Below are 144,179 nucleotides of genomic sequence, written 5' to 3' on the forward strand. Positions count from 1 at the left end.
TGTAGGTTGTCTGTCTGCTCTGTTGATAGTTTCTTTTGCTGTGAAGAAGCTCCTTAGTTTAATTAGGTTCCACTTGTCTCTTTTTGCTTTGAGTAGGCAAAGCAATCCTAAGCAAGAGAACAAAGCCAGAGACATCACACTACTCGACTTCAAACTACACTATAAAGCCATAGTAACTAAAACAGCTTGATAGTGGTACAAAAACAGACACATAGACCAGTGGAATGGGAATAGAAAATTCAGAAGCAAATTGGCACACCTAAAACCATCTGATCTTTGACAAGGCCAACAAAATCAAGCAATGAGGAAAGGACTGTCTATTCAACAAATGGTGCTGGGATAACTGGAGGGTCATATGCAGAAGATTGAAATTGAATCTCTACCTCTCACCACATACAAAGATTAGCTCAAAATGGATTAAAGATTTAAATATAAGACTTCAAACTATAAAAATCCTGGAAGACAAGCAAGGAAACACTTCTCACATCATCATTGGCATAAAGGAATTTTAAACTGAGCCCACGCATTATCTCCAAGAAAAGAGAGAGTTGGCAGAGTGGGGAAGTACAAGGTGAGTTTCCAGCTACTTCTCTACCTGGAGTATTCTGCTAACTTGACCATGGCACCCTTAGTGACTTGGACTACTTTTTAGTACTCAAATAGTGAGACCAAGAGCGATAAGCACCGTGTTATTTCTCCTCTAAATGACAGCTGAAGTAAGATGAAGGCTTGGAGTGGAAATGTGGCTCCTGCTTGACTGAAGTTCCTTTATGTCATCTTTTTGGTTTCAAGACTTCTTCACACTCTTAAAAGCTATTGAGAACCCCAAAAAGCTTTCCTTTATGTGGATTGTATTTGTTGATATTTACATCCAAACTTAAAACTGATAATATTTTTTAATATTTATTAATTTTTTAAAAAAATAATGAAACCATCATATATCAATATAAATTTTGTATTTTATGAAAAATAACATGTTTTCCAAAAAGATACTTAAAAGAGTAGCAGCAGTTTATATATTTTTAGATCTCCTTAATGTATGGCTTAATAAATGACAATTGGATCCTGATAGTTGCTTCTGCATTCCATCTATTGGGTATAAACTCTACTTTATACTTGTGAGACAATCAGTGAACAAAAGGCAAAAAACATTTTATGGAGATAGTTTTGACCTCACAGGCCTCACCTCAACCCCCAAAAGATCACTGAGACTTTCAGGAGTAACTAAATCACATTTTGAGAACCACTACTCTACACAAAATTCAGTACCATGAAAATAAGGTTGAGAATTCAAAATGCTTATGATAAAATAAGGTAGTCAGAAATAAAATCTCTTCAGTTGAAGGATATATGGGAAAGATTAAAGCTTACCTACAGAAGTATAAGTTTACAAATAACTTACAACTTAAGTCTGGAGGATAATGATCAGGGACTCACAGAGGACCTGATGTTGAACTTTACATAACAGTAGAGACTTGCTTGAAGTGAAGACTCACACACACAAGGTTCAACAAGTTTATTGGAGACCAGTGACTCCAGTTGTAAAATATAAAAACATCTGAGCTACAAGGCTTCATAGAAGTCATCTATTACCATCTTTACTCTTTTCTATATGATAAAATTGAGGTTCATTCAGATTTCCTCAATCCCAATTAAGCATTCTTTACTCTGTACCAAGTTACAGAACTGAAAAGCAGCATTTCAAATATGCCCACCACAGGCTAATTTTATTTTTCATAACATTTGGAGGAAGGGGTAGTTAGTGATCCCTTTGAATGGTTAATGAAATCTAAGAATCTATTCGTTAGAAAAATATATAGATGCACATATACATAGGTCCCTGAAGCTCAAGTATGAACTATACATTCCCAGTGAAAATTGTTTATTGTCATCCAGAACATCTCAAATATGAGTTTTTTCTACTGGAATCTGAGGATCACGGCTATTCTCCAAAGGTAGTTTAAGAGATAATGGCATTTCCTGTCACCAAGATGATATAGATAAGAGACTAGCCTCATATCCTGAAGGTAAGAGGATGGATTACATACAGCCCTCTGAAAATTCACTTTCTGACATTGAGTCAGTAGTTCACAGCTTATTCTCTCCTATAAGAACATACTCATACATATTCTCCTCTGAGAAAATATATATAAATACTCAAATGAGAATACATACTCATACATCATTAATACATATCAATGATATACAGTGTAGCCAGCTTTCTTAGAGATTATTCTGAGTTTATCAAGTGCAGGAGTGATAGATTATGATCATATCAAATCCCCAATGTAAGGCACACCTTGGAAATGAAAGAACAATAGTAAATCTTAAACCACTAAGTTTGGAGTTCAACAACAATAAATTATGATGCTCTTTTGTTTGGTAATTTCAGAAGAGAAAATATTGCAGGCAAAGTCCACTAATGTACAACAGCTATGTAAGGTAATGAAAGAATAATAGTCTAGACAGATGATGGTTTTAGCTACAGCAATACCACTGGATGCACTTTCTCTATTTCAAATAAATTCAGTTCAATAGATGTTTATGAGCCAAGATTGTATGCAAGGCACATACTCTAGTAAAATGATCTATTTTGAATCAAAATATTTAAGATGAGACATCGTCTAATCTGGTAATGACTTTTTTACAGATAAAGAAACAGAAACAAGTGAGTTTGGTGATGTTTTGAACAAGGTTAGCCTAATTTACTGAAATGTGGGAACAACATCAAAAAGAGAACTAGGTCAAACACTCTCACCATGGTATATGCCCACCAATATTTTTCACCCTTTCTGGGAAACCTTCCCTGACTATTCAAGTAAATCTGATCATTTATCTTCTGTGCCACAATTGGGCCAAGTACATAGATCCATCATTGTAATTACTCACAGTATTACAATTATTTACATCACCCCATTTATCTGGAAAAGAGATTAAGAGTATGGACACTGAAGCTCCAATCTCAAACACTTACAAGCTGAACGACTTGGAGGAAGTCTCTTTAGCTCTCCATGCTTCAGTTCCTTTTTTAACTTTTTTTTTTATTGTTTATTTCTTTCTTTTTTTCATGCTTCATTCTCTTTATCTGCAAAGTGGAGTGGATATGGTACCCAAATCATAGAGGTGTTAACGAGATTTAAATGAGAGAATCTATATAAAATGTTTAGCACAGTGCCTGGCACATGCTAAGAGCTGAAAAATGAGATGTTGTTATTTTTCTTATTTTTAAGGTATTTCTTGAGTGCCAACAATATTTCTGGTTCCAAGGATACCTTGGATGTTCAGTCAAAAAAAAAATTGTTGGGTATCTAATATATGCTAAGTGCTATGCCAAACACTGGATGTTCACAAAACAGTAAAATACAGTATTTGGCATGATAATAATTGTAATTGAAATGAAGTGATGTTATAATAGTAAACACAAATGAAAATACGATTAACAGCTAGGGAAGGTAGAGACAAATTGCATGGGGAAAGGAAATTCTCCTTATTATCCCCCTTCTTTTTTCTGTATTTCCTTTTGTTGTGGTAAGAAAAACTGAAATTTTCCCTACACTTCTGTAAGGGCTGGAGAGAAATCTAAAGCAAAGGAAAGTTATTTGGGCAGAGTGGCATGTGTTTTCAGCTAATATATATGAGCTTGTAATGCAATGCAGAGCAAGAAGGGACAAATGCACCATTAACATAAGGCCGGGAATATTGTTTCACAGAAAAAAATATAATCAGGTAATCAGAAGAACACAAATTACTCATGTAGATGAGAGAGGATGGTCTTTGGAAAATAACGTATATTATCACCAATCATTTGTGTCCTATTTCAAGAGGGAACTAAATAAAACCCACTGTGGAGACGCCATTTTCCTTTCCTCAACACACATCTATTTCCAGCTACAGATCAGAGAGTCCCTGTCTTGGGTCCCAGATACTTCATTCCCAAGAGCAATTAGACAAAGTTATCATATCTTCCCTTGGCCACCTGGATTACATGACTATTAAAACATAACTTCTATGATTTACAAAAATTTTGTTAGGCTTATATTCTTGTAACATGCCCAAAATATAATTATGGCATGAAGAACAATCCTTGGAAGCAATTCCAAATAATTGCATGACAATATGAATATCAGACTAATTATCAGTGATCACATCCAAAAAGAAGTCATAAAAATTTTTAACCAAGGTATATCATTGAACACCAAAAAAAAGTACAGTGGTAGATTTTATGATATGTGTATCTGCTCAGTTGAAGGTGAGAAAATGCAATTAACTCCTTTTTCATAGGCCAGTGTATTATTCCCATGATCATTACTTAGCTAAGCTACTTAAGGATAACTGTCCTTTAGAGAAAGGACTCTGATTCTCATTAACTAGATTTCTGACCCATAGAGGAGTTTTAGCATTTATTTTCAGGTACTTTATTTTTTTCAATTAAGCACTTCATCAAAATTTAAAGTAGTAGTGTGATTTCGTATTATTTTATCAAAAGTCCTTATTAATAAATCCAATCAGACCATTGGATTAAGTCCAAAAAATAAAGGTCAAGCTTCTTGGCATTGCTGTTCTTCAAAAATGTATTAAAACGTATTCTGAAATATTCTCCAAAGTAGGTTTGCTTTGAGACAGGTTGACTTTGAAATTTAGAAATCAGAATAACCAATAATCATCAGAGCTTCTAAAAATAAGCAAAAAAGTCAGTTAAAGTCATGTAAGCATGTCATAGACATTATTAATAATCCAATGTGAAAGAGAACCATGATACAGTATACATAATTATAGATAATGGATCCAAGAATACTGTATTTGAGATCATCAAAGCGTGGATTAATAAAGAATGACTGGCATTTACACTCTCTGCTCTTTCAGAGAGAATACAGTCATTGTAGTTTTGGTCAAATCTTTAATAGTGTGCCTTTCAAATTTATTAGCACAATATTTTCAAAATAAAAAATACACATTTGAAGAATGTCTCATATCTTTCCTACAACTTAAAAGAATTTAATGAACTAAATCTGTTATATTGTAGATCTTTCATATTTACTTTAAAATCTATTATGTGTACATTTCAAATGCTATTCGTTCAAGTGATTGGGTCCCCGCACCCACACCAAAAGGAAAAGAGTAAATGGCAGGGAAGGCAAAAGAAGGAAATGGTCTCTCCTGTATGCTCTTTAGAAATGAAAGTGTTATGGGTGAGTTACTGCGTTTTGTCTTTTTTTGCAGCTTTCCAGATCCCTACCTAGTAAAAAAAAAAGTTGCTATTAAAGTCTGTGTTGACGCAGGGAGAAAAAGATCGGAGGCACATTTGCAAAGGTCCAGAGGTGAGAAAGGCAGAGAAGAGCTATATTCGTGGAATGCCAAGCTGTTCAGAATGTAGGAAGTGCCTGTTGAAAAGAGGGCAGTAAGAACAGGAGGTGAGACTGAGAGGCTGCATGCCTAAAGAGCATCCTGTGATGGCTGAGGAGCCTGGGCTTCATACTACAGCAAATGGGAGCCATTTTAATTTTCATTAAAAGAATTTTCAGTTCTGTGCTCTGAAAAGATCTCTCAGGCTGCAGTGTGGACAAGATAAAGGAAACAATATTGGAGGAAGGCAGAGCAATTGGGTGGGGCTATTGCAATAATTTAGGGGAAGATTAACTTGTTATGAACAAAGTTTATGACAGTGAGGGTGGAGAGAAGCAGCTGGCTGTGAGAGATATTAAGGAGGTAGAAGCTGCCAGACCTGATGATTGATCAGGCAACAATGAGGTGGAGGCACTAGAATGAACTCAGGGCACTCGAGCTTTTCCCTCCAGCAACGGGATAAATAATACTGCTTTAGTTTCCTTTGGAACATTCAGTAGTGATATCTACAAAGCAGACTGACACACAGATCAAATGCTCAGAAGAATGATCTGGGCTGGAGCTAAAGACCCCTATGGAAGATGCATTTCTTCTGTACTTCTAGAGCAAATTGTATCTATTTCTATTGTTACATTAATCCTGTTACTGAAATTATATGTTTACTCCCTGTCTCCTCTGCTAGACTGTGCATTCATTGGAACGGAGATCATTTATATTCATCTTTTTTTCTCCAGTGCCTAACAAGCAATTATTATAATAGCTAACTATGATTGAGAGCTTTTTATTTGCAAGGCAATGTTCTTACATACATTAATTAATTCAATCCTCACAACAACCTATGAGGTAGTAGTATTATTACTCCCATATTAAGGTGAAGAAACTGAGACTGAGAGTCAATAAATAAATTTACCAAAGTCATGCTGCTAGTAAAACACTGAACATAGATTGTCTGGTCAACAGCCCATGCTATGTCACCTTGGACACACACATAGTAGGCTCTTACCTGTTTATTAAAATAAGTTAACCCAATGATGATATGGAAAATGTGTTAACTAAAGCAATGGAAGAAACGAGATAAGGGAGCATTGTCAGTGCTTAGCGCCCCTGAGAAGAAAGGAGGTGATAGCAAAAGATGTTAGATAAAATGAATGCCTCTACTGTTACCTAAGTGCAGTGATGGTCAGGACAGCTGGGTTGCTTGGGGTGACTCCCTTTCCCCAGTTATCAAGCTACTACTTTCAGGCTAGAGAGAACAAGCACTAAGTGGAGCATCTCCATTGACTTCTGTGAGCAATAAGGGTTGGCCCACTTCTATTACCTCCTACAACCTGAGCCCCACCCAACGTCTGCTCAGTTATTAGGAAGTTCTCACTAACTTGCCTTCACTTGTCAGCCTTTCTCCAGCTTCCTGTTTTCTTCTAAACACCTCATATGACTTCCCTTGTTTGTGCACAAGATGCCAAAGTGCCTGTCACTTCTGATCATCCATAGAAAGGAGGAATCTTTCTTTGCCTGGGTGTTTCTCTGCCTACTACTCCAAAGCCTATTCCAGTCCACTGCATAGTCATAACCATGTTTCAAACATACAAAGCTGATCACATCATTCCCTCGTTATATCCTTCAGTGGCTTGCTATTACTCTTAGAACAAGGATTTAAATCCCCCAAAGGCCTACAAAACCCTGCATAATATGGCCCCTGGTTACCTTGGTGCATTCTAGGTCCTCAAAAATTAAATACTATCTGACTTTTGCTCAGTCCTCTTTATTGCTAGATACAAACTTCTGGAATTTCATAGGGTCAGGCTTCATAAGTTACATATTGTGTGAAGGTTTCTCAAGCTTGGCACTGTTGACTTTTGAACTAGATAATTCTTTGTTGGAGGAAGGCAGTCCTACACTTCTCAGGGTGTTTAGCAGCATCTCTGGCCTCTACCCACTAGAGGCCAGTAACATTGACTCCTCCAAGTCATGACAATCAAAACTGTCTCCAGTCATTGCCAGCTGTCTCATGGTAGGGGGAGCAAAATTACCCCAGGATAACAACTGTCTCAGGGGCTGAAGTGAGAAACTGGTCAGGGAAAGAGAAGAAGATTTGCTTTAAAAGAGACAGAATCCCCTTGCAATCTTCTTGATTTTTTTTTTTTTTTTTTTTGTCGAGATAAATGAATGTTTTCATTCCCTATGTGCCAAGCCTTTGACGTTCCTCAATGTTGTCAGTTAACCTCAAAACTATTGTCTTCTCATGTACTGAATTAACTTCTTAATCATATGTCAATGTCTCTCTCTGTCTTTCTCTTTCTCTCCACCCTCCTCACCTGTTTGTATGTGTGTTTGTGTTTGTCCCTCTCTCTTTCTCCCCGTCTCCCTCACTCTCATTTCCCCCCAGATGCTAACATTAGCTAGGATCTTTCTCTTCAGCCTGCAATTACCCGTATTATTAGTTATCTAATGTCACTTCATTGCTGCATCATAAACCACACCAGAATTCAGTGGCTGAAAATCATCGGAGGGATGGCTGCTCCTAAGTGGGCTTGTCAGGTGTGGTCTGGCTCTCTACCCTCCTATCTCTCATCCTCCTGGGACTACAGGACTAACCAAGACATGTTCTTCTCATGGTGAGTGCAGAGTATAGCAAGTCCAATTGAGCAAGCACTTTCCAAGCTTTTGGCCACGTCACACCTGCTAACATGCAATTGATCAAAGCAAATCATATGAACAAACTCAAATAAGGGTAGGAAGAAACTGCAAAGCCACATGGTAAAAGGTGTGGTTACAAAGAAGAATGAGAAACTGAGGCCATTGTAATCTACTGCATGCTCCATTCAAATTATTATTATTATTTCCAATATTTTAATCAATCCCCTCAGTCTCATACTTGTGCTTTATTTCTCTCCAAAATTAAGAGTAGTCCTGATTGTGCCAGCAAATGTTACGATAAAATAATAGCCCAGTCCTCAGCCACTAAGTCATACATCGTAATACTCAGTGCAGGTGCTAAAGGCTTACCTATCAACTTTTGATTTATAAATAAAACAGATTTGTCCCTTGATGCCACTGTGCAATTTCACTCAATTTTCAGAATAGATGGTGCTACATGAGAGGAGTAATTATCACTATTTTTAACCTTTGGCTCTTCTAAAATTAGTCATTTTCTACAAATGAGATGATTAGGAATGGCTAAAATATAATAATCGAACACCTAAGGAAGAGAGTGTTTCATCTGCAGTTTCTCTTTTAAAGACAAGAGATTTGTAAAACATATGTCAATGAAAAGGAGAAGGAAATCTCAAGCAATCCTTTATGTAGAATAGGTAAGGTATCGCTACACCACATAATTGTGTTTGTGTCACAACATGCCCAAATATTAATTGTATTTAGCACCAATAAAACCAAATAGCGTATTTCTCTCCAGATTTGGCCTTCATTCTCCTACTGGAATTCTGGATTATCCAAGTTAAAATTCTCATCTTTTGCCTTGTATTTTGAAATTGGAAAACCTGAGCTGGCGAGGCCTATTCCCAGTCTAGCAGTCCCTGTGAGGAGTTAGGCATGCACTTGGTAAAACAGCTGTCCATCTTCCCAAGAAAGAGCAATGGAAGGATTGAAATTAGCAGCCCACAAGGCTTTGGCCCTCTTCTTGCGTGCCTGTTCCTTCTTATGCTTCATCCGTTCATCACACTGTCCAAACAATAGTACTGGCTTTATAGCAGCCTGGAAAATTACAAAGCTCACCCAGACCCTTAAGCCTTGAGTACTTAACATCTCCATCTCCACATATCACAGGAACATAAACATGATCATGTCCAAGTCAAACTTGCTCTTCTTTCTGTGTTGTCTATTTCAACAAATAGGTCTACAACCACCCAGCTGCTCCAGAGTAACATCTTTGAACGATTCCTTTTCCCTTAACCCCTGTCTATATCCAAGTTTCTCCAAATACATTGAGTTCCTTCTCCCAAGTATTACGTGATCACCTTTCCTCTCTATCTTTGCCATCATCCTTAGTCCAATCCATTGTAAACCTTCAGTGGAAAATTACAGTACTTTCCACCTTATCTCTTCGTATTAAATCTCATCCTCCTCTAATCCATTCTATAGGCTATGGGGCCTTGTTAAAAAGTAAATCTAAGCATTTCTCTTCCTGTCTTAAAATTCCACAAAGCCTTTCCTCTGTCCATAGGAGGCAGTTCAAAATCCTTTATCTAGACTTTTGACTCATTTCACAAGGTAACTGCAGGGATAGTAAAATAGAAGTTTACTAAAGAAATTTATGGCAGCACAAGTGACTTCGTTGGTCTCCCCACATAAGTCAAAAATTGTCTCAAGTTGTCCACCTCTAGGAAGAGGAAAGCTCTGCTCTTTAGGCTGCCTTCCTAATAGGAGCTGAGTGACAAGAAAGCATTTGTAGATTCGTAGGAAACTGGAGAAGACAGGTATTCTAATCTACCTCCCATTACAGTACCTGATACTTAATAGGTATCCAATAAATGTTTAATTAATTAAAAGTGTTGTAACAATGATGTTATTATTCTTGCATTAGGAGAAAAGAAAATTAAGGTCGGTTAAGTTCCTCGACAAAGACTGGAGAGCTTGCAAATGAGTGAGCCAGCAGATCTCAGAGGCAGCATCTGCAAGGTTCAGTCGGTGTATAGAAACACACATCCCTTCTCTGTTACCTTACTCCACAGAACACTGGAAAGTGCAACCAGCAAGAGGGTTATATCCTGACATTATGGAGCTAACTGTGATGTATTTGAACCTAGAAAATATTGGGGGATTTAAAAGAAACCTCAAAGAAGTAAAATATTCCAATTCAATACAACAACATCTTCTATAAGCTGAAGTTAAGAAAGACAATGGTATGGAGCATGGAGCTCACACTCTACTAGAAAAGATAGGCATGTAAACAAATGACTGTAATAAAATATCATAAAATAATACACAAATGACTAAGATAAATATCATGAGATAACGTGACCCATTCCTCCATCCTCTGCAGAGTTGGAGCGCTTTAAAAATCTGGCCTGCAAATATCAAAAATTCTGTAGCTCACTTGGGAAATACGTATTTGCCCAAAGAAGACCAATCCTGGGTAAGTTGTGAGGTATTGAAGAACAGTGAAAGGTCTCATTAAGCCCCATTTCTACACTGAGACCTCTCAAAAGGTATCTCCAGCTCAGATTTTCCTACTGAGCTACAGACCAGTACATACTCCTGGATGTCCCACAGGTAAGAAAGTTAAGTTCTCTATGGAAATTATAATCTTCTCTCCCAAGTCTGTTTCTCTTCCTGCATTTGCATTTGCAATGTTGGTGTGGAGCAGCCGTATCCACTCTGGGAGGCATTCTGGACATGGCCTATAGTAAAGTTAACTTACCTCTGTAAAATCAAACTGATCCCATTAATCACCAGGGGGAAAAAAGTCCATCCCTGATTCCATTTTTCTTCAATATACATTCCAGACACCTTCGAATTCCTTGGTTCTACTTGCACCACTACCTGGCACCGAGCCCTAGTCAGTTTCCTCCGATCACTTCCATTGCCTCCTTCACATGCCTCTCTCCAAGCAGCGCCACAGTTTTGTGGTCATCTTCTTATCCTCCAACTTTTATAGCACCAGGACTAGGGCTTCATACAGGTCTAGTGGCAATAGTTATGTATTAGTCAAATGAATGAAGGAATGAAAGTCAAAGTTTTAGGGTCATTGTTTACTGACTGTGAAATCTTGGACAGGTAATCACCTAACCTCTCTTTATGTTAAGTCTCTCATCTCTAAAATGGCAATTGTATCCATCCTCCTAAGCCACTGTGAGGATTTTAAAAATGTTACATAAGTGAATGGACTTTGTAACAAATAAAGTGCCATGTAGCATAAGTTGCTATTTTAATTTTGGTACTTTATTAGGTAATCCTACCATTTTGCGACTGGTAAAAAAAAAAAAAAAAAAAAAAAAAAAAAAAAATCCAGTATCTGTTTAACTTCAAGAATAAGCCTTCAAAATTTCTTGGTGAACAGAATTTTAGGACATAAAGTTGTCCATGCCAGTGTCATCAGTGCCCTTAATTACAGAGACACTAGAAGTGGCTGAGTTGTCAGGGTTCTAAGAGTACAATTTCTCCCCACTCCACCACTCTATTTACATAAAGAGTTCTCATGTACTTGCAGTTTGGTAGGGGAAGAGAAGTGGAAAATGATACAAGGTATTATAACAAAGTCCACTTTTAAATAATTATAACAAGTTAATTACATTGACATTTCTCAGCAAGGATTAAGTAAATCAGAAGGAAAAAGCGGATGAGAAAGTAAAAAGCAAGGGATGGACTACAAGAGCAACTCTTTTGTCTTTCATTCAGGAGTATAATTAAATTAAGTAGGATTGATTAAGTGTCAAACATCTGTGGGAGTCATTTCCTAACTTCATTAATGCTATTGTGCCTGAAGACGCCTCGGTGGTAATTTCTCTCACAAGTATCTAATGAGAGTCTAGCAATGTGATAGGAAAGCATGACACCCAGACACTGTGTCCTATGTGGCTGCCTGTCTGTAGGTGAGGAATTTATTAGGAATGTGGCCTGGCAACAGCAAAGCTTACATTATCCACCTCAGCAGTGGGAGTGGGGCAGCAGGCAGCAGAGAGCGGGGGTAATGGAGTCATAAAGTTGAGAGTTTAGACAGCAAGCATAACAGAATAAAAACAGAACTGCTAAGGAGAACTAAATGGTCATAAAATAGATCATATATAATGAGGTACAGCAGATAATGAGGTGCATTTATATGGAAAACACTAAATAAAAATTATGACCATTCTCTCTTTAACCCCACAACCATCAGAGCTTCTCTCAGCAGCTGGGTTTGCAAGGTAAACTAGGGAGAGTGAATTAATTGGAAGGAGAAAAATATATATTGGCCAGCTTAGATCATTATTGCAAGCATTGCTAATTACACAGTGGGCCCCAGTAGAATACTTGGCACTGGGAAAAACATTATGAAAAATCTTTAATTCCTATCCTTTTTGTAGAATTATGATAAAAATATTATAATACTGCTATATAAAGCAATTAAATAGGGATAAATGTAAGTTTGCTTCTGTTTTATTCATTTTACCATTGCGATTAGAAGTTGCCTGCTTCCAAGCTTTGTTCATTCATTCATTTATCAGTTAATGAGCATTTACTATGTAGTGGGAGTTCTGGCCGGCTCTAAGGATGCCAAGTTGTGAAAGAACAGTCTCTGCCTTTGAGGAGCTTTTAGTCCCATGCAGAAAACTTACAAGCAATCAAATCACTAAAATAAAAATGTAAATGGACAAATAGAGGTAAGCACCGAGTCCCTTGGGAGCACAGAGAATGCAACACTTGGAAGGACACAGAGTACTAAAAAATGAAGTCAGCTTGATTTGAGATGTCTTGGTAGACAAAGGAGAGGAGAAGAGGAGGATAGGTTTCAACTTGAGAAAACAGCATTTATAAAGATACCCGGGTGTGACATGGCAAGACAAGATTAAGGAAGAACCAGGAAAAATTTAAAAAAAAAAAAAAAGGACTAATATAAGGGGAAAACCTGAGTTCTGAGGTTAGAGAACCCAGCTATGAAGCAGAGCAAAGATTTCTATCTTGCTATCTCTCCCCTTCTCTCTCACATCCCCCACAACATAAATGGACATCTCTCAACATAGCATATGCCCCTCTGGCAAGGTAATCTACACTTGCAGAACTAAAGCTAGAAATGTATCAATTTCACTGAATTTTCAGTAATCTCTAGGCACTAGTACCATCTGAAAGTTTCTTTGATATATGATACTAATGATATACGGTACTAACATGAACAGAGCAGCTCTGCAGTTTTATAAAGTTTTCCTCATTTAAGATTTCACCAGCCGGGCACGGTGGCTCATGCCTGTAATCCCAGCATTTTGGAAGGCTGAAGCAGGCAGATTACAAGGTCAGGAGATCCAGACCATCCTGGCAAGCATGGTGAAACCCCGTCTCTACTAAAATACAAAAAATTAGCCAGGCGTGACGGTGCGTGCCTGTAGTTCCAGCTACTCAAGAGGCTGAGGCAGGAGAACAGCTTGATCCCGGGAGGCAGAGCTTGCAGTGAGCCGAGATCATGCCACTGCACTCCAGCCTGGGAGACAGAGCAAGACACCATCTCAAAAAAAAAAAAAAAAAAAAAAAAAAAAAAAGATTTTCAAAAATTCAATTTCATGCCAGGCACGGTGGCTTGTGCCTGTAATCCCAGCACTTTGGGAGGCCAAGGCTGGTGGATCACCTGCAGTCAGGAGTTCAAGACCAGCCTGACCAATGTGGTGAAACTCCGTCTCCACTAAATACAAAAAATTAGCCAGGAGTGTTGGTCTCCCTGTAATCCCAGCTACTTGGGAGGCTGAAGCAGGAGAATCTCTGGAACCTGGGAGACGGAGGCTGCAGTCAGCAGAGATTGTGCCATTGCACTCCAGCCTGCACAACAAGAGCGAAACTTGGTCTCAAAAAAAAAAAAAAATTCCATTTTATTTTTCTCAGGGGCTAGAATGGCAAAGATGAAACCAAGAATGCAAATATCTTACCCAGAAAAATATATGGCATGAGGCCTACTTGTCTGCACTAAGTGCCTCAAATGGTATGGCTTAGTCAGACCACAACTCCATGGAACTTAATGAAGCAGAACACTTTAGTGAAAAGGGAAAAGAAGAAAGAAAATAAAGAAGGAAGGAAAAGGGGAGCAAAGGTAAGAAATGGCCTCTTGGTTTTATGCAGCTAACTAGAGCCAGGATTAACCCTCCTTCTTAAATCTATGTGCACTCTGGCTCCACAGGAGAACAGCCTGCGCTCCTCAGGACTTGCGAAATATTAAAATGTCACTCACTGTGACTTAAAGCCAGTCTTCCTCCGCATTCATGGACGCCAATAAAGCAAATCACTGAAGATGGGCATCACAAGAAATTGTTACTAATTCTCTAAATTAGAAAATGTGAACATGTTGGCAGATTGATAATCAAAACTGACAGAATAATTGAGCCACTAAGAGAAGAGACTGGTAGAGCAGTGAGAACATCTATTTAATCACAAAAGGAACTTAAGGGGAATGGCACAGATCAGTCAGAAACTATTCTTCTGAAGAATTTTCTAATATGAATTTTAAAAAGCCCTACAAGTCAGCAAACTAAAACAATGAGGCTTCCATAAATCAAATACCTAACTTCTTTATTTCAGTATTCACAAACCAAATGTTAGGGGAATAAAAAGCAGAACATGTTTGAGGCATATGTTAAACAAAGGTGTTAAACATATGGATTTTGACATATTTAAATCTGAACTAAAAGAACGACCACTTGTAATACATCCAGCTTCTGGAATTACTAAATTCAGAATGACAATTTCTGTGTTTATGTGTGTGTGTTGGAGTGTATGTGTGTATGTATGCGTATACATTTTTTTCATAACATCTTAAATTTTTTAAATTATTTAACCATTTTAACTAACCCACAAAATATAACAAATCTCTCATACTCACTACTGGCAATGAAGTGATACATCACAATACAAGCCAGGGTCATTAATTTTAGCCATGCAGTAACAGCTTGTAGAATGATCTTTAGATGATATTTACTATGACAGCCAGGGATTTTCATCTCAGTCTCCCCTAACTCGAATCTCCTGGTCTATAGTAATTTGCCTAGCTGCATACGTGCTTCTCAACCCAAGGTTCTTTCCAGAAACCAACTCTTACTCACTCCTTACTACCGTTCTTTTAGTCACCTAGGCTAGGAAAGATTGTGTTATCATTAATTTTTTTCTCTCCTTTACTTTCCACATTCATCTAAAGCAAGACTGGAATTTCTCTAGCACTTTTCCCTTCTCTTCTTATTCCACTTTACAAACTAGCCTTCTCTTTCATTCCACTAAATAAAAAGAGATGCTTTAACACACCTCTATAAAGTGTCTGACATGTAAGAGAAGTTGGATCATGTGAGTTCCCTTATCTGGCTTTCCCTTCCACTTTCTGGCCTGAGCTCTAAACCATCTAAAGTACAACTCTGATCAGATTATCCTCCTGCTCAAACACCTCCAGGGCACCTCCTTGCTGAAGTATGGCTCATTCAGCGGAGAATTCAACTTTCTGGTTGCCATTCATCCTTTCAATTCTCTTTCTCACTGCTGTCTTACATACAACCCTTATGCACAGTCAAATCAAACAATCACCCAGGGGCCAACACAAATATAGCAGAGCTTTAGCCCTAACTAGCCAAGCTCCCACTGGAAATAATTAAATAACCGATTATTTAACTGTAAAAAAAAAGTGGAGACTGAGCTTAGTTATCTTAAAATTAAATGTATTGCTTTGTATAGTTGACGTCTCTTAAAGAGAATAAACATCAACAATGAATATGTTACATACTTGTACCCCTATAAACCAGAACATTTATCTATACCATGGGTCAGCAAAGTATGACCCACAGGCCAAATCTGCTGTTTTTGTATAGCCTGCACACTAAGAATGGGTTTTACATTTTTTAATTATTTTTGGTTTGTTTGGTTGATTGGTGGGTTGTTTGTTTGTTAGTCTGTTTTGAGACAGGGTCTCGCTCTGTTTCTCAGGGTGGAGTGCTGCGGAGTAATCACCACCCACCGCAGCCTGGAAATCCCAGGTTCAAGTGATCCTCCTGCCTCAGCCTTTTAAGTAGCTGAGACTACAGGCACATGCCACCATGCCCACCTAGTTTATTATTATTATTATTTGCAACTAGTATTTTTTTATTTTTAGTAGATTTTATTTGTTGACACTATACTGTCTAGGCTGGTCTCAAACTCCTGTGCTCAAGCGATCCTCTCACTTCAGCCTCACAAAGTACTGGAATTACAGTTATGAGCCAACATGCTCAGCCTAAATTGTTTAAAAAAAAACACTAATACATCACGACACATGAATAATATATGAATTTCAAATTTTAATGCTCACAAATAAAGTTTTATTAGAACACTACCATACTCATTCAACTACAAGAGAGTTCAGTACTTGCAACATACACCATAGGCTCTCTGTCTACTAGCTGACCCTTTAAAAACAAAAAATTTGTTAACTCTTGATCTATACCATTAATTACTTAACTCATACTTCTTAGAATTAATATTTTTGCTTGTATATATTTCCTATTCCACCAACTTCCTTTCAGCCCTTCAAAAATATAAACCTTCCTGCTACCTTTTAATATTCTGGTCTAGCACATGCATTTTCCATAGTTGATATTCAAAAGATGTTTGCTCATGAGTTTGAGCCTAGTCTACAAATAGGTATAGATGAGAACATGGATGGATTCTTCTGGGCCAACTGGGGAAAAGGAAACAAGCAGCAGGCTTATTAACTATAGTCTTGATTGTAGAATATGGTGCTGATTCTCTTATTTTAAAAAATCGTTGGCTATTTGCTAATACCCATTTGAGTGTTTCCCAGAAATGCTTTCTCATCTTCCTTGTACTGTTGCACTTAGAGGTAACACAATGCCATTTTGATGTCTTAGCTTTTATGGCCATCATTTTTACTAAATTTCAACTTTGACCTAATTACCGTTGACCAAAAACTGTAAGTCTGGAACACAGCTCTTGGAAGAGTAAAAGTCTAAAACCCAAATATGTCATAGAAGAGGGAATAATGTTCCTAAATGACACCAAAATAAGTGACCAGTTGGATTGTTTCAGTTCAATGACACAGTGATTCTTCAGGGAAAAAAATAAAATTGATCATTTGGCTGAATTTGCGTAATTCTATCCAAATACTCTACTTGGCAGCGCTGTGTAGAAAATATATCTTGATTATTCAAATGACAATGCCCCTCCATCAAGTACAATGTATGTGTGTCCAAATATATGTGTATCTTATATTTACATACACTTGTACACACATATATGTGTATCTTAAGATGACCAGAAAAAGAGCAATATTTAATCCAAAACATCACCATGAAGTATATTTTACACTTTTGAGCCCATGCAGACTTTGCCAGTGATTTTCTATTCTTTCTTCCCCTGAATCTCCAGAATCTGTCTGAGCTGTCAGCAATGCTATGCCAATTGTTTACAAAACCGATCTCATTCACAGGGGAGAGAGAAGCTTGATCCAGTACTCAGAGAAGCTGAGAAAGAAAAACAAAAAAGAAACACTGACAGATTTTTATTTGAAGTAGTAAAATCTAAAGAATAAATAAGATACCAGCAGAATTTCTCTTTTTTTGGTTATAGGCTTATACTAAGAAATAATGTCACAGTATTCTTTAGCCCGAGAAACACTTTCCATAGCAGGATTCTTGAGATAAGACAAATTGATACATAATGAATTGTAAAACCTCAGCATCTGTTGTAATTTCCTTTTCTTTCCTCCACTGTACTTTGTTGTCTCTTCTGTACTTCTCAAAATTTTGCCAGCAGTTTTAATGTAAGACCATGTCAAAATCACTCAAAATATTTCAAAAGTTTCAAATGATCTCTGCTGGTCTTTTCATGTTGGTTGTAAAGAGAATTATAAACACACATTTTCAACACTTGTTCCAAATATATCATATACATGAAGTTTGATGATTGCATTGCCCTCAGTAAATCTAATATGGAGTGGAGTTGTGCAGTGAAGTATATTTAGAAAAATTTTAATTCCAAGGAAGTTGGTAGAAGCTGATGTTTACTATATAACTTTATTACTTAGGTACCTTGGTCTTGTGAAATATCGGCTTTCTTCCTAAACATACTTTCAGGAGAAAATACTTTAGGGGCAGAGAAAACAACTATTGTTTCTGATTCCCAAGAATCCATTCATCCTACTTTGTATGCAGCACGCTCATCTTTATATGGGGACTCACCCTTCCTTCATTCACAAACCACATGGCTGCTATGAAGCTAAGCCCACTTCCAGTTTCTGCAGTAGCATGTGATCCCAACTTGACCCATCAGATCACCTCCTTCCTCTAGAGACAGGAATTGGTTCAGCTTTGAGCACACGGTTTGAGTTGAGTCAGTCATGCCCAAGCAGTGCCAGCCTTGTGCCCTGACTAATGGCGTGCTTACTCTAAGAAACTGTGAGGCTGATGTTGCACCCTAACGGGGAACCTATCAGTGAATGGAGTCAATGCCAAAAAGGTTGTGTGGAGAAATAAAGAGAGATCTTGTCCTGGTGGAAATCATTTGAGTCCTATGTTGCCCAAAGAAACTTATTCCCAGACATTTTGATTTTATGAGAAAAAAAAAAAAAAAAACCTTCACATTATTCTGAGTTGAGCATTCTGTCACTGCTATTTTAAAAGTCCCAATACAGAAATTAGGGTCCTTGCTTTTTCCTGATCCCATAATAAGTAAAAACTCTTGTGCTTTTTTACACCTCCACCTAGGATATCAGGCTCTCGTTCCCATGATTTAGGATGCTTCCAAGAACAAACAGAGATCCCTATTCCTGAAATATTTTTGACTAGCTTTTGTCTACCACTTTCCTAACCTTTGGGAAAGGATCAGGAAGGATGTTTGTTCCCTCAGAAGACTCATACTCAAATTCTTCAAGATCAGTCATCATGTAAAGGGAATGGTATTTTGTGAGAACACACTAAAATGAAGAAGACTTTTGAGGAATAGAGACGGGGAATTAACATTCAGTCCTTTCTCATACATGGATATTTGGTCTTTATTTTTAGTCTGAAAGAAGCAACAGCTTTGATACTGGATTTTAAAGGAGGCAGTGAATTTCTATGCATTAGGTAGTGCTTGATGGAATTGGTCCACTAACTCCACCTGTTAAATGGGATTGTGAAAAAGAAGCACTGGACTGGTCTGGGCATAGTGAGGAGACTTTGAAAAATATTAAAAATGAAAGAAACTAGTCTTAATAAAATAACTCAAATATTGGGTTTCCTTTGAATGAGCAAGTCTAAAATGTTTCCATTCCTGCTCTAAAATTTAAAAATATCTAAGAATGGATTTAGAAACTCACCAAAAGGTTTTAATGCTGGGGTTTAGGGTTTGGGGTTTGGGAATGTGTGTGCTGAAGCAACTTCTGAGTTTCAGTGAACCTTCTAGAGGGCAGAGAAGCCCCTGGTGCTGAGAAAAGGATGTGACAACCAGTTAGAGGCAGACTAGAGATCCAGCTGGCCATGCCAGGGGCTCACCAAAACTCAGCGATCACTTGAACGAGAAGCCATCCTCACAGTCCTTTCAACACAAACATGAATACCCTTAAAGGTGATTTGAAGGAGAGAAGCTATTTCCAATTTATGGCTTAAGAAGTTCTCACTCTGCTTCACAGAAGCCTATCTGTCAAAAATCACACTTAATTTCCAAAAGAGCTACTACATTCAAAGATGCTTTGGAAAACTGTGGAATGCAATTTGAAAAACACGTTTCAGCCCCTGTGGCCACTGAACAAGCAGAGGGAAGATGTAATACACTTTCTGGTGATTTGTTGCAGTTGAAGATGAAGGCTTTTTCTTTTGCTCACACATTGGCCGTGAACCCAGTCCCAGCTTTATTTTACAGAAAGCTGGTCAAATACATGAAACGTCTTCTTTTTAAAATACTTTGCCTTGTTCATTTTTAACCCAGCTTTTCTTCAACTTAATGCATTAATATTTTTATTAAATTTAGTTTTTTAAAGCAACATTCTTTACAAATTCAAAATAGATCAACTTCCTTATTTTTCACATTCCACCTAATACATACTATTTTATTAAACTATAAATTATAAAGTGTAAAGTTATTCCTGAAGAAAATAAAACATTTTCATTACGTGTAGAAATCTCAAGCATGTTACCAAACACTAACATAATATGCATTGTAATTTAAATCTTCAGGCCTTACAAAAGTAGTTTTAAAAATGGAGTGAAATAACCACAATTTGCCATATTTTGACTAAAAATAAATTAGTGTACAAAAGTATTAAAGTCCCCCAAATTGGAGAGATTAAACTTAGAAAAGATACATTACAGAGAAACATTTGTCTCTATAATATGCAAAAGATACATAAGATGCATACTATCTAGTAAATTATGTATATGTATATAAACAGGATATATATATATAAAAAATATATGAAATCAATCAGACCACATTCTTTAAAACAGGGACTTGCATCTTATATTCACTATGTATTCGTTTCTTTTAAAGTTTTGTCAGCACTATTAAAAACACAGCACTTACAAGCCAAAACTAAAAACCAGCTGGATGTCAACTGGTGAAATTTTCCCCATCTTACTCAGGAAACCAAACATGTTTTTCCTGCTAATTTACACTTTACTTCACGGTTAAAGGTACCTTTAAAGTGTTAAAGATAACAGTATTTCTGTGATCTGATCAAACTTGAAAGGGCACTGTCTTTCTTCTCCTCATGCACAGAGACATTTGAGAAAGGCATTTCAAACTAAGAAATTCACAGGAGCTTTTTATAAGAAAAGGATTTCACTTCCAACACTGGCTGCACTATTTGCATAGATTGCAAGGCAGTTGTGTTTAAGTGATGTCTGTGAAATACAACCATATGCGAAGGACTGAGCACAGTGCCAGCAGCTAAGTGCTCATTAGAGTCTCTTCAATCATCAGAGACTCTGGTCCCAAACCATCTCATGACCCAGGGCACCTGAGACAGAAACTCCTCAATGAATTTCAGCTCTCAGGAAAATCCTGCTTCATCTTGTATTCCCAAGCCACAGAGAGGCTGTTGGAACCTCTGAGATGTCTCATGGAGTACCCAGCATCATGGAAAACTTCATCTTCTTATTCCCAGTCCTAAAAGATCAAGGGCACAAGATGATACTGCAAGAGGGAAGGAGGACAGACACATAGATCCAAGGAATACATACTTACCATCTCTCTCTGGCACCGTTTTATAACTATATGCAAAATCAAACAAAAACATCATCTGACCTGTGATTGCTTAAGACTAAAATTTCTGGAGAGTGTTATAAATATTCCTTCTCCTTTTTTTCCTTCCTTGAGGCAGCAGTGTATTAACCAGTCCTAGTTTTTCACTGTTGTAATTCAGATGTAAGATTTACACACAAATACATTGGTCTTATTGGATGCCGCCTGATCGAATTGTTTCTGTTCTCTTCTCCTATTGCCCCCACCCCACCTTCTGTCAAAATACCATATCACTGTAATCTCCAAGTTCCCTCCATAATCTAGTTTATCAAGTTTGAGTTATTTCATATTGCTGTCTTAGCTCTTCTTCACACAACTTCCCACAAACACTGAATTATGTTATTTTAATCTACCCTTTTCTCTCTGCTCCTGTAGACACCCAGTCCAGGGTCCATTTAAGGTCAGAACTGTATTGCAGTGATGGCTTCCAAGCAGGTATCTCTGTCTCCAGTCTCTTTCACCACATCCCACCTACTCGCTGATGCTCAAATGATTTTCCTCTGACTTTATTTTCTTCAGGTGTCTTCCCTGCTCAGCAATCTCCAAGGCTTCAATGTTACTTATCAAGCACATCCCAAGCCTTATCTGGCCTTCAGAGCTTTCCACTAATATGACAGCCCCCAGGATCCCATCCCACCTCCATTTCTCATTACCTCTCACCATAGCCTCTCTACTCCCACCAGCAATATCTGCTGGCCATCTCCCACATGTGATTTGCTCATTTTCATCTCTGTATCTTTCCTCATGCAAACTCCCCCACCCACTGACCTACAAATTCATTTCTTGCTCTTTTCATCAATATCTTGCTTCTCTTCAAGATTCTACTCATCACTCATCCTTCAGAAATTTCTTCTTAATTAATTGCAATCAAATATGGGATTCATTTTGTCTTTCATCCCCTCAAAACAGAGTAATCCTCTGGAGTTATTGAGGGTGAGGATGTGAAAACATAAAGAGATTCAAGATAATGCATATATAATTTGAGTGCCAAACCTCACAAATGGTTTGATCTAAATTAAGAACAAAGAAAATATCTTGCAGATAAAGAAAATGATCACAGGTCCAAACAAACAAAGCTGTCTTACTCATAGAGGCTTTTATAAGAGAAATATCTATGTAAAATAGCAATAGCTGTCATGTATTAAGGACTTTTAAATTTCTGCTAGGGACCACATATACATTGACTCATTTAATTTTTATTTTACACAACATTGGTATTGGTATAGTCATGTTACACTGAACAAAATCAATGGCCAGAGAAATAAAAATTACTTGCCCAAGATCACACAGCTAAGAAGAAATAAAAGCAGAATTTCAAAACAGAATTTGAGATTTGTCTTCTCCCCAGAATCTGTGTTATAATCCACCTGAGTTCCTGTCACTTATTCTGAATAGCATTCATAGCACCTAGTCTAGTAGTTACTTGAAAAAGAAAGTTTACACCTGAGCTGACTAGTTTTGTTTTACCAATTGGCACTTAATACTGCCCACATTTTTTTCACTATTTTTATACAGTTTCTACTTTCTACCACACTAACCCTCTCTTAATGAACCTGCCTCTCACTAGAACTAGAAAATTGGAGTCATGAGATGAAAACCTCTCCTTCTAAAAACAGATTGAACATAACCCTTCTTCTCTCCCATTATGTTGTCTCCCTCTAACAGGTCAAGCCATTTCATTGTGCTTTGGTGCCAATCTCTTCTTTTCTTTTCAAAGCCTTTATTCATCAAGTAACCCCAAATCTCCTGCATTATCAGTCTTTTTACTTCTATTGTAACATTGCCTCCAAATAGTATAAGGCAGCTGCTGTGATTTTTAAGGTAAATAAATAATGTGTAAGTAATTTAATACATATTAAATAAAATAATTGTTTTTTAAAAACAATTTCCCATGACCCATATATTGGTTTAAATATGCCCTGATTTCTTTGCTCCACTTCATGGTCAAACTCCCTGAAAGAGTTGTCTTCACAACATTCTCCACTTCCTCACCTCCTCACTTCCTGTTCGTCATGAGATTCTTTACAGACTGGTTTCTTCCTCCTGTTCCACAGGAAGTGTTCCAGTCAAGCCTCCGAGGACCTCCATGGATGTGAAATCCATGTTGCTAAATTCAAGGAGAATGTTCTTTCTTTATCTCAGTTTGTAAGAGTAGAATCCTCACGAATGGAATTAGTGCCCTTATAAGAAGAAACACAAGTGAAATGATCTCTCTCTGGACCATATGAGGATACAGTGTGAAGACAGCCCTCTGCAAGAGAGCCGTCACTGAGAAATGAACCTGCTGCCAACCTGATCTTGGACTGGCCAGCTTCAGAAATGTGAAAAATAAAGGTTTCTTGTTTAAGCTACCCAGACTATGGTATGTGTTATGGCACCCTAAGCTGACTAAGGACAGTTTTCTACCTCAATGTCATTCGTGGGTCCTCAGGATTATGAGTAGGATATTTTTCATCAGCATGCTGATATAATGCCTTTGATTAATTTTATGTGTCTCGAATTTTTAGCTCTAGGTCCAGCACTTGCCTTTGGTTTCATTTTTGTGTGTATTGTATCTGTCTCACCATATATCAACAGGTATTGCAAAATTCAGCACCTTCTCAAGCTTCTGAAAGAAATACACTGACATGAAGCATGTGTGGGATATCACAAAGATCAACCGTATTATGCAACACACAGCATTCTGGCAGCTTACTAATTCTTATTATTCTCTCCCCTCACTAACTATTTTATGGAAGCAAAAAATTATTCTTATCTCATTCCCAGAAAATGAGGGGCTATTCTCTTATTACCATCTACAAAATTGCTTTATCAAAGTACTTCTCTCAGACAATGCTCACCCCAGGAGAAACTATAGTAAATAAATTTTTCTATTACAAAATCCTTACATGCTAATGAAAATATATTTGAGTTTTCATTTTGTCCTTACAGCCTGGCCTTTTCTATCACTATTGAAGATGGGAAAACAATCCCCACTTATGTTTATTAACAAAGCAGCTCAAGAATGCCTATATTTTGACCAATATGAGCATGATATTCACAGTTCTATGAAATATAGTTGTTAAGAGATTAAAAATAAATTCTTAAGGGTGTTTTTAAATTACTGCCTAATTATAGTCTAATAAATCATGTTTTTTAAAATGATAGTGGTAAATTTAGTATTTCTGAAATAGCTAGTGTGATGTTTGTGGGAGAAAGAAAGAAAGATTGAAGGTTTAATAAATGCTTCCAAAGTTCACGAGAATTTGGTTTTCTTAATAAAACAGCTTCAATATTTTCAGAATAACATAGTCCAACTCTTTCAGAAGGATGTGTCTTTCATATGTCTGGTGGAATGTTTTAGCCCAGTATTAAGAAAGGTTATACTGGTTATTTACACTCTGGTGATTATATCTTTAAATGCAAAGCACTAATCAATGAGTATTAAAGATTTATGAAGGAACAAGTTAATAATTTTCCACTCAATTCCTTCCTACTAATTAAAGATTTTTCACCATTAATCTTTGTCCTTTAGCATTTAATCTGAACTAATGTTTGTCTTTTAGCTTTAAAATTGATTTTAAATAACATCTTTAATCTTGGCATAAAGAACTGTTTTCACAATTGCCTTTCAGGTTAAATTAAGAAATCTCTAAACGTCTCCTATTTAATTTTACATATAAAATGTCATTTGCATTAATCTGATGATTTTAAACTACACATTTGGCCCACAATATCTAATTAATTTGGCAAGAGAATTATGGAAATAATAAAAATTACTTCGAAATTTCAAGGACCACTTCAGTTTTTAAATGTCTTATTAAATATATCTTTGTAATAAAAGAAATCATTCAGAAGAAATGTAATAGTATTTTAATTTCCAAGTAATAGGTATGCTGAATGTTAATTTATCCTACATTTGGCATCCACAGGAGACAAAAGCATCATATTCTCAATGCCAAAAACAAGAAATTCATTAATACAACCTGAAAAATACAATGAAATCAAAGTTATTTGGCAGAAAATACAAAGATGTGAGTTGAAAATTTGAGTGCTTCATTAAAAAAAAAAAAAACTAGTTGGCATAGAGTCATTATTTTTTAGTTTTTCTTGCATTTCAATCAAGAGACCAGTGAAGAGTAATGATATTTATGAAGATCAGCCCCTTAGTTACTTGTTTCTTCATCTACGTATTTTATAAAGCTGCTTTGTGCTGATGGATAGTGCTTCTAACTGACCTTAAGAATAGTCCAAAAATGTTCTAGCTCTATTGTGTTAACAGTAAGTTTAGATAAAGAGGAAAATGGATTCCACTTCTTTTCAAGAGTGTTTGCAGCTCTCCAGCCCTTTCTTTTTTTTTTTTTTTTCTTTTTATTGCAAATATGAAAATCAACTTACACTCTGGTTTTCCAGTGAATAGGTCCGTATAATCAACCTGTATTCTTCTTTCTCTAATTATGTAATTTTGTACTCTTTGCTTCTCTATTAAAGTAAGTTCAAAGTCATCTCATTTCCCTTTTCTCCAACTTTCAAGCTCAACAGCATTTTAAAACTATACTAACAATATACCCTGTGCCACAAGTACAAGACAAAATTTGAGAAATTTGTAATTTTTCTAACACTACAGATGTATACTAAATAAATGCACCCAGTAACCTACAATGTATTTGTAATCAACTTATCTGAAAATCATTGTTCCTTGCTGTATTTTATATTCACATATAAAGAGCTTTTCACTCATGTTTCAAATTTTATTCTTCAGAGAAGACAGGAAACACTCCAAACCCCGAAGCAGAATCAAACTATGTCATTTAGAGACATCTTCATTTATTTTGCATTATCAGAGGACTATATTCTCCATGCCTTGCATGCCAGACATGCTGTATGTATCATTGGTTAATATTAGGCTTCAGCCCCTGCAGGTTCCCAAGTAAATGAAAGGTCAATAATGCATGCTACCTGCTGGCTCCAGGCTGGCAGCTTTGCCTACCAATTCAGCATTGCCCATAGTACCATTGCTATAGTTACAGTGGCCCCAAAAGTACTTACAGCTCATTTCATATTCACTCTAGCGTAATCCTCTCACTTGCTGCCCATTAGCAGTGTAATTAATGAGCATTTTCTGATCGATGTACCCTTGCAGATAAGTATTATAATAAAGGGTGATTACAGTGAAGAATAATATAGTTGAAAATCAGTACCTACTCGTCACCACTCATTGACAGTGCCATAACAGAATCAGTGAGATCAGACTGCATAGAAATTATATCAAATAAAGTAATTCCTTTAATTTATTGCACTTTTAATTATTCCATCTTTAATTTAAAGAACTATCTTGCCCCCATACAATGTAGTCTTGAAGCTAAAGAGAATTAATCTAAGGATAACTAATATTCACTTCCCCCAGCACATTTGAAATCAATTTTACCTTAAGCAAAATGTTTTATGAGCCTTTAGTTTACCCTGGGCATTATGCATCTTCATAATTTTCTAATGAGCTTAAGATATCCATGAGCAGAAGCCATGAATCATATTTTTGGTGGCCCTTAAAAACAATTTTTTTCTAACTCTGCTGTAAATTAAGAGATGTGAGAAGATGAGAATAAAATCTCATTACCACTGACAACCTCACAGCTCAATAACCTGTTTTAAATCTTATTAAAGGGTCCGTTATTTGTCATTTTTAGTAACCTTCATCGTCACAGCCAATACCATGCCATCTAATCTTTCTTTAAAATATCAGGGTACAGAGGTCACACAAAGAGCTGGGGCCATGGAAATCATCCCTGAGAGTGAGTATAAGAAATTGGACCTCCTTCCAGAGGCTTCAGTTTATTGACAGGCACTGAGCTGTCGTCAGGGACAGCTCAGAAGGGGTCAGGGACAAAGGTCTACACAATAAGTCTTAATAAAACCATGCCATGCCTTCTCTAGGGTTTCCTGAACACTAGAAGCTGAGGGGACATAATGGTCATTTTGCAGGTAAGTCAGAAGGAACACCTAACCAAAGTGAGGCCCGCTGTTTAATCACTGCTTATTGGATAAAGATAAAAGAAAAAAAAAAATCTCAAATAGCCACAGGCTTTATGTATAACAAATGTTCTACATGCAAATTAAAGTCATTGTGTATTTTCCTAGGCTGCATTTAATCACAACAGATCAGCTTCTATCACTGGGCAGCAGGCTCTGAAGCTGGTTCCTTTTCCCTGGCCTGGGTATGTTCATGGAAAGATAGAGACTTTGGTTACAATATAAACAAATTGGATTAAAGAGATAGATATGCTACCTAAAATAAAGACAGCAAAGAGCCTTTCCAATAATTCAAGCAAAATTAAAGTGATTTTTAAAAATTCTATGACTGGCTTAGCCGCAAAGATTTTTTCCCATTTGTAAGTATTAGAGAACCATAAATAGAAGTAAGCCTCCAGCTTTAAAACCTGAGATTCATCTTGATTTCCCCTTATGATAAGATAGTCTGTGTGCTGTTGGCAGGGGTTAAATGGAAAATTTAAGTGGAGAAATGTCTGTGCCCTAGAAGGAATGTCAAAAGACTGTTCTTTGGTTTGTCACAGGGCAAGCAGGGATCCCCACAAAATTACTCTATGAGCACTTCTTACTCCTTCTGTCCTTCAGTTTTGCCCCTTGTCATCACGTTTGAGGTACTCAAACCCCTCCCTCAACTAAAATTCACAGGTTCTAAATAAGAGGGAGGAGGTTAATAACAACATCAAAGGCACTAAATACTTACAATTTTGCTTACAGTCTATTCGCTATAATTATCAATTGTTTCAGGAGCTTGCTACTCTGATTTCATTCATTTTGAGAATGTAGATCCCAGCTTGAGATTTATTTTTAATTATTTCAAATAACTGATAGCAACATTTTTCATTCTCCTATAGCTTACCTCTGAGGACGTTCTAATGTCAACAAAGTTCGCTATATACCAATCTGCATTGATTTTCCTGTCACCTAATGGCCATGTTGAGACCTTATGTATTTGTCTGGTAAGACTGCCATAACAAAATATCACAGACTGGGTGGCTCAAACAACAGAATGTAATTGTATCCCAGTTCTGCAGAGTACCATTATGGTCAGTTTCTGGTGAGTGCTCTCTTCCTGGCTTGCAGACACCCACCTTCTCACTGTATGGCACAGAGAAAGAACTGTGGTGTCTCTTCCTCTTCCTCTCCATAATCTGCTAGAGCGTCGACTCTAGCAGATTATGACCCCGCCCTTATGACTTTATTTAACACTTATCACCTCCTCACAGGACCCACCCTCGAATACAGTCACCTTGGAGGTTAGAGTATCAACATATAAATTTGTATGGTATACAATTCAGTCCGTAACATTCCTCTCTTAGTCCACAAAAATTCATGTCCCCATGCAAAACATACTCATTATATTCCAATAGCCCCAAAGTCTTAACTCATTCCAGCACCAGTTCTAAAATACGAAGTCTTGGTTAAATATCATCTAAATCAGATACGGGTTGAGACTCAAGGAATGATTCATCCCTAGGCAAAATTTATCTGCATCTGTGAACCTGTGAAAGCAGACGAGTTATCTTCTTCCAAAATGCAATAATGGGACAAGCTACAGATAGACATTATCACTCCAAAAGGGATAAATCGGAAAAATGAAAGGGGTAATGGGTCCCAAGCAACTCCAAAACCTAGCAAGGCAAATTCTGAGGCTTGAGAATAATCCTCTTTGGTTTGATACTCAGCTTCCCAGACCCACTGTGACAGCAGTGTCACCTCCACGGCTCTAGGCAGGAGTCCGGCCCTCAAAGCTTTGCTGAGTGGTTTCACCCCTATACCTCTGCAGAGTGAACCCCTCCCACCATGGCTTCAGATAGAGGGTGCCCAGCCTGTAAAAACCAAAATGGTGGCCCTAGTCATCTCTGAATCATTTTCAGAGTCACTTTTTCTTCTTTTTGAAGAGTAGCACACATTCACAGCCAAATGGCTTGGTCATCCTATGCAGTCAATGCAAGAAATCTGACAGCCTTTCTGCATTTTGTCTCATTATCATCCCTTTTAGTTGAGACTGGTGGTGTTTCTGCCTATATCATTTCATAAATTTTTTATTGAGTAATAGTCTAGCCTAGCCACTGCCTTGGTGTTCTCTGCAGAATATGTTTCTCTTTTTATTATGACTATTATACTTTAAGTTCTAGGGTACATGTGCACAATGTGCAGGTTTGTTACATATGTAAACATGTGCCATGTTGGTGTGCTGCACCCATTAACTAGTCATTTACATTAGGTATATCTCCTAATGCTATCCCTGCCCACTCCCCCCTCCCCACAACAGGCCCCAGTGTGTGATGTTCCCTACCCTGTGTCCAAGTGTTCTCTTTGTTCAGTTCTCACCTATGAGTGAGAACATGTGGTGTTTGGTTTTCTGTCCTTGTGATAGTTTGCTCAGAATGATGGTTTCCAGCTGCATCCATGTCCCTACAAAGGACACAAACTCATCCTTTTTTATGGCTGCATAGTATTCCATGGCATACATGTGCCACATTTTCTTAATCCAGTCTATCATTGATGGACATTTGAGTTGGTTCCAAGTCTTTGCTATTGTGAATAGTGCCGCAATAAACATATGTGTGCATGTGTCTTTATAGCAGCATGATTTATAATCCTTTGGGTATATACCCAGTAATGGGATGGCTGAGTCAAATGGTATTTCTAGTTCTAGATCCTTGAGGAATCACCACACTGTCCTCCACAATGGTTGAACTAGTTTACAGTCCCACCAATGGTATAAAAGTGTTCCTATTTCTCCACATCCTCTGCAGCACATGTTGTTTCCTGACTTTTTAATGATTGCCATTCTAACTGGTGTGAGATGGTATCTCATTGTGGTTTTAATTTGCATTTCTCTGATGACCAGTGATGATGAGCATTTTTTCGTGTGTCTGTTGGCTGCATAAATGTCTTCTTTTGAGAAGCACGTGTTCATATCCTTTGCCCACTTTTTGATGGGGTTTTGTATTTTTTCTTGTAAATTTTTTGAAGTTCTTTGTAGATTCTGGATATTAGCCCTTTGTCGGATGGGTAGATTGCAAAAGTTTTCTCCCATTCTGTAGGTTGCCTGTGCACTCTGATGGTAGTTTCTTTTGCTGTGCGGAAGCTCTTTAGTTTAATTAGATCCCATTTGTCAATTTTGACTTTTGTTGCCATTGTTTTTGGCATTTTAGACATGAAGTCCTTGCGCATGTCTATGGATTTTTCAATATGAGTAGGCTCAGAGGTTCCCAAATCTTTAAGCTCTGTTTCCTCTTTTGTTAACAATACTTTATCTCTCTACTTTCACATTTTACTCTAAGGAGTCAGGAGAAACCAAGCCACTCCCATCCCATTGACACTTTGCTTAGAAATCTCCTCAGCGATCTATCCAAGTTCATCACTCACAAGTTCTACCTTCCACAAAACACCATAACACAGTTCAAGCCAAGTTCTGTTACTTTTTAATAATAAATCGGTTTCCAATAGTCTGTTCCATATTTCCATTTGATAAAGATGGAATGGCCGCCAGAATGGCCTGTAACATCCGTATTTCTACCATTCTGTTTATGATTATTTATGTATTCTCTAGGAAGTTGGAGGCTTTCTCTATAGCTCTCTGCCTTTCTTCCTCAGTTCTCAATAGAATCACCCTTTACTTCTATATTTCCATGAACAGCTCTTTTCACAGCAATCTTGGCCTTTTCTAGCATGCACCTTGAAACTCCTCTAGTCTCCACCCATTGCTCCATTCTAAAACTGCTTCCACACTTTTAGGTATTTGTTACAGCAGAGCTTCACTTCTCAGTACCAGAATCCGTATTAGTCTTTCAGGATGCTGTAACAAAATATCGTAGACCGAATTGAATGACTTAAACAACAGAAATGTATTTTCTCTCAGCTCTAAAGTCTAGAAATTCCAAGATCAAGGCTCCGAAAGAGCTCAGTTTCTGGTGAGGGCTCTCTTCTTGACTACCAGATGGCCACCTTCTCACTGTGTCCTCATATGGCAGAGAGAGAAATCCGTGTTGTCTCTTTCTCTTCTTATAAGGGCACCAACCCTAGTGGATTAGAACCATATCCTGATGACTTCATTTAACCTTTATTACCTCCGTACAAGCCTTATCTCAAAATATAGTCAGATTGGGGGCTAAGGCTTTCACATATTAATTGGGGGGTGGGGAATGCCACAGCTCAGCCCTAGCACTTTATATAAACAAAAATGTCACATTTCTTTCATAATGTTATTTTAGATTGTCTGTATAGGATACGAAGACAAGCAGCCAGTGCCAGGAAGAAGAGTGAAGCTGGATCTTTTGAATAGCATACGTAATGGATATACTATTTTGAGCTATAACTTTATTTTCCTCTATTAATATTTGTTCCCATTTCTGTCTGGTAGCAAAAGGGCAGATAGAGTCACTTCAGAGATTCTTCCCTCTCTTTCATTTCCTTGGAGCAGCATAAACATCCTGTCAAATTCAGACAAGATCAAGACATGGGCAGTCTGGGTAGGGGAATCTGATCCTTGGTTAGCCTTTATCCACACAAACTCCTCATACTCTCAGGTTCTCAGTTCTGATGCAAACCTCTCTGGTACGTAGGCTTGAAGAAGAGAATGGGGAAAAGGAGGACTACGGGGAGCAAACATATCTTAAATATTTAATATCTTAACATGTCTTAATATCTCAAATATTTAATATCTTAAAATATCTTAAATATCTAAAAAAGTCTTAAATATTATCTTAATATTATCTTAAAATATTATCTTAAATATCTAAAAATATCTTCATATCTTAAATATTTAATATCTTAAAATATTATCTTGCCACATGAAACATAGGTGACAAGCTTAACCCTTTTGATTCATCAAAGTCGAGGTTTGCAAAGGCTCATAGGTATTTCCTACATTATTGTCATAATTTTGCAAATGAAGACATGAAGCCCCAAGAGATGGCATAATTCATGTTAGGTCCCATAACAATGTAATGGTGGATTACAGTCTAGAAGCCAGATATTTTCATGACCTCCTGCTGCCTCTTAAAAACATAATTCAATTTAACTAATACCACACAAGTGCCTACTGAGTGTAAGACACTATGCCAGGCCCAGCAAGCATCCTGAGAGGAGTGAAGAAAAAAAATTATATCTAAAGTTTTAAACATCCTCTGGGGCCCAATGAAATGAGGCCTCCTGATGTTATTATTGCTTCTTGCTGACCTGTATTCAAAAATGTCTACTGAAGAGCAAAACAGAAAGGTGATTTAGTAGCCTGAAGATACTCTAAAAGCTTTTTGTTTATAATATTTTGATTAATAAAAAATTATACTCTTTTCTCCCAGTTTCAAGTCACCTAGGGTAAAACAGCACTCCTGGACATGTAATGAAATCTTCTTAAACACTTTGTTCTGTCAGCTCTTCTAAGACGAGCCATGCCTCTGAATCAAGGACACTTTGAAGTGAAAGGAGAGGGATCTCTAATTTCACTTTTATAGGAAAACTCTTGTCAAAATTCTGTCTTGAAGAAGATGATTTTCTTTCTCTGAATCATCTAATTTTACTTTCAAAATATAGTTAGACTCTGTCAGTTTCTCAGCATTTCCTCTCTATCACCCCCGCCTAAGACACTATCTCACCTTCCCTGAATTACTGCAATAACTTCTAACTGGTTTTCCAGTCTCTGCCATTTTTGCACCTGACCCTAGCACCCCACCCATTATATACACCAAGCAATAACCACATGATCCTTTAAAAATGTAAGTCAGGTAGTGTCACTTGTGTACTCTTAACCTTCCAATGGCCTTCCCTATAACAGAATAGAGAAAAAAAATTCCTTACAGGAGCCTCAACACCCTGCGCAATCTACCCAACTCACATAACCTTTCTGTCCTTCCTCCTCCTGTTCTCCATAGTCTAGTCTCACTGATCTTTTTCCTGGTCTTAGAAAATGCATGGCAGAGTGCTGCCCCGGGGCTTTGTATTTGCTCTTATTTCCACTAACACTCTTCACCCAAATGGGCTGTGGCTTGCAGCTTGCTCCTTTGCCTCCTTAGGTCATTGCTTACAGGTCACTTTCTCAGTCAATTTCCTGATTTCATTTACAATTATTACTCTTGTTGGAATTCTCCCCCTCTCTCTCTGTCTCTCTCTTTCTCTCCCTTTTTTTTTATTTTCCTCCATATTGATTGCCACTATCAGAAATATATGTCAGATAGTATATACTTATAGTATATTCATTAGTTAGGATTCCTTATTTTGCAAGTAATGAAAGCACAACTAAAATCAGATTAAACAAAAGGGAATCTATTTACCCAGGTAACTAGAAATTTCAGAAGTATGGAAAGCTTTGAAAGAAAATAGTTAAGCACAGTTTCTGCTTCCTGTCATACATTTTACTCTTTTCACCCCTGTATACTAGCTTTATCTGCAGACTGTCCTCTTCCATGGAAGTCAAAAAGCTAGCTGGGCACGGCGGCTCATGCCTGTAACCCCAGCAATTTGGGAGGCCAAGGTAGGTGGATCACCTGAGGTCAGGAGTTCAAGACCAGCCTGGCCAACATGGTGAAACCCCATCTCTACTAAAAATGCAAAATTAGCCGAGTGTGATGGTGCGCACCTGTAATCCCAGCTACTCGGGAGGCTGAGACAGGAGAATCGCTTACAACCTCGGAGGTGGAGATTGCAGTGAGCTGAGATCATGTCACTGTACTCCAGCCTGGATGACAGAGGGAGACTCTGTCTCAGAAAGAAAGAAAAAGAAAGAAAGAAGGGAAGGAAGGAAGGGAGGGAGGGAGGGAGGGAGGGAGGGAGGGAGGGAGGGGGAGAGAGAGAGAGAGAGAGAGAGAAAGAAAGAAAGAAAGAAAGAAAGAAAGAAAGAAAGAAAGAAAGAAAGAAAGAAAAAAGGTACTACAGATTCCCAGACTCTTCACCTTCAAACCGTGAACACAGCAAGTGAAAGTATGCATTTTGTGCCAATGACCTGCACTTACTGTGACTGGGTCAGCCTTAAAACAGTCACAGAAGCCAGTGCAATGTTATGCACTGATTGGCTTAGGCCCAGGTCACTGATCATCCTTTTGTCATTCTCTGTGGGAAGGACTATGATTCCTTCACATCAAATAGAACCCATGCATGGAACTTAGGGATGACGTCAAGCCTACTTCCAAGAAGCAAAATAAATACCAGAGAAACAATGTCCATTATAGCTGCTATGCTATCCTGTGTATACAATCAGAGAAAACTGAATCTCAAAGGTTAAGGTGACATAGCCAGTAAGTGATAGAGTCTGCATTCCAATCAAGGTCTGCCTAAATCCAAAGCCAATACTATTGACCATCTGCTATATTTTGGGGGTGGTTCATCCCTCCCAAAACTCATGTTGAGGTTTAAGTGCCAGTGTAGTAGTGTTGAAAGGTGGGGTTTAGTGAGAGGTATTTGGGTCTTGAGAATTCCACCCTTATTGGTGCATTGGTGCAGTTCTTGCAGGAGTGAGTTGAGGTGCCAGTCTCTTGAGAGTGGATTAGTTCTTGTGGGAATGAATTAGTTCCTGTGATAGTAGGTTGTTAAAAAGTGTTATAAAGTAAGGATGCTCTTTGTCGTTGGCTTCTTCACATGAATTTGCTTCTCTTTTGGCTCTCTGCCATGATATGCTGCAGCAGGAAACCCTCCCTGGAAACCATCCTCATGCCCTTGACCTTCCAAGCCTGCAGAACCATGAGCCAAAGAAACTTACTTTTTAAATAGATTACTTAGCCTCAGGTATTTTGTTACAGCATCACAGAACGGACTAAGGCAAAAATTGGTACTCATGGATACGTTAAAATGTAAAAACACCTTGGAACTCGGTTATAGGTAGGGACTGGAAGGATTTCTAGGAGCAAATCAGAAAAAGACAAAAAGATAAGGAAAGGTTTGGAATGTCATGACTGGATAAGTGATCGTGATCAAAATACTAATAGAAATATGAACAGTAAAGGCCATTCTCATGAGGTCTCATTTCCAATGGAAATGAGGACCAAGGTGTTGGGAACTGTTAGATCATAGCAAATAACTTGGCTGCATTGTATCCATGCCCATACGTGATTTTACAGGCTCAGACCTAGAAGGAACTTGCATTGAATCTCAGATGAGATCATGATATTTTAAGTTTCTACTGGAACAAGTTAAGACTTTTGGTACTATTAGAATGGAATAATGTTTTGTTTTTTTGTTGTTTTGTTTTGTTTTGTTCTGCTTTTGGTTTTTCTTTGAGACTGTCTCTTTCTGTTGCCTAGGCTCGGTTGCAGTGGCATGATCTTGGCTCACTGCAGGCTCCGCCTGTCGGGTTCAAGTGATTCTCGTGCCTCCGCCTCCCGAGTAGCTGGGATTACAGGTGCATGCCACCACACCCAGCTAATTTTTGTATTTTCAGTAGACACAAGGTTTCACCACATTGATCAGGCTGGTCTCGAACTCCTGAGTTCAAGTGATCCACTTGCCATGCCCTCCCAAAGTGCTGGGATTACAGGCGTGAGCCACCACACCCGGCCAGAATGATGGTATTTTTTATGTGAGAAGGACAAGAGTTTTGGAGGCAAGAGGTGAAATTATTAGTTTGTATGTGGTTTTTCCCAGCCAACACTAATGTTGAAGTTTAATGGCCAGTCAGGCAGTATTGGGAGGTGGGGCCTAGTAAGAACTGTTTGGGTCATATAGGTTCCAATTTTGAGGATGAATTGATGCCATTCTCACAGTAGTGAGTGAATTCTCACTCTCAAGAGACTGGATTAGTTCTCGTAGGAATAAATTAAATCCCATGAGAGGAGGTTGTTATAAAGTGAGGATGCCCTTCATGTGTGGCCCCTTTGCGTGTGTCTGCTTCCCCTTTGACTTTCTGCCATACTATGACACAGCAGAAAATCTCTCACCAGAAGCCAGCACCATGTCCTTTAACTTCCCAGCCTGCAGAACCATGAGTAGAATAAAATTATTTTTTAAATAAATTACTCAACCTCAAGTATTCTGCTATAGCAATATAAAACATACCAAGACACCATCCTTCTACCACATATCTCCATAAGCTGCTCAGGAATCCCTGACTTTTATCTCTATCAAAGACAACTCTTATCTAAATGATTCAAACAAAATGAATGTTCATGCAATGAAATAAACATTAAAAGAATTCATAAGAACATAAGAGTGGAATAGGATTCATTCCTCTCTCACACTTTTTACTACTTTCTCTGTAAGAGAAAGCATGTCTTTTAGCATAGCAACACATCAAATTTCTGCTTTGAAAGAGAGTAAAATTTACTAAGAGGAGAGTTGATTTATCTCATAGGTATGCTATTCCATTAAAATTAAAAAATCTAAGTCTGCTAGGTGAAATCTGCCTTTGCCTTCGAGCACAGTTTTGAACTTAAGACCTTGCAAACATGGATGCAGGACCTACAGATGTAGACAGAGAATCAAAAAGACAATGGAGACAACCAAAATGAGGTGAATACCTGGTGTATCTGACACTGCTTCTATATGGACTGGTGGGTACCACAGTATCATATGTTCCACGGACCATTCTTTGATTTTATTTGTAGGTGCTAGGAAACAGCTTAACTGCCCTAGCACCTACAAATAAAATCAATATTGAGATCAGAAGCTTAGGTAAGCTTTTATGTTTACAAGTTTTCATTAAGCTTTGCATACGTAGATCATGGAGATTCAAGTGCATCAGTAGAAGTTAGGCCATGTTCTTGCCATCTATTGCATGCTAGAGTGAACTACTTCAGGCCAAACAGCCAAAATGGTTCACCGAAGAATAAATGAGAATATGCACCAAAGGTTCAGAGCATAGCAAAGTGAACTAAAGTTCTTGCCAAGTCAACCTTTGCAAAAGAGAAATGGAGAAGGAAGTATGATGGTGGTAAATAGCTCTATCAACAAGCTTTTAGAAAGGAAGTTAATGAATTTGCTATAGTAAATAATGTATAATAAAGCAGGCTATTTGACCTTCTCCAATGATTTTAGTTGAAGAATTGTAATCCTAGGGGATAATGCTCAGGGCAAATTATCCATCAAATTTTGGTATTCATTATACTCACCAACGAGTGTTTGGGGCCTGAATAGATCACGACATACACAACGAAGATCCCACAGCCTCCTTTCCTAGAACAAAAACTGGTTAGTTAAAACTAAATTGGTAGAAGGTACAATGATAGCTACAATTTTGAGATACAGGGATAGTTTATAAGTACCTCAAGCAAGTTGTTACATATATATTATAGTATATGTGTTATTTATGTGTATTTATGTGTAATATGGAATCTGTATGTGTTTATGGACATGTACATATAGAGGTACACATCACACACACACACACTCACACACACACTATACATGTTTTTCTCCTTTCGTTTTCTCCCATCCTCCCTTTATTCTATAGTTCCTATAAAACTTCAAGCTGGCTGTTATTAATAGAAGCTACTATTTTTAATTATTCAGAAAATTCTCATCTTTAATGAGATTGTTTCAAATGATTCTGCATAGACTATGCACTGTAGTAATTAAAAAGCACTTTAGAGCTTTACAGACATGGTTTTGAGTCTATGCCCCAAAACAGAATAGTTGTGAGATCTTATTCAAGTTATTTAAATTCTTAAGATTCAGTTTTCTCTTCTGAAGAATACACTTGCTGTGAATATTAAATTATATGTTATTTTAAAGTATGTAGCAGAGTTTTGAACATATAGTAATGTTCCAAAGTGGTAGCTAGTATCAAGTTCTGGCTGTTGTGAACATTAACCCCATCTAGTATTGGCAAAGGATATGTACTATTCTGTCATCTTCTCAAATGTTTCTGCAGAGGTATGTTTAATGACAGACAGCAGTAGCTTGTGTACCATCACTTAGACTCACAAGACATGTGAGTCCATGGGCCTAAACACCCAAAGAATTCAAGTGAGTATTATCCAAACTTTTCTATGTATTTAAGAATATATGCTTGTTTGCTTTCATATAAAAATGTTTCCGAATTACTTGCACAAAAGAAATTATTGGTTGAAGAAGATACCAGCCAGAGAATAACCTACTGTGATAAGCAAAACAAATTTCAGAAGCCTGTACTGGGTCATACAATCAGTTTGTAGTCAACTTCCTTTCACTATGAGCTTGGAATATTACTCTTTGGGTATGTTCTGTAATTTCTTAACCATAAACACTCACCAAATACTGTTCCAACTTTGCTCACAGTGCTTGGCTAAAGCTAATTGGAGCTTTGCTCAAGAAGGGTTTTGTGAAAGGGGTGGTGAGTTGAAATAACTTCACAAGAAGCAGAATAAAAATTATAGTCAAGAAGAGAAAAAGGACAGTCAAATGAGAGCCTTGAGTCAAACATAAAATATTGAGGTCAAAAGTGAAGTTAAGTGCACCAAGAAATAAATCAAGGCAGACAATTCAGCAATAAAACTGAGAATGACAGATTTCCACTGACAGTGTGAAGTGGAAACAGGTAAGCCAGGGAAATGCTTACCATGAACATGAGATTATGCTAGGTACATAATTGATAAAGGTAAGGTCTTTATCCCTCAAAAGAAAATAATTTTAAATAGACAATAAAGGCAACACAAATATTTTGATTTTTCTTCTTTTTCAGAGCATTATATTAAAAGAGCTGACACCTCCTCTACAACTAGCTGGTGTCAGGCTCTGTTCTAAATACTTCACATGAACTAGCTCATTTAATACTCACAAAATCCCCGAAAAGTGGATACAACTAATTCCCTCATTTTATTTCTATAGAAATAAGCTCAAAGAGGTTAAGCAACTTGCCTAAGATTACACAGCTAATAAGTAGAGGAGCCAAGATTCAAACTCAAACTCATTTGTCTTCAGTGCACCTGTATTTAACCACCAAACTGTCATGTGATTAGGAAATGAAATAGTACTTAGGCTTTCATAGTAGGCATTACCTCAGTGGATTCTCAAATATTTACTGATGGCTCCGTGAAAAGAGCTTAGATATGGGGAGATGGGTAGAGTATTGTGTCAAAGGGTAGTTGCTGATGTCAAGGCTAAATTGTGAAGCTTCTGGAATGTCTGTATTATTTATATCTTATAAAGCTGGTTTTGAAGAAATGAAATATTAGACATTAATAGTTCTTAACGTAGATCTCCAAAGAGATGACAGCAAGCGAGAGGCCATCTTCTGGCAAGAGTGAAAGGAAAGCGAATCATTTTAGAAAGCAAGTAATGTGTGGAAAATGCTTTTTCCAAGAAAAAGGAATGAGGTAAGGGGGATTGGTGGCCAAAACATCCTGGAAAAGATTGATATGGGCTGGGTGCGGTGGCTCACGCCTGCAATCCCAGCACTTTGGGAGGCCAAGGCGGGTGGATCATGAGGTCAGGAGATCAAGACCATCCTGGCTAACACGGTGAAACCCCATCTCTACTAAAAATACAAAAAAAAAAAATTAGCTGGGTGTGGTGGCAGGCGCCTGTAGTCCCAGCTACTCAGGAGAGGCAGGAGAATGGCATGAACCCGGAGGTGGAGTTTGCAGTGAGCCAAGATCATGTCACTGCACTCCAGCCTGGGCGACAGAGCAAGACTCCATGTCACAACAAAACAAAACAAAACAAAACAAACAAACAAAAAAGACTGGTGTGTTTGTGAGTACATGTTCAGGTTAAAGGGAAGAGAAACAACTAAAAATAGTATAAGCAGCAAACACTGAATTAGTTACTGGACCTGATGAGTTCAGAGGTTACTAGATTCAGACACATTGGAATCGAGTAATACACCTGATGCTCTCTCTCACCTGCCCTAACTCTCAACCTTGATTTTCTTTGTGTACTACTCTATGTTATCACAAAATGATCAGTATATTTCCTCAATGCAACCAAGAAATTTGCACAGAAGCAACTCAAAAAGCCCTACCTTAAAAACCCACTGAAAAGATACTGTCCCTCTCTACCATCCATATATACATCGCAGGGAAGGATTATTTGATTGGCTCTGCTTGGATCCTCACCGGAAAGGTTATTCTGACCAGAACTAAGTTTGGTCAGGCCTAAGTTATACTTATAGGGAGATAGCTGGGTCTGTTCAAAAATAGGATGAGGGGAGAGGAATATGAGACAAAGTTACCTTTTAGCCAGAAACAATAGCTGCTAGAGTCCATGACAAATGGCATATGAAATTTGTTGGTGTTGAGTCGTGGGAGAATATGGCAGGCCTAGTAAGCTGGTAGAGCTGATACAGGCAATTAACTTTCAAACTGGCCCTAGGAACAAACATAGTGATTTCAAGAGTAAACAATCGTGCACCACCTTCAGATTGAAAAAGCATTTCCGCACATTACTTACTTTCTAAAATGATTCACTTTCCTTTCACTCTTGCCAGAAGATGGTCTCTTGCCTGCTGTCGTCTCTTTGGAGATCTACTTTAAGAACTATTGATGTCTAATATTTCAATTCTCCAAAACCAGTTCTATAGGGTAGAAATAATACAGACATTTCAGAAGCTTCACAATTTAGCCTTGACATCAGCAACTACCCTTTGACACAATACTCTACCCACTCCCCCATATCTAAGCTCTTCTCACTGAGCCATCAGTAAATATTTGAGAATCCACTGGGGTAATGCCCTACTACGAAAGCCTAAGTACAATTTTCTAATGTCTGCAATGGGACCCGTTAGTCTCACTATATAAATTTATGCATGCTATAAATGTGAAGTTGAGACTATAAAAAAAGTGTTGATGTCAAAACTGTTTTGAATTTATAACATGGACATGAAGTGTCTCAACACAGAAAATGAAAATAAACTACAGGCATAGATACGAGCAAAATGTTCAAAAAGTTTGGGGTAGTTAACATAAATTAACAACACGAGTAAAATAATATATTTAGTTCGTTTAGTAACAATCTTTTTTGAGTGTCTGCCATGAGCCAGACACTGCATTACTAGCTATAGAAACATAAACAATATAATCTCTGTATTTGAGGAGCTTAAAATCTAGATGAGAAGAACATCACATACAGATAAAGGCAATATAATAGGGCCTTTCCTGAGCTACACGTGTACCTGGGGTACTAAGGGATCAAAAGAAAAAGAAAATTGATCCAATTTTGGGGTTGAGAATAAGCTTGCTAGAGAAATGCCTGAGTTCAATTCTAACAATATGCATGTGATGAATGGGAGTGTGGGCATTCAAGGTAGAAGAAAAAACATGAACAAATATACAAAGTATGGAACAGTATGAGGTTTGTTGAGACAAACGCATGGTTGCAAATTTCCTAAGTGTAAATTATAATGCATGATAAGCACTAAATTGGAGGACATAAAGAAGAAGAGGTATTGCTATGGACTGAATATTTGTATCCCTTCAAAATTCATATGTTGAATCCCTAATCCCCAGTGTAATGGTATTAGGAGGTAGGACCTTTGGGAGATAATTAGGTCATGAGGGTGGAGTTCTCTCTGACGTATGAGGAGACAGCAAGAGGGTAGCCATCTGTAAACCATGAAGCAAGTCCTCACCAGAACTTGACCTTGTTGGCACCCTGATCTAAGACTTCCAACCTCTAAAATACTGAGAGGTAAATGTCTATTGTTTAAGCTGCCCAGTCTATGGTATTTGGTTATAGCCTAATATATTAGTTATGGCTCCCCAGAGGGACAGAACCAGTAGGATATGTGTATATATGAAAGGGAGTCTATTAGAAAGAACTGGCTCACATGATTCCAAGGCAAAATCCCATGATAGGCCATCTGCCAGCTGGGGAAGAGAGAAGCCAGAAGTGGCTCCAAGTCCAAAAGCCTCAAGATCTGGGAAGTCGACAGTGCAGACTTCAGTCTGCAGCCAAAGGTCTGAGGGCCTCCCGGAAGCTCCTGGTGCAAGGCCCAGAGTTCAAAGACTGAAGATTTTTGAGTCCAGTGTCCACAGGTAGGAGGAATGGAAGTAAGCATCCAGCATGGAAAGAAGAAAAACAGAGCCAGAAGACTCAGCAAACAAAGTTATCCCACTTGCTTCTGCCTGCTTTATTCTAACTACACTGGCAGCTAATTGGATGGTGCCCACCCACAATTAGGGTAGGCCTTCCTCTCCCAGGCCACTGACTCAAAGTCAGTCTTCTCTGGCAACACCCTCACAGACATACCCAGAACAATACTATACAAGCTAACTAGGCATCCATCAATCCAATCAAGTTGACCCCTAATATTAACCATCACACCTAAGTAGACTGAGACAGGTAGGTAGGTAGGAATCTGTTCATGGAAGTCCTCAAGTGTCTTGTTGAGGAGCTTCTATTTCACTTTGTAAACAGTCAGAAGTTTGAAGGCTTGTAAGCAGAGGTGAAGGTCAGAGTTCTAGTTAGATGAATAACCAGCAACTTTGCTAAGAGTGCAAGTCAAGTAGCAGAATCATCCACGAGGAGGTTGTTACAGTAGTCAAGGAGAGAGGGGTTTACAGTTTATAGCAGTTAAACAAGAAGAGACAAAAATTCAACAAATTTGTAGGCAAACATAGAAATAATCAGATTATGGTCCTAAGAGTATATGAGCAATGAGGGGTACAGAGAAGCCACGAGTGAGACCTAGTGTTAGCCCTAGATAAATGATAGATGGCAGTAGAAATAAAGAATAACTGGAATACAGGCAAAGGAGCAGGGTACAGGTCAAAGACGGGAGGAAGACATGTTTTTGACAAGTGGTGTTTAACCTGCCTATGGAACATCCAAGTAAATCCCACAGAAAAGTTGTTTTGGAGCTTCATTCTTAGCAGAGAGTCAAGAATGCACACTTGTAGAACATGGGAGACAAAGAGGAGATTTCACAAATTTCTAGAGAAGAAAGAAGAAAACTTGTATGTAAAGAATTGGGAATCACAATGGCTTTAAAACACTTTAAAACAACACTCAAAGTCCATAGACAATGGACTTTAAGACTATGATCCCACACAAGCCTGATATGCTAGAACCTGTAAACTGTCTCTAGAGAGACAGGCAGGTCTTCAAAATAATTGTGCATGTAGTTTTTTCATGCATAAGAAAATGGAATCAAATACATAAAAATTCATTCTAGTGTTTGTGAATGCTGACTATTCAAGAGAGGCACACTCTAACCTAAAAGTGCATGAGCCTGTTCAAGATGTAAAAGGACCTCAAGGGCCTCAACTTTCTAGAGGCAAGAAGCAAGCTGAGAAGGCCATTGGGGCACAGGAAATGGTGTATTTAATGATCTCTTCAGAAATAGCCAAGGACAGAGACAGAAAAGAAAGAATGACTCAGAAGGCAGAGAAAATCTCATAGAAGTAGAGTTAAAAAAAAAAAAAAGTGGAAAATAGAACATAAAATATTTAAAAATTAGAAAAAAAAGGTATACTGTAATAAGAGTTCCAGGAAAGAAAATTGGATAAAAATGGAAAAAAGGAAATCATTGAATAAATAATTCAAGAAAATTTTTCAGAACTCAAGACATGAGTCTCCAAAACTCAAAGGGCCCACAATCCACACAAATAGATTCACATAGAGGCACATATAAAATTTCAGAACATTGGAAGAGAAGAGAAGATTCCACAAGCTTTCTGAGAGGAAGAACAACTCATACGAAAAGAATAGAAATCAGAATGGCTTAGATCTCTCACGGCAATACTGGACACTAAAAAATAGTAGAAAATGTCATCAAAATTATGAAGAACAATTATTTCCAATCTATATTCTATCTTGAACAAACTATCAATTAAATATGAGAGTAGAATAAAATTATTCCTGGATAATCAATATCTGAGATATATTTATTTCTCATGCATCATTTCTTGAGAAGCTACTGAAAGATGCCCCACTAAACAGAGGGAATAATCTGAGAAAAAGGAAGTTATGGAATATAGAAATGGAAACCTCAACAAAGAGAGAAGCAAAGGGAATTTTCAGGATAGTGGTGAATGAAGACTCAAGGAAGACAGCTGCCTTAGAGAGTATCCAGACCAGGTCCGAGGCATGCACGCAGAAGTTACTGAGTATTGTGCAGTCATTACTAGGATGACTTGATGGGCCATGCACTAAGATGACTTGATGGAACATGTGCTGGTGAAGTTCCTGCCCTTTTCTTCCTTCCCTTCTGACTGGATCACCTGAGAACATTCATGGAACCCTCAGAGAAGTTCTGCTTTGGCACACTTCTGAGACCTAGAAGCTGGCTCAGGTAAACTTCACATCAGAAAACGCAGAACAGCCCACAACCCCTGACTGTATTCCTTCTAAATAACTAGTAGCTGGATCAATACAACCCTAGATAACCCATTGTGGTGAGCCTACATCTCCCAGGACTAATTTGTAACCCTGTCCACTTACCTTCCCAAAACTAGTGCCTGGAAACTCAAGGAAGATAAAGTCAGACTATGACCTGGAAACTCCATTCAGCTTTTCTTCTTCTGAAAGCCTGCATCTATCAGCAGCAATATTATCTTCTCTTTCACAGCTTTGTACTTATTATTTTTTTCTAATATTACCACACTTCACTTTCTTTGTATATAGAAATAACCGTTTAGAAAAAATCACAAAATATCAAATTGGAAATAAAAATGGAAAGAAAACTATGTGTACGGGTGTAAGTCAATATGATTGTGGAGGTATATCTGTCAGAGTTCAGTCAGGACTTGTAGAAAAAATAATTTATTACATTGCAAACAGAGGAGATTTAACACAAGAATTAGAGGACTGGGAGAATACAGCAGAAACACTGAGGGAAACCAGAGAAAGTAACTTCAGGAAAGAGCTACCATCCTAGGTCTGGGAAAACAAAAAGGAAAACGCAGGGTTACAGGAATCTAGACATATAAAGGAGGCCCCAGAGGAGTGTGCTCAGACATTTGTGGAGGGAGCCCCACCTGTTTCAGCTGCACTTCTGAGGATTCCCTAAGGAAGGTTCTGGGGTTGCGAAAAGGACATAGAGACTGGGGCAAATTCCACTGGTGAGACTAACACTGACAGGAATGGGAAAAAGCTGGGAAGTCCCTTCTCCCCTCCTCCCACTTCCTGCTGGAAAAAACCTTCCAGGAAGCCATCTGGTAAAGCAATCTCGGGATATTGTTGGCGGAGTCACAGCCCAGCTGCACATCAAAAGCAGAGTAAGGGGAGGTGGATTAGTTGCTGAGGAATCTAGATTAATAACTGGCTCAGGTGGCTGCTTCTGGAGATGGGACTAAAAATGGGAGAGGATTTTGCTTTTTCTATGTCATTTGAATCTTTTACAATAATATATCTATATTTTACTTGCAAATTTAAAATAAAAGAATTTGAAAGAGATACTTTTGGTTGATTATCAAATGAACTATCTGTACATTTGTCCAAGTATTCATGAAAGGAACAAAATTATCTTAGGAAAGACAGCACTTTCTTCTATACTATATAGAGGATAGTACAGTGTTGTATAGTGTAATTTCCGAATTATTCTAATTTAAAATGGAAACTTTTATATTCAAGTATGTTTTGCAGCAAATAACTAAAAGTGGAAAATGCAAAGTCCCAATATGGAGAAATTGGTCAAAAGACTGGAAATTTGGTAAACACTAGGCACAGGAGACAATGCCAAGATACAGAGCCAGAAAGACCTGGGCTTCAGTCTCTGTTTCGTCACTTTCTAGTTGTTATGTCTGGGATCAATTGCTTCATCTTTTTAAGGCTCAGTTTCCTCATCTATAAGACAAAGAAAACATCTCCAGATGAACCTATGACAGCATCTTAAGCGAGAATATATTATGTCATTGTCATTAAAGAAGGCACAAAATATCAGAACTGTAAAAAACATTGGAAAAGGTTAACAATTATTTAAACAGACAAAAAATGTTTCCACTAAGATGTGTATTTCTCTATATCTAGGTTGATATTACAGCTTTTCCTAAATTGAGCATACAAATAGTGGCAATAGATGATTTGTTCATTAGAGGTTTGATGCTGATATTTAAATATGTATATCTATTTTATAGAAAGTACAATATGCTGGATGCTGTGTTAATCTGACTGGGAGAAGCCAGGCTGGATGGCTCACACAATTATAAACCCAAGACACCACCAGCATACACATAAGCAAAGTGTGTTCTTGGCTTTGGGACTGCCATTGCTATTTGCAGAGCCTAGTGGTGTTCATCTGATTCTGAGACAACAGGAATTACTTCAGTCTTTGTTTAAATTTCATTTTAGATTGCTTTACATCAAGATTTTTAGTTTGTTGACATTGTTTTCCAATCATGCACAACCCTATCATGTCATCTGAGGGTGGGCTTCCATTTATCCTTGCATTTTCAATTCCATTTTGTAGCTACTCAATGCATTCTCTGATGCCTACCTTAGTTGGTGTGTATCCTTAAATATCGCTATAAATATGGGTAAACCCAGGCAGGTGTTAATCATTCACTTATTCATTCTTTAACTCAAACATTTATTGAGTGTCTTCTATGTATCAAGCTCAATGATTAATGCTGTCAATAAAAAAATGAGTAAGACAGGATATTTGCCCTTAAATATGTCTAGAAAACAAGAGAGATACAAAAATAGAAAATTAAAATATAGCGAAAAGACTTTTAAAAAGAGACTTCAGAGAGTCAGGAAAGAGAGAGAGAGATTCCTGGAGGAACTCAATTTTATATTCATAACAAATCCAGAAATTGTAACAGTATAAATGTTAGATACTATCTACGCCAGGATTTAAATGTCCCTAGCTAATTTTACATTGTCTCTGAAAGTCTCACTCTAACTCCATTGACTTTCATGTGTATGGCTATGTGTTTATTTGTATGTGTAAGTGTCTGTATGTGAGTTGTTGCATTTTTGATATTATTATTGTGTTGTTTCCATTAATATTTTCATTTTTGTTCTTTGATGCATAGAAATGTAAATTTGGTAACTGCTCTACTCCTTTGAATGCCAAATAAATCTTTGGTTATGTGAAAATCTCCACTGAACCAGATTGATGTCCTTTTTCACCATCTTACAATTAACATTCTACTATTAATTCAGTGAACAATACAATTCACAATCTTTTTGAAATACATAGTTTAAAAATAAACTGAATTTGAAACATGAAGAGGTTTGATAACCTAATTCAGGGTTTCTCAACCTCAGCACCCCTGAAATTTTGGGCTAGGTAATTCTTCGTTGTAGGAGGCGGTACTGTGCATCATAGGATGTTTAACAGCACCACTTACTTCTACCCACTAGATGCCATTAGCTTACTGCCCCACAAATCATGATTATCAAAAATGCCTCCCAAACATTGCCAAATGTCCAGTTGAAGGCAAAACCACTATCCTCAAAGTATTTATTTCAGTGACTCCCAGAACAACTGTGACTTGTAGATTATAGAGATACTTGGATAGCTTTGGAGGTCTTCCAAATTCTTGATATAGTTCCTAATCATGAATGGATCTGTGATGAGGACCCGTACTAATAACCAAAATTATAGATTATAGTGATAAATTATTGAGTATCTGAAATTTGGCTGATGTACATTATTTACATGATAATAGCAGCTGATTTACATGATAATATAATGCACTGAGCAATTATTATGTGTTAAGTAAATAAGTGTTTTAAATTTGTTATCTCATTTAATCTTCATGACAACCGTACAATGTAGATGCCGTCTTTATCTCAGTATTACAGATAAGAAAACTGAGGTTGATTAAGATTAAATAAGAACATTTGTCAAGATGGTAGGCTGAGCTGACATAGAAAACCAACATCTCTACTACTACAAAAACAGAAATTCTAGATTTGAAAAAAGAAAGCAGTTTCAAATATTTATGTTTTAGTTTTTATATATGTATATATCATGAAATGGATAAATCAAGTTAATTACCATACATATTACCTTACACACTTACCTTTTTGGGGTGGGAACACTTAAAATCTACTGTCTTAGCTATTGTTAAGCATAAATCATATTGTTATTAACCATAGTCACCCGATGATGTATAACAGGTCTCTTGAACTTATTTCTCCTATCCAACTGAAATTGTGTATCCTTTGGCCAAAGGTCAAAAATCTAGGTTTCATTTTAAAAAGTAAATAAATAGTAAAGGTCAAAATCAAGAAACATAATTATTCTGCAGGTACCAGAAATAAAAAGCAGATACACAGTTGTTACCAGAAATAAAAAGCAGATACACAGTTGTAACAGGGTATCGAAGTCAGATTAGTATAATGGAATTGTTAGTGTCTACTATATTTGACTGCATTCCCCAAAGTTTATGTGTTAGAAACTTAAACCCCAGTGCAACAGTGTTGGGAGATATGGCCCAGTAAGAGGTGATTAGGTCATTAGGGCTCTGCCCACATGAAAGGATTAATGTCATTATTGCAAGAGTAGATTATCACAGGGAGGACTGTTATAAAAGTGAGCTAGGCCTTCTTTCTCTCTTGCTCTCACCCTTTCTTGTCCTTACACCTCTGCCATGAGATCATGCAGCCCAAAAGCCCTTGCCAGATGCTGGCACCATGCTCTTGGACTTCTCAGCCTCCAGAACAGTGAGCCAGATAAATTTCTGTTAATTGTAAATTACCTAGTCTGTGGTATTCTGTTATAACAACACAAAGCAGACTAAGACAGTGTCGGAGGTATTAATATACAAATAAGAAATTGATATTAGGGTCTCTGAATAAAATCAGAAGTCAAATAGGTAAATATCTTTGAAAAAGACTCATGTTTAAGGAAATAACACAAAAATGAGCTATCTACCCTGAGCCTTGAATGCAAAAAATCTAACTCAGGAAATAATATCTCCCAGCTTACATCTCATAAGTGTGTGAGACACAAATTCTTTCATTACTTGCATGGAGGCCTTGAGCTAAAAAACTAACATAAAACACATCGAGAATGAGTGGATATATAAGTCTACCTCAGAAGTAACTATGTAATTATTAATAGGGACAACTCTATATATAAAACCACAAAAGTAAATAATCCCATCAAAAATGAGCTGACAAAAATTATAAAGTACATAAGAAAATACATTGTCATAAATAGTCAGCAGAGACCGGGGGTGTTCCAAGATGACTGAATGGGAACAGCTCTGGTCTGCAGCTCCCAGCATGATTGATGCAGAAAACAGGTGATTTCTGCATTTCCAACTGAGGTACCTGGTTAATCTTACTGGGACTGGTTGGACAGTGGGTGCTGCCCATGGAGGGCAAGCTGAAGCGGGGCAGGGCATTGCCTCATCCAGGAAGTGCAAAGTGTCAGGGGATTTCCCTTTCCTAGCAAAGGGAAGCCATGACAGACTATACCTGGAAAAACAGGACACTCTTGCCCAAATACTGCACTTTTCCCAAGGTCTTAGCAACCAGCAAACAAGGTGATTCTCTCTCGTGCCTGGCTCAGTGGGTCCCACACCCATGGAGCCTTGCTCACTGCTAGCACAGCAGTTTAAGATCGAACTGTGAGGTGGCAGCCTGGCTGGGGGAGGTGTGTCTGCCATTGCTGAGGCTTGAGTAGGTAAACAAAGTGGCTGAGAAGCTCTAACTGGGCAGTGCCCACCGCAGCTCAACAAGGCCTACTGCCTCTAGACTCTACCTCTGTGGGCAGGGCATAGCTGAACAAAGGGCAGCAGACAACTTCTACAGACTTAAACGTCCCTGGCTGACAGCTCTGAAGAGACCAGTGGTTCTCGCAGCACAGCGTTTGAGCTCTGAGAACAGACAGACTGCCTCCTCAAGTGGGTCCCTAACCCCTGTGTCACCTAACTAGGAGACACCTCCAAGTAGGGGCCAATGGACACCTCACATAGGCGGCTGCCCCTCTGGGATGAAGCTTCCAGAGGAAAGATCAGGCAGCAATATTTGCTGTTCTGAAATATTTGCTGTTCTGCAGCCTCTGCTGGTGATACCCAGGCAAACAGGATCTGAAGTGGACCTCCAGCAAACTCCAACAGACCTGAAGCTGAGGGACCTGACTGTTAGAAGGAAAACTAACAAACAGAAAGGATTATCATCAACATCAAAAAAAAAAAGTCATCTACGCCAAAACCTCATCTGTAGGTCACCAACATCAAAGACAAAAGGTAGATAAAACCACAAAGATGGGGAGAAACCAGAGCAGAAAAGCTGAAAATTCTAAAAACCAGAGAGCCTCTTCTCCTCCAAAGAATTGCGGCTCCATGCCAACAATGGAACAAAGCTGGATGGAGAATGATGTTGATGACTTGACCGAAGTAGGCTTCAGAAGGTCAGTAACAACAAACATCCCCTAGCTACAGGAGGATGTTTGAACCTATCGCAAGGAAGCTAAAAACCTTGAAAAAAGATTAGATGAATGGTTAACTAGAATAAACAGTGTAGAGACGACCTTAAATGACCCTATGGAGCTGAAAACCATGACATGAGAACTTTATGATGCATGCACAAGCTTCAATAGCCGATTCCATCAAATGGAAGAAAGGGTATCAGTGATTGAAGATCAAATTAATAAAATAAAGCAAGAAGAGAAGTTTAGAGAAAAAAGAGTAAAAAGAAATGAACAAAGACTCCAAGAAATATGGGACTATGTGAAAAGACCAAACCTACATTTGACTGGTGTACCTGAAAGTGATGGGGAGAATGGAACCAAGTTGGAAAACACTCTTCAGTATATTACCCAGGAGAACTTCCCCAACCTATCAAAGCATGCCAACATTCAAATTCAGGAAATACAGAGAACACCACAAAGATACTCCTTGAGAAGAGCAACCCCAAGACACATAATTGTCAGATTCACCAAGGTTAAAATGAAGGAAAAAGTGGTAAGGGCAGCCAGAGAGAAAGCTCAAGTTACTTACAAAGGGAAGCCCATCAAACTAACAGCAGATCTCTCGGCAGAAACTCTACAAGCCAGAAGAGAGTGGGGGCCAATATTCAACATTCTTAAAGAAAAGAATTTTCAACCCAGAATTTCATATCCAGCCAAACTAAGCTTCATAAGTGAAAGAGAAATAACATCCTTTACAGACAAGCAAATGTTGAGAGATTTTTGTCACCACTAGGCCTGCCTTACAAGAGCTACTGAAGGAAGCACTAAACATGGAAAGAAACAACCAGTACCAGCCACTGGAAAAACATGCCAAATTGTAAAGACCATCAATGTTAGGAAGAAACTGCATCAATTAACAGGCAAAATAACCAGCGAACATCATAATGACAGGATCAAATTCACACATAACAATATTAACCTTAAATGTAAACGAGCTAAATGTCCCAATAAAAAGACACAGACTGGCAAATTGGATAGAGTCAAGACCCATCAATATGCTGTATTCAGGAGACCCATCTCACATGCAAAGATGCACATAGGCTCAAAATAAAGCGATGGAGGAAGTCCTACCAAGCAAATGGAAAGCAAAAATAAGGAGGGGTTGCAATCCTAGTCTCTGATAAAACAGACTTTAAACCAACAAACATCAAAAGAGACAAAGAAGGCCATTACGCAATCGTAAAGGGATCAATTCAACAAGAAGAGCTAACTATCCTAAATATATATCTACCCAATGCAGGACCACCCAGATTCATAAAGCAAGTCCTCAGAGCCCTACAAAGAGACTGAGAATCCCACACAATAATAATGGGAAGCTTATAACACCTCACTGTCAAGATTAGACACATCAACGAGACAGAAGGTTAACAAGGATATCCAGCACCTGAACTCAGCTCTGCAACAAGCAGACCTAATAGACATCTAAAGAACTCTCCACTCCAAATCAACAGAATATATATTCTTCTCAGCACCACATCGCACTTATTCTAAAATTGACCACATAATTAGAAGTAAAGCACTCCTCAGCAAATGTGAAAGAACAGAAATCACAACAAACTGTCTCTAAGACCACAGTGCAATCAAATTGGAAATCAGGATTAAGAATCTGACTCAAAACCACAGAACTACATGGAAACTGAACAACTTGCTCCTGAATGACTACTGGGCAAATAACGAAATAACGAAATGAAGGCAGAAATAAAGATGTACTTTGAAACCAATGAGAACAAAGACACAACGTACCAGAATCTCTGGGACACATTTAATGCAGTGTGTAGTGGGAAATTTATAGCGCTAAATGCCCACAAGAGAAAGCAGGAAAGATCTAAAATGAACACCCTAACATCACAATTAAAAGAACTAGAGAAGCAAGAGCAAACAAATTCAAAAGCTAGCAGAAGGCAAGAAATAATTAAGATCAGAGCAGAACTGAAGGAGATAGAGACAAAAAAAAAACCTTCAAAAAAATCAATGAATCCAGGAGCTGGTTTTTTGAAAAGATCAATAAAACTGATAGACCACTAGCAAGACTAATAAAGAAGCAAAGAGAGAACAATCAAATAGATGCAATAAAAAATGATAAAGGGGATATCACCACCAATCCCATAGAAATACAAACTACCGTCAGAGAGTATTATAAACACTTCTATGCAAATAAACTGGAAAATTTAGAAGAAATTGATAAATCCCTGGACACATACACTCTTCCAAGACTAAACCAGGAAGAAATTGAATCTCTGAATAGACCAATAGCAGGCTCTGAAATTGAGCCAATAATTAATAGCCTACCAACCAAAGAAAGTCCAGGACCAGACGGATTCACAGCCGAATTCTACCAGAGGTGCAAAAGGAGCTGGTACCATTCCTTCTGAAACTATTCCAATCAATAGAAAAAGAGGGGATCCTCCCTAACTCATTTTGGGAGGCCAACATCATCCTGATACCAAAGCCTGGCAGAGACACAATAAAAAAAAGAGAATTTTCGCCAATGTTCCTGATGAACAGCAATGCGAAAATCCTCAATAAAATAATGGTAAACTGAATCCAGCAGCACATCAAAAAGCTTTTCCACCATGATCAAGCAGGCTTCATCCCTGGGATGCAAGGCTGGTTCAACATACACAAATCAATAAACGTAATCCATCACATAAACAGAACCAATGACAAAAACCACATGATTATCTCAATAGATGCAGAAAAGGCCTTCGACAAAATTCAACAGCACTTCGTGCTAAAAACTCTCAGTAAACTAGGTATTGATGGAATGTATCTCAACATAATAAGAGCTATTTATGACAAACCCACAGCCAATATCATACTGAATGGGCAAAAACTGGAAGCATTCCCTTTGAAAACCGGAACAAGACAAGGAATCCCTCTCTCACTGCCCCTATTCAACATAGTGTTGGAAGTTCTGGCCAGGGCAATCAGGCAAGAGAAAGAAAGAAAGGGCATTCAATTAGAAAATGAGAAATTGCCCCTGTTTGCAGATGACATGATTGTGTATTTAGAAAACCTCATTGTCTCAGTCCAAAATCTCCTTAAGCTGATAAACAACTTCAACAAAGTCTCAGGTTACAGTATTAATGTGCAAAAATCACAAGCATTCCTATACAACAATAACAAAGAGAGAGCCAAATCATGAGTGAACTCCCATTCATAATTGCTACAAAGAGAATAAAGTTCCTAGAATCCAACTAACAAGGGATGTGAAGGACCTCTTCAAGAAGAACTACAAACCACTGCTCAACGAAATAAAAGAGGACACAAACAAATGGAACAATATTCCATGCTCATGGATAGGAATAATCAATATTGTGAAAATGGCCATACTGCCTAAAGGAATTTATAGATTCAATGCCATCCCCATCAAGCTGCCAATGAGTTTCTTCACAGAATTGGAAAAAATGACTTTAAAGTTCATATGGAACCAAAAAAGACCCTGCATTGCCAAGATAATCCTAAGCAAAAAGAACAAAGCTAGAAGCATCACACTACCTGACTTCAAATTATACTACAAGCTGCAGTAACCAAAACAGCATGGTACTTGTACCAAAACAGAGATATAGACCAATGGAACAGAACAGAGGCCTCAGAAATAGCACCACACATCTACAACCATCTGATCTTTGACAAACCTGACAAAAACAAGAAATGGGGAAAGGATTCCCTATTTAATAAATTTTGCTAGGCAAACTGGTTAGCCATATATAGAAAGCTGAAACTGGATAGCTTCTTTACACCTTATATAAAAATTAATTCAAGATTGATAAAGACTTACATGTTAGACCCAAAACCATAAAAACCCTAGAAGAAAACCTAGGCAATACCATTCAGGACATAGGCATGGGCAAGGACTTCATGACTGAAACACCAAAAGCAATGACAACAAAAGCCAAAATAGACACATGGGATCTAATTAGACTAAAGAGCTTCTGCACAGCAAAAGAAACTACCATCAGAGTGAACAGGCAACGTACAGAATGGGAGAAAATTTTTGCAATCTACCCATCTAACAAAGGGCTAATATCCAGAATCTACAAAGAACTCAAACAAATTTACAAGAAAAAAAACAAACAACTCCAGCAAAAAGTGAGCAAAGACATGAACAGTCACTTCTCAAAAGAAGACATTTATGCAGCCAACAGGCACATGAAAAAATGTTCATCATCACTGGTCATCAGAGTAACGCAAATCAAAACCACAATGAGATACCACCTCACACCAGTTAGAATGGCAATCATTAAAATGTTAGGAATCAATAGATGCTGGAGAGAAAGTGGAGAAATGGGAACGCTTTTACACTGTTGGTGGGAGTGTAAATTGGTTCAACCATTGTAGAAGACAGTGTGGGCATTCCTCAAGGATCTAGAACTAAAAATACCATTTGACCCAGCAATCCCATTACTGGGTATATACCCAAAGGATTACAAATGATGCTACTATAAAGACACATGTACACTTACGTTTATTACGGCACCATTCACAATAGCAAAGACTTGGAACTAATCCAAATGTCCATCAATGATAGACTGGATTAGGAAAATGTGGCACATATACCCCACGGAATACTATGCTGCCATAAAAAAGGATGAGTTCATGTCCTTTGTAGGGACATGGATGAAGCTGGAAACCATCATTCTGAGCAAACTATCACAAAGACAGAAAACCAAACACTGCATGTTCTCACTCATAGGTGGCAACTGAACAATGAGATCACCTGGACACAGGGCAGGAAACATCACACACTGGGACCTGTCAGGGGGTCAGGGGCTGGGGAAGGGATAGCATTAGGAGAAATACCTAACGTAAATGATGAGTTGATGGGTGCAGGAAACCAACATGGCACATGTATACCTATGTATCAAACCTGCACATTGTGCACATGTACCCTAGAACTTAAAGTATAATAAATTAATTAATTAATTTTAAAAAACAGCAGAGACTGAGGGATCATCAACAACAGAGTAATCTAAAAGACTAAAATATTATTGTTATTTTATGATATCCAAAGAAGGGAATAAAAATTAAGCAACATTAGAAAGAAAAGAAAGAGAAAGAATATTAAAGAAGGCAGATGTGGAAAACAACCAAATTTTTAAAATAAAAATTATATTCATTGCAATTAAAAAAACTTACTCAGCTAAGATAAAAGAATTCCCTGAGACGAGAACCCCTAAATGGAAAAGAGCTTGACAGAAATCATTCAGAACACAATATGGTGGGATACAGAGAAAGATATGTGAGGTTAAGCAGTATGGGAGACACACAAAAAATTTCAACATTCATTTAATTGGCATACTAGAGAGAAATATTGACAGAATAGAAGACAATAAATGTTTGAAAAATGTTGGCTGAGAAATTTTCTGAATCGAAAAAAGGAATGGGAAAACACAGGTCATTAGAGACATTATTTGGCTGTATCTGTTAACCACTATGCTGCATGCAATATACTCACAAAACCTTATCATGCCTAACTACCAGTTATTTGTCATCTACTATTAGCACAACACTTCACATCAATGCTTCTCAACCCCTCAAAGACATTTAACCATGTCTGGAGACAGGTTTCAGTTGTCACAACTGGTTAGGGGCCAGAGATGAGTTGCTACCGGCATCTAAATGGGTAGAAGTCAGAGAAGCTTGTAAACAACCTACAACACACAACATGGACAGCCTTCACGATGAAGAATTATCTGGCCCAAATATCAGTAGCACTGAGGTTGGGAAACACTGCTTTATGTATATTCACATTAATACTCACAAGCCAGCAGTGGGTATTATTCCTCATTAAAAAATGAACTTTTCCAGCAGGGCCTGGTGGCTCATGCCTGTAATCCCAGCACTTTGGGAGGCCGAGGTGGGTGGATCACGAGGTTAGGAGCTCGAGACCAGCCTGACCAACAGGGTGAAACCTCGTCTCTACTAAAAATACAAAAATTAGCCGGGTGTGGTCGTGGCGCACGCCTGTTATCCCAGCTACTCAGGAGGCTGAGGCAGGAGATTCACTTGAACCCAGGAGGCAGAGGTTGCAGTGAGCCGAGATAGTGCCACTGCACTCCAGTCTGAGCGACAGAGTGAGACTCCGTCTCAAAAAAAAAAAAAAAAAAAAAAAAAAAAAACAAAAAACTAACTTTTCTTTTCCAAGGCCAGGCAGTGAGGAAAGCGTGGAGTCCGTATTCAAATCCATGCTGGTCTCACTCCAAAACCTATCTTTACAAGAGTTCAAATCAGCAGAGACTGCTGTTGTGAATGTTTAAAGTAGGCGTGGCAGCACAGAATGCACAGAAACTGACCACTCTGGTCAAACAATAGCTCCCTGACATTGTAGACCTCCAGATGAACCCACCAGATTTGTTTCTCTTATCACTTATCCCGCTCCAGCTTTCTGTGTATTCACGTTCCAGGATGGGAGAGAGGTGGAGGTAATTTTCTGCTTCTTTAAAATACCAATGCACAGAATAAATGCTTGCCACCACACTAATGCCCCCTGCTGATATGCTTACTGCTGGTGGCCTAAAATTTGGAACATACCGTGCTTTTAAGAACTCTCTGGGTACCCTAGATTTAAATCCACTCTTTAGTGAGACTATATTGGATAGTGAATATTTTGTACTCACATTCTTACATCAAAAGGGCCCTCCAGATGGTCTATTTCTTGTTGGCTCAGCCCAAACACACATGCATAAATCAGCAGCAAATTTGGTAATAGGACATAACATTTGGAATCAAAATGATCCACTGACACCACCATGCCGTGTTTCCCGGCCATGCTTTGATCTCTTAAATCATAGCAAAACTCACTTCGAAATAAAAACATGTTTAAATATGCCATTGCAATTGCATTTTTAAAATTAGATTCTTGAACACTTTTCAATCAAACATGTATTTTATTATTCTGTATAGACATTGCATATGTTATTGTTATGAATAGCTCATCATTCTCATAAGAAATCTAAGCGCATCCCAATGTGATTCTTTTAAAATTAGAAATATTCTTCATAATTGGTGGGGCTGCTGTTATCTTTTCCAAATCTCTTTCAAATGCAGTTTATCTTATTCCACTATTTTTCTTATTACTGTTTTTAAACATAGGTTTCCTTGGAAACTGGACTTCTAATGAACTTTAGCTACAGATAGGCTAAAAAGTTGTCTTTATTCATTTATCATTTTATTGTAATTAAATCTTCTATATGATGTGGCCTATTCTCATGTATGGTATTTTGTTTCTATGGTAACAGAGATTTTTCTACAATCCATAGTTTGAAATGCCTTCACAGTATTTCTTGATTAACTCATGCACCCAAAATTGCATTTTGTAAACTTACATGCAGTGGAACTCATAAAGAAATGGCTGCAAAAAAACCTTATCTTGTTTTCTATTTTTTTGAAATTTGTTTTGTTTTTATGATTCTTTTTCCTGATATGCTTCCCTCCTAGAGCAACATGATTTGGGCCTCTAGGAAAAGCAGATTTCACCACTAAGTTTAGCAAACCCTATCATTTTTGTAGTTGGATTGCCATCTACAGTTTTTAAGATCCAGTGACTGAGAAAAAAATCCACTATGATATTTCTATAAAATGAATAGAGAAAAAAGGATCTTAGTCACAATTTTTCTTTCTTTATGCTAATAATTTTAATAATCTATTGATATCATTAATCTACTAACAAAAGGAATATCACATCTTCATTTTTTTGTTCTTAACACAGGACTTTGTTTATTCCAAGAGTTTCAGAACAGTTCAGAGGGGCTGCAGTTACTGATCATATAAATAATATTGAAATAAAATTGTTAATCTATAAATTCCATTTTTATTTTAAACGCATTTTTAAATTAACAAATCTCTTATTCTTGCTGTAGAGTAATAATAAATAACAAGTGAACTGTATTTAGAACTATTCAATCATTCAATAAATATTTATCAGTCACACCCCTTCCATAGCCAATGCTGTTTTAATCTAGGCTCCTGACAGTCTTAAATCCTAATAGCATCCAATTTTAAAAACTTATGATTTTAAAGACTCTCTTAGCCTGGAGTGTTGTAAGAGCTAAGGGAAAGGAATATGTACATGGAAAAGTTATTTCTGAAACCACAGACTGAAGTAATTCGAGACTAATCTTCATAAGACTAATTCTTATGAAGAATGGGTGGCAAGAACCTGTCCTGGATTGAACTATCCTAGTCAATCCCATTTATGAGCACTTTATTAGGACTTCAAACCATAGAAGGATCATGTGCATTACCCTGCAAGTTTTATCTTATTCCCTGAAAATATGGGTATAACCAATATACACTTTGGAGTCTCTATTAAAATTAGAAATCCCTTAGGGTTTTCACTGTGGAGCCAGATTGTAAGAAATCAAACTATCTAAGGAAGATATGTTCTTTGAGAAAGACCCTTCATCTCTTTAAATCTCAGTTTTGTAACAATATAGAAAGGGAAAACAGGCTCATAGTACTTACTTTATAAGGCTGTCATAATAAATCCTAGGATAAAATAGGAAGATGGATTTTATTAACTATAAAAACATAAGTGTTTGGTATTAATACTATTAGGGTTATTGGTGATATGTAGGGGCAACCAGGGTTTGAATCTGCCTGAAATTTAATATGGGGAGCCAGGAATCTGCGTTGAAGACCAAGGGAAGTCAAATTGCAGCAGTAGATAAGCCTTGCTCTGGCTTTTGTAAACCTGCTGCTACTGTATCAGGGTATTTCATTATTTGCTAGAATCTCAAGATGATGCTTCATTCACCTCTACAACCACTAATGCAATACAGTTGTGCCTCAGTATCTATAGGGGATTGCTTCCAGGACTCCTATGTATACCAAAATCCATGGATGCCCAGGTCCCTTATTAAAAAATGGCATAATATTTGTATATCATCTATATAAATCCTCCTGTATACTTTAAATCATCTCTAAATTATTTATGATACCTTATATAATGCCTACATATAACTTCATTCTCATGGATTCAACATAATAGTTGCTATGAGGCAAATTTAAATTTTGCTTTTTGGAACTTTGTGGAATTTTTTTTCCCAAATATTTTCTATCTGCAGTTGGTTGAATTAAATACGAAGGACTGACTGTATTGTTCTTTCACTTCATCCTTTCCTCTGCATCTGAGTAGGCCTTAAAAGCGCAATGTTGCTGATTGCAAACAAAATGAAGATCCAAAGGAAAACTTGATAGTTTGGGCCCTTTCCAGAAACTGAACAATAAAAATTAACTGTGTGAATGAGAAAAATCTCCACTGGCAGTCAAATGTAAAATCATTCTACTCTGTCATACATGTAAGCAATCTTTCAGGAATCCTTAAAAAAGAAAAGAAAAGATAAATCTTCGGTCTGTTGGTTAATAATCAAATAAGGAACAATCAACAACAACAATAACAAAATTCAACTGTAGAGATACATCCAGCAGGAACTGATAGGAAACAAAACTTGAAATGTTCAGTGGTCATTTTCTACCCTATCCTTCAGGGGAAAAATCTGAAAAAAATACCTTTAAAAGAAAGCAAATATACAATGACAAAAAATGGAGAGAAAATCTAAAATACAAATTTTAAAATGTTCAATTATTTTCATTTGAAAATTAATGATTTCTGTTACCATTCTGCAGAAGCAGAGATGGGCCTTTAGGCAGAAAGCAAGCGGGGGATCCTTCCAAAGGGTGAGAAATATTCTATATTTTAATCAGGATGGGAGGGAGATTGTAAAAATTCATCAAGCTATACCTCTAAGATTAAAGGTTACCTAAATTATGTCTCGATGTTTCAAAACTGGAAAAAAAATGTTTTCTCATTCAGAATCAAGGGACGTAACACCGGTCATGTGGAATCCATAGTTTATCTCAATGATTTGCTTAAATAAGCACTGAAATGGATATTTACAAGAAAAAAAATGTGATATTATAGAAATCTGCAACATAACAACCTTTGAATTCCCACCATACAATTGAAGATAAGATTTATTTGCTCAAATCCATACAGAGATGTTTCATTGTTAAACTTATGTGCCTATCTTTTACTATAATAATCAATTGGGATATTTGGCTCTTTTTCTTCTCCAGATACATGTATTATTTATTTATTTAATAATCTATGTTTATGACTGCCTATGACTATGACTGAAACCAGAAATCGATCACAGAGCCCAAAAGACTTAGATACTGCAGCAATGACAACATGGGTTAGGGTAGGAGAAATGGACCAAATGTAGAGGTTTGCTCATTGATGAAAGCAGATGACTAATGAAACCAGAAAGCTGGGTGCGGTGGCTTACACCTGTAATCCCAGCACTTTGGGAGGCTGAGGCGGGCAGATCACTTGAACCCAGGGGTTCGAGACCAGCCTGGGCAACACGGCAAAACCCCATCTCTACAAAAAATACAAAAATTAGCTGGACGTGGTGGCATACATCTATAATCCCAGTTACTAGGGAGGCTGAGTAGGAGGATCCCTTTAGCCTGGGAGATGGAGGCTGCAGTGAGCTGAGATAGTACCACTGCACTCCAGCCCCAGCAACAGAGCAAGACCATGTCCAAAATAAAATTAAAATAAAATAAAATAAAAAGAGTACAGTGGGATGGGGTAGGTTGGGGTGGGGTGGGGAGTTTACAAAAAGCATGTCTAAGGAAAGTCCACTCAATATGAACCCTGTTTAAGGTAATTCCAACATGGTCTAAAGGAAATATATGGTCTTTCCTGAGCATGACTAGACCCCAAAAGATTTTGTATTGGCATAAATCGAGTTAATAATGTGAGACTAATTTTAATATCAATAACCCATGCCTTAGGCCTTAAAATAAAAAATTTAAAAACCAGCAATGTGTGCAAATGTAAGCGACTAGAGAGAATATGTGTAAAGGCAAGTGGATTCCCAGAAAATGTCAGCACTTTGCAGGATGAGCTCTGGCAGCCATCTCAGTGTTGACAATATGCTAGAGAGGCTCGGAACATAAATCAATCTACATTTGTTCTCACAGGGACTGGAAGCTGGAATTACTGTTTCTGAAACTTGAGCCAATATTGTCACAGCAATATAAATGATGGAAACTTTGCCACTCTAGTCTGCTTCACCCATTGCATGAACCTCCTGGCAAACAACGCCCTGGAATTTCATTAATTAGTGCTAACTATGATTGGCACTGCCAGAGAGGACAATAAAACAACCACAGTGTTTTTTATGAACATATGGGTGGCAGAGGCTCTAGCTGGGAAATACAAAATTGGTTTCCAACTTATTAAAGCATATTTATACTGTATAATTTACCTAATTTTGCCTTTTTAAGCTAATTTATTTTTTTTAATGTTTGTGGATTGAATATTGAAGTATCAACTGCTTAAGTAGTAGAAGTTATAAACTTTGCCTCAGTGGAAAACATGAGATTTTAAATTGGGAAGGATCCTTTGAAATGATCTAATTCACATCTTTATTTTACAGATAAAGACATTTAGTCCCAGGACAGTTAAGTCCCTTTACCAAACTAACAAAACAGTAGTAAAATTAAGGCCAAAACCCAGATATTCTAAATCCAGGGTTTATTCCTCCATCACACTGTCTCTTAATTGACAACTGTTTTCACTGTATTGACATTAAATTGAGGTATAACAGTTTTGGGTTGACATTTAGCTACTTTCTACATGTCTTTGAAGGTAAAAGTGTTTTGTTTCTTTGTTTGTCTGTTTGTTTTCAGAGTTGAGATCTCTCTTGTAGTCTAAGTTGGACTTGAAGTCCTAGGCTCAAAGGATCCTTCTGCCTCAGTCTCTCAACTAGTTGGGACTTACAAGCAAGTGCCACCATGCCCAGCTTTTACATGCTTTTTAACTAAACCAGTTATATGAAGTTTTTCAATTCCATATAATGATCTTCTAAATAAGTTAAAAAGAAAACATATATACATTAAAATTAGAATCACCACAGCCTATTTTCATAGAAATTTCTTCTTTTTCTTGCCTTCAAATATTCCTTTATTAATTGCCACATCAATTACCTCTACTCATCTTATCAATAGGAAAAATAAACATTACTTGTTTAAGCCTTTGAATGTTATAACAGTAGATAATATTGTCTCACGATCCCCTCATAATCCCATCCCCTTTGCCCTTAAGCACACACGCATATGTGAATTTGGTACCATGTTGGGACAGCAAGAAAGCTACTGGGAGGAACTTTCAGTTATGATTTTAATTTTGGAGGTGACAAAAAAACGGAAAAGTCCTATTTCCATGTCACATTTGTCTAATACACTTCTAGAGTCTCATTGCATGGAGGATGCCACATAACCAATAGAATCTCCCTAGTTGATCTCTATCTTAATTGAAACTAGGAACGAAAGGGCCTGCTTTGGCACTTATATAATAATTCCAAAACAAAAGAGAAAATACTAAATGTTGCAGGCACTCAGAGCAATACAGCACCCCCAGGTAGGTTACCTGAGAACTGGGCACGCAGTTCAAGCAGTCAACACTGAGTTACAAATTCAGAACACATTGTTTTTATCCCACCTTAAAATTGCTTTTAATGAGCAATACTTTGTCTTTATTTTATTAGTATTATTTTTTGTGATGGGGTCTTATTCTGTTGCCCAGGATGGAGTGCAGTGACGCAATCTCGACTCACAGCAGCCCTGACGTCCCAGGCTCAGGTGATCCTCCCAAGTAGCTGGGACCACAGGCACACACCACCGTGCCTGTCTAATTTTTGTATTTTTAGTAGAGACAGGGTTTGCCATATTGCCCAGGCTGGTCTTGAACTCCTGGGCTCAGGCAATCTGTCCTCCTCAACCTCCCAAAGTGCTGGGATTACAGACGTGAGCCACCATGCCCAGCCTGTCTGTATAATTTCTGATTACACTAAAGGATCCTATAAACAGTTCTACATTATAGTCACCGTCTGCACGTCCTTGAAATAATTGTCTGCTATCTCACACAGTATCCCTTTAAGATTGGTCAGAGACATTTCTCTAGGTTTCAGTTCAGTAAAACCTGCTGCCCAGAAGCAACAGGTTTGTTTTTGGGTTTGGGTTTTGTTTTCCTTTGGTGTACCTGTAAAATTATAGAATGATGTGTGATTAAGAGAAGCTGGTTCAATTGTTTAAGGTGGGATGGACTTGTTCAAGATTACTTGCTGAAGGAGAAAAACTTAAGTATAGAAGAAAGGAAGAGAAAATGGACAAATATCCTACCCTGGTGGAAAAAAAAAGTGTTGTACACTAAAGTTCATCATCTACCTTCTCCAGCCAGCCTTCCTATCTCTTGAGAGGTAATATAACATGTAGTGCGGTATGGAGCTTGGACTTTGGAACCAGACCATCTAAGCCAGTCCAGCTTTATCACTTATGTGAATAATCTTGAGCAGGGTAATTAGCCTCAGCTTCCTCATCTATAAAATGGGTGAAATAATAACTTCTTGTGTGCAATTGTTATGAGTCTCAAAGAAGCCAATATTTAAGGTATTTGGAACAGCTCCTAGAACATAGCACACATTCAACAGTTTATCATCATCATCATCTTCATCATCATTATCACCTCTGCTTCAGCTTCAGCTTCTCAATGAGTAGAGGATTAAACTTAACTCAACAAAATTACTAAACACCTATTGGTACCAAGCATTATAGCAGGTGGTAAAAAGACAAAGATGAATGAGACGCAAAGCCTACTGTCAAGGTACTCAGTCTAGTAAATAAATAATTGCACTACATATTTTATATTAATATCGAAAACAGTAATGCATGTATCCAAGTCCTCTGGTTGTGCAAGACAGGCAGCAGAAGCTGGAATGAGAAGCCCATTGAAAATGCCTTGTATGCTTTTGAAATCTAAAAAATCCCTCTCTAGAGGCTGGGAGAACCAGACCTGAAGGCAATTTCTTCCCACCCCAGCCTGGCCACAGGAAATGATCATCTCTCCCTGCCCCTCAAGAGCTGTGGTTGGGGAGACAGAAAGAGAGAGAGAATTACAACTCTAAGACCCAGGACATTAGGGTTGTCTAATTTGCATGTGTGGAAAATATACAGCCAGATGAGTGGTGGTAGCAAAACGAGCATGTGTACTAACCATATCTAGGAACAACATACTAGCGTTCACCAAAAGTAAGAACCCTGAGATTTCATGGCCATCTCTCTACTCTCCAAATGCTTAGAGGTCAAGTCTGTGGACAGAGGCTCTAAATATCACTCTGACAAGAATCTCTTATGAAATCTACTTCATTGTGATAGCCAAAGCAAACATACTTACAAGATAACTAATGAACCACTGCAATTACCCACCTAGACAGATAATACTTAAGCTTAAATTCACTTAACATCAAAGAAATATGTAAGAGTGTAACATGTGCTTGTAGGAAGGTTTGGTTTAGCCAGATATGATCATTGGTATCACAAAACCTGCTTTGTTAAAAATAGTTCTATAATACATGTAAGTAACTTGAAAAAGCTACATATGGTCTGTTTTTCCATAGTAAGCAAAGCCAATGGAGTAAAGGCAATACAATTTACAGTAGGTCACAGGACCCCCTTCTATCAGATCAGCTTTGAAAGTTGTATTATTCAAAAGACTTCTCTCCAGCTCTCTCTGCCCAACCTCAGCTGTTTGCCTCTCCAAAGTGCTGCCCCCTACCTCCCAACCATTGCCTAAACCTTACCTAGCCACAACCATTTCCTCAACTCCAAGGACAAAAGAGAGGAGCTCTTTTTGTTGTGTACAGAGGTATACAACAATGAGGAACCTTGTTAAACTTTGTATCAGAACTAATTTTTCTTTACTCCTTATGCCACTATTAGAGAACACAAATAAAGGGATAATTAAGATCTTGGACACTTCTTTTGTTGTTATTTTGTCATTGACACATCATTTTTAAGAACTCAGAAACAGAGAGGGCCAAAACATTTCAAATAACATTAGATTAGATTGCAAAAATAAGTTTATGTTCCTTTTTTTCTCTCACATCAATACACTGTTCAGGCGTGTGCCCTTTTGAAAGACAAGGTAAGCTACAGGTTTTCAGTTCCCCCAAATAAACTAAAGATCCAGATTAAAGATCCTGGAGAGCTACAAACTAGAAATTTTTGCACACTTTGTTAACTTTGATGTTTGAGCTTTTATTTTTAGGAATGTTGCACAGATTTGCCCAGGTCTCTGAGTAATAAGAATAATTAATGGGTAAAACATAATTCCCATAATGTGAGAAGTTTCAGCTTGAAGGTCTCAAGCATCCAGTCAATGAGTTATAGCATAATATTAATAATGTATGAGATATTCCCAGTGATAAACTTCAGGATTATCCCAGACTTTCTTAAAGTTGGGACATTTTGGTCAAGAAGTCTAGTTAAGCTAAAATGCCCTCTAGAGAGAAATGCTCAGGAGTCTCACAGTTTCTCATAATTTTGCCACCTAAGGAAATCCTATTAAAAGTTATAGGCCGGGCGCGGTGGCTCAAGCCTGTAATCCCAGCACTTTGGGAGGCCGAGGCGGGCGGATCACAAGGTCAGGAGATCGAGACCACAGTGAAACCCCGTCTCTACTAAAAATACAAAAAATTAGCCGGGCGCGGTGGCGGGCGCCTGTAGTCCCAGCTACTCAGGAGGCTGAGGCAGGAGAATGGCGGGAACCCGGGAGGCGGAGCTTGCAGTGAGCCGAGATCGCGCCACTGCACTCCAGCCTGGGCAACAGCGTGAGACTCCGTCTCAAAAAAAAAAAAAAAAATAAAAATAAATAAATAAATAAAAGTTATGTTCCTTCAGAGTGATTATTTATTATTCTACTTATAGTAATAAAAAATTTTAATTTCTCCCAAAACTACTCATTTTCTGGTTTTCTTTTATAAATCCCTGATTCCTCTTCTGTTGCCTTTCTCTGGGCTATAGTGTTTTACTCACTATAACCAAACAAAACAGCAATATTAAGAATTTTTTGTTACCCAGAGAATTGTTAAATTATAAATTGAACCCACTCATTTAGAAGAATATTCTTTGTCTGCTTTTTCTGCTTCAGCTACTAGCTGAAGTCAATGACATCAGGTTACACTACCCTCTTTCCAATCTCATTATCATTACTGACCTCCCTCCCCATCACTCTCTCACATCCCCTAAGGATCACTGTTTTGTTTTCTCTTCAATTGCCTACTGTTATCCGGAGTGATTTCAATATATATTTTGATGAACCACTTAACACCCTGGTCCCATCATTTCATGACATCCTCCTCTTCAAATCCTCACTTCTGCTCCAGAATCCATTTCCATCGATATTGTAATCAATTCTTTCACCCCTATGAACCTTTAGAAACCATGCTGTTTGATTTCATAAGGATCTCAAATGACTTCCCACCTCATTTCTTCAAGTTGACCAGCTTCTTCTCTTCCCTACTCTCCTACTCTCCTTGGATCCAAGGGCAATTATTTTGTAATAAATAACTACTCAGAATCACCTCAATTCCTCCACCTCCCTCTCCTGAACCCTCATGCTGCCTGCAATCATTCATTGATTTCCTCTGTCCTTTGTTAGCCAAATTTACTTACTGTTTTGCAGAATGTAGATCCACACAAGGTTGTTTAGGCAAGGAGGCAAGAGAAGCACTGCTTGCCAAGCTCTAAGTGCTGCCTTCAACTGGAGGGAGGGGCTCATTTGTAACTTGTGCTCCCTCAAATCCTTTTTTCTATTTTCCAGACAGAAACATTATGAGCTAGCCATGGCCCAGTGGGTAGCTAAGCAGAGTTGGAGAAAAAAAGATGCTTTTATCCAATATGAATTTTTTTTTTGCAATATCTGGCTTATTGAACACTCCCTCTTCCTGAAACTTCTCTATATCACTCTCCAAAACACTGCTTGACTCTGGTTCTCTTATTGTCTCTATGGCCTCTTTCAAATCTCCTTTTCTGGCTCCTCCTCCTTAGCCTATCCAGCAAATATCAGGCATTCCTCAATGTACCTCTCTGATGCACTTCTCTTTCCTCCCTAAACCTTCTCTCTGGGTGGTTTTAACACCTCACACTATCACAACTGTCACTTATGTGAGTGACTTTCAAACTGTTCTCCACCTTTGATTTCCCCTGGTTTCCTAATCCACTTTCCAATTCCTACTGAACATTTTTACCTAACCATCTCATAAGCATCAAAAATTCATAATGTCTAAAACAGAATACAACATTTTCCCCAAATCCTTGTTTTTCTCTCACTTGTGTTCTCTGTTTTTGTTAATGGCATGTCTACCCACCAAATGTTACAAGATAGAAAACTCAAGTTCATTTTAGATTAATCTTTAATTCACTTTCCACATTTAGTCAATCACCAAGTCCCACTAATTATCCTACTAAAGTATTGTTCAATTTCATCCCCTCCTCCTACTTCACTTTGACTTTCTGATATCTAGGCTATAATAATAACTTCTTAACCCACTGCCCTTACTCCAGATTGCAGTAAAGGGTACAATTCAGATGTACCCTTTCCTCTGCTGAGACTGATCATAGTATTACCCTAATTAAAACCCTTTAAATATTCTAATAAATCCAAAACCAACAGTACGACTTACTTACAAGCATCTTTTACAATATAACTCCAATTTACCTTCCAACTCCATTACTAGACACTTCCCCTACTCATATACTCTATTCTTTTTTTTCTTTTATTTTTTGAGACAGAGTCTGGCTCTGTCAGTCAGGCTGGAGTGCAGTGGCATGATCTCCGCTCACTGTAACCTCCGCCTCCCGGGCTCAAGCAATTCTCCTGCCTCAGTCTCCTGAGTAGCTGGGATTACAGGTGTGTGCCACCTTGCCCAGCTAATTTTTGTATCTTTAGTAGAGACGGGGTTTCACCATGTTGGCCAGGCTGGTCTCGAACTCCTGACCTCAGGTAATCCACCTGCCTCGATCTCCCAAAGTGCTGGGATTATAGGCTTGAGCCACCACGCCCAGCCTCATGTACTGTATTCTAGCCACAATGATCTACTTAATTTTCCCTGAACATTTCGTGAACATTCACAGCACATCATTTCTACTTACTCCGTCCTTCTCCTAAAACATCTATCACTTCTTTTCTCTCTGGCAAACACAATAATACTCATTCTTAATTGTCCTTCTTTAATGTTTTATTCTCTGTAGAGTTTTCCCTGTTGGCCCTTCCTCCAGCTAAAAATTAACTGCCTCATCTTCTTTTCTCCTAGAGCACTCAAGGCTTTTCTCAGTACTTATCGTCTTAGTTATAAATCGCATGCTCCATAAAATATGAGGCTATGAATTCAAGGCTTCAGAACACAAGAATCCATTTTACCTGGTAGATAGTGAACAAATCAGCCATTTTCACTTCCATTCCATGTAGTTTTCAGAATCCTTGTAAGTGTTATGTTTTTCTGTTTTGGTGTTTGTTTAATTGTTAATGTAATGAGGTGGGGGTGTTTTGATGAGGGGAAGAGAAATTTTTACACGTTTTGTTAACTTTGATTTTTAGCTTTTATTTTTAGGAGTGTTGCACAGATTTGCCCAGGTCTCCGAGTAGTAAGAATTCATCGGTAAAACATAATTCCCATGATGTGAGAAGGTTCAACATAGACCCTTACAATGCCAATATCAATTCCCTGAGATGAAACCAGGAACCATCATCTCAGCAGGCAGAAAACAGACTCACCTTCAACCTCAGTATTTCCATTCTAATGGCCCTTTTTTTCCACCTGGATCAACCTCTTCTGACTTTTCAGATATCGCCATCTGTGGTGGTTAATTCAATGCATCAACCTGAGTAGGCTAAGGGATGCCCAGAGGACTGGTAAAACATTATTTCTAGGTGTGTCTGTGAGGATGTTTCTAGAAAAGATTAGCATTTAAATCCATAGATCTAGTAAAGAAGGTCATCCACACCAATGGGGGTATCATTCAATCCATTAGGGCCCTCCCAAACAGAATAAAAAGGAGGAAGAAAGACTCTCTTCTTAAGCTGATCCCATCCTCTCCTGCATTCAAACACTGGAGTTTTTGATTCTCTGATCTTTGGACTCCGAGACTTATACCAATGGGATCCCTGATTCTCAGGCTTTCCAACCTGGACTGAAACTTATGCCACCACCTTTCTAGTTCTTCAGCTTGCAGATGGCATACTATGGGACTTCATGGCCTCCATAATCACATGAGTCAATTTTCATAATAAATCTCCTTTTATATTATCCCTTTTATAACAATATAATGGACACATTCTATTGGTTTTGTTTCTCTAGAAAACCCTAATATGCCTTAGTCATAATCTTCTTGCCGTACATTAAAACTTTGTATCTCTTATGTACAACGCATCCCAGTCCCACAGAACTTGACTCTTAAATAGAGGACACCCATGTGTACCCTTATTCAAGGTGTGTCTACGTCCACTTTCCTGCATCCTCACGATGTAATACTGTGACTGCCATTTTATCTTCTGCATCCCACACCCAAGGCTGCTCCCCTACTCCTGCACCCTTTGCATTTAATATGTATTAGTTAAGAAACAAAATAGCTATAACACAGGAAAAGCTTTAGTCTTAAGAGTAATATATCAGCCATCTGAGAATAGAGAACAGCTTGCTGGATCTGTGAATGTCAGTATTTTTTCCAGCTAAGGTTTTCTGGATATGAAATGATCACATGACCTCAGGAACACATCAGCAATTTCCCAGTTTCCAAGTAAAAGTTCTTATTCCCTCCAAGTTGGGTTCTCCTCGAAATCTCAATAAATCAGAGGTCACCCAGGAGTAAATATAGTTAGCTAAAAAGGCTACAAGGGTTTGTGTTGATCAGATAATTACACTTCTTTCTCCCACAGGAATTGTCATCACAAATAGCTACATATCAGAACTTTCTCATCATTTTTCGAGCACCATTACTAAGGTGGCTTTTTTTCATTTCAGGTAAGCTTTGAGTTGGGAGTGATATTTTAATATATTGATTCCCAAGCCCTCCTACAAAGAGCAGACTCTCACTCTCACTTCCAAGTGCTGTGGAATGCCGTGCAAAGTATACTTTCTTTGCTACTGCCAAATAAATTGCCAGGTTTGTCATGCAATGGCATTCCCCAGATTTATGTAAATGAGGGGGCTCTAATTTTCACAATGTTAATTCAATCTTTTCAGAAATCATATCTCTGTGCTCATAATTTTATGTTATGACTATATTGCATACAGATGAGGACTATGTTTTGCTACTTGCCATTCCTGCAAATATTTGGCATTTCTTCAACAAATAGAAACATTAGCAAATTATAGTACAGCTACCCAGTTTAGCTATACAAGCTGTTTTTTTCCCTTAAAAAAGAATGTATAGAAATTATATTTTAAATTTTAGTCCTTGGTCCTTAGGAGGTTGATTCTGGAAAGAATAACTCAACATGCTAAATTATGTGACCGCACTTGTTCTTGTTGGATAGAAAACACCACTTTGTGCCTGTATTTCAATAAACTTTTGCATAACCAGAAGGTAGCTTTTACATTAGCAAAGATTCTGTTATATGGAAAATTATGGTTGTCACTCAACCATCAACCTCATGCTGATTCTTCTTCCTCTTCCTGATGTTCTTAAGCCATAATAAGCCAGAAACTAAAGAATATATTTAAGGACCTCGGTGCAAAGTAACATTATAACCATGTAGAGAATTGTTGCTGCTGTGATTTCAACAATTATATTGGCTTTAACTTTGAGGAAGCAGTTTGTTGTTGTTGTTGTTGTTGTTGTTTTTTCAAAGACCAACAAAGGCCTTGGTGATGAACCAGCTGGATATTCTTTCCTGGATTAACAAACTTGATGAAAACCATTTGAATGTCTGCATCCACTGATACTCGTTCCTAAAATGTGACAAAAGTATGTCCAGTGCTTCATACATTCTGACTCTTTTGATCCTGACAACTCTGCCAGGGAGATATTTTCATAATCCCCATTTTATAGATAAGACAACTGAAGCTAAGAAAAGTGAAATAATTGGCCTGAGATCATGCAACCAGAAGGTGGTAGAGCTAGAATATAAGGTTCCAATTATTTGGACCAGCATGCCCAAAAATCCCCTTGAGAGTGAGTTTTCATGGGATGTTTCTGTGCCTTCCCACTTTGAGATTACACTAATAAGTGACTCACCTTTCTCAGACCAATTTTATATATTGATCCTCCATAAGGCCGAGCGCATAATCACCACCAAGGCAGACACGCAGTGAATGAAAAGCACATCCTGAAAAGGAAGGGACCCCTGGGTCAGCTAAAGATCTATACTTTGTCTTGCACAAAGAGGGAGAAGATACTTGGTAAGGTGTCTGTCAAGAATTTCAATTTAAGTCACTAGCACTTAAATTTCTGACTGAAAGCTAGAAGAGTGTGCCAGTTGAAAATTCCGTAAAAGAAGCCAACATATCCCATTAAGTCTCTTTTCAAAGCTGACTAGAATCATTAAAAATTATTTTGGGAGATAAGTACCCAGTTCAGTGTTTCTGAACAAAATATTTCCCCATTCTTTTTTTTTTCTAGCAGAGCTCATTCATACTACAAGAGTGTCTCATTTCTGAAGGTCTTAGCTAACCCATCATATTACAATGGCACTTTGTCAAATTGCCCATTTGTTCAATTTTGCAAGAAGAGATCTTTTCACTTAGCAAGTCTAATTTCTCACTTCTCGAATGTGGGTAAAACTTGAGGATAATAAGTTGCTTAAGTTCAATTTTACCACCTTAAATGCTCATGAAGAACTACTCTGTCAACTCTAATTTCGTACTTCTTGATTGTGGGTGGAAATTGAAATAGGTTCTCAAATCCCTTGATTCCTATTTTATAAGGGGCTTCAGTGTACCTGCTCTAAAAAGCAATTCTGTGTGCCATTTACAGCCTTGAACTGTGGCTACAGACATGAAGTCAGGAAAGCCTTTCCTGTATGTATTTTCGCAAATGCACACAGAATAGTAAGTTCACACAGCTCTCATTCAGAGAATATAAACCGAGAGCTTTAAACTAGCTCTTGAAACAGCTAGAAAAAACGTAAAGAAATTGTTCTTCTGCTAGAGGCAGATCTTTGTAGAAAATTCCATGAGTGGTGAAAAAAACATTGTGAGTACTTCTTTCTATTATTTACACCAAAACTGCAGCGATATTACAATGTACACCCTTTTGCAACTAAAACTGTAATTCAGTTAACTTCAACCAAAAATTATTGTCATTAAACCTTTTAATAAACTATGGTTAAGGCAAGTTCCACTTTAGCTTGATGGGGAACATAAGTAATACATGCCAGAAAACCAGTTGGAAGGGGCTCAAAGTGTAAATTTGATACTACTGGGCTGTGTTTGTTTGTGAAGAGTAAAAAGTATACTTTCTACCCATAACATTATATATATAGGTTCATCAAACTCTCAGTAATCTTAGTGTCAATGTTGTAGGTCAATACAAATAGAATGACAAATGACAAATACATATAGATAAACAATTAGTATCTATAATCCTAGGGATTTTGAGGCTGAAAGAGGCATCAAAGGTTATGTGGTTCAGAGTTCTGAAAGCAGTTTCATAAACCACTAGTAACCTAGCCTGGTTAAGTGTGGTATGCCTTTCATTATTCCCTCAAAGGGCATCCTTTGGTCAAAAATTTAGGAAGAGCTGAGTCAAGAAAAGTGAGATACGTATCTTTATTGCAGGGCTTTTTGGAACTCTTTCCAAAAGGGGACTTTACTTTGCAGCTTTTTAAAAGCTTACTTCACTTATTTTTTATGGAATATATCTAGGGATATACCTTGAGAAACACCAACACCAACATGATCCAATCCCCCAAATCACTTATGTAAACCAAGGTAAAATTCCCATTATTGGAAAGTTGGTTTTAGAACTTAAGTAAGCTAATTCCTAGGACTGTCCTGTTTTTCAGCATCACACAACTGTTCTGTTATGTGGCAAATGAAAGACACTAGAGCACAGTATTTATAGGTGAATACTAGAATCTAGGATGAAATCCTGCAGTGCCATCACTTACCAGTGGTGGGTCTCAATAACCTCATCTCTAAAATGGAGCTAATGATAAAGTGCTGACTAGTAAAGAGTTAGTCTGTGTAAAGCACTTATGACTTAGCACTATGGCAGTGTTAGCTACTTATTCCTATTACTATTACAGTTGTTATTAAACATCACATCTGCTTAGGTATACATAATCAGGGTAATAATAATTTCTAGAAATCTGAACACACTGTGTGAAACAACCTGGGAAGTCCCGGGAAGTATGAGAAACATCCCTCAATTGTAATTGCTAATAAATCCAAATCTTAGGAAAGCCTAATAAAAATGTCAAATTGTAGAATTTTTAAAGACATGTAAGTGTATACTATACACAAAAAGCATAAAGCTACTCAGTGTTGCCTTAAAAGAAAATACTGTTTTAATTGGTAGTAATGTCAAGTCATCAGTCTAATGATGCTAGCTAGACCATGATTATACTGTCTTGTTATCATTTCACAGTTCTTTAATGCTATCAATTATTTATCTAGTCATTTAGAAAGTTCATTGACATTTATAGAAAAAAAACTGAGCTGATGGAATTCACACTCATAAAAAAAGTGATGGATGGAAAGAAGGAAGGAAGGAAGGAAGGAGATGAAGAAGAAGAAGAAGAAGAAGAAGAAGAAGAAGAAGAAGAAGAAGAAGAAGAAGAAGAAGAAGAAGAAGAAGAAGAAGGAGGAGGAGGAGGAGGAGGAGGAGGAGGAGGAGGAGGAGGAGGAGGAGGAGGAGGAGGAGGAGGAGGAAGAGGAGGAGGAGGAGGAGAAGAAGAAGAAGGAGGAGGAGGAGGAATGGAAGGAAGGAAGGAAGGAAGGAAGGAAGGAAGGAAGGAAGGAAGGAAGGAAGGAAGGAAGGAGGAAAGGAAGGGCTGGGGGAAGAAAAAAGGAAGGAAGAAAACAGGGAGAAAAAAGAGGAAGAAAGGAAAGAAGTGAGAGTGGGAAGAAGGAAGGGGAAGAAAGAGACAACTGAACACACCCGAGACAAATGCAAAATCAAGAAGAATAAGCCCCCAGCTAATAAACCAAATGAGGCCACAATAAGCCTCTCAGTCCTGATTTGGTTTGAAGTCATGAGGTCAATGAGCACACACCATATTCAATACATTTTGAATTCCCACCCTTTGATAAATGTGCTAACATATACTTTGTTCTTATTATAAAGTTCACCCTGTCATAAATTTCTCCTGCCATGAGGCTCTTGTACCTTTACCCCCCATTTCATTACTTCCCATTATATTAATTATCTACCTACTGATGGCAGCATATTTCTAGACAGACAAGTTCTGAACTCTCAATGGCTGTGTTAAAGGAAGGCTCTAATCTTGATACTTATAATCAGATATTGGTGGGATGCCATCCTACAGCAGAGAGTACATACATGACTGCTAATCTAATGTGCTGCATTACTTTGCAGATTGAGTGAGACCTATAATGAGTAACCTCAGTCTAACTGCAAAAATGCCTACATTCTGAAATCGTATCCATAAAATTTTAAGAAAATTAAGGAAAAAATGAAAAGGATGGAGATATTTAAATGAGAGAAAAAAGATACCATGATTTCAGTTGCAGGTAATGCACTAATTTTCAAAATAATACAAATAGCATGAGAACACAAATGGAGCAAGTCATATGAAAAATGGTTAGAAGAAAGAAAACAGCAATACAAACAGGTAACATAACAAACTGATAGTATGAATTAACCGTGACCCATGAAGGACCAAGAGCCAAGTACAAGACATGTCCAAAGGTATGAAGGTCATTTTGACAATTCTAAAATCTCTTCAGTAATTCATAAGGACATTAAACTAGGGTTGCAATGGTGTGACTCTGTTTGTTTGGACTTACATTGTTTAGGGCTATACCAAACAGACCTGAAAGTCGATGCAGATATATGAATAGATCAGTTCCTCTATCCAACACCCTAGTAAGAGCTGGGAATCACCAAGAAAACTGAATCTCAGAAGGCAAATTCTGCTTCATAAGGATAGAAACCATCTATGTCTTGAACACCACTCTATCTCCAGCATCTAGAAGAGAAGTAAGCAAACTTTTTGTAAAAGTCCAGATAATAACATTTTCGCCTTCAAGAACATGGTGTTTCTATTTCAACTACTCAATGGACAATATGGAAACAAATGAATGTGACTGGGTTCCAATAAAACTTTGTTGTCTGGCCATATTTGGCCCTGGTCTAGAAGGTTTCCTGACATATATGTGCTTAATAAATGTGTTAAGCAAAAACCCACTTCCTTCTCTAGTCATCACCTCCCTGGGGAATCAACTAAATACAAAGAAACAATTGAGTCTATCTGTTGGAGAAGGCAGATTTGAAACTGGGTAAGTATAAACACAGGGCCATTGATAACCATGCTTCTTGCTCTGTATCCTGCAATAAGATAGAAAGAAGCCCACTGGTAGAGAGAAAAGGAGAAACAGAGCAAAGACAGCAAAGATAGACTCTTTACCATATTTAAGAGTTATTATTTCTATGGTGGAGACTGTTGTTGGTCCCCAGTATCACTTCTTCCATTCTTCCTTTTAGTAACAGAAACCCCAAGTTTTAGTGTGGTTTATAGCTTACCAGCTAAAAACTATACTCTCAGGCTCCCTTGAAGCAACATGACTAAGTTTGGACAAAGCTATGTGAACAGAAGTAATGTGAGTAACTTCTGTATCACACTCTTATAATGAAACAGTTTGTTCTCTTGCATGTTTTTCCCTTTCCTGGGGGACTGGAGCTTAGATTCAACAGAAGGTAATCCAGAATAGAATATGCGGAAGGCATAACACATTTAGGTCTGGTGGAACAAACAGGGAGAAGGCACTGTGGACTTCAGATGACATGTATCAAGTGACGTTCTTTCCCTAGACAGTCTGCTCACTTATGCTTTTACAAAAGGGATGACTAAACCTCCTGTCTCGTTTGAGCCATGCTATTAGAATAGCTGAACTGATATCCTAACTAATAAAATCCCAGAGAGAATTTCCAAAGTTTCTGCCTTCCAAACCTGGGTTGTTTTTCAATTCAATTGATTCTGAGGATTATATCAGGATCTTTTTAACAGGTCATCTTTTGCCTTAATTTACTTCCATTTGGATTTCTGTCATTTGCAACCTAAGACAGCTGAATGATATAAGAGGTACCCAGTTGATATTCCCATGGAGATTTTTTTTTCCTCCATCGTTAGGCTTACAAGTTTAGGTTTTTACTTTTTCAATGAATGTGGCAATTTCTTCACAAATACTTCTGGCAAGCTAAATGTCATTGTCCCAATTCCAGTGAAAGATACCATCAAAGTCAACGATCTCTTGGGAGAGGAGAGAATTTTTAAATCATTCATGGGCATTCTTCTAAGGGTCTCCAAGGAGCATCTTCAAATAAAATAAGTCCATGATGGATGTATTTAATTTATTTGTGCTTCGTGACTGTTAGGAAATACCTATCACAGTATTATATTGGTGAATGGAGGTTTTTTATTTTATTTATTTATTATACTTTAAGTTCTAGGGTACATGTGCACAACGTACAGGTTTGTTACATATGTATACATGTGCCATGTTGGTGGCTGCACCCATTAACTCATCATTTACATTAGGTATATCTCCTAATGCCCACTCCCCACTTCCCACAATAGGCCCCAGTGTGTGATGGTCCCCTTCCTGTGTCCAAGTGATCTCTTTGTTCAATTCCCACCTATAAATCAGAACATGTGATGTTTGGTTTTCTGTTCTTGCGATAGTTTGCTGAGAATGATGGTCTCCAGCTGCATCCATGTCCCTACAAAGGACACAAACTCATCCTTTGTTATGGTTGCATAGTATTCCATGGTGTATATGTGCCACAGGTTTTAAGCTACACACACAGAAAAATAAGGGCAGCCAATATGAACTCTCGTTCAGCTCCATAAATATTTAACTAATGTAACATAAAACTTTTATTAGCTTCACTGAGGCAGAATTGGCAATTAAAAATTGTATAGATTCAAGCCATACATTAAACGTTTTGATATACTTATGCATTGTGAAATGATTACCACAATCAAGATAATTAACATATCCATCACCTCACATAGCTGTATTTTTTGTCTGGTAAAAATATCTAATATCTACTCTCTTAGCAAATATTAAGGTTACAATATATTATTATTAACTACAGTTATCATGCTGCAAATTAGATCTCTGGAATTTATTCATCTTATAAATTCAAGTCTGTATTCTAAGACCAACATCTCTCCATTTTCCCCAATCTCCCTAATCATGATAACCACCCTTCTATCTCTATTTCTATTTCACTTTTTAAGATTCCATATATAAGAGAGACTGTGCAGTATTTATCTTTCTGTGTCTGATGTATTTCACATAGCATAAGCTTCATCCATGTTGTTGCAAATGACTAGATTTCCTTTTCTTCTGAGACAGGATCTTACTCTGTCTCCCAAGCTGGAGTGCAGTGGCGTGGTCATGGCTCACTGCAACCTCAAACACCTGGGCTCAAGTGATTCTCCTACCTCAGCCTCTCAAGTAACTTGGACAATAGGCATGTGCCATAATATGTGCTAATTTTTTAAATCTTTTGTAGAGATGAAGTCTCACTCTGTTGCCCAGGCTGATCTCAAACTCCTGACCTCAAGCTATCCTCCCACTTAGCCTCCCAAAGTGCTGGGATTAAGTGCCTGAGCCACCATGCCCAGCCTACTTTTAATTTTTTGAGGGACCTCCTTTCTGTTTCCATAATGGCTGTACCAATTTACATTGCAACCAGCAGTATGTAAGGGAGGGTTCCCTTTGCCCAGCAACCTCACCAACACTTACCTTTTAAGTTTTTGATAATAGCCATCCTATTAGCTGTGAGGTGATACTTCACTGTGGTTTTTATTTTCATTTCCCTGATGATTAGTGATGCTGGGCATCTTTTCATGTACCTGTTGGTCATTTGTATGTCCTTTTTTTTTTTTTTTTTTTTTTGAGACAGAGTTTTGCTCTTGTTGCCCAGGCTGGAGTGCAATGTTCCCTGTAACCTCCACCTCCCGGGTTCAAGTGATTCTCCTGTCTCAGCCTCCTGAGTAGCTGGAATTACAGGCATGCACCACCACACCCAGCTAATTTTTTGTATTTTTAGTAGATACAGGGTTTCTCCATGTTGGTCAGGCTAGTCTCAAACTCCCAACCTCAGGTGATCAACCCTCCTCGGCCTCCCAAAGTGCTAGGATTACAGGCATGAGCCACTGTGCCCGGCCGGCCATTTGCATGTCTTCTTTGGAAAAATGCCTATTCAGGTGTTTTGCCCATTTTCTAAACTGATATTTTTGCTACTGAATTGTATGAGTTTCTTATATATTTTGTATATTAAACTCTTATTATATATTGTATGTTATATACAAGATATATGAGGTTATATTTATATATTTTGTATATTAATCTCATGTATCTTATTGGATATATGGCTTGCAAATATTTTCTCCCATTTTGTGGGCTGCCTTTTCCTTTTGTTAATTGTTTCCTTTGTTGTATAGAAACTTTTTAGTTTGAAGTAGTTCTACTTGTTTATTTTTACTTTTGTTACCTATGCTTTTGGTGTCATATCAAAAAAAAAAAAAAATGCCAAAACCAAAGTCATGGAGATTTTTCCCTGTTTTATTCTAAGTGTTTTATCATTTCAAGTTCTGTATTTAAGTATTTGATCCATTTTAAATTGATTTTGTTTATGGTGAAAGACAAGAATCCAATTTAATAGTTTTTTGCACGTGGATTTTCAGTTTGACCAACACCATTTATTGGAGAGACTATCCCTTTCCCATTGTATATTCTTCATGCCTTTGTCAAAGATTACTTGACAATATAGCTATGAGTTTATTTCTGGCATTTCCATTCTATTCCATTGGTCTATGTGTCTGATTTTATGCTAATACCATATTGTCTTGATTGCTACAGCTTTGTAATATAATCTGATATCAGGAAATGTGATGCCTCCAGCTGTGTTCTTCCTATTCAAGATTGCTTTAGCAATTTGGGGGCTTTTGTGATTTCATAAAAATGTCAGGATTTTTTTCTATTTATGTAGAAAATCTCATTAGAAAATTCACAGGGATTTCCATGAATGTGTATGTCATTTTGGGTAGTAAGTACATTTTGACATATTAATTCTTCCAATCCATGAACACAGGGTACTTTTCATTTACTTGTGTCTTCTTCAATTTCTTTCATCAATCAATGTCTTATTGTTTTCAGTGTACAGATCTTGTATCTCCTTGGTTAAAATTATTCCTAAGTATTTTATACTTTTTGGTGCTACTGTGAGTTTTTTTTAAATTTCCTTTTCAGATATTTTGTTACTATTGTATAAAATGCAACTGATTTTGTATTCTGCAACTTGGCTGAAATCACTGATTAGTTGTAACAGATTTTGTTACCATCATTAGGGTTTTCTATGTATAAGCTCATGTCATCTTCAAACAGGGGCAATTCTACTTCTTCCTTTCCTTTCAAATTTGGATGTCTTTTATTTAATTCTTTCTTTTTTGCCTAATTTTTATGGCTAGAACTACCAGTACTACATTGAATAGAGAAGCAATTTTAGACATCCTTGTCTTGTATGTACCTGATCACAGAGGAAAAGCCTTCTGCTTTTCATGTGAGTATGATGATAGCTCAGGCTCATTATATATGACCTTTATTGTGTTGCAGTACATTCCTTCTCTACCTAATTAGTTGAGAGTTTTTATCATGAAAGCATGTCAAATTTTGCCAAACATTTTTTCTGCATCTACTGAGATGATCATGTCATTTTTGTCCTTTACTTTGCTAATGTGACATATATGTTTACTGATTTGCATTTGCTGAACCATCCTTGAATCCCAGAAATAAATCTTACTTGATCATGGCATAATAATCCTTTTAATGTGCTGTTGAAATGTTATTTTTTGTTGAGGATTTTGTATCTTATGTTCATCAGAGATGTTGGCCTGTAGTCTTCGTTTCTTTTAATGCCCTCTCTGGCTTTGGTATCAAGAAACAGAAAAAGAACAAACTAAGTCCACAGTGAGTAGAAAGCAGGAAATAACAAAAATCAGAACAGAAATAAAAGAGAAATTTGAAAACAATAGAAAAGATAAACAAAGCTAAGAGTTGGTTTTCATAAAATAAATTTGAAAGCTTTCCTCTCTATTCAAATTTGTGGAGGAATTTGAGGATTGGTTTTAACTCTTGCTTAAACGTTTGATAAAATTCAACAGCAAAACTATCAGATCCTAGGTTTTCTTTGATGGGAGATTTTTGATTACTGATTCAATCTCCTTACGTGTTACTGGTCTGTTCAGATTTTCTACGTCCTCATGATGCAGTCATGGTGGGTTATATGTTTCTAGGAATTTATCAATTTTTTTCCAATTTATTAGCATATAATTGTATAAAATAGTCTTGTGACCCTTTGTTTTACTGGGATATCAGTTATAATGTCTTCTTGTACATTTTCTACATTTTTTATTCTTTTTTATTTTTTCCTAGTTAGCCAAACTAAAGCTTTGACAATTTTGTTTATCTTTAAAAAAAAAAAAAAAAAAAAAAAAAAAGCTCTTAGCTTTGTTTATCTTTTCTATTGTTTTCAAGTTTTCTCTTTTATGTGTGTTCCAATCTTTGTTATTTCCCTCCTTCTACTCACTTTGGGCTTAGTTTGTTCTCCTTTTTCTCGCCAAGTTAGGTTGTTTATTTGAGAGCTTTATCTTCACGTAGGCATTGATTGTTGTTAACTTCCCTTATAGAACTGATTTCTCTGTACCCCATAAGTTTTTGGTATGTCATATCTCAATTTGCATTTGTCTCAAGACATTTTTAAGCTTACTTTTTATTTCTTCTTGACGCTGCTATGGTTTGAATCTGTCCACCAAATTTCATGCATTGAGAACTTAATCTACAATACAATAGTGTTGAGTACTAAAACTTTTAAGAGGTGATTAGGTCACGAAGTTTCTGCCCTCATAAATGAATTATGTTGTTATCATGGGAGTGGGTTTGTTATCTGTATTAGTCCATTTTCACACTGCTGATAAAGAAGTACCCAAGACTGAGCAATTTACAAAAAAAGAGGTTTAATTGGACTCACAGTTCCATGTGGCTCACAAGGCCTCACACGGCCTCACAATCATGGCAGAAGGCCAAATGGAGAAAGTCATGTCTTACCTGGATGGCAGCAGGTAAAAAGAGAGCTTTTGCAGGGAAACTTCCGTTTTTAAAACCATCAGATCTCATGAGATTTATTCACTATCACAAGAATAGAGGGGGACAGACCCACACCCATAATTCAATCACCTCCCACTGAGTTCTTCCCATGACATGTTGGAATTGTGGGAGTTACAATTCAAGATAAAATTTGTGTGAGAACACAGCCAAACCATATCGTTTCAACCCTGGCCCCTCTCAAATCTCATGTCCTCACATTTCAAAACCAATCATGCCTTCCCAACAGTCCTCCAAAGTCTTAACTCATTTCAGCATTAACTCAGAAGTCCACAGGCCAAAGTCTCATCTGAAACTAAGCAAGTCCCTTCTATCTATGAGCCTGTAAAATCAAAACCAAGTTAGTTACTTCCTAGATGCAATGATGATACAGGCATTGGGTAAATACACATGCTTCAAATGGGAGAAATTGGCCAAAACAAAGGGGTTACTGGCCCCGTGCAAGTCTGAAATCCAGTGGGGCAGTCAAATCTTAAAGCTCCAAAATGATCTCCTTTGACTCCATGTCATCCAGGTCATGCTGATGCAAGAGGTGGGTTCCCATGGTCTTGGGCAGCTCCACGCCTGTGGCTTTGAGGGTGTAGCTTCCCTCCCAGCTGCTTTCATGGGCTGGCATTGAGTGTCTGTGGCTCTTTCAGGTGCACAGTGCAAGCTATCAGTGGATCTACCAATCTGGAGTCTGGAGTATAGTGGCCTTCTTCTCACAGCTCCACTAGGCAGTAACCCAGTAGACTCTGTGTGGGATCTCTGACCCCACGTTTCCCTTCCTAACTCCCCTAGAAGAAGTTCTCCATAAGAGAGCCCTGCTTCTGCAGCAAACTTCTGCCTGGACATCCAGCATTTCCATACATCCTCTGAAATCTAGGGGGAGATTCCCAAACCTCAATTCTTGACTTCTGTGAACTCACAGACTCAACACTATGTGTAAGCTGCCAAGGCTTGAGCCTAGCACCCTCTGAAGCCATGGCCAAGCTCTATCCTGGCCCATTTCAACCTCACTGGGACTGGCTATGATGCAGGGCACCAAGTCCCTAGGCTGCACACAGCATGGCAACCTTGGGCCTGGCCCACCAAACCACTTTTTCCTCCTAGGCTTTGGGGCCTGTGAAGGTAGGGGCTGCGGTGAAGACCTCTGGCATACCTTAAAGCCATTTTCCCCATTGTCTTGGGGATTAACATTCAGCTCCTAGTTACTTATGCAAATTTCTGCAGCCAACTTGAATTTCTCCTCAGTAAATAGTATTTTCTTTTCTATTGCATTGTCAGGCTACAAATTTTTTGAACTTTTATGCTCTATTTCCCTTATAAAACTGAATGCCTTTAGCAGCACCCAAGTCAACTCTTGAAAGCTTTGCTGCTTAGAAATTTCTTCCGCCAGATACTCTGAATCATCTTTCTCAAGTTCAAAGTTCCACAGATCTCTAAGGCAGGGTCAAAATGCTGCCAGTCTTTTTGCTAAAACATAATAATAAGGGTAGCCTTTGCAATAGTTCCCAAAAAGTTCCTCACATCCATCTGAGACAGCCTCAGCCTGGATTTTATTGTCCATATCACTATCAGCATTTTGGGCAAAGCCATTCAACAAATCTCTAGGAACTTAAAAACTTTTCAACATTTTCCTTTCTTCTTCTGAGCCCACCAAACTGTTCCAATTTCTGCCTGTTACCCTGTTCCAAAGTCACTTTCACATTTTTGGGTATCTTCAGCAGCACCCCACTCTACTGGTACCAGTTTACTTTATTAGTTCATTTTCACACTGCTAATAAAAACATACCCAAGACTGGGCAATTTACAAAAGAAAAAGGGTTAATTGGACTCACAGTATCATGTGGCTGGGTAGGCCTCACAATCATGGTGGAAGGCAAGGAGAAGCAAGTTGCTTATTACATGGATGGCAGCAGGCAAAAGAAGAGCTTGTACAGGGAAAATCCCATTCTTAAAACCATCAGATCTCATGAGACTTATTCACTACCATGAGAACAGTGCAGGAAAAATCCACCCTTATAATTCAATTGCCTCCCACAAGGGTTCCTCCCATGACAAGTGGAAACTGTCGGGTTAGAATTCAAGATGAGATTTGGGTGGGGACCCAGCCAAACCATATCATTTTCACAATATTGGCTTTATTATAAAATCAAATTTCACCCCTTCTTGCTCTCTTTTATCCTCTCTCATTGTCTCACTTTCTGCCATATGATGACATAGCAAGAAGACACCTGCCAAATGTCAGCACCTTGATATTGGATTTTCTACCCTCCAGTACTGTGAGAAATCATGTTTTCTTCATGTATTACCTAATAGGTGGTTTTTTGTTTCAGCAAAACAAAACAGATATAGACCCATTGGTTGTTCAAGAGTATATAATTCAATTTCCACATAAACGTGAATTTTCAACTTTTGTTCTTGTGATTGAGTTCTAGTTTATTACTATTATGGTTGGAAAAGATATTGGACATAATTTCAATCTTTTTAAATTTGTTAAGATTTGTTTTGTAACAAAACATGATCTATCTTGGAGAATGCTCTGTGCACACTTGAGAAGAATGTGTATCCTACTGCCATTGGGAGGAATGTTCTGTATATGATAATTAGGTCTAGTGTGCAGCTAAAATCCAAATTTTTAAAATGATTTTCTATCTGAAAGGTCTACTCATGGGTGAAAGTGCAGTATTGAAATTCTCTATTACTACAGTATTACTATCTGTCCCTTCAGATCTATTAATATTTGCTTAATATATTTAAGCACTTAAATATTGAGTGCATGTATTTTCCAATTGTTATATCCTCTTGATGAATTGACTCCATTATCATGGTATAACGACCTTCTTTCTATCTTTTTACAGTTTTTAAAAAATTGAAATGTAATAGTTACACATATTTTGGGGGTACATGTGATGTTTTGATACTTGTATACAATATAATGATCAAATCTGGGTAATTGGGATATCCATCACCTCAAACAAGTATCATTTCTGTGTGTTGAGAACATTACAATTCTTCTAGTGTTTTGAAATACACAATAATTATTTTTTACTATAAATGTCCAGCTGTACTATGTAATACTAGAACTTATTCCTTCTGTCTAACTATATTTTTGCACCCCTTAAAAAACATCTCTTTATCTCGTCTTCCCTTCCCAGCCTCTGGTAACCACCATTCTACTCTCTACCTTTATGATATACACATTTTTAGCTCCCATCTATGAGTGAGAACATGCAATATTTGTCTTTCCATGCCTTGCTTATTGCACTTAATATAGTGACTTCCAGTTCCATCCATCTTGCTGCAAACGATGCAATTTTGTTCTATTTTGAGGCTGAATAGGATTCCATTATGTATATATACTACATTTTCTTCAGCTGTTTATTTATTGATGAACACAGGTTGATTTCTTATCTTGGCTATTGTAAATAGTGCTGCAATAAACATGGGAGTACAGATACCTCTTTGGTATACTGATTTCTTTTCTTTGGTATAATGATTTCTTTTCTCTGATACAAATACTGATAAAGTTTGGATACATGTCCGCAGCCAAATCCCATGTTGAATTGTGATCCCCAATGTTGAAAATAAGGCCTGTTTGGAGGTGATTGGAACATGGGAGTGAATTTCTCATTAATAGTTTAGCATCACTTAGTGCTATCCTCATGATAGTGAGTGAGTTCTTGTGAAATCTGGTTGTTTAAAAGTGTCTGGCACCTCCCCACTCTCTCTCTTCCTCCTGCTCCAGCCATGTGATGTGTCTGCTCTCCCTTTGCCTTCCACCACAATTGAAAGCTCCCTGAGGCCTCCCTAAAAGCAGATCCCCCTATGTTTCCTGTACAGCCTGCAGACACACAAGCCAATTAAACCTCTTTTCTTTATAAATTACCCAGTCTTTGTTGTGTGTGTGTGTGTGTGTGTGTGTGTGTGTGTGTGTGTGTGTGTTTTGAGACACGGTCTTGCTCTATCGTCCAGGCTGGAGTGTTGCAACCTCTATCTCCTGGGTTCTAGTGATTCTCCTGCCTCAGCCTCCTGAGTAGCTGGGACTACAGGCACGTGCCACCACGCTTGGCTAATTTTTGTATTTTTAGTAGAGACGGGGTTTCACCACATTGATCATGCTGGTCTCAAACTACTGACATCGTGATCTGCCTGCCTTGGCCTCCCAAAGTGCTGGGATTACAGGCATGAGCCACTATCTGGTATTTCTTTATAGCAATGTGAGAATTGGCTATAATACATACACCTAAAATTGACTATAATACATACAATACATATACGTAGAAGTGAGATTGCTAGATAATATGGTAGTTCTATTTTTAGTTTTTTGAGGAACCTCAATAATGTTTTTTCTAATGGCTGTACTACCTTACATTTCCACCAACAATATGCAAACATTTCCCTTTCTTCACATCCTCACCAGAGTTCATTATTTTTTGTCTTTCTTAATAATAGACATTCTGACTGAGCTGGGATGATATCTCATTGTGGTTTTGATTTGCATTTCCCTGGAGATTAGTGATGGTAAACATTTTTTCATGTACCTCTTGGTCATTTGTATGTTTTACTGTAAGAAATATTTATTCAGATATTTTGCCCATTTTTAAATCAGATTATTTGTTTTCGTTTTCATTTGTATTTTTGCTACTGAGACGTTTCAGTTCTTTATATATTTTACTTACTAATTGTAAATATTTTATCCCATTCTGTAGGTTGCCTCTTCACTTTGTTAATTGTTTTCTATGCTGTGCAGAAGTTTTTCACGTAATGCATCCTTTTCAGCTTTTGGCTTAAAGTCTATTTTTTCTGATATAAATGCAGCTACTGCTATCTCCTTTGATTTCCATTTTTATGGAATATTTTTTTCTTTTCTTCACTTTCGGTCAATATATGACTTGAAAGCTGAAAACCAGTTTCTTGCACACACCATAGACAGCATATTAGGTCTTGTTTATTTACATTCAGCCATTCTATGTTTTTTGATTGGAGAATTTAATACATTTACATTCAACATAATTATTGATAGGTAAAAATTTATGGTTGTCATTTTGTTAATTTTGTTCTGACCATTATATCACCTTTTGTTTCTGTATTTCTCTCTTTCTGTCTTTCTTTATAATTTGATGATTTCTGTAGAGGTATACTTTGATTCTTTTCTCTTTACCTATTCTGTAGCTACTATATGTTTTTGCTTTGTGGTTATCATGAGGCATACATAAAACATATTATACTTATAAAAGTCCATCTCAAGCTAATCCAACTTAACTTCAATCACACACAAAACTTTGCACTTTTAGTCCCCTCCAAACATATTTTATGTTTTTGATGTAATAATTTACAAATTATTATATTGTGTTTCCATTAACAAATTATTTTAGCTATAGTTTTTAATATTTTTATCTTTTAAACTTTATGCTAGAATTATGTGATCTATACACCATCATTACAATATTAAAGTATTCTGAATTTTACAGTGTACTTTCTTTTACTAGTGAATTTTCTACTTTCAGATATTTCATGTTACTAATTAGCATTCTTGTATTCAACTTGAAATCCCTTTAGCATTTCTTCTAAAGTAAGTCTAGTGGAGATAAACTCCTTCAGCTTTTGTTTGTCTGGGAAAGTCCTCCATTTCTGAAGGATGGCGTTTCTGGATAAACTATTCTTCATTGACAGTTTTGTTTTTTTGTTTTTTGTTTTTTTTAGCACTTTGAATATATCATCCCACCCTCTGTTGGCCTAAAAATTTACTGCTAAGAAATCCTCTGATAGCCTTATGAAGATTCCCTTATAAGAAGCTTCTTTTTTCTTGTTGCTGTCAAGATTTTCTCTTTGTCTTTTATTTTGACAGCTTTATTGTAATATGTCTTGGTAAAGTCTTTCTTGTGTCTAAACTAATTGGAGACTGAGCTTTGTGTACCCAAATGTCCATATGTCTCCTCAAATTTAAGAAATTTTTAACCATTATTTCTTTGAATAAGCTTTCTGCCTCTATCTCTTTGCCTTTGCCTCTATCTTTCTGAGACTTGTATAATGTGCATATAATGTGAATGTTGGTGTCCCCTAAATCCTTTAGGCTGTCTTTACTTCTTTACATTTTTTTCTCTTTTCTCATATGACTGGATATTTTCAAAAGACCTATCAAGTTCACAGAGTCTTTCTTCTACTTGATCAAGTGTGTTATTGACCTTTTTCTATAGCATTTTGCATTTCATTTACTGTATCTTCAGCTCCAGAGTTTTCGTTTTTATTACTTCTATCTCTTTATTGAATTTCCCATTTTATTCACCTATTGTTGTTCTGATTTCATTAAGATGTCTATCTGTGTTCTCTTTTAGTTCACTAAGCACTCTTAAAACAATTATTTTGAATTCTTTTTCAGGTAATTCCTATGTCTTCATTTTTCTTGGAGTTGGTTATTAGAAAATTATTGTGTGTCTTTGATAGCCTCATGTTTCTTTGATTTTTTTCCTGTTTCTTATTGTCTTGTGTTGATGTCTGCAATTGATGGAGGATTCACCTCTTTCAGGCTTTACAGACTAGTTTAGGTAGGGAAAAGCCTTCACCTTCAGGTGAGTATAAAATCACTGGCTAGGTAGGGTGCAGTGGTTCCAGTTATAGTAACGGTGCATTGGCATAGTCTCCATGCTGTTCCATCAAGCAAGGTCATTATCAGTGAAGACTGCAGGAGTCCTTAGTGTCCAAGGCTGTAGTGCGAGTGAGGACTGTTTTGGTCTTCAGGTGTGAAGGCTGCTGGGATTCTCCTGATTTCTTCTTCTCCCACGGGGGATGTCATAACCATGGGGATCCCTTTGGGCACCAGATGTGTGTCATGGGCATGCACATGATGGCAGTGGCACCAGTATCTGATACAGAACACCCATGGGTGGCCATGGACCTGGGATATGAAGTGTGAGCACATATGAAAAGACAATTGCTCCAGGATCCATGAAGGTGGTGGCACTAGTGCCAGAGGTCCAAGCCCTGCCACTGCAACACTGGAAATGTTGTGCAAGGTGCAGGAGCCAATGGAGGAACCAAAGTGCTGGGGTTTGGGATACTGATGTGCCTACTGATGCAGTAGTTTCACTGTCTAATGTGCAGGTGATGGCAGTGCAACCCCAAGGCTGTTTTAGAGTGTTGCCACACACAGAACTGAGGCTCCAGGTTCTGAAGCATGCACAGCATTGAGAGGGATGGTATCCACATTCTAGAGTGGCACAACAGTGGCAAAATCTGCTAAAGTCCTCTGTGAAGCAGGCCACCGGGATCCACACCAGTGAACTCTAGGATGACCTCTGCTATAAGAGTGGCAGGAATACATAGAGCTGGGAGTGGTGGCTCACACCTCTAATCCCAGCACTTTGGGAGTCTGAAGCAGGTAAATCACTTGAGACCAAGAGTTAGAGACCAGTCTGGCCAACATTGTGAAACTCCATCTCTACTAAAACTACAAAAAAAATTACCCAAGGGTAGTGGTGGGCACCTATAATCCCAGCTACTTGGGAGACTGTGGAAGGAGAATTGCTTGAACCCAGGAGGTGGAGGTTGCAGTAAGCCAAGACTGAGTCACTGCACTCCAGCCTAGACAACAAAGTGAGACCCCATCTCAAAAAAAAAAAAAAAAGAAAGAAAGAAAGAAAGAAAGAAAGAAAGAAAGAAAGAAAGAGAAAGAAAGAAAGAAAGAAAGAAAGAGAAAGAAAGAAAGAAAGAAAGAAAGAAAGAAAGAAAGAAAGAAAGAAAGAAAGAAAGAAAGAAAGAAAGAAAGAAAGAAAGAAAGAAAGAAAGAAAAAGAAAAAAGAGTTGCAGGGACACAGAAGTTGTTGAGGTCCTCCATGACAAAGGCTGCCAGGGTCCTCTGCAGAACAGGCCACCAGGGTCCTCTGAAGAACAGGTCCTCACCACCTGACTAATACTGATAGCCCCCACTCTTCTTTGTTGTTAGCCATCTCCAGAAATTTCAGGTATGTCAATCTCACCAGCAATCCTTGCTAAGCCATTATTCTTTGTTTCTTGCTCTACTATGTTGCTATAAGTTCTTATCAGGATTATAGAAACTTCCCAGAGCTATTTGCATTTGTAGAAACCTCTCTCGTTAATTGTGAAGGGATGAATACTGATATCTGTTACTTTGTCATCTTGCTGATAGTACTCCCTAGAATTAAAGCATAAGAAATGAAGGAGGGAAGAGCAGCTCAGGCCCAAGGCTATGAAGAAGCCACAGATGTCAACAGGCGCATAGGACAGTAACCCCCATATGCCCCAGAGTACCTTTATCACATACCTTGGCAAAAAAGAAAAACAATATATAATTGTTTCCTGAAGGAAACATTTGGTATTGAGTGTAAATACAATTCTCCACTGGAAACAAAAGCTAAAGACAGATGAAATATATAATTTATGATAGGGAGAAAATAAAGGCAATAACAAGACTGTTTGAGGCAAAGATATCAAAGTCTGTCAAAGAAAATAAAACAGTGAGTCTAAAACACAAGAGGCAAGCTAAGATACTAAATAGAAATAGGAATAGTGCTCAATAAATAATAAAGTTGGCATGGAAAATCATGGAAAAATCATAAAAATCCAGACATTATCTAGATCTTGAATTTATTAGTCAAATTATACAACCTCTACTCTGCCTCATCATAGAAAAAGTAAACAAACTTGGACAATTAAGAAACTATTAAAATTTAGGAGAACTCACAAAATCAGATCAAGGAAAATAATAACAATTTTAAGTTCATTTTTCAGGAAATTTTGAGAGAGAAGAATTCTGTTATTTATTGATGTATCCACAGCATGTAGCACAATGCTTGGCACATTCCAGATGCTGAATTCATTTGAGCTAATACGAGATGAATACATAATATAATTCCATAAATCAATTAACACATATAAGATTTATATTAGTATTTTATTACAACTATTCTGTTTGTTCTTTTATATTCAACATCCCACATTTATGCATGAAATGTACAGACCAAAACTTATTATTGACAATTACCTTTTTTTTTTTTTTGAGACGGAGTCTCGCTCTGTCGCCCAAGCTGGAGTGCAGTGGTGCGATCTCTGCTCACTGAAAGCTCCGCCTCCCGGGTTCACGCTATTCTCCCGCCTCAGCCTCCTGAATAGCTGGGACTACAGACACATGCCACCACACCTGGCTAATTACCAATTACTCTTTAAAAAGAAAAAATGCATGTGAGTACCAAGCAGAGCCAGTAATAAAAACCCAAATTTCTCAACTCCTGGTCTATCACCATGAATTAATAAGATAATATAAATAAATCCTTTTATTCATGGATATTATCATATCTGTATTCTGCTATGCTTAAAGTCAGGGGGAAAAAAGAATCATGGGGGTTGCCCAAGATAGCTGACTAGAAGCTAACCTGCATCGCTGTCACAGAGAGAAATGGAAGGGGCAAGTAATACAGCACCTTCAACTGAAACATCCGGGTACACTCATTGGGACTCATCAAGGAAACAACTTGACTCACAGAGAATGGAGAAAAGCCAGGCAAGATGACCACGTGCCAGGGAGTGACACAGAGCCAGGGGAGCCTCCCTTGTCCATAGAAGCAGGAATCCTAGGTGACTAGGGACGGGAGCTATCCCCAGGCACAGTCCAACAGCTCTACTGAGAAGCAGTCAGATTTCTTATCACGTGAATCCCAGATCCCATTTCTCTTCACTGGGTGGAATCTCCCGACTGGGGTCTCCGGTCACTTCCACCAATGTTTTCCAGCCAATAGCAGTTTTAAGCCTCCCTGGAACAGAGTGCCCAGAGGTGGGGTGGGCTGCCATCTTTGCTGTTATGAAACCTTAGCTGTTCTTGCTTTCAGGCTTTGGAGAGTCCAAAGTGACTAGGAGCTGGAGTGGACCTCCAGCACAGCACAGATGCCCTATGAAAAAGCAGTCAGACTGTTTTCTTATGCAGGTCCCAATCCTGTTCCTCTTCACTAGGCAGGATCCCTTGAATGAGATTTCCTGCTACCGCTGCCAGTGTTTTTCAGCCAGGAGCATTTCCAAACTCTGTGGAATGGAGCTCCCAGAGGGAGTGATGGGCCATCATCTACGCTGTTTAGTAGCCTTAGCCGTTCCTGCCTTTGGGCTTTGGAAAGTCCAGTGCAAATGGGGGCTGGAGCACACCCCAAGCAAAGTACAACATGGCTGCTCTACCAAAAAGCAGATAGACTGCTTTTTTGCACAGACCCACAATCCCGTTTCTCGTCATTGGGTGGGCTCTCCGGACTAGGGTCTCCAGCCACCTCCTGCAAGTATGTTCTGACCAGCAACAGGTCTGTACCTCACTGGATCAGAGCTCCCAGAGGGAGGGGCAGGTTGACATTTTTGCAGTGTGGCAATCTTTACTGCTGGTGCCTTCAGGTACTGGAAAATTCGAGGTGACAAGGGACTGGAGTAGATCCCCAGCATACTGAAGCAGACTTACAGAAAAGTGGGCAGACTGTTCGTTACATGGGTCTCTGATCCTGTTTGTCCTCATCGGGTGGGTCTTCTAGGCCTGGGTCTCCAGCCATCCCCAGCCAGAGCTATCAAGCCAGTAGCAGTTCTACAACTCCCTGGGACAGAGCTCCCAGTGGGAAGGGAGGGTTCCAATCTTTGCTGTCTCACAGCCCTCACCCTTGCCGTCTCCAGGCTCTGGTCTAAACGCCGAGCACAGGCAATTACCTCATGGAAAAGTGGCTAGAGTATTCCCTATGCAGGTCTTGGTCCTCACTTCTCACTAGGCAGGGCAGCCCAACCTGGGACTCCAGCACAACCACACTGCTCCCACCTGATTATCTCAATCAGAGGCAGCCCAGCATTTCTCTGAGGAGGAAATCTCAGAGTCAACCCACAACTCCTCCACCACCACAGTTACAGTGGTCCTGCTCTAACAGCCCTTGGGTTGGGGAAGGAACAAAGGGCCTAGTCATTAAGCTAGCACATCCGGCATACCACAGCCACCATATAGAGAGAATTTCAGCCCCTCTTCCCTGGGAACCCCCACCCACCCCTCTTCACCAGATGGGGCCCCTGGCTCATAACCACAGAACAGTCATTCCACCCAAGGTAGAGAACACCCACTGGCAGTGGCCCAGAGTTTCCCTGGGGAGAGACTCCCAGAGTCAGCCAATAGACCCTCAGCAGCAGTTCTGTCCCTACTGCCCTTGACCTGGGGAAGAAACAAAGAGCCTGAGGGATACACCCAAGCTTACAACATGCCACAGTCACCATAGGGAGAGTATACCAGTCTCTCCTCCCGGTAAGCCCTCAACCCCCTGCTCCTCAACAAATGGATCCCCAAGCTCATATCTGCAATGAAGTCACTACCACCAGCAGAACACTCCCAGTAACAGTGGCTCCATGTTTCTCAGAGTTGAAGCTCCTAGGGCCATATGAAAGCCTCTCTGACACCATCTCTGCAGTGGTACTCCCCCTGTTACCCTTGGACCAACAAAACAGCAAAGACCTTAAGTACCTTATCTATACCTGCAACAAGTGGCAGTCTACCCAAGGAGAGGAGGCCAGTCCATCCTCCACAGGTCCCACCTATCCCCCCTGCTCATCACCAGGCAAAGAACCCCCAGCTTGGGCCCACAGCACAGATCCCCTATCCCGGGTTGATTTCACTGACGAATTGCTGACCCCCATCTCTCTGGGGTAGTTCCACTAGGAGACAAGCAAAAGACTCTTGACCATAGCCACTGCTAAGGTCCCTTCCTCTGCTGCCTCCAAGTTGGGGAGAAATCTAAAACCCTGAAATCACCCCAAAACTGCAGTGGGCAGCCCAAAAGTGCCAAGCCACAAGCTATAGCCACAACTCAAGTGGGAGAGGAGACACACTTTCAGTTCATTGAGAGAGCATGGCTGCAACTGCGAGGACATACAAGGCGGCCACATGACTGAGCCAGAACCTACCTACTGACCACTACAACTAAGCACCACCTCCTGGATCACACCTCAAAGCTCCAACACCAAAAATACCCCACTAGCATATTCCCCTGTGAAATCAAAGACAGGAAGTCAGCTACAAATAAAGACCCTACACAAAACTTCAACCCTGTGAAAACATCCAGAAAAGAAATCTATTGACTGTACTCATCCTACACTGCAGTTAAAGTAGCACCCACACACACAGATGAGAAAGAACCAACGTAAGAACTGTGGAAACTCAAATGGTCAGAGTCTCTTATGTCCTCCAAATGATCACCCTAGTTCTCCAACAAGGGTTCTTAACCAGGCAGATTTTTGCTGAAATGACAGAAATGGAATTTGGCACATGGATAGGAAAGAAGATCATTGACATTCAGAAGAATGCCAAAACCCAATCTAAGAATCACAATAAAAGGATGCAGGAACTGACAGACAAAATAACCAATATAAAAAATAAGCTAACTGATCTGATAGAGCTGAAAAACACACTACAAGAATTTCACAATGTAATTGCAAGAATTCACAGCAGAATAGACCAAACTGAGGAAAGAATCTCAGAACGTAAAGACTGACTCTCTGAAATCAGACAGTAAGACAAAAATAAAAGAAAAGAAAAGAATAATGAATAGAAATAAAGAAAACCTCTAAAGAATGCTGCATGTTCTCACTTATAAGTGGGAGCTAAATGATGAGGACTCGTGGACACGAAGAGGGAACAACAGACACTGGGGCCTATCAGTGGTTGGCAGGAGGAGGGAGAGGATTAGAAAAAACAACTGTGGGGTACTAGGCCTAGTACCTGAATGACAAAAATAAAATACACTCAACAAACCCCCGTGACATGAGTTTACCTATTTAACAAACCTGCATATGTACCCCACACCTAAAAGGTTTTTGAAAAAAGAAAAACAATCATAGAAAAAGTTATGTTTAAAATATATAGAAACACATAAATGTAATAGACAGAGAGAAATACATAGAAACCTATATAAATGTAGATGTTCTTGTTTAAAATATTTTTCATGGGAGCAAATAAAAACGACAACTAAAATCAGAGAGGAAAGTAGTCTAACAGGCAATCTCCATGGACAAGAAAAACTAAAGACATTAGGAACAATTATATGGCTTTCTTAATGACAACGAGAGTAACCAGTAAATATAGCAAATGGTTTTCTGAGTAGCATACAAAGAGAAAAGAGTGTGGAAACTTTCTCCTTCTACATAAATCTATTGAGAATAGACATGAACTAGTGTTTTTAACACTGCGATTTTGGAAAAATAAAAGGAAGGACCAGCAATTGTGTCTTAAATAAATTGTATATGCACAACCCACTGCTTGCCTAATTATGGATGCTCCCTCTCTCTTACCTTCTCTGCAAAAGTTGCAGTGCAAGTCTTACATCAATGGATGGCACAGCTCAAGAAAAAAAGGAAGATTGGCATGACTGGGGAGAAGGAAGTAGGAAGAGAGAGAGAATAAAAGGCAAAAGAACTTTACTAGTCTATTAGACCTCAATACTTTCACTAAAACACTAAGATATACTTAATATTTTTTTGATGGAAAAATCAAGTCAGCCCATCTTCTCCTTGTAAACTTCCTCTTGCCATCATGGAAGAGACAGGATAGGCAAGTTAAATTTTTGAGTATTCTTGTCACCATCTCCCTAGATAAAAAATTAAAAGCGTGGAATTGCTGTATCAGTGACTATCACTACCAGAAACACTGATTTTTAACCAAATCACCACCAGTAAGATAGAATTGAGTTGGAGAAAGTTCAAGAGGTAACAGGATTGATTATAATCTTGATTTAAGGGAATAAAGAAGCAAAACTAGCCTTTTATGTACAGATTCCTGGAGTCATTTTCTTTACTACAAGAATAGGTTTCAAATAGCAGAATATAGAACTTAATAAGCACTTACTCCCACAACCACTCAATGCTCACAGTGTGTTTAGAAAGAACCCCCAGGGAACTGAAGAGAGTATAATGTTAGAAAAATAAGGATTTCTTTCTGTTAGAGTTTACAAAGGTTCATAACAATCTAAGGCCCCTATTGAAAAGACCATTTGGTAGTAGCTTTGAAAGTAGAATGGCTGTGACGATATGAGGTCCAGGAAAGCATGAAGCTTTGGGTGGAGACATCATGCAAAAACCAGTAATGAAGCAAGAATGTCTACAAGGCCAAATTAATCCCATTCAGATAATGCTGTTGTTCTTATTTTTTCATATTTGCACTTTCTTCTTTTTGGGGAAGATGAAAGCTTAGAATGACTAGCAAGAATAAGCTTGCACAGCATTCTCAAAACATGTTCTATGAAACATAAGCTCTGTAAATCCACCATAGGAAAAAGTAATTAATGTCAAATAAGCTTGGGAAACATTGCATACAATATGCCTTTATCGGACATCTACAGTCCACAGAAGCATACTAAAGGCTCTGAGAAGTCCTGTAATTAAAGTTCTATTAAAATGTTTTTGATGTAACACTTGCCAAACTTTTTGCATAGTACTTCCTTGTGTCTAAAACTAAATTACATCCTATGGATCCAGTATTCCACAGTACACAGTCTGAGAAATATTGAGCTAAGGGTTTTAAGATATAGAGCTGGCCAATGTTTGCAGTGGGAGTAGGAGGGAGTTACCTGGTTTTTTGACCTTTTCAGTATCTAGCTTTCATATGTGACTTTTATAGTGTGATGGGTTTAAAAAGCAATGTCAATTTAATCAATTAAAAGCATGTTAGAAACAAGAAAATAGTAAAGTTTTTAACGTCCCTGGATAATGCTAACTTGATTATAAAGCAGTATGACCCATAATATAATGAGATGCAAGGATATTTTATTATGTTTAAAATAAACTGCAGGGAATTTAGATTTTTACATGAATTATGTTTATTAATACAGAAATTTTATCAGAAGAAAATGTGGTAATAATATTTGTAGCATCCTGTATTAGTCCTGAAGGAATAGCACTTGAGTGATTACTCATTAATAAGAAACTAATAGGCCAGGCGCAGTGGCTCACGCCTGTAATACTAGCACTTTGGGATGCTGAGATGAGCAGATTGTCTGAACTCAGGAATTCGAGACCAGTCTGGGCAACATGGTGAAACCCCATCCCTACTGAAAATACAAAAAATTAGCTGGGCATGGTGGCATGTGCCTGTAATCCCAGCTACTCAGGAGGCTGAGGCAGGAGAATCGCTTGAACCCAGGAGGCAGAGGTTGCAGTGAGTCGAGATCGCACCACTGCACACCAGCCAGGGCAACAGAGCAAGACTCAGTCTTGGAAAGGAAAGGGAAAGGGAAAGGAGAAAAAGAAACTAATATAAATTCACCATTACATTCCTAGACTCAATTGTTCACTCTTTTCCTTTCATTGTATTACAGGTCTTAGGGAAATCTAGAAGGGCTATGAACTCTAACAGGAGGCACAGACCTTTATCCAACTATGCGTGGGAATCCATGTGGTAGTTGGAATCCATGTGGTAGTTGGCAATTCTGTTTGGGGGGAGTGTGTAATGGCTAGCACTGGCACAATTATTTACCAGTCTGGAAGAAAACAAAGCTGAAACTCTTGTATATAGCAAAATCCACACCACATACATAAACAAAATCTTACTACAGTAAGTATCTACATCTAAAAATAAAACAATAAAATAATTAAAACAAACTTCAGAGTGACATGTGAATCATCTCAGGGTAAGGAAGTACTTCTTAAGCAAGAGAGGAAACCTAGAAGTCACAGACAGCCCAGACACAGTGGCTCAGGCCAGTAATCCCAACATTTTGGGAGGCCGTGGTGGGAGGATCACTTGAGATCAGGAGTTCAAGACCATCCTGGCCAACATGGTGAAACTCTGTCTCAACAAAAATGCAAAATTAGCAGATCATGGTGGTGCCTGCCTGTAGTCTCAGATACTTCAGAAGATGAGGCAGGAGAATCATTTGAACCCAGGAGGTGGAGATTGCAGTGAGCTGAGAATGTGCCATTGTACTCCAGCCTGGGAGACAGAGCAAAACTCCATCAAATGAATAAATAAATAGAAGTTACAGACAGAAAATTAAATACATTAGACTACATAAAGAATTAGAAATTTTATGTTGAAAAATAGGACCTAAAAGTGAAAATACAGATGATGAACTGAAGGAAATGTCTGCAACACAAAGAAGACACCCAGCATTAGTATCTCCAATATGTATAGAAAAAAAGAAAGAAACTAAGAAAAATTAAAAATACACCCAAAGAGTCTGGAGGACATGCAAATGGCCAAAAAATATGAAAAAGTACTTCATCTCACTAATAATTAGGAAAGAGCAACTCATATTCAAAATAACACTCTACTTTTTACATTTCTGAATGGTCTAAGAGAGCTACTACCCACAATAAGAGGAAACAGGATGCCAGCAAGATGGCCCAATAGGAACAGCTCCAGCCTCCAGCTCCCAGTACAAGCAACACAGAAGACAGGTGATTTCTATATTTTCAACTGAGGTACTGGGTTCATCTCACTGGGGAGTGCCAGACAATCGGTGCTGGTCAGCTAGTGCAGCCCTATCAGCAAGAATTGAAGCAGGGCAAGGCATAGCCTCACCTGGGAAGCACAAGGGGGAAGGAAATCCCTTTAGAAACTGAGACACACAACACCTGGAAAATCGGGTAACTCCCACCCTAATACTGCACTTTACCAAGGATCTTAGCAAATGGCACCCCAGGAGATTATAACCCACACCTGGCCAGGAGGGTCCCACACCCACGGAGCCTCCTTCATTGCTAGCACTGCAGTCTGAGATCTAACTGCAAGGCAGCAGTGAGGCTAGGGGAGTGGCACCCACCACTGCTGAGGCTTAAGTAGGTAAACAAAGCCACCTGGAAGCTCAAACTGGGTGGAGCCCACCACAGCTCAAGGGGGCCTGCCTGTCTCTGTAGACTCCATCTCTGGGGACAGGGCATAGCAAAACAAAAAGCAGCAGAAATCTCGGCAGAGGTAAATGACCATGTCTGACAGCTTTGAAGAGTGCAGTGGATCTCCCAGCACGGAGGTTGAGATCTGAGAACGGACAGACTGCCTGCTCAAGTGGGTCCCTGACCCCTGAGTAGCCTAACTGGGAGACATCCCCAACTAGGTGCAGACCTATATCTCACACCTCACACGGTGGGGTACACCCCTGAGACAAAGCTTCCAGAGCAAGAATCAGACAGAAACACTCGCTGTTCAGCAATATTCTATCTTCTGCAGCCTCCGCTGCTGATACCCAGGCAAACGGGGTCTGGAGTGGACCTCAAGGAATCTCTAACAGACCTGCAGCTGAGGGTCCTGACTGTTAGAAAGAAAACTAACAAACAGAAAGGACACCCACACCAAAACCCCATCAGTTCATCACCATCATCAAAGACCAAGGCAGATAAAACCACCAGGATGGGAAAAAAGCAGGGCAGAAAAGCTGGAAATTCAAAAAATCAGAGTGCATCTCCCCCTCCAAAGGAATGCAGCTCATTGCCAACAACGAATCAAAGCTGGATGGAGAATGACTTTGACGAGTTGAGAGAAGAAGGCTTCAGTCAATCAAACTTCTCAGAGCTAAAGGAGGAACTACATAACCAGCACAAAGAAACTAAAAATCTTGAAAAAAGAATGGAAAAATGGATAACTAGAATAATCAATGCAGAGAAGGCCATAAACGAACTGACAGAGATAAAAACCATGACACAAGAAATACATGACAAATACACAAGCTTCAGTAACCAACTCAATCAACTGGAAGAAAGAGTATCAATGATTGAAGATCAAATGAATGAAACGAAGTGAGAAGAGAAGTCTAGAGAAAAAAGAAGAAAAAGAAATGAACAAAACCTCCAAGAAATATGGGATTATGTGAAAAGACCAAATCTACGTCTGATTGGTGTGCCTGAAAGTGACGGGCAAAATGGAACCACGCTGGAAAACACTCTGCAGGACATCATCCAGGAGAACTTCCCCAACCTAGTAAGGCAGGCCAACATTCAAATTCAGGAAATACAGAGAACACCACAAAGATACTCCTCGAGAAGAGCAACTCCAAGACACATAATTGTCAGATTCACCAAAGTTGAAATGAAGGAAAAAATCTTAAGGGCAGCCAGAGAGAAAGGTCAGGTTACCCACAAAGGGAAGCCCATCAGACTAACAGCAGATCTCTTGGCAGGAACTCTACAAGCCAGAAGAGAGTGGGGGCCAATATTCAACATTCTTAAAGAAAAGAATTTTAAACCCAGAATTTCATATCCAGCCAAACTAAGTTTCATAAGTGAAGGAGAAATAAAATCCTTTACAGACAAGCAAATGCTTACAGATTTTGTCACCACCAGGCCTGCCCTTCCTGAAGGAAGCACTAAACATGGAAAGGAACAACCAGTACCAGCCACTGCAAAAACATGCCAAAATGTAAAGACCATCAATGCTAGGAAGAAACTGCATCAACTAACGAGCAAAATCACCAGCTAATATCACAATGACAGGATCAAGTTCACACATAACAATATTAACCTTAAATGTAAAGGGACTAAATGGTCCAATTAAAAGACACAGACTGGCAAATTGGATAAAGAGTCAAGACCCATCAGTTTGCTGTATTCAGGAGACCCATCTCACATGCAGAGACACACATAGGCTCAAAATAAAGGGATAGAGGAGGATCTACCAAGCAAATGGAGAACAAAAAAAGCAGGGGTTGCAATCCTAGTCTCTGATAAAAACAGACCTTAAACCATCAAAGACCAATAGAGACAAAGAAGGCCATTACTTAATGGTAAAGGGATCAATTCAAAAGAAAGAGCTGACTATCCTAAATAAATATGTGTCCAATACAGGAGCACCCAGATTCATAAAGCAAGTCCTTAGAGACTTACAAAGAGACTTAGACCCCCATACAATAATAATGGGAGACTTCAACACCCCACTGTTAACATTAGACAAATCAATGAGACAGAAAGTTAACAAGGATATCCAGGAACTGAACTCAACTCTGCACCAAGCGGACCTAATAGACATCTACAGAACTCTCCACCCCAAATCAACAGAACATACATTCTTCTCAGCACCACATTGCACGTATTCTAAAATTGACCACATAGTTGGAAGTAAAGTACTCCTCAGCAAATGTAAAAGAATAGAAATTATAACAAACTGTCTCTCAGACCAGAGTGCAATGAAACTAGAACTCAGGACTAAGAAACCCAATCAAAACTGCTCAACTAAATGGAAACTGAACAACCTGCTCCTGAATGACTACTGAGTACATAAGGAAATGAAGTCAGAAATAAAGATGTTCTTTGAAACCAATGAGAACAAGATATAACATACAAGAATCTCTGGGACACATTTAAAGCAGTGTGTAGAGGGAAATTTATAGCACTAAATGTCCACAAGAGAAAGCTGGAAAGATCTAAAATTGACACCCTAACATCACAATTCAAAGGACTAGAGAAACAAGAGTAAACACATTCAAAAGCTAGCAGAAGGCAAGAAATAACTAAGATCAGAGCAGAACTGAAGGAGATAGAGACACAAAAAACCCTCCAAAAAATCAATGAATCCAGGAGCTGGTTTTTTGAAAAGATCAACAACATTGATAGACCACTAGCAAGACTAATAAAGAAGAAAAGAGAGAAGAATCAAATAGATGCAATAAAAAATGATAAAGGGGATATCACTACTGACCCCAGAGAAATACAAACTATCATCAGAGAATACTATAAACACCTCTACGCAAATAAACTAGAAAATCTAGAAGAAATGGATAATTTCCTGAACACTTACACTCTCCCAAGACTAAACCAGGAAGAAGTTGAATCCCTGAACAGACCAATAGCAGGCTCTGAAATTGAGCCAATAATTAGTAGCCTACCAACCAAAAAAAGTCCAGGACCCGATGGATTCACAGCCGAATTCTATGGGAGGTACAAGGAGGAGCTGGTACCATTCCTTCCGAAACTATCCCAATCAATAGAAAAAGAAGGAATCCTTCCTAACTCATTTTCTGAGGCCAACATCATCCTGATACCAAAGCTTGGCAAAGACACAACAAAAAAAAAGAATTTTAGACCAATATCCCTGATGAACATCGATGCAAAAATCCTCAATAAAATACTGGCAAAGTGAATCCAGCAGCACATCAAAAAGCTTATCTACCATGATCAAGTGGGCTTCATCCTTAGGATGCAAGGCTGGTTCAACAAACGCAAATCAATAAATGTAATGCAGCATATAAACAGAACCAAAGGCAAAAACCACATGTTTATCTCAATAGATGCAAGAAAGGCCTTTGACAATATCCAACAGCCCTTCATGCTAAAAACGCTCAATAAATTCGGTATTGATGGAACATACCTCAAAGTAATAAGAGCTATTTATGACAAACTCACAGCCAATATCATACTGATTGGGCAAAAACTGGAAGCATTCCCTTTGAAAACTGGCACAAGACAGGGGTGCCCTCTCTCACCACTCCTATTCAACATAGTGTTGGAAGTTCTGGCCAGGGCAATCGGGCAAAAGAAAGAAATAAAGAGTATTCAGTTAGGAAAAGAAGAAGTCAAATTTTCCCTGTTTGCAGATGACATGATTGTATATTTAGAAAACCCCATTGTCTCAGCCCAAAATCTCCTTAAGCTGATAAGAAACTTCAGCAAAGTCTCAGGATACAAAATCAATGTGCAAAAATCACAAGCATTCGTATACACCAGTAACAGACAAACAGAGAGCAGAATCATGAATGAACTTCCATTCACAGTTGCTTCAAAAGAATAAAATACCTAGGAATCCAACTTACAAGGGATGTGAAGGACCTATTCCAAGAAAACTACAACCCACTGCTCAGTGAAATAAAAGAGGACACAAACAAATGGAAGAACATACCATGCTTATGAATAGGAAGAATCAATATTGTGAAAATGGCCATACTGCCCAAGGTAATCTACAGATTCAATGCCATCCCCATTAAGCTACCAATGACTTTCTTCACAGAATTGGAAAAAACTGCTTTAAAGTTCATATGGAACCAAAAAAGACCCCGCAATGCCAAGACAATCCTACGTCAAAAGAACAAAGCTGGAGGCATCACACTACCTGACTTCAAACTGTACTACAAGGCTACAGTAACCAAAACAGCATGGTACTGGTACCAAAACGGAGATATAGACCAATGGAACAGAACAGAGGCCTCAGAAGTAATACCACACATCTACAGCCATCTGATCTTTGACAAACCTGACAAAAACAAGAAATGGGGAAAGGATTCCCTATTTAATAAATGGTGCTGGGAAAATTGGCTAGCCATAAGTAGAAAGCTGAAACTGGATCCTTTCCTTACTCCTTATACGAAAATTAATTCAAGAGGATTAGAGACTTAAATGTTAGACCTAATACCATAAAAACCCTAGAAGAAAACCTAGGTAATACCATTCAGGACATAGGCATGGGCAAGGACTTCATGTCTAAAACACCAAAAGCAATGGCAACAAAAGCCAAAATAGACAAATGGGATCTAGTTAGACTAAAGAGCTTCTGCATAGCAAAAGAAACTACCATCAGAGTGAACAGGCAACCTACAGAATGGGAGAAAATTTTTGCAATGTACTCATCTGACAAAGGGCTAATATCCAGAACCTACAAAGAACTCAAACAAATTTACAAGAAAAAAACAAACAACCCCATCAAAAAGTGGGCAAAGGATATGAACAGACATTTCTCAAAAGAAGACATTCATACAGCCAACAGGCACATGAAAAAATGCTTGTCATCACTGGCCATCAGAGAAATGCAAATCAAAACCACAATGAGATACCATCTCACACCAGTTAGAATGGCGATCATTAAAAAGTCAGGAAACAACAGGTGCTGAAGAGGATGTGGAGAAATAGGAACACTTTTACACTGTTGGTGGGATTATAAACTGGTTCAACCATTGTGGAAAACAGTATGGTGATTCCTGAAGGATCTAGAACTAGAAATACCATATGACCCAGCCATCCCATTACTGGGTATATACCCAAAGGATTATAAATCATGCTGCTATGAAGACACATGCACAAGTATGTTTATTGTGGTACTATTCACAATAGCAAAGACTTGGAATCAACCCAAATGTCCATCAGTGACAGACTGGATTAAGAAAATGTGGCACATATACACCATGGAATACTATGCAGCCATAAAAAAGGATGAGTTCGTGTCCTTTGTAGGGACATAGATGCAGCTGGAAACCATCATTCTCAGCAAACTATCGCAAGAACAGAAAACCAAACACCGCATGGTGGGAATTGAACAATGAGATTACTCGGACTCTGGAAGGGGAACATCACACACCGGGGCCTATTATGGGGAGGGGGGACAGGGGAGGGATGGCATTGGAAGTTATACCTTATGTAAATGTTGAGTTGATGGGTGCTGATTAGTTGATGGGTGCAGCACACCAACATGGCACAAGTATACATATGTAACAAACCTGCACGTTGCACACATGTACCCTAGAACTTAAAGTATAATAAGAAACAAAAAAGAGGAAACAATGACTCACCAACATTTTTGGCAGATGTGTGGATAGTGGACTTATTGCAAATTTTTCGAAAGGTACTTACAATGTTTATTAAAATAGAAAGTATATGTTTATTTTCCTGAGAAATTCCTATTTTAATTCCAGAATTAAAGAAAAAAAAAGCACTGGGATGTAAGAGAATCTATATGAGAATGCTTAATACAGCACTGTCAGCAATAATAATAAAAATAGAAAACACATAAATTTAGGAAAGGAAATTCATAAGCTTACGAGGCCAATTTGTTAAATGATCTGGTGTTTACTGACCTGAGGGGTATCCGTGATTCACTAACATTACAAGCTTTGTGAGGGCAGGAATTTATCCATCTTATTGACCATCATATTCCCAATGCCTAGATCACTGCTTGGCACATAGAGATGTTCAGGACTACTTTAAATGGATGTTATTTTTAAATTCAAAAAGAACATATTTTATTATACAAGAAAAAAATTATAGAAGAATGGTTATTTCAATTTCATAAAATATTAAAACATGCACACACATTCATATATTTTTAATATTACATAAATACATGTATCTATGAAAACAAGGATACAAACACACATTCCTGAATGTTAGCATTGGCTTTCTACTTAAGGAGATGGGAAGCAGAGAAAATTATTAGCTTCTTCTTTACAAAGCCTTTTATTTTTTCATTTGTTATAACAAGAGTGCATTTACATTGGTAAGGTTTTTTTCTAATCTAATAGCAAAAATTCTAAAGGAAAAACGTCTTGAAGGTTTATTAAAGACAGTTGATAAAAGATGACACAGAAAGGACAATTCAAATTATATTCATCATGAATCTTTTCTGCTCACCCCCACTGGATCTAATGGCCTCACACAGACCAGTTTAAAACAAAGAATGATCTATACCACAGAGCTGATGAGAAAACGTCTGGTTGCTACTATACATTTATCAGGGCACCCTATTAAGGTAAACAAATGAGTAAGAAAATAAAAATATAGATCATCCATCCTAGATAAAACACAAAGAGAGCCACCAAGGCTGCACAAATGATACCTGGTTCTATCTATTTATCTTTGCTGTTAATTATGTGGCTGAAGATGGGAAATGAATTTGTTGGTGTCTCACATGCTGGCAGTACTCTAACCACTGCAGAGAAAGGAAACACGGCATACTGAGATTACCTTAGCACAGAGAAAGGGGGTAAGATGGGGAGACAGGCTTGGCTGGTTATTCGTTGCTCACTGCAGAGATGAAAGACACATGTTTGGATGAAAGTCAAAGGAAGGGAGAATAAACCGGCAACTCAGACAGCTGGAATCTTAAAAAAGGAGTTTGGTGACACTGCTCTTAGATAGAATAGCAATTAAATAGAGAAATGTTACTTGTCCCATCGAATATTGAATCCATTTAAGAAGAAATAAAAAGCAATGCAATGTCTTTATCTTTGAAATAATGGGGGTAGACTTTTAAGCATTTCAAGACAATGTCTTTGGGAGTCCAATTTTCTTGTCTTCTTAACGCCGAAAGGATGGAATTAATCTGTTCTAATTAAAGATCTCCTCAAAAAGATCACTGCCACTTTGCTCCAATAAAAAAAAACTTGTCATAAAAATACAAATTAGAAGTAAAAGTTGAAGTGCATCGTTTCCTTATAATGTTTTTTATTTTATCAATAAATTAATATTGTTAATGCCATTCATTTTCCAAGAAGATGACACGACGATTTATGTTACTCTTTGAAACATTCTGCTTTCATCTTAGGAGGAACCCAGTTTAAGCTTTGAAATATGTATGCTTGATCGCGGGCTGCTAGCCAAGGTGCAACTAATTAATCAGAAGATCAAATGTGTGCTCAGTGGGAGACACAACCACAAAACCACAGGTGGTAGCCAACGGCTCCATTTAATAAAGGTTGCACAAACCGAGTACTGTGCTGGGGCTCCTGTCACCTGCATGTGGATTTGCTGCCATTTTGTCTTTGACACAAGAACAGTAATATGTCATAAAGCTTCTCATTCCACTGATGTTTAATTATCTAATCCTTAGAGCAATTCCATAGCGTTGGAATCAGAGAAAGTACAATCTGTTTGTTTAGTTTTTTGTTGTTGTTATTGTTGAATTTATCACTGGCTTATCCTGAGAACATAAAAACTTATGATTCTGTTAAATAGACAGGCAGGCTGTTAAATAGTGTTGGCAGATGATAAGGGCGCAGGTTTTAGAGTGAGATGAAACTGGAGTGAAATAATAAATTAGCTCTGCTAATGATCAGCTGTGTGATATTAGAGACGTTAGTCTCTCTAAGCTGCTGATTGTTCATCTATAAAATGAGAAGAGTAAGACCTATCTTGTAGGTCGCTGTAGGGATTAAATAAGATACCATGTATAAATCACTGTATATAGAATGCATTTGACAAATGGTAATTTTAAAACCTTGGAACTCAGGGACTGAGGGGAGGAGGAAGAAGAATCATGAATTTTCTCTAGATGAAGTTTAAGAAAATCCCAGCACGCTAAACACATTTTTATCATGGATTAATTTCCCAAAATCATTCCTCTCAAACCCTTCTAAAGGGGCTGTTTCTCAATTTCATATCCTAAATCCACGGAAAGATCTGATAGATCCGGAAAAATAAGGCAGGTGTTTTTAAGTGGTTACTCTTTCAAGTGTTTGCTTTCCTGCACAGTTATTTGATACCTATTTTCATTCAGTTAGGAAGAGACATAGTGACAGAAGAAATAGAATTGAGAGAGTGTGGATTGTCATCTCCTATTAAAGACTGGTAATATCTAATTGATATCAAAAAACAACAACAAAGTCTTGTACCCCAGTCACTGGACTAAGAAAAGGGTATAAAAGTAAATTTGTCCTTAGTTGCGTCTTAAAGGGCACATTACTCTTTACTTTTTTGCTCTAAGTATTATGGAGTCCAGACAAGATATACCCGGTTTGAATTCTTACCCTGAGTGAGGGTGATCAAGTCATTTAACTCCTGTTTTTCAGTTTCCACATTGTAGAAGTAAAGCTATAGTAACACCCACCTCATCAGAGTGGGCCATGGAATCTACACGTTTAGTGATCTCTCCTTGATGATTGTTATGTACACTGACGTTTCAAATCCTCTGCTCTAAAGCCACGCTTTAAAAAACAGCAACAAAACAGCAAACAAAATAATTCTAATACCCAAAGTAGGTGAGTTAATGTGACTTTGCTGAATTATTACCCTGGGCACACTTCATAGATAGATTTATTTTTAATCATAAATAGGAGAGGTTGGCATGTATAGCATGTTTACATTGTGTGTGTGTGTGTGTGTGTGTGTTCAGCAAAATAAAAGAAAGAAATAAGGAGGAAAGAAAGAAAACACCCACATGATTCAAAGTGGATTTTTCCACTAAGTGTCTGTTGGCTGTAACTGCATGATAACACTTGTGAATATAATACTAATGATGCAGTTGCCTAATGGTCTCAACACAAATAATGCAGAAAATTACAAATAATGCAGGCTCAATTACCACTGAATGCAGGCAAAAGGCAATTGGAGATATAACACATATCATTCTATGTTATCCCCATTCTTTCTACTCGGTTCAGACAGTCCTAGGGCTAGAGAAATTCCCTTTTATTTTCCATGTCCTCACAAAGGCATTTCCCTCTCCCAGTTTCTCTGGTTCATCCCAATATTGGGGTAATAGTTATTTGCATAATGTTCATATAGCCTAATCCCTATCATGAAACTGCAAAGACATCCATACTGGTTTTAGAGGAAGAAATTCATCTGTCTTGCATGCTTACTAGAAGTGAGACTCAGTGATAGGTATTTGTATACACAGTATTTAATTAATTTTTTGATTACCCTGCAAAATATTATTATCTCCATTTAAGGATAAGAAAGTTAGAAGCTCAAAAAGTTCGAGAAATTTAAACAAGTCACTTAGGTTGGTAAATGACAGTGAGACTCTAACCGGATTTGTCTGATTTTGAAAAGTCATGCATTTCTTGCTACCAGGATTAAAGCCCGATCCATTGAAACAGCAAAGTTTCAGAGTTCCAAGCAACTAAATTCGTGCTTGGCAGGCATAAGCAGTAAAGGAATTTTACTGAAAGACTGTTAGGAAGTGCACAGAATCATTTGGAGCACTGAAGAAACACGCTGGAGTTTCCCAGACTGGAGCAGTGCTTCATCATACCACAGAACTCATCTACTGGAAAAAACAGCCACCAGCAGAGCCGCCGTGGTCATGAAAGGCTGGGGCTGACATCACTGCTGGAATGCCCTGGGAACTCAGGCTCACTGCTGCCAAGATCATTTCCAAAGAGCCCTCCCTACAATCTCTGCTTCTCTGCATGACTAAGCTCCCAGGTATCGTCCTTGCTTAACACTTTATCTCACTTAATGTATTTTGTATGTATCCTTTCATTTATTCCTTACAAGGTCACTGTGGAAGTGAACTCTGTTTATCCTCAATTTGCAGACAAGGAACCAAAGCTCAGACAAGTGATTTACCCATGATCGCAAAGCCAGTAGGTGATGGAGCTTCTTAACTCACGTGTGTTAGTGACACGCTTTCGTGAAAGGGCCATCGGACTTTTAGAACCACAAAAATCTGAGTTCAAATCCTCACTCTGAAGAAGAAAAAATAGTCTAGAACTATACATCGAATTGGTAGAGAGTAGTTCATATGGTGATGCCCTAGGTTTGAGGGAGGCTGAGAGCTAGTATCTAACATTTACAGCATTTTTTAGTGAGAGACTGGCTCTGCCTCTCAACTACACTTATGAAAATCACAAAGCTTGTGTAACCTGGTTAACCTTCAGAATTTAGTCTCTATCAGTGTTCATTAACAAAGCAAGATCTGTTTTTCAAAGAGAGAATATTACTTACTGAAAAGAGCATGGCTTTGCTCCAAAACACTAGGTATTTCCACTCTGATTCTCCTATCTGCAACATGCTCCAGTGAACATCTCAATTTGTTTCAGACACTTTGACCACTACTGGTTGCATTCACCACCTAGTAAGAGTGAAAGAATTACTTTTACAGCAGTTTAGACTTGTTGGAGTAGCTCCTTTTGCTCTAAACACCACCAAAAAAAAAAAAAAAAAAAAAAAAAAAAAAAAAAAAAAGGTAGCTTTTGTTATCACGAGTCATATGTTGCATACATTGATTCCAAAATACAAAGAGCCCTTCCATCACCTCTTCTTTATTGATGGAGGGTTAAAAAGTCTCACAATTTTTTTTCCAATTTTAAGACATTTCCAGACAATTCTCAGACCACTAGAGCTTCAGAAATTTCACCAGAGTTATAGATTCCTATATGTTAAAAGAGTTATCTCCCATCCTCTAGCATTTAAGTATTTTCCAAAGCCTCAAGGCATCTAGCCTATAGGCCCTCAATATAGTATACAGACATGGTTTCCTGTGTGATGGTGAGACAATGAAAGTCCCTGCAACTAAATTGTGGCACAGAACTACAGAATTGCCATAACTCTGAAGCAAAGGTGATAGGAACATCACTTCTCACCCTACCAGGAAAAAGTAAATTTCTTCAGGGTACTGACTTGTATTGAGATAGAGAAAACAGTCCAGTTAAAAAGGAAAACTTGGCAGGGCACAGTGGCTCATGCCTGTAATCCCAGCACTTTGGGATGCCAAGACGGGTGAATCACCTGAGGTCAGGAGTTCAAAACCAGCCTGGCCAATGTGGTCAAACCCCATCTCTACTAAAAATACAAAAATTAGTCAGGCGTGGTGGCTCACACCTGTAGTCCCAGCTACCCGGAGGCAGAGGCAGCATTGCTCGAACCCAGGAGGTGGAGGTTGTAGAGAGCCGAGACTGTGCCATTGCACTCCAGCCTGGGTGACAGAGAGAGGCTCCATCTCAAAAAAAAAAAGCAAAACTCTCATCATCCGCTTCGGTAGACCAGACACCTGACATAAGGCACCTGCAGCAGAGAGGGAAATGTTGTCTGCTCTTTCCCTTCGGTAACTCTAGCCTCTTAGAGGATGGATGGAAACATGATAACACCTAAAACTCCTCCTCCCTCTCCTGCTGGGTCTAACTTCTCACATGGCTAGGGGGCAGCAAGAAAGAATGAATGTCAAAAGCAAATCTCCCTTTACTTAATTCCCTGTAGTTTTAGTTATTTCCTTGGTGTCACTACTCCCTTGAGTCAAGACCTCCATGTGTTAGGCATCCACATGCTGGCTCACTTGTGGAGCACCTATGTACATTTTTCATTGCATCATGCATGGCAGACTCACTGCACAGCTCCCTAGTGTGGGAGGTGGGGGCACAACTCAGCCTCTTCTACTCTACCTTAGCATCCTCCATGTGTGATATAGTCCACCTTCACTTGCTGCTGAGCCCTTTTCCATATGGCTCAAGTGGTTCAATCCCAGATATCGCCCATGTTATTAACTTGATACATGAGGGTATTATTATACCACCAAATTTGGGGAATGCAGTCCTCCTCAAAGGGCCTGTAAGAACTCTGCCGAGTCCCTTTATGTAGGTATCCTCAAACTTCGCAAGTGTTTACCTTGAAGGTTCCTCTCACTTGACCTTGGGTAGAGCTTGGCACCCCATCCTGCTCCCACAGTACAAATATTGCTTTAAGGCTGACCCTAGAGGCTCTTTCCCCACTCCCCAGTCTTCTTAAATTGGCTGAGAAAGGTGTAATTGAGTGGTGGCTAGTGGTACTTCTGTACCCCTTATTAAACATAAGTCTGTCCCCAAATATGAACATTATTTTTTAATTAGGAATACTTAATACCTGTTATTTTCATCTATGGTCCCTAATGCAATTTCCTGAGCAACAGAAAATACCTTTTTACAGAGAAACAAAAAAGAAGAAAGAAACATAGAGGTTTTCTGTGTATGTTTGTTCGTTTTGTTTTACAGAAGAGTGACTAACTTCAATAAAATACCTAGGAGTAATGTTAAAGGTCAAATCATGTGGGGTTTTTAAAATAATACTTTAACATTATTAATGATCAACATTTAATTTCACCCAGGCAATATGCTAAGCTCTTTAAATAAATAATATCACTCTATCCAATTAAAAGTCCTTAATTTTACTAACTCCATTTTACAGATGAAGAAACTGAGACTTACAGAAAATAATTTGCCAAAGTCAGAAAAGTCTTCCTAAGATGGCATTTAAATCATTCTGTCTTATCATCTTTTAATTGTCTCTTTTTCTAATATTTGTTTTACTTGATGTCTATTAACTTAGATATGTTTAACTCTAAAACACAACAGTTGGACTAGGGGGCAGGGCTCCCAGCAGTGTCTAAGGATTTTGCATATTACATTATATTATAGTTTGGATAACTTTTTTTTTCACTATTCCTAAACAAAAAACACACATTTCTACAAAATGTATGTAATAGGAAAGAATTACAACATTGTGATACACAGGCATATGATGAACTTTTTTTTATTCTCATGCATTAATAAATCTCACCACATTGATTCAATTGCCCTTCTCCACTAAGTGGAAAGAAGGGAGAGATGAGAAATGAAGAGCCCCTGTATCCAGAACTCCCATTGTCTCTTTAACCAATAGCCTGAGACTGAATGCTGAATAAACTTGACTTGATTTCCCTGGGGTCGGCATCTTCCCCCTTCAGCCTTCCTGGGTGAGAGAAGATGGCAGCAGCAAGCTCAACAACATGACACTTGGCAAACATTCCGAGACTCTTTGATTGCCCAAGGGCATACAGCACGGCCTTGAATAAACGCAGATTGAACTAAGGACTGTACTTTCTTAGCTCCTTGCCAAAATGTGCTGTCTTTGAAACAAGACTGGAAATGTGGGAACCTGAAGTCCCGATTACCATTAAATCTTCCACAAGAGTGCCTTTAACTGGAAGGCTTGCTAAGGATTTTATTTCTTAATAGTCTGATAGCTAATTCTGAAGAATGGAAGAGGAAAACAGAATCGAGAATTGAAGGAAGGATTCTGATTTGGGAAAAGAAGGTGAAGAGGAGGGGAAACTTGCTGTATAATGGCTTAATTAATACAGTTCAGCCCTTGTTTTCTCCAGTGAAGATTCAATGTTCTTCATTGTTTATCTTTGGGCATAATTTTAATGAAATGGAGCGCAGTCTTTCACTATGGTTAAGGGTTGCAATGAGCATAATTCTGCCCCCAAAATTCACACAGTGCAAGCAGCTGGGTACTACTTTTAAAGTCATCAAAAATATGGAGAATAAAATACTTAAAACCATCTATTTTGTTGATTCAAGCTTATTCAACCTTTTGCTAGTGGGAGCTTTTACTGTACACTTGAGTTGCTCTCTTGATAGTATTTGCCTCCAGTGAAATCCTGTTTGGGAACTCATATTCTTTTTTATGCTGAGATCCAAACTGTTTTGAACAGGGCTGGCTTCATTAAAATGATTTCCTACTGTCACACAGTGACCTAAATGACAATTGACTTTTGCCTTCCATTAACAGAATGCATTCAAATTTCATTTTCATGTATGAATGCAATTCATGCTTCACATCATGTTATTTTAAACAATACCACAATGTAGATTCATGAATAGTGCTTTAAAATCTGTTTCCAATGTTGGTATCTTTTAAAGAATAAACTATAAGAAGTTCTATGCCCTTATACATTCTAATTCTCTGAAAATGCATTGCAGCATTTAAAGGTCATTAGCCTTATATACTCTTAGTGCACCATAAGCTTCTGTTGGAATGTGTTATATAATCAGAAACAAAGAGTTTCTCCCTCTCTCCTGCTGCCAGGCATTATACAACACAAAAGCAAAGGAGTCTCACTGGCATAAAAATGTCTTTCAATGCTGATTAAATAGCAGTAAATTCTTAAAATTGTTTCCTTTGGTTGTTATACATTTTGATTTATCCTATCTCCTACAGTAATTAATAGTAACAAACCACTCATATTAGCCAGATGGATGACTCTAAGATTAGTCTGAAGTTTTACCTCAATTATGGAAAAAGAAGATGAATTTGAGAAATAAATAAGAAAAAAATCCTTCTCTTAGGTTCTTGGGTTCCCCCTCCCCTTTTTTTAGTTCAGATTTTATTCTTTTGCAGTTTTAGAACAGAATATGTTACTGCTGCTCAACTCTTGATGAATACAAAAAGCCCACAATGGGTGTTTATTTGATCTAACACATGATTAATGTGGTGAATTGCATGTAGTCCCAACCTTTTAAATCTCTGTGAAGAATTACATTTCTGTCCACAGGCATGTCACCATTAAAAAATGAGCCACCTAATAAAAGAACACACAGTATATTAATATGTAATTTCCTTCCCAGTATGAATGCTAATTACTGACAGTGCAGACCTTATGCTTGGTCCTTGATATGGATAGACTTTCGAGCTATCTTTGTTGGTGTCATCAGTCTTACTACTCCATTCACCCACATTTTCATTTTAAAGACTCCTGAAGATAAGCAGGGGGGCTATTTAGTGGTTTTCTAGACCTAACGTGATTTAGTTTACAAACCTGTAAGGCAGGGAGGGGTAAGTATTTTCTCACTTACTTCTAGAAATTAATTTGGTTTGCATGACAAGAAATGTCATTATGTTAAATAATTCCCCTCTTGAAAATACTTTCTCTGTTGCTTTCTGGCAGTCTCATTAACCTGTAAAGATAATTCAGTTGCCTAACATTTTTTTTTTCTTGTTAGCTTCCAATTGAGCATTAGTAAATGTGAGGTTTCTACAAAGTATAGGAGCTTCAAATGTTCATCTCAATTGTTGCTTCTTGGTTTAGGTTTCTCATGCGGTTTTCTTAATGCCAGGGTCTGGTAGGAGGGACTAATTGTCACATACAGCCTTCATTGTGTGACCCAACCATATAGCTCCCTTTCTTCTTCAAGCCCTTATATTTACTCCACTATCAGTATCCCACAAATTATTATATTTAACTAGGAAGAGCTTTTAATAATGTATTAATCCTTAAAATCAAACTCTTGACCACTTATTAGTCCTTCAAACTATTTGATATCAAAAATATATCTAAAGCTCTTTGAGGAGACTTTTTTTAAAAATTGTGTTAAATTCATCTTTACTCCCTCACTGCATAGCATAGTGTCTGAGATTTATAGTAAGCTCTAGTTATCTTAGCCATCATCTTGCCCAGCACTGAACTTTATTCAGAAATGCTTATGATCAAGTACATGACAATCAGTTTGATGACTGCTCAAATTAAACCAGTTGTCCATTGGAAGTGGCTTAAAAATCTAACTTTGTACTACTTTGATTAACATATGCCTCTGAGGGCAGAGAGTGCAGCTGACTTCATCCGTTTCTAAGATTGAGAAAAGTGACACCTTGTCTTTTAATAACTAAAATTTTAATTTAATGGGATCAGAGTTCAGCAAATGTTATCAGAAATTTTTTATGGGTCAGAAAAAGAAGAAAACCCATTACAAGGATGCCTACAATTTAAAGCAATACCATTGAAGAATACAAAGACACAACATGATGTCTGGAAGCTGAAAAGCCATCTACCATGCCTAGTGTAAGGACATTCAGTGACAATAGTTGATAAACGATAATACGCTGGGAGTGGAAGAAAAGTGGTCTGTAAACTAAGAAACCTGCCTGTGAGTAACTTTACCTTCAAAGTAGACAAGTAAAAAATCAAGCCACTGAAAATTTCCATAGCAAGAGATATTAACAGGCATGTATTAGTCGAAGTTGTTTTCTGTTTCTTTAGCCCCACTCAACCTCCTCCCAGGTCCCCAGGCTGCCACCCTCAGGATACAGGACAGTGTCGGACATACAATGGACATTCAGGTAAAGATTTGTTGTTGAAATGTACTTGTGCTTAGGTAACTACACTTGCACTTTTCATCTGTTAGCTTAGATGATGTGCAAATTGCAGCCCTAAAAATACTCAAGGCTACTAGCCTTAGAATAAACTGTGATAGGAAAGTACATAAATGTAGATATAACCTATCAGAAGTTGAGAGGCTCGTTTCAGGACTGGTTATTTACGTGTTTCTGTTTTTGTTTTAATATTCTCAGGCAGTAGTTCAACTTCCAAGGGAACTCTTAGCCTCCAAGCTTTCCTGCTGTCTATGTTCTTGCTTTCCTGTGAGAATTTCTCTGGGCCTCTGCGAGCTCTTGGAACATAATTGAGATTCCTCCCAGATTTATTTCCACTGTATCCTGTAATAACCCCTTCTCCCCTCCCATTCTTGGAAGTTACCTTGGAAGAAGATTCTTTTCCTTGAAATCCAAAGTTTATCATCAACATGCATAGAGAAAGCTTTATGTTTTTAAGTCAGACATTCTAAAAAGTAAGATAGTGGCCCGGGGCGGTGGTTCATGCCTGTAATCCTAGCACTTTGGGAGGCCCAGGAGGGCAGATTGCCTGAGCTCAGGAGTTCGAGACCAGCTGGGCAACACGGTGAAACCCCGTCTCTACTAAAATACAGAAAATTAGCCAGTCATGGCAGCAGGCGCCTGTAGTCCCAGCCACTCAGGAGGCTGAGGCAGGCTGGGAGGTGGAAGTTGCAGTGAGCAGAGATTGCGCCGTTGCACTCCAGCCTGGTAACAGGGCGAGACTCCTTACCAAAAAAAAAAAAAAAAAAAAAAGATAGTGTTTGATATTAATCATTAGTGTTCAGACTTCTTTTATACAGTGTGAACATCTTTTGATAAACATTGCCAGCTGAAAATATTTGATTCTTAAACTTCAATAGTTTACCAAGTAACAAACAGCTACTGCTGATCCATCTTAGAATATTGTCACATGTACATAACATAATAAAATCCTCCCCAAAATTATCTGCTTGCTATAATGTCCCAGTAATTAATCTTGTAAACTTTCCCTAAACAACATGCTTTAGAGAACCAAATCACCCTGCACTATCCAACGTCACCCTAGTTTAACCCCCAAGTGGTCCAAACACCTTATTTCTCTTGCTTTGAACTCACACAACAAAGGAATGTTTTATAAAGTAATATCTATTGATTTCTAACTCTGATGCATGAAATCAAGAGAAAATGGGAGAAAAGGGGCCAATTTTGGAAAGAAAATGGAGAGAAAAATGCATCTGAGCCAGAAATGGACATTTTGTAGTGGCTGGTTCCATTTCATCATTTTGTCATTTTGTCTCTTCTCTTCAACACCAGGCTTTACATATTTTCTTACAATTTTTACAAAGCATGCATGGTTGCCTTCACACCCATAAAGAAAATATTCTACCTGTAAGGATGGCCAAGTGGTCTCCAAAGACCCACACAGGCTTGTTTGTGTTTATCCTTTCAGCAGTAAAAGAGATAATGTAAAATGTCAGTGGTCCATTGGTCTTCTAATGCTACTCTTATTTTTCTAAGTGTGTGCCTGAAACATTTGTCTTTACCATGGCTTGGGCATAGAGTTGAAGCGTGTGCCTTCTGTAATAGCTTTTTCATTTAATTATTTTATTTGCTGATTGACTGCTTCATGCCTAGTAGTTGTGGTCTAAAAGTGTTTCTAGTTTGTTTACTTATTTATTTATTTATTTATTTATTTATTTATTTATTTTTCCTTGCTAAATCTAAATGTTTGTATAGCTTGACCTGTTTTGAGGTGAAATTCTAGTAATTCTTAAAAATTGCATCTATTCCACATATATGAGTGTATATGTAGAATCAGATACATATAAGTGTATATACGTACATGCTATGGTTTGGCTCTGTTCCCACCCAAAATCTCATCTTGAATAATAATCCCCAAATGCCCATACATCAAGGAAGAGAGCAGGTGGAGGTAATTGAATCATGAGGGCAGTTACCCCCATGCTGTTTTCATGATAGTGAGTGATTTCTCACGAGATCTGATGGTTTTATAAGTATTTGGTAGTTTCTTCTGCACTCATTTTCTTTGCTGCCACCCTGTGTCTTCTGCCATGATTGTTAGCTTCCTGAGGCCTCCCCAGCCATGCAGAGCTGTGAGTCACTCAAACTTCTTTTCTTTTTTTTTTTTAATTTTCTTTTTTTATATATATACTTTAAGTTCTAGGGTACATGTGCATAACGTGCAGGTTTGTTACATATGTATACTTGTGCCATGTTGGTGTGCTGCACCCATCAACTCGTTAGCACCCATCGACTTGTCATTTACATCAGGTATAACTCCCAATGCAATCCCTCCCCCCTCCCCCCTCCCTGTCATAGGCCCCGGTGTGTGATGTTCCCCTTCCCGAGTCCAAGTGATCTCATTGTTCAATTCCCACCTATGAGTGAGAACATGCGGTATATGGTTTTCTGTTCTTGCGATAGTTTGCTGAGAATGATGGTTTCCAGCTGCATCTATGTCCCTACAAAGGACACAAACTCATCCTTTTTTATGGCTGCACAGTATTCCGTGGTGTATACGTGCCACATTTTCTTAATCCAGTCTGTCACTGATGGACATTTGGGTTGATTCCAAGTCTTTGCTATTGTGAATACTGCCACAATAAACATACGTGTGCATGTGTCTTCATAGCAGCATGATTTATAATCCTTTCGGTATATACCCAGTAATGGGATGGCTGGGTCATATGGTACTTCTAGTTCTAGATCCTTGAGGAATCACCATACTGTTTTCCATAATGGTTAAACTAGTTTACAGTCCCACCAACAGTGTAAAAGTGTTCCTATTCCTCCACATCCTCTCCAGCACCTGTTGTTTCCTGACTTTTTAATGATTGCCATTCTAACTGGTGTGAGATGGTATCTCATTGTGGTTTTGATTTGCATTTCTCTGATGGCCAGTGATGACGAGCATTTTTTCATGTGTCTGTTGGCTGTATGAATGTCCTCTTTTGAGAAATGTCTGTTCATATCCTTTGCCCACTTTTTGATGGGGTTGTTTGTTTTTTTCTTGTAAATTTGTTTGAGTTCTTTGTATGTTCTGGATATTAGCCCTTTGTCTGATGAGTAGATTGCAAAATTTTCTCCCATTCTGTAGGTTGCCTGTTCACTCTGATGGTAGTTTCTTTTGCTGTGCAGAAGCTCTTTAGTTTAATTAGATCCCATTTGTCAATTTTGGCTTTTGTTGCCATTGCTTTTGGTGTTTTAGACATGAAGTCCTTGCCCATGCTTATGTCCTGAATGGTATTACCTAGGTTTTCTTCTAGGGTTTTTTATGGTATTAGGTCTAACATTTAAGTCTCTAATCCATCTTGAATTAATTTTCGTATAAGGAGTAAGGAAAGGATCCAGTTTCAGCTTTCTACTTACGGCTAGCCAATTTTCCCAGCACCATTTATTAAATAGGGAATCCTTTCCCCATTTCTTGTTTTTCTCAGGTTTATCAAAGATCAGATGGCTGTAGATGTGTGGTATTACTTCTGAGGCCTCTGTTCTGTTCCATTGGTCTATATCTCTGTTTTGGTACCAGTACCATGCTGTTTTGGTTACTGTAGCCTTGTAGTACAGTTTGATGTCAGGTAGCGTGATGCCTCCAGCTTTGTTCTTTTGACTTAGGATTGTCTTGGAGATGCGGGCCCTTTTTTGGTTCCATATGAACTTTAAAGCAGTTTTTTCCAATTCTGTGAAGAAAGTAATTGGTAGCTTGATGGGGATGACATTGAATCTATAAATTACCTTGGGCAGTATGGCCATTTTCACAATATTGATTCTTCCCATCCATGCAAGCCCTGCTTTTTTCTGTTCTCCATTTGCTTGGTAGATCTTCCTCCATCCCTTTATTTTGGGCCTATGTATATCTCTGCATGTGAGATGGGTCTCCTGAATACAGCAGACTGATGGGTCTTGATTCTTTATCCAGTTTGCCAGTCTGTGTCTTTTAATTGGAGCATTTAGTCCATTTACATTTAAGGTTAATATTGTTATGTGTGAACTTGATCCTGCCATTATGATATTAACTGGTTATTTTGCTCGTTAGTTGATGCAGTTTCTTCCTAGCATAGATGGTCTTTACATTTTGGCATGTTTTTGCAATGGCTGGTACCGGTTGTTTCTTTCCATGTTTAGTCCTTCCTTCAGGGTCTCTTGTAAGGCAGGCCTAGTGGTGACAAAATCTCTAAGCATTTGCTTATCTGAAAAGGATTTTATTTCTCCTTCACTGATGAAACTTAGTTTGGCTGGATATGAAATTCTGGGTTTAAAATTCTTTTCTTTAAGAATGTTGAATATCGGCCCCCACTCTCTTCTGGCTTGTAGAGTTTCTGCCGAGAGATCTGCTGTTAGCCTGATGGGCTTCCCTTTGTGGGTAACCCGACCTTTCTCTCTGGCTGCCCTTAAGATTTTTTCCATCATTTTAACTTTGGTGAATCTGGCAACTATGTGTCTTGGAGTTGCTCTTCTCGAGGAGTATCTTTGTGGCGTTCTCTGTATTTCCTGAATTTGAATGTTGGCCTGCCTTACTAGGTTGGGGAAGTTCTCCTGGATGATATCCTGCAGAGTGTTTTCCAACTTGGTTCCATTTTCCCCATCACTTTCAGGCACACCAATCAGATGTAGATTTGGTCTTTTCACATAATTCCATATTTCTTGGAGACTTTGTTCATTTCTTTTTACTCTGTTTTCTCTACACTTCTCTTCTCGCTTCATTCCATTCATTTGATCTTCAATCGCTGATACTCTTTCTTCCAGTTTATCGAGTAGGTTACTGAAGCTTGTGCATTTGTCACGTATTTCTCGTGTCATGGTTTTCATCTCTGTCCGTTCGTTTATGGCCTTCTCTGCATTAATTATTCTGGTTATCAATTCTTCCACTCTTTTTTCAAGATTTTTAGTTTCTTTGCATTGGGTACATAATTCCTCCTTTAGCTCTGAGAAGTTTGATGGACTGAAGCCTTCTTCTCTCATCTCGTCAAAGTCATTCTCCATCCAGCTTTGATCCGTTGCTGGCGATGAGCTGCGTTCCTTTGGAGGGGGAGATGCGCTCTTATTTTTTGAATTTCCAGCTTTTCTGCCCTGCTTTTTCCCCATCTTTGTGGTTTTATCTGCCTCTGGTCTTGATGATGGTGACATACTTATGGAGTTTTGGTGTGGGTGTCCTTCCTGTTTGTTAGTTTTCCTTCTAACAGTCAGGACCCTTAGCTGTAGGTCTGTTGGAGATTGCTTGAGGTCCACTCCAGACCCTGTTTGCCTGGGTGTCAGCAGCAGAGGCTGCAGAAGATAGAATACTGCTGAACAGTGAGTACCTGTGTGATTCTTGCTTTGGAAGCTTCCTCTCACGGGTGTACTCCACCGTGGGAGGTGTGGGGTGTCGGTCTGCCCCTAGTGGAGGATGTCTCCCAGTTAGGCTACTCAGGGGTCAGGGACCCACTTGAGCAGGCAGTCTGTCCGTTCTCAGATCTCAACCTCCATCTTGGGAGATCCACCACTCTCTTCAAAGCTGTCAGACAGTCGCTTGCATCTGCAGGGGTTTCTGCTGCTATTGTTGTTGTTGTTTTTGTTGTTGTTGTTGTTTAGCTGTGCCCTGTCCCCAGAGGTCGAGTCTACAGAGACTGGCAGGCCTCCTTGAGCTGCTGTGAGCTCCACCCAGTTTGATCTTCCCAGGGCTTTGTTTACCTACTTAAGCCTCAGCAATGGCGGGTACCCCTCCCCCAGCCTCGCTGCTGCCTTGCGGTTAGATCGAAGACTACTGTGCTAGCAATGAGGAAGGCTCCATGGGCGTGGGACCCTCCTGGCCAGGTGTGGGATATAATCTCCTGGTGTGCCCATTTGCTTAAAGCGCAGTATTGGGGTGGGAGTTACCAGATTTTCCAAGTGTTGTGTGTCTCAGTTCCCCTGGCTAGGAAAAGGGATTCTCTTCCCCCTTGCACTTCCCAGGTGAGGGGATGCCTCGCCCTGCTTCAGCTCTCTCTGGACGGGCTGCAACAGCTGACCAGCACTGATTGTCCTGCACTCCCCAGTGAGATGAACCCAGCACCTCAGTTGATAATGCAGAAATCACCTGTCTTCTGTGTCGCTCGCGCTGAGAGCTGGAGACTGGAGCTGTTCCTATTCGGCCATCTTGCTCCGCCCCATGAAAACTTCTTTTCTTTATAAATTACCCAGTCTCAGCAGTTCCTCACTGCAGTGTGAGAACTAATACATTATATACATGCATGTATATATACACATATATATATGGTTCTACCCATTTGACTTGTTGTCTTGTCTCGAACTCTGCCCATTTTATGGGTGGTTCCTACTCACTTTATGTCAAACAATTAAAGTCAAAGTTTTTTAAGGCTTTAGTACATTCTAGTCTTTGTTATTTAGTGGTGTGTTTAACTTATCTACTAGGTTGTGATGATGCTAAACATGGGAGAAGATCCAAACATTCAACTCAAAGTTTCACATGAGAAAACATGGAAAGAACACTGTATTCCTCCAACAAAGAAAATAAGTATGAATTGCCAAAGAGTGATAGACACTGGTAGTTTACTCAAATCCTGGGAAGCATTCCCAGTGACAGAATTATGCATTGCCCTTTCTGGGCCAAATGCTGTAGACATGCCTGAACTGTAAGTGCAGGAGGACCCATTATAGCAACAGTTATCAACTAACCTCTTGTCCATAGACCATGATCAAATACCTTGTAGTAAGCAGGTGCTCCTGGCTGCAAGTTCTGTCTAGCGACTGAGTGGTCAGAGCACAACCAGTGGCAACTCTCTGGTAGTCATCTGAACATCTTTTAGAGAGTGGAGGACATTCAGATTGCTAGATTCTCTTCGGCTCTCATGTGTTCTCTCTTTCAACGTTTTTCAATGACTCAGCTCAGCTCCTGAATCATCCTTATTCTCTAAAATTAAAAAACATACTGACAGTATTTATGCCATCTAATCTTTCTTAAAAGTATTGGTGGGAAGATTCTTTTGTAATGTGTAAAGTGTAACGATTGGGTTTTTATGCTCATGTGTGAGATGTGCCTCCCTCAAACCATGTTACAGTATAAGAACATTACCCATCTGATATGAAAACATGTAAGAATTGATGGGAAGCTCTCCTTTCAGTGATGTTTATTTCACTGTCCAGAGCCTTAAGTAACCATCCAATTGATAACAATTTAATATTTCAAAGAAAGGGATAAATCTGGGTTGATGTGTTTGTTGTTTGTTTTTTGTAGCACTACCTACTTTCTATATCTAGCACATTTTTCAACATAGAACACCTATGAAACGAAATTTTTTAGAATAGGAAAAAATTATCTCAGATTTCAAAATGAGACAGAGTTTTTTGCTTCCTTTCAGCAATTATTTTGTTTCCCTTACAGAGAATTCAGAATAATATCAAGTTCATCTCTTTTATTTGACTGCTAGAAAGCTCAGAGCCAAATTTGCAGCCTACCTCAAGTGAATAATTTATATTTCAGACCGTTTATTATATATACTACCATTTTCTAGGGTTTTATTTTTCTACTTTCTTTTTCTCTTCATTCTGATTTCATTTTTTTTCACTCTTTATCTTATGGTCCTATATACTCACACATTTTAAGGTTTTCATTGTTGCTGTTAAAGAGATAATTATGCACATAGAATAACAAGTGTATACACATGTGCATACACAATAAGTTGCTCAGAGTATAATCAAACTCTTCTTTTAATGTCCCTGTATGATATGATAACACTTGAGTACAGAGTGACACACCAAGGCAAGAACGTGTGATCATATCTGCTGGTAGTGTAATTATGTGAAAGAATATCAGAGGATATAACAAACCTTTCGACAGCACCCAGATCTCACCTGCAGGGATATAAATCACTGCCTGCTCTTAGCTTATCTCTGTTCAACTGGTCACCACAATCCTGAGTAATTTCAGATGTCCCCAAACAATCAGTAGTCCTAATAAAAAGAAAGATTGTAAAGGAGAGAGAAATGAGGAGAGGGTACTGAGACTAGCAAACACAAACACTAGTGGCCCAATAATTGACTTCCTATTGACAAACATCATGACGAGTGAATTATTCACTTCTCTGATATTTCTGTGTTAGGGTTCCCTGAGGTGTATGTTTGTCATGTTTTCTCTTTTAAAAGGGCTAAAAGACTATTTTGTTTTTCTGGTTTTAAGTCTTTTTTTTCCCCCTGCTGGCAATATATGGTGATGCTTTTGAATACACTTTCTTCTTCTTCCCTCAAGTGACAGTGATTAATTCATCTTGCCCTGAAACCATTATTACAACAAATCACCCAGCATCACCAATTCAGGAAGCATATTCCAGTCATCTTCCTAGGGGGTTAATGCAGCTGGAAACAGGTACACTAAATTGAGGTGACTGTCCCTGGAAAACGGTGAAGGACTGAACAGACTCACTGCCATTAGTATCACTTCTCTGACAGTGGTAATTTTTACTTTGATTCTGCATGTCAGCTAGTGTGCCCAGCAACCACATGACAATGAAATAATGAGATGGCAACTTCTCCTCTGTCCAACCCATGGCCCAAGCCCTGTCTCTGGGAATCCTGCCAGGTACTTTTACTTTGCAGCCGCCTGCTTCATGCCAAGGAAGAGCGAGAAGAATTTGTCTTTTCACTACAAGATGCATTGCTTTCTCTTTGCTGCACAAGTTGGGAAGATTCTACTAGGAATAATGCAATATCCCATAGGGTGAAACTTAGATGAGGGGGGCTGAATAAATGTTTTCAAGAGTTTCTACCCTAAGGATTTGAATATGTGTTCTGCAGGAGGGAGGAGAAATGATGGGGAGTTGTGTTGATAAGTTAATAACTTAAGGTAGTTTACAGACAGGCAAACATTCTTTCTCCGAGATCTTAACTGACTCCAACACTGTGACACCAAAACTTGCTTAAATAGTGAAAGCAATGTTTCCTTTCTTCTACTAAAAACTGCATCCCATATATTTTTTGCTAAGGTGTATTTAGGATCACATTGCAGCTTCCTGAAGAAAGTAATCTGTCAAGAACTTCAGCCGTCCTTCTGAGAAGGAAACAGAGGATCGATGTACACTCTTCCTAAGAGGCAAGTAGGAATTAGGGACAAGTCAGACTGGCCCTGAAATACTCAGAAGAACGTCAGTTCCTGACTTTGAATGCAAGATAATGTTCATCTGTCCTGAGTATTATAATTCCTTGGTCATTGCGGCAACCTTATTGTTTGACTCACTTGGTAATTTTTCCCTTGATTTCCCTTCATTAGATGCCTGTAAAAGCCAAATACTCACGTCTTTGGCCTCACTTGCAGATGGGAGTGATCATTTTATACAATTCTGGCCAACAAAACCCAGGCAAAATGACCAAAAACCTTGAAAGAAAAGTGGCTGAGAGCAAGGGTGGGGACAATTTGGGTGAGGCAAGGTGGGATAAATTGGTTATTTTTCCTGATAAAAGAGCAAATGCTCCTGGCCTGGCTCATTTTCCCCATTTTCCCTTCTTACTGCATCAAATGAAATCTCTATGTATGATACGGTGGCAGCCATCTTGCAATCATGAAGCAACGAGCAAGGGAATTAAAGCCACCACATTAATCATGTTAGAGTGGAAAAAGAGAAAAAAGAAAAAAGAAAAAAAAGAAAAAAAACACTAAGTTTCCACCACTAGGCAGCCAAAAAATGCCAGAACTGTATAATCCTAGACTTTTTGTTATGTTGCAAAAATAAATTCTTATTTTCTTAAGATACCTTTCGTTGGATAAGCTGTTAGCTGCAGCCAAAAACATTCCTAATGAATCCCATAAGCATGGCCAAAGGTTTACACATTTGCAAAACCCAAACTCACTGTGGATGAAATAGTTTGTCAATGCTTATGAAATTCCAGAAAGCTAGAACTTGAGGAGTAAATAATGTTATGCCAAATTCTCATCAGATCAAAGACCTCGAATTAGTAGGAAAAAGCAGAATGTGAACAGCTAGCTCCTTCCAACATTCACCTCTCCCTCAGATGAAGCCTCACTGGTTCCAGAGAACTGGAGTAGAAAGGCAAAAAATCTTAAAGTATAGCCCACTTAGATGCATAAGTTCTCTGTATCCAGATATCTATGAAGCCACAATGTCTTTCTTGATCTCGAGATTCCAATAAAGACATATTTAAAGTTCTAACTAAAATACATAGTACTTACCCATTCTTGTAGAGACTGTGCATTGTCAGCTATCATGTTATACCATTAGAAATAAGCTCTTGGCTGGAGCTATGTAAAACACTGAAATTTTGTATTTGGTCAAAGGGAAATGGTGCATATGAGAAAGAAAATCTGGCACTTAGCAGAAAGATTCATTGCTGACATTTTCATTTGGTTGTTGTGGTGAGAAAATTCACAGTCAGTGGCTGTCAAATCCCAACATACATGAGTTAACATGCTCCAGTAGTTGACAGATGCACTCATTTTTACCTTCATAAAAGAGAATAGAACAGGGTAGGGGGAGCGTGCAGCAATGACCAAATCTAATTCTTCCTGACACTCATAGTTATGAAGTTTGGGGCAAATGTACATGTTAACCCCTAAATAAACAAAGACTTCAAAGAATGGGAAAAGGCCATAAAGGGATAAAAGGAATCCTAGAACTACACATTCACCCTTCTTTTCATTCCACTTCAACTTCTGCCTCCACCTTTGCCAAGTCTTATCAGATGAGTGCTATAAGCAACATAATTTATGTAAATAGAATACATTATGCAAATGCTTCCAACTTGCTTGCTACTTAGAAGTTTTGTTCTTTTATGTTTAAGAAACATAGCCTTTATCCCCTGGAATAGACAGATTGGTTATGTTTATGTTCTTAAAGCCTTCTGCTACTGTTCTGGGCTTTGAGGAAAAATTATTTTTTATTTTAAAAAATGTTTTGCCTTGCCTCTCATCCTCTTCTGTAAAAATAGCCTCTTTGTTTAATTCGGTGGTTTGTACACAGGCTCAATGATTGCAGTAGTGTAACAGAACCTTGGTAAGAAGGGTAGTACACAAAGGTAAATGCATAGATTATACCTTCTACTCTAAAGGGAATCTGTTGGTTTATTGGATGTGTATGAAACTGAGTAATTCAATTAATTCAGAGATCTCTGTGAGCTTTTGTCCCTGCTTTGTTTAAGTTATATTTTCAAATGTGAACTCGACGAAATTCTTGTTTGGAGCCATAAATAGAGAGGCAGAAAAGTATATGCTCTTTGTGTTCATACTCTCTCTATGCCTTAAAATGGCAAGCCAAATTACAATGAAATATAAGACAGCATGTTCCACTCTACACAAGGACATATTTAAAAAAAAAAAAAAAAAGCTCTTTCTGCTAACGTAAACTGCATTTTGTAATTTCTTATTTATATGTGTGCACATATATAAAGTATAATACATAGAAGAGGCAAAAGGCATAATGTCATGAAAAAGAGTATAAGAGATTATGTCTTTGTTTTAATAAATAAACATTGCAATAAGTGAATTATGAATTAAAATTCTCTTCCCACCCTGAAGAAACACATTTTTCAAGTTGACGAGTCATTGTAACAGAACTGCAAGCTTCAAGTCATTTAAAAATAGTGCTGTTTTAATAGAAGAGAACAAAGCATACTAAAACCTCCAATATGACTGATGTTCATTTTGCTACTTGATGACAAACCCAATCCAACCAGCCATGATTTAAGTGCATTCACTTTTGGACTGTCCAAAATAAATCCCCTTTGTTTTCTTTGGGCTAAATATTTTACTAAAACACCTTGCTTCCAGACACTGCTCTGTGTTTTTCCAGTTGCTTATAAATGATATCTGGTGACTTGCTTTAATACTTCATGGGTGTACAAATTAAACTGACACTGTTTCTAGTATTTTTCCTCAAATATTCAGCAAATATTTACTAAGCACCAACTAAGCGGCACACATTGTTCCAGACTCCGGGATTGAAACAATAACCACCAAAGACAAGGTCTCTGCTCTCATGAAACATGTGGTCTGGTGGAAAGAGACAATAAATAAACAAGTGAATGAGATGATTCCAGACAGAGCTAATAACTGAAATATAAAATGAACGATGAGATTGGGTGAGCAGGAGAATATGAGGGTTGAGGGAGCTTGGGTCAGAAACAGCCTCTCTGAGAAAGGGACATGGCACTGAAACATATGTTCTAAAAAGAAGATAGTCACATGAAGATCTTAGGGAAGTGAATTCCAGGCAGAATGGACAATGGACAACTGGAACAAGGGCTTTAAGATAGAAAACAAAAAATAAGAATAAAGAAAATCATGGCTAGAATTCAGAGAATGAGGTGGGGAATAAGAGAAGATAAAATCAGTGAGGATATTTGTAGACAAATCACTCAGATCTGCTTTGGAAAGATGTTTGGGTTTTATCTCTTTTATTTTTATTTTTATTTGAGATGGAGTCTTGCTTTGTTGCCCAGGTTGGAGTGCAGTGGCCCCATCTTGGCTCATACAGTCTCTGCCTCCCGGGTTCCAGCAATTCCCTTGCCTTAACCTCCTCGGTAGCTAGGAGTATAGGCGCACGCCACCACACTCGGTTAATTTTTGTATTTTTTAGTAGAGACAGGGTTTTGCCATGTTGGCCAGGCTGGTCTCGAACTCCTGACCTCAGGTTATCCGCCTTCCTCAGCCTCCCAAAGTGCTGGGATTACAGGTGTGAGCCACAGCGCCCGGCCTGGGTCTTATCTTAACTGGACTGGGAAGCCATTGGAGGATTTTAAGTGAGAAGTGATGTGGCATGAATTACGCTTTGAGCCTGTCACTCTATAAAGAGTAGAGGGTGAGAAAGCAAAGTGCAAGTGTGGAAACAGAGAGAATAATTAGGAGATTCTGTAGTATCGCGGATGAAAAATCATGTTGTCTTGAGCTAATGTTTAAACTGTGGATTAAGAGCCAATATTAATAAAACAAATTATACTTTTGTCCAGCATAAAACTACACATTCTATATTAAGTTTCTTTGCTTTTGACTCAAATTATATCAACCCATAAGATCATTATGGGGGAAATCACTTCATGAATTCATTTTGATAAATATAGTCTTTACAGGCTTATGGTTTGTAAGTGGGGAAATCGCTGTTTACAACAGTGATTTGGGGTGACTAGTTTTGTAATCACTAGACCACTAGCTGCTAAAATTCCTCAGTTAGACATCCCTTACCCACTTTGCTTTCAAGCCAGTTGCAAGCATACCAGAAAGTTAGGTCACAATTCAAACCTTATCAGCACTTTACCTTAGAGTTATTAAGTGTATCAGATCCTTTGCTGTGGACTTATTTTTTAAAAAGAGGAAGAAAGAAGAAAAAAGATAAAAACTGGACTTTTGAGGGTAAGACAGGAAATGTCTACCATAGGAAAATGCAAAACAATGGCTGAGCCTGACATTCCAACTATGAAACTCACCTATGATACAACCCCACTCCAGCCCAAAGGACAATTGGGAGAAAGGGAGGAGGTGAGCTCTATGCCAAGGTCAGCCTTTGGGAAAAGATAGGATTTTTACTCACCCAGGAGCCAAAGATAAGATTTGAAAGGCTCACCACTGCCCAGGATCTGGTTCAGCCTCCACAGAGAGGTGCCAGGCTCCTGGCTTTAGGTACTGGTGCTTCTGCAAATGTTCAAGTTAGGTGCCGAAGCAACCAGAATCAGAACAAAGGCTGGGTCTCCAGCACGTGGGTCCTCCAAGTGAACCATCCACGTCCATTGACACCAACCATGGTGGCAAGGAAAAACAATCCTGAACAGTCTACTTAGGCTCAGGCACCTTTGGGAGCCTGCTACGTACCTGAGCTTAAAAGAGACATGAAGAGATTAAGCCTCTGAAACATTATTGCTCTTTAATATCTTGCTGGTAGCATCTTGTTTCTTGCCTTAACTCTTCCGATTTTACACTTAAAAGTGATTGTCTCCACATTTTTCTTCAGTGCACGCTCTAGTTTCCAATTTATATGACATTCTTATTTGTGTATCACGTCATTATGCAGTTCTTTATTCAGCTAATTTGGCTCCTTCTCACCCTTTATTTTTCTTGTATAAAAAGGTTACATTCGCCTTTCTCAGGCTAATTTTCAACTATAATACTGTTCTTCCTTTATGTTGAATTATTAAAACCCTTGCTGGAATTTCCACACAGTGTGAGAAACAGTAACACGGAAAAACAGATGCAGCACACAAATCTAAGGCAGTTTCTACAACACAAAAGAAAAGCATGAAGAAAGGCTCTGGGGGTTGACCCAGTCTGCAACTATTATTTTTAAAGCAAGTAACTGCTGATTGTTTTATTTCTGGATCTTTCTCTCTGAATTTTAAACATGTAGGAGTCTAACCACATGGTGTTAATAGTGGTGAAAAGAAAAGAGAGAATCACCGTTAATTTCATTACCTGAAATAAACATTACTGTTTCTGAGTGTTATTGTTGTTGCTGTTGTTATTTTGAAAATAATATTGTTAGGAGTGAATTCAACCATTTAGGTTTTCCTGAGGAGGGTGTTTAAACCAGTTTATATGTGAGGTTTCAGAAAATATTTCCTGTAGTGGTGGTAAATTATTTAATCATTAGATGCCAGAATGTGGTAAGGATGACACAAAGAACATTAAGGTAGATGGAATCATCCTTATTCAGTCAGCATCTAGCTTAAATTAAACTAACAAATCAGAAAGTGAAAATTATGGGGAAAGGAAGCCTTACAAACACTGGATAGGGAAAAGTGTATGTCATAGCCATTTCCAGAGGGTCCAAAGTAATACAAAAAGATTTTCCAGGATAGAAATGGTTTGAAAATAAATACCAAAGCAGAGGGGAGAAAGAAAACTTGACAAGTTCACCCAGGAGATGTGCACAAAGATATATTATTCATGCATAATGTAAATACTTCATTTTTTCAATAGTTGTACAGTTGTCTGCTTGTCTTTTTTAATAACTGTGTCACATGTCATCTATCTTAGATGGTTAGTTCTTAAAGCAGTGATCTCCAGCCTTTAGAGAATTGAAAATCCCTATTGCTTGTTATGTGACAACTGCTCTACCCCAACCTCTCTACCCCAACCAGAAAAAGTAAGGAGAGGATAAGAACGTTTAAAATTATGTGAACTTTCATTTTATGTAAATTGAAACTATTCCGGTTGAGAGGAATTTTATAATCCCAGCTGGGATAACCAAAGTCTTCCTCCCATCCTCTTCCCACTGCATATTATAAAACTGAGGTTGCAAGCCATTGTCTGAAGGGAAAAGTTGCACCTAATAAAAACTTTCTTTCTGAATTTTAAAGACGAAAAGAGTCTAACCTTCTAATAGTTGTGAAAGAAAACAAAAAGAAAAACAATGCCCTTAATCTCATGTAGTAAAATAACTATAGTTTCTTTTTTTGTTGTTTTTGTTCTTACATTATTTTAACATTATGAAATAAATACATTATTTTAAGCTCTTTGTTTTAAACAAATTCAGAAGCGCCTAACGAGTGATAAATGAAAATTTCCATCATTTCTCATCTCTCATTCCCAAACCTTCTACCTTCCCAGAGGCCAGATCTGGAAGCATCTTGGTGCATGCTGTTCTCAGATTTACTCTATGGATTTATACATAGCCATGTGTTTGAATGACGCATATATAGCTTGTACTGTCTTTATAAAAATAGGTCATATCATACATATTATTTAGCAATTTGATTTTTTAAACTTAACAGTATAATTTAGAAATTTTTCCATGCTGGAACATCATTCTTTTGATTGCCTATATAACATTCCATCACACTAAAATTCCAAACTCAATTCAACCACACTCCGATATTTAGGTTATTTCAGCTTTTTGCTCTAAAATCAATACCCTCACAAGCAGTGTGTATGTTGTACATGTGTCTTTGTGCACGTGCTATATTAAACAGATACCCAGAAGTGAAAGCAGTGGGTCAGGGGACACTTGAAATTATGATAAATACTGCCATGTTGCCTCCAAAGCTAATCTCATCTGTATATACTGTTGCTTAAAATTGTGTACCTGACCTTTTTCATAGTTTTGTAATATTGGGCACATAAATAAAAAATACTTCAACCGTTTCTCTGTTGTTAAATTGTAAGTGGATGCTGGTTTTTCACTAATATGAAAAGCAATGCTCTGGTGAAATTCTCTGAGCATATGGGTTTTCAATGTTTTAGGTGATGATTTCTTAGCATAGTGTATCGTTCATGTATACTACTGAATCCCTTTGCAACTTACATGATTTTATTACTTGTATGATCCTATTCACTAAACTTAATATTCGAACCTAAGGAGATGGAATATTTTTTCTATATGTATATTTTCTAGGATTTGTTCTTTTGAACATTAGGTATATAGGGACTTTTGTCAAATTATTAAGAGCATGAACTCTTTAATAAAACTCTTGACATCATACAGCAGAATGGAAAACAGTACGGAGATTCCTCAAAAACTTAAAAATAACACTACTATATACTCTAGCAATCCCACTTCTGGATATATACCCACAGGAAATGGAATCAGTAGCTCAAAGAGATACTGACACCTCCATGTTTACTGCAGCATTGTTTACAATAGCCGAAGTAAGGAAACAGTCTATGTGTCCATGGACAGATGACTAGATCAAGAAAATGCCAGATGTACATATTATACACACATATACATACACACACACAAACACACACACACACTGAATATTAGTCAGTCATGAAAAGCAAGAAATCCTGCCATTTGTGGCTACATAGACGAACCTGTAGGATATTATGCTAAGCGAAATAAGCCAGGCACAGAAGAACAAATACTGTATGATCTCACCTATATGTGAAATCTAAAAAGGTCAAACTTACAGAAACAGAGAGTAGAACAATGGGTTGCCAGGAGCTTAGGGTTGGGGGAAATGGGGAGATTTTGGTCAAAGGACACTAACACAGTTACAAGATGAAGTTCGGGAATCTGATGTACAGTACGGATGGTATGGACATGTATATTAATTTGATTTTGATAATCATTACACAATGTATACATATATCAAATTATCACATGAATCACCTTGAATATATATAATCTTTATTGTCATTAATATTTTAAAATTAAGAAAAAACTATTAACTGTATACTTTTCTGTATTTTCTGTTTTAAAGAAGTTTCTCTAGGTTCTTTTTATTGTTTTACTTTGGCTATGTCCTTTATAATGGTTACAACACAATTATAAAACAATAATAATAAATAACATTTTGATATATTTACTCTGTGCCAGCTATACTTAACACTTTGCTGATAAAGGAACTAAAGATTTTCTCAACTAAAATCTATAGGTTTGTTTCTTATCGTTTCTTCTCTCACTTTAGAGCATAGAAAGTCAATCTCTTTTTAAAGGTTTTAACAAATTTCTACTTTATTTCCTTCTACCTTTTCTAAGTTTTATTTTCTGTTTCATTGAAATCACTATATGTCTATGGAGTACAGTATGATGTTTTGATACACATATACATTGTATAATGATCAAATTATGGTAACTGGCATATCCATCACTTCAAACATTTGCCATTTTTTTGTGATGAGAATATTCAAAATTCTTTCTTCTAGCTATTTTGTTGTTGTTGATGTTGCTGTTGTTGTTGTTTTTGAGAGGGAGTCTCATTCTGTTGCAAAGGCTGGAGTGCAGTCGTGCAATCTCAACTCACTGCAACCTTCACCTCCTAGGTTCAACCAATCTTCCTGCTTCAGCCTCCCAAGTAGCTAGGATTACAGCTACTATGCTGAACAGTAGAGACCGGGTTTCGCCAAGTTGTCCAGGCTGGTCTTGAACTCCTGACCTCAAGTGATCCGCTAGACTCAGCCTCCTAAAGTGCTGGGATTACAGGCATGAGCCACCTTGCCCAGCCTCTTCTAGCTATTTCAAAGTACACAATATTTATTGTTGCCTATAGTCACCCTACTGTGCAATGGAATACCAGAACTTATTCCTCCTATCTAAGCGTAACTTTCACCCATTGACCAATTTCTCCCCATCCTCTGGTAACTGCTATTCTACTCTCTACTTCTATTAGATCAACTATTTTATATCCCACATAAGAATGAGACCTCTACCTATAAATAGTTGTCTTTCTAAACTGTCTAGATTTATCATAGTATATATTGTCAAACAGCTTTTCAAATCACCAGTCACAACAGTGCGCAGTGAGGCCTTCTGTGGTTTGGATAGGGTTTCCATGGCACCCCATCAAGTCCACATTGAAATGTAGTCCCCATTGTTGGAGGTGGGCCTAGAGAGAGGTGTTTGGGTCATGGGAGTGAATCCCTCATGAATGGCTTGGTGCTGTCCTCCCAGGAATGAGCGAGCTCTCACTGGATCGGTTCTCACAAGAACCGATTATTGAAAAGAAAGCAGCACCTCCCTCCCCTCTCTGTCTTCCTTCCTCTCTCACCATGTGATGCTCCCCTTCACCCTACACCATGAATGGAAGATTCCTGAGACCCTCACCAGAAGTAGATGCTGACGCCATGCTTCTTGAACAACCTGCAGATACATGAGCCAAATAAACTATTTTCTTTATAAATTATCCAACCTCAAGTATTCCTTTATCACAACACAAAGGGACTAAGACAAGACCAAAATAAATGCAAAGAAGTGATGGTGATAGAACAAGAGAGGAAGAAGATCATATAGTTGTGTTCACAAGAACTAGAAAGAAGGTAGTAGGATATGAAAAAATAAACGTACCCATAAGCCATAGAAATTTGTCTACACATATAATGTAAATTTTGTTCTTATTACACTTCTATTGCAAAACATTAATATTATTCTATTACTACTTACTATTTTTGAAGCAATGTGCTTAACACATCAAGGTACTTTTAAAAAGAATAAGATTGCTCTTCTGAAGAACGGTCTTTCCCTAACCAGTTGTAAGCTCTTTGGGAACACGATCCATGCTTCTACATCTTTTATACCCCCTACATTGCCAAGAACACAACACAAGGCTTGCTGTGAAGCATTTGGTGAACACTGGTCAATAAGTGTAATGCAGCACTTCACTGACTCCTTTCATAAATATTCTAGAATCCATGTGGCAGACACTGCTGTAGGCACTGGGTGGCTTACAGTGTGCACTGTCCACAAAACAGGAGCAGTCTTTGCCCTCATGGAGCCTATATTCTTCAGGGGGAGATTGCATTTTTTCAAACAAATTGTAATTACTAATTATAAGTGCTCTGAAGGAAAAATGCAGGGCCAGGTAGAAGAGATGTCCAAGAAGGCTTTCTTGGAGAAATGACATTTGAAATGAGATCCAAAGCATGAATAGGAGTTAACCAGGTGAAGGGGGAGAGGCAGTGAGCAGGTAGAGGAACAGTTTACACAAACTTGATGCACTCTAGAAGCAAACCTTTCAGGCGATCATCATAGTGCCTCCCTAAGAACATCAGGACAAGGCCGTGGAGCAGGTGGGAGCAGGGGAGAATAATGAGAATAATTACACAATCCCATAATATCAAAGAAATTAGCTGAAAAGGAAAGAGTTTAATTACTGCTAGTTGTTCCACCCAGCAGACACCAAGTAACTGCCTTGTCTATGTTCTTAAGCTCCAGAGACTACCCCAGCCACTGTCCTTGGAAGCTTTAGCCATTCTGGAATCATAGACCAGTGATTGATTAGGATTCCCTACTGTCTGGTTCCTAAGATGCCTACCAGCAACATAGCCATAAGTAATCCCATGTCTTAAGCTAAACAAAAAAGAGTACTTTCAGACAAAGTTGTAGAGAGATAAAACCTTTTGCCTTATTTTCTCAAACTCTGCTCATCTTGCATTTTCACCTCTATCACCATGACAACATATATGCAAAACAAATAAAGTATTTTTGCTTCTAACATAGGGTAGAGAGGAAGAACAAATCTAAAACAATGTTACCTTCACCCCACAAGGAAGATCTTGTCTCCAGGTGATGCTCATGTCCCTGTCATTTTCTCTAGGCTCTGGGCATGGTGTGACACCTCCCCAGGTGCACTGAAAATGTCAATTCATGAGATCCTGGGAAGTTGGTATCCTTACAGCCCAAGTCCAAGTTTTTTTCCCAATGTCTAATATCGACCAACAAAAGAATGTAATTACTCAACAATTACATACTTATTAGTAGGTGGTGCTCTCTCTCTCTCTCTCTCTCTCTCTCTCTCTCTATGTCTCTCTCTCTCACCTCTCTCTCTCTCTCTATGTCTCTCTCTCTCACCTCTCTCTCTCTCTCTCTCCTCTCCCTCTCTCTCTGTCTCTCTCTCTCGACAACTTACAGCATTGATGAGGGAGAAAAAAAGGAGAAGATACAGGTCATGGAAGCCTGAAGCCATATCTTTGCTCTATTCAAATATCTGCCTTTTTAGACCTACCCTCAATAGTGACTGGGGTGAAAGGTGACTATTTTCATTGTATTTAAAATGCCAGTTGCTTTGGTTTGTCAAAGTCCGAAATGAAATGATCTTTTGAAAAGAGTTTCTGAGGTATGTAACACTCAGGTTGCATCTCCTGTTTTGAAGATCAAGGCAATTTTCTCATGCCCTTTTCTCAGCTGTAATAAAAGCCCTATTTTTCAGTGGGAAGATGGATGGAAATTCCTCCTCACAGACGCAGTGCACCATCAGGCAGGCACTCTCTCATTGGAGTGGCATCTTTAGTCCCCAGCGGGTTGTTCAGTGTCAGAGGCTCCAGGCTTGATCAACATCCTACACATTTTCTTGACAGATGGGTATCTTTGGCACCTCAGCTAGTAAACAACAGCACCAGTGCCCATGATTACCTCCTCATCTCTTCTGCCAAGCTATAAGAAAAAGGTTTCTCTTGCCTTTAAAAAACTGTAAACATTGTTCCCTATTTTAAATTTTTTTTGTTATTCTAAAATAGATCCTAAAGATACTATACTCAAGTTTCGGTTCTTTAATGCATTTGCTTTGGTAAACACTATGCAGAAAATATCCACAAAGGACTCAAAATCCATTAAGAAAGAAATAATGTTGCTTCAGATTTGCAGGTTGTTTTGATGATCACTGAGTAGAGTTAGTATTTCTCCCTCCCCAGGCTAGAAAGGAGAGCCAACAGAGACTCTCAGGGATCCCAAGTCAAGTTTCCCACCCAAAGAAGGGCCCATCAGAATTACTGGGGGAAATTTTTCAAACCAGTCATATGCTTCCACAGATGATTGAGATGTACTTCTCTCACCAGCTAAGAACCATGGAGACAGACAGCATGATTTAGTAGTAATAGCCAACATTGTCTAAATAACAGTTGATGCATTCATTACCCATGTGATATCAGACAAGTTAATAACCTTTCTTCACTTCAGTTCCTCATCTGCAAAATGAAGACACTGATACCTTACAGAGTTATTAATTATGGCTAGGCTTGGTGTCCCCATGCAAATCACATCTTGAATTGTAGCTCTCATAATCCCTGTGTGTTGTGGAAGGGATCCAGTGGGTGGTAAATTAATCATGGTGACAGTTACCCTCCGGTGATAGTGAGTGAGTTCTCATGAGATCTGATGGTTTTATGAGGGGCTATTCCCCCTTCTGCCTGGCACTTCTCCTTGCTGCCACCATGTGAAGAAGGACATGTTTGCTTCTCTTTCCACCATGATTGTAAGTTTCCTGAGGCCTCCCCACCCATGCTGAACTGAGTTAATTAAACCTCTTTTCGTTATATTAATAAATTACCCAGTGATATGGTTTGGCTCTGTCCCCACCCAAATCTTACATTGAATTCCCATATGTTGTGAGAGAGACCCAGTGGGAGGTAATTAAATCATGGGGTCAGATCTTTCCCTTGCTGTTCTTGTGATAGTGAATAAGTCTCATGAGATCAGATGGTTTTAAAAAGGGGAGTTTCCTTTCACAGGCTCTCTGTTTCCTGCTGTCATCCATGAAAGATGTGACTTGTTCCTCCTTGCCTTCTGCCAGGATCCTGAGGCCTCCCCAGCCACGTGGAACTGTAAGTTCATTAAACCTCTTTCATTTGTAAGTTGCCCAGTCTCGGGTATGTCTTTGTCAGCAGCATGAAAGCAGACTAATACACCCAGTCTTGGAGATTTCTTCTCAATAGCATGAAAACGGACTAATATCGTTATTATGAGATTTAAATTAGATGAGCACAGTGCTTGGTACATAGTAAGCACTCCACAAATGTCATTTTTCTCTCCACCTATGACAGAAAATAAGAAAGCTTGGGTGTCAGACAAAACTGGCTGCCCATTCTTGTCAGTCTACCGAGTTAACATTGTCATTCTTTTGAAACCATATGTTATTTGACACATCAAATACATCAATTTCTACACATATAAGTCAGATTTATCTCTTTATTTTTAGAAAGCAATGGGTAGTGAAAGGAAAAAGAGAGGGTCAGAGGATGAAGAGATGCGGAAAGACAAAGAGAACCAAATTATCTTGGGCTACTCTGGGCTGGGTGCTTTCCAGATATTTGTATCCACTTAATTGTTCACATTCCTGTTAGAGATAGATAGATATTGTTGTCCCTGGTGTAGAGATGAGGAAGCTGAGACTCACCCAGTTCAGAGTTAGAGCATATTGGAACTCAATGCTCATTTTTCCATATCCTTTATACATTTTCTGCATTACGGTGCATTGCCTTGCTCCTCTTCTCCATTTAATTCTTCCCTTCACTGTTGCTTCTTCTTCTTCTTGTTTGTTTGCTTTCTACCAGCATTCAACTAGTATCAATGATCTGTTTCTCAAAATAACCTGAGAAACCTGTGAATTACTTTTGGTAATAATTCATGTAGGCCTAAAGAACGGCTTCATTAGCGCTCAGTAGATAATGAATATTACAATTCCATTATTACTAATATTGTCACTAAAGACTTAGAGGATTGAAGATATGGAGAGTTAAAGGAAATAAGTTAGTGATGAATTTCACAAGTGTTCTTCCTGCCAACTACTAATAAGGTATATGGAAATCCATCCTTATAAAGTTGTTTCCCTTGAGCAGATTGTTGATGTGATTCAAATATTGAAAATCAATGTTATACATGTCCATACTTTCAAAATATTTGATTCACTAGTTCGTTAGCACATTTAGTACAAGATGCTTGGCAGAATGATTGATCACTTGGAATACACATGAATAAATAAAATTACAGTAAAAAAGCCTTTAGACTTGTTGATAATTTTCCTTTTTTGAATTCTTAAAATATTCTTGTCATAGTCTCTAACAAAAAGTCTACAGCTAACAGTGATCTGGGTTCTGACATGTAACTATCCTTTTGCTCTATGAAGAACTTCAAGAAGCTTCTAGAATAAGGCTGTGATATCAGAGAACAGGTAAAGAAAATTTCAAGGACAGAGAATTTTATGGACACGATTCCCACGTTACAAAGGCACCCAGAAAATTGTAGAAAGCTCAATCCTAGTTCTCTCAACCCAATTCCTTGTTGGGCATGTTATGTAGAGAAGGCACCAACCCAGAGGGATAAATTTCCCCCACTAGGGCTTCTTGAGCACATCCTATTAACCAGAGAATAGGGAAATGCTTGAAAGAATAAAGCCCAATCCCTAAAAGCTATTGGCTCTTCATATTAGCCAGCTCTAAAAATTATCCCATATCAGCACTATAAAGAGGGACATAAGCAATTCAAAATTGCTTCTAGCTAATAAAATATTTCCCCTTGCTCAGTATTCATCTCCCAATTAACGGAATGGATAAAGGAAAAATTTACCATTACAACAAAGCACAACCCCACCTCTTCAGTTCCATCTCCCTGGAGGATGACAAGTGTATTACTAAATGTGTTAATCAACTGGGATGGGAATACTCTGAAAAGTATGGACACATAACATTGAGGTGCAATATATGAACCACCTCAAAACCATATTCAAACAAAATTATAGTAAAAAAGTGGAATTCCATATTCCAAATCAGTCTATTTAGTCTCTTTATAACCTCATTGGTAATGTTCCCCATCTAAAATGTTCTCCATAGGATTCTTCATGTATGGAATCCTATTCACTCACATCAAAATCCAACTAAAATGTTACTTTCTCTACTAAGTTTTTCTTTACCATCTGCACCATTTCCTTCCCAATAAATGAATCATTTGTAATGATCAATTACTCCTATAAAATTCAATTTGTTATTGATTCACTCAACAAACATTTAGTGTACACTATCATGTATAGTCACTGTGCTAAGGGTGGGAAGTCAAAATATAAATTGTGACAGTCATGATCTCAAAGTTTTGAATTTTAAAAGATTCAAGCAGTTTCTTAATTCTTAATTGTACTATAATGAGCTGAACGGACTTACAGAGAGATGTACATGTTTGCAGAGCATATTATGTAACTCATAGGTGAGGTATAACTTGGCCTCAAAGGGTGGGGTCTAGGGACTTCATTTAACTTGTAGCCTCCCTCACTTTGCATTTACACTGTAACTTGTTAGTTATGTTTTCATAAGTGATTTCATGTTATCCAACTAGACCGAAAGATTTTTGCACACCAAAACATGCCTTTAATTTCTAAAAATTCTCTTAAATATCCTAAACAATATTTGACACACACAGAATACCTGTGTGTGTGTCACAGGTATTAGAATACCAAACTATTGATAATAGATGGATTAGTTGCATATCTAATAACTAGAAGAAATTTTCTAGAATTTTTGAAACAAGAAATTGCAAGCTAAAAGAACTTCAGGCCAGTCTTCAATAGTATTTTGTTTGTTTATTTGCTTGCATAGAGTTTTAAAATCTTTAACCTATGCTCATTATTTCAGATTTGATACACGTCACATAAAAACCTAGATTTATGCACTGACTTGGAAAATCAGACAACTGGGTAGAATTTGTACAAATTCCCTCATAGCAACAAATGACTGGATTTGAGAAGGAGCTATCATCATATTAGGGCTTTCACTGTCCAGGTTCCTAGTGTCGACTGAGATGATTTTACTCATTTGCATTACCTGTGAGACCTCTGTATATATTGACTTTGCAACCTATTCTAAGCATGGAGATCTTAGTAAAGGATTTGTCATCTCCAAATTCCCATGTGCCCCAGTTGAGCAAATAATTTGCATTCTGCATGGCCTGCATGGCCTGCATTCTTTACTCCACATTTGAAGGCACTATCAAGGACTTAACCATTATTTATGGGAGAATAGAAAATAAGAGGGTGGCCTATACAAGTGGTATAAACTGAGGGCACTCATGGCTTAGGAAGAAAAAATTGTTTCTTATTTTATTCTCCAGCTGAGAGCTGTCTACCTATGCTACGTTCTCAAAAAAATTTAAAAAGTAGGGGAAGAAGAAGAAAGAAAAACGTGCTTTATCCAGCCAGCACTGCTATTACAGTGAATGCATGAGTTCATTTTGGGGCTCAAACATTTTGTAGAATTTGCTGGGGTTTCTTGTGGGAGGAAAACAAAGTACATTAACTTAGCCTTTTGTTATTAATAAAAAGAGTATGAATAAATGAGACTCATCCTTGAATCTGCAAAGAGTAATGTCACCCATTAGACTACATTAACAGGAAGATTTTTCTCTAATAAAGTCATAGAAATCTAATTCATCATCATCAACCACAAAACTAATCATCCTGCTGGATACCTGAACAGATAACAAACTGGCAGCTGAGAGATTCAGGAACACACTCATTTTTTCTGGGCTTCAACTTCTTGATCCATCAAATGAAAGGGATTAGATTATGATTTCTGAGATTCCTTTAGCCCTAAAACTTGATGATTTATTCAAGGCACTTCCTGGATGCTAAAGATTTGAAGAAATATAGACAGTTCTCTATTCTTTAGGAGTTTTGTAGAGGAAGAGGGGTTCCTAGAGAAACACAACAAATAGCTTTTCCAGCTGGTTGTACCCAATGCCCAATAAGAGAACAGACAAAAAATACAGAATTTCTGGCAAGATGGCTGAATAGGAACAGCTCTGGTCTGCAACTCCCAGCGAGATCGATGCAGAAAGCAGGTGATTTCTGCATTTCCAACTGAGGTACCCAGTTCATCTCACTGGGACTAGTTGAACAATGGGTGCAGCCCCCAGAGGGCAAGCAGAAGCAGGGTGGGATATCACCTCACCTGGGAAGAACAAGGAGTCAGGGAATTTTCTCCCCTACCCAAGGGAAGCTGTGAGGGACTGAACCTGAGGAACCGTGCACACTCCAGCCCAGATATTCTGCTTGTCCCATGATCTTCGTAACCCACAGACTAGGAGATTCCCTCTGGTGCCTACCCTACCAGGGCCCTGGGTTTCCACACAAAACTGGGCAGCCATTTGGGCAGACACCAAGCTAGCTGCAAGAGTTTTTTCTTTTCTTTTTTTCTTTTTTTTCTTTTTTTCCATACCCCAGTGGTGCCTGAATCACTAGTGACACAGAACCGTCCACTCCCTTGGAAAGGGGTGCTGAAGTCAGGGAGCCAAGTGATCTAGCTCAGCAAGACTCATCCCCACAGAGCCCAGCAAACTAAGATCCACTGGCTTGAAATTCTCGCTGCCAGCACAGCAGCAGTCTGAGATCAACCTGGGACACTGGAGCTTGGTGGGGGGAGGGGCGTCCACCATTGCTGAGACTTTAGTAGGTGGTTTTACACTCACAGTGTAAACAAAGCAGCCAGGAAGCTCAAACTTGGCAAAACCCACTGAAGTTCAGCAAGGCTGTTGTGGCCAGACTGCCAGAATTCTCTCTGGGCTGGGCATCTCTGAAAAAAAGGCAGCAGCTCCAGTCAGGGACTTATAGATAAAACTCCCATTTCCCTGGAACGGAGCGCCTGGGGAAGGGGCAGCTGCAGACCCAGCTTCAGCAGACTTAAACGCCCCTGCCTGACCGCTCTGAAGAGAGCAGAGGACCTCCCAGCACACTGTTCGAGCTCTGCTAAGGGTCAGACTGCCTCCTCAAGTGGGTCCCTGCCCCCCGTGTATCCTGACTGAGAGACACCTCCCAGTAGGGGCCAACAGACATCTCATACAGGAGGGCTCTGGCTGGCATCTGGCAGGTGTCCCTCTGGGACGAAACTTCCAGAGGAAAGAATAGGCAGCAATCTTTGCTGTCCTGCAGCCTCCACTGGTGATCTCCAGGCAAACAGGTTCTGGAGTGGACCTTCAGCAAACTCCAGCAGCCCTGCAGCAGAGGGGCCTGTTAGAAGGAAAACTAACAAACAGAAAGGAATAGCACGTCCACTCAAAGACCCCATTGGAAGGTCACCAACATCAAAGACCAAAGGTAGGTAAATCCACAAAGATGGGGAGAAACCAGCACAAAAAGGCTGAAAATTCCAAAAACCAGAATGCTTCTCCTCCTCCAAAGGATCACAACTCCTCTCCAGCATGGGAACAAAACTGGATGGAGAATGAGTCTGATGAGTACACTGAGGTGGGCTTCAGAAGGTGGATAATAACATACTCCTCCAAGCTAAAGGAGCATGTTCTAACCCAAGGCAAGGAAGCTAAGAACCTTGAAAAAAGGTTATTCGAATTGCTAACTAGAATAACCAATGTAGAGAAGAATATAATGACCTGATGGAACTGAAAATCACAGCACGAGAACTTCGTAAAGCATACACAAGTATCAATAGCTGAATCGATCAAGTGGAAGAAAGGATATCAGTGATTGAAGATCACCTAATGAAATAAAGCAAGACGACAAGATTAGAGAAAAAAAAAATAAAAAGGAATGAACAAAGCCTCCAAGAAATATGGGACTATGTGAAAAGACCAAACCTACATTTGACTGGTGTACCTGAAAGTGATGGGGAGAATGGAACCAAGTTGGAAAACACTCTTCAGGATATTATCCAGGAGAACTTCCCCAACCTAGCAAGATAGGCCAACATTCAAATTCAGGTAATACAGAGAACCCCATAAAGATACTCCTTGAGAAGAACAACACCAAGACACATAATCATCAGATACACCAAGGTTGAAATGAAGGAAAAAACGTTAAGGGCAGCCAGAGAGAAAGGTCAGGTTACTCCATCAGACTAATAGAAGATCTGTCTGCAGAAGCCCTACAAGCTAGAAGAGAGTGGGGGCCAATATTCAACATTCTTAAAGAAAAGAATTTTCAAACCAGAATTTCATATTCAGCCAAACTAAGCTTCATAAGCGAAGGAGAAATAAAATCCTTTACAGACAAGCAAATGCTGAGAGATTTTGGAACCACTAGGCCTGCCTTACAAGAGCTCCTGAAGGAGGCACTAAACATTGGAAAAGAACAACTGGTACCAGGCACTGCAAATACATACCAAATTGTAAAGAACATCGACACTATCAAGAAACTGAATCAACTAATGGGCAAAACAACCAGCTAGCATCATAATGAAAGGATCAAATTCACACATAACTATATTAACCTTAAATGTAAATGGGCTAAATGCCGCAAACAAATTCAAAGCCTGGCAAAGGACAAGAAATAACTAAGATCAGAGCAGAACTGAAGGCAATAGAGACAAGAAACACCTTCAAAAAATCAATGAATCCAGGAGATAGTTTGTTGAAAAGATCAACAAAATAGGTAGACCGCTAGCCAGACTAACACAGAAGAAAAGAGAGAAGAATCAAATAAAAGCAATAAAAAATGATATAGGGGATATCACCACTGATCCCACAGAAATACAAACTACCATCAGAGAATACTATAAACACCTCTATGCAAATAAACTAGAAAATCTAGAAGAAATGGATAAATACCTGGGCACATACACCCTCCCAAGTCTAAACCAGGAAGAAGTCAAATCCCTGAATAAACCAAAAACAAGTTCTGAAATTGAGGCAGTAATTAATAGCCTACCAACCAAAAAAAAAGTCCAGGACCAGATGGATTCACAGCTGAATTCTACCAGAGGTACAAAGAGGAGCTGATACCATTTCTTCTGAAACTATTCCAAACAATAGAAAAAGAGGGAATCCTCCCTAACTCATTTTATGAGACCAGCTTTATCCTGATACCAAAACCTGGCAGAGATAGATACAACAAAAAAGGAAAATTTCAGGCTAGTATCCCTGATGAACATCAATGCGAAAATCCTCAATAAAATACTGGCGAACTGAATCAAGCAGCACATCAATAAGCTTATCCACCACAATCAAGTTGGCTTCATACCTGAGACGCAAAGCTGGTTCAACATATGCAAATCAATAAATTTAATCCATCACATAAACAGAACCAACAACGAAAACCACATGACTATCTCAATAGATGCA

The 144,179-nt window shown here is 38.3% G+C and overlaps 1 non-coding gene across 1 annotated transcript; it reads left to right on the forward strand.

Moving 5' to 3' along the window:
* Positions 1–121,955: 121,955 nt before the first annotated feature.
* Positions 121,956–122,060, forward strand: LOC123573820 (small nucleolar RNA U13). Its single transcript, XR_006698552.2, has one exon. It is a non-coding gene; the product is annotated as a small nucleolar RNA U13 (small nucleolar RNA).
* The last annotated feature ends 22,119 nt before the right edge of the window (positions 122,061–144,179 follow it).

This window comes from Macaca fascicularis, chromosome 5, assembly GCF_037993035.2.
Source record: "Macaca fascicularis isolate 582-1 chromosome 5, T2T-MFA8v1.1".
Lineage (NCBI taxonomy): Eukaryota > Metazoa > Chordata > Mammalia > Primates > Cercopithecidae > Macaca > Macaca fascicularis.